Source organism: Chiloscyllium punctatum, chromosome 31, assembly GCF_047496795.1.
Source record: "Chiloscyllium punctatum isolate Juve2018m chromosome 31, sChiPun1.3, whole genome shotgun sequence".
Lineage (NCBI taxonomy): Eukaryota > Metazoa > Chordata > Chondrichthyes > Orectolobiformes > Hemiscylliidae > Chiloscyllium > Chiloscyllium punctatum.
Window position 1 is genome coordinate 27,296,380 of NC_092769.1, and position 144,179 is coordinate 27,440,558.

Below are 144,179 nucleotides of genomic sequence, written 5' to 3' on the forward strand. Positions count from 1 at the left end.
GACTGACCAAACTCTGTCAATTTAACACACCCAGGGAAGAGCAGACTGACCCCACTCTGTCAATGTAACACACCCAGGGGAGAGCAGACTGACACCACCCTGTCACTGTAACACTCCCAGGGAAGAACAGACTGACGCCACTCTGTCAATGTAACACACCCAGGGAAGAGCAGACTGACCCAACACTGTCAATTTAACACACGCAAGGAAGTACAGAATTTCCCCACCCTGTCAATGTAACACACTCAGGGAAGAGCAGACTGACCCCAATCTGTCAATGTAACACACCCAGGGAAGAGAAGACTGCCCCACTCTGTCAATGTAGCAAACCCAGGGAAGAGCAGACTGACCTCACTCTGTCAATGTAACACACCCTGGGAAGAGCAGACTGACCCCTCTCTGTCAATGTAACACACCCAGGGAAGAGCAGACTGAACTCAGTCTGTCAATGTAACACAACCAGGGAAGATCAGACTGACCCCACTCTGTCAATGCAACACACGCAGGGAAGGGCAGACTGAATTCATTCTGTCAATGTAACCCACCCATAAAAGAGCAGACTGACCCCACTCTGTCAATGTGACACGTCCTGGGAAGAGCAGACTGACCACACTCTGTCAATGTAACACACACTGGGAAAAGCAGACTGACCCCCACTCTGTCAATGTAACACACCCAGGGGAGAGCAGACTGACACCACCCTGTCACTGTAACACTCGCAGGGCAGAACAGACTGACGCCACTCTGTCAATGTAACACACCCAGGGAAGAGCAGACTGACCCAAAACTGTAAATTTAACACACCCAATGAAGAACTGACTGACCCCACTCTGTCAATGTAACACACTCAGGGAAGAGCAGACTGACCCCAATCTGTCAATGTAACACACCCAGGAAAGAGAAGACTGACCCCAATCTGTCAATGTAACAAACCCAGGGAATAGCAGACTGACCAAACTCTGTCAATGTAACAAACCCAGGGAAGAGCAGACTGACCTCACTCTGTCAATGTAACCCACCCAGAGAAGAGCAGAATGACCTCTTCTGCAAAGTTACTCACACAGTGAACTGCAGACTTCCCCACTCTGTCAATGTAACACACCCAGTGAAGTGCACATTGACCCCACTCTGTCATTGTAACACACCGAGGGAAGAGCAGACAGATACCATTCTGTCAATGTAACACACCAAGGGAAGAACAGACTGACCCCACTCTGTCAATTTAACACACCCAGCGAAGAGCAGACTGACCCCACTCTGTCAATGTAACACACCCAGGGAAGAGCAGACTGACCCCACTCTGTCAATGTAACACACCCAGGGAAGAGCAGATTGACCCAACACTGTTAATTTAACACACCCAAGGAAGAACAGACTGACCCCACTCTGTCAATGTAACACACTCAGGGAAGAGCAGACTGACCCCAAACCGTCAATGTAACACACCCAGGGAAGAGCAGACTGACCTCACTCTGTTAATGTAACACACCCAGGGAAGAGCAGACTGACCCCACTCTGTCAATGTAACACACCCAGGGAAGAGCAGACTGACCTCACTCTGTCAATGTAACACACCCAGGGAAGAGCAGACTGAACCCACCCTGTCACTGTAACACACCCAGGGAAGATCAGACTGACCTCACTCTGTCAATGTAACCCACCCAGAGAAGAGCAGAATGACCGCTTCTGCAAAATTACTCACACAGTCAACTGCAGTCTTACCCCACTCTGTCAATGTAACACACCCAGGGAAAAGCAGACTGACCTCACTCTGTCAATGTAACACACCCAGGGAAGTGCAGACTGACCCCACTCTGTCAATGTAACAAACTTGGGGAAGAGCAGACTGACCCCAATCTCTCAATATAACACACCCAGGGAAGAGCAGACTGACCCCACTGTGTCAATGTAACAAACCCAGGGAAGAGCAGACTGACCTCACTCTGCCAATGTTACACACCCAGGGAAGAGCAGACTGACCCCACTCTGTCAATGTAACCCACCCATAAAAGAGCAGACTGGCCCCACTCTGTCAATGTGACACGCCCTGGGAAGAGCAGACTAACCTCACTCTGTCAATGTAACACACCCATAAAAGAGCAGACTGTCCCCACTCTGTCAATGTGACACGCCCTGGGAAGAGCACACTGAACCAACTGTGTCAATGTAACACACCCAGGGAAGAGCAGACTGACACCACTCTGTCAATGTAACAAACCCAGGGAAGAGCAGACTGACTTCACTCTGTCAATGTAACACACCCAGAGAAGAGCAGAATGACCTCTTCTGCAAAGTTACTCACACAGTGAACTGCAGACTTACCCCACTCTGTCAATGTAACCCACCCAGTGAAGTACACATTGACCCCACTCTGTCTTTGTAACACACCCAGGGAAGAGCAGACTGACCCCACTCTGTCAATGTAACACACAATGGGAGAACAGACTGACGCTTCTGTCAATGTAACACAAACAGTGAAGAGCAGACAGATACCACTCTGTCAATGAAACACACCCAGGGAAGAGCAGACTGACCAAACTCTGTCAATGTAACACACCCAGGGAAGTGCAGACTGACCCCACTCTGTCAATGTAACAAACTTGGGGAAGAGCAGACTGACCCCACTCTGTCAATGTGACACGCCCTGGGAAGAGCAGACTAACCTCACTCTGTCAATGTAACACACCCATAAAAGAGCAGACTGTCCCCACTCTGTCAATGTGACACGCCCTGGGAAGAGCACACTGACCCAACTGTGTCAATGTAACACACCCAGGGAAGAGCAGACTGACCAAACTCTGTCAATGTAACAAACCCAGGGAAGAGCAGACTGACCTCACTCTGTCAATGTAACACACCCAGAGAAGAGCAGAATGACCTCTTCTGCAAAGTTACTCACACAGTGAACTGCAGACTTACCCCACTCTGTCAATGTAACCCACCCAGTGAAGTACACATTGACCCCACTCTGTCTTTGTAACACACCCAGGGAAGAGCAGACTGACCCCACTCTGTCAATGTAACACACAATGGGAGAACAGACTGACCCTTCTGTCAATGTAACACACCCAGGGAAGAGCAGACAGATACCACTCTGTCAATGAAACACACCCAGGGAAGAGCAGACTGACCAAACTCTGTCAATTTCACACACCCAGGGAAGAGCAGACTGACCCCACTCTGTCAATGTAACACACCCAGGGGAGAGCAGACTGACACCACCCTGTCACTGTAACACTCCCAGGGAAGAACAGACTGACGCCACTCTGTCAATGTAACACACCCAGGGAAGAGCAGACTGACCCAACACTGTCAATTTAACACACGCAAGGAAGTACAGAATTTCCCCACCCTGTCAATGTAACACACTCAGGGAAGAGCAGACTGACCCCAATCTGTCAATGTAACACACCCAGGGAAGAGAAGACTGCCCCACTCTGTCAATGTAACAAACCCAGGGAAGAGCAGACTGACCTCACTCTGTCAATGTAACACACCCTGGGAAGAGCAGACTGACCCCTCTCTGTCAATGTAACACACCCAGGGAAGAGCAGACTGAACTCAGTCTGTCAATGTAACACAACCAGGGAAGATCAGACTGACCCCACTCTGTCAATGCAACACACGCAGGGAAGGGCAGACTGAATTCATTCTGTCAATGTAACCCACCCATAAAAGAGCAGACTGACCCCACTCTGTCAATGTGACACGTCCTGGGAAGAGCAGACTGACCACACTCTGTCAATGTAACACACACTGGGAAAAGCAGACTGACCCCCACTCTGTCAATGTAACACACCCAGGGGAGAGCAGACTGACACCACCCTGTCACTGTAACACTCGCAGGGCAGAACAGACTGACGCCACTCTGTCAATGTAACACACCCAGGGAAGAGCAGACTGACCCAAAACTGTAAATTTAACACACCCAATGAAGAACTGACTGACCCCACTCTGTCAATGTAACACACTCAGGGAAGAGCAGACTGACCCCAATCTGTCAATGTAACACACCCAGGAAAGAGAAGACTGACCCCAATCTGTCAATGTAACAAACCCAGGGAATAGCAGACTGACCAAACTCTGTCAATGTAACAAACCCAGGGAAGAGCAGACTGACCTCACTCTGTCAATGTAACCCACCCAGAGAAGAGCAGAATGACCTCTTCTGCAAAGTTACTCACACAGTGAACTGCAGACTTCCCCACTCTGTCAATGTAACACACCCAGTGAAGTGCACATTGACCCCACTCTGTCATTGTAACACACCCAGGGAAGAGCAGACTGACCCCACTCTGTCCATGTAACACACAATGGGAGAACAGACTGACCCCACTCTGTCAAAGTAACACACCCAGGGAAGAGCAGACAGATACCATTCTGTCAATGTAACACACCAAGGGAAGAACAGACTGACCCCACTCTGTCAATTTAACACACCCAGGGAAGAGCAGACTGACCCCACTCTGTCAATGTAACACACCCAGGGGAGAGCAGACTGACACCACCCTGTCACTGTAAAACTCCCAGGGAAGAACAGACTGTCCCCACTCTGTCAATGTAACACACCCAGGGAAGAGCAGATTGACCCAACACTGTTAATTTAACACACCCAAGGAAGAACAGACTGACCCCACTCTGTCAATGTAACACACTCAGTGAAGAGCAGACTGACCCCAAACCGTCAATGTAACACACCCAGGGAAGAGCAGACTGACCTCACTCTGTTAATGTAACACACCCAGGGAAGAGCAGACTGACCCCACTCTGTCAATGTAACACACCCAGGGAAGAGCAGACTGACCTCACTCTGTCAATGTAACACACCCAGGGAAGAGCAGACTGAACCCACCCTGTCACTGTAACACACCCAGGGAAGATCAGACTGACCTCACTCTGTCAATGTAACCCACCCAGAGAAGAGCAGAATGACCGCTTCTGCAAAATTACTCACACAGTCAACTGCAGTCTTACCCCACTCTGTCAATGTAACACACCCAGGGAAAAGCAGACTGACCTCACTCTGTCAATGTAACAGACCCAGGGAAGTGCAGACTGACCCCACTCTGTCAATGTAACACACCCAGGGAAGAGCAAACTGACCCCACACTGTCAATGAAACACACCCAGGGAAGAGCAGACTGACCCCACTCTGTCAATGTAACACACCCAGGGGAGAGCAGACTGTCACCACCCTGTCACTGTAACACTCGCAGGGCAGAACAGACTGACGCCACTCTGTCAATGTAACACACCCAGGGAAGAGCAGACTGACCCAAAACTGTAAATTTAACACACCCAATGAAGAACTGACTGACCCCACTCTGTCAATGTAACACACTCAGGGAAGAGCAGACTGACCCCAATCTGTCAATGTAACACACCCAGGAAAGAGAAGACTGACCCCAATCTGTCAATGTAACAAACCCAGGGAATAGCAGACTGACCAAACTCTGTCAATGTAACAAACCCAGGGAAGAGCAGACTGACCTCACTCTGTCAATGTAACCCACCCAGAGAAGAGCAGAATGACCTCTTCTGCAAAGTTACTCACACAGTGAACTGCAGACTTCCCCACTCTGTCAATGCAACACACCCAGTGAAGTGCACATTGACCCCACTCTGTCATTGTAACACACCCAGGGAAGAGCAGACTGACCCCACTCTGTCCATGTAACACACAATGGGAGAACAGACTGACCCCACTCTGTCAAAGTAACACACCCAGGGAAGAGCAGACAGATACCATTCTGTCAATGTAACACACCAAGGGAAGAACAGACTGACCCCACTCTGTCAATTCAACACACCCAGGGAAGAGCAGACTGACCCCACTCTGTCAATGTAACACACCCAGGGGAGAGCAGACTGACACCACCCTGTCACTGTAAAACTCCCAGGGAAGAACAGACTGTCCCCACTCTGTCAATGTAACACACCCAGGGAAGAGCAGATTGACCCAACACTGTTAATTTAACACACCCAAGGAAGAACAGACTGACCCCACTCTGTCAATGTAACACACTCAGGGAAGAGCAGACTGACCCCAAACCGTCAATGTAACACACCCAGGGAAGAGCAGACTGACCTCACTCTGTTAATGTAACACACCCAGGGAAGAGCAGACTGACCCCACTCTGTCAATGTAACACACCCAGGGAAGAGCAGACTGACCTCACTCTGTCAATGTAACACACCCAGGGAAGAGCAGACTGAACCCACCCTGTCACTGTAACACACCCAGGGAAGATCAGACTGACCTCACTCTGTCAATGTAACCCACCCAGAGAAGAGCAGAATGACCGCTTCTGCAAAATTACTCACACAGTCAACTGCAGTCTTACCCCACTCTGTCAATGTAACACACCCAGGGAAAAGCAGACTGACCTCACTCTGTCAATGTAACACACCCAGGGAAGTGCAGACTGACCCCACTCTGTCAATGTAACACACCCAGGGAAGAGCAAACTGACCCCACACTGTCAATGAAACACACCCAGGGAAGAGCAGATTGACCCCACTCTGTCAATGTAACACACCCAGGGAAGAGCAGACTGACCCCACTGTGTCAATGTAACAAACTTGGGGAAGAGCAGACTGAACCCAATCTGTCAATGTAACACACCCAGGGAAGAGAAGACTGACCCCACTCTGTCAATGTAACAAACCCAGGGAAGAGCAGACTGACCCCACTCTGTCAATGTGACACGCCCTGGGAAGAGCACACTGACCCAACTCTGTCAATGTAACACACCCAAGGAAGAACAGACTGACGCCACTCTGTCAATGTAACACACCCAGGGGAGAGCAGACTGACACCACCCTGTCACTGTAAAACTCCCAGGGAAGAACAGACTGACGCCACTCTGTCAATGTAACACACCCAGGGAAGAGCAGACTGACCCAACACTGTCAATTTAACACACCCAAGGAAGAACAGACTGACCCCACTCTGTCAATGTAACACACTCAGGAAAGACAAGACTCACCCCAATCTGTCAATGTAACAAACCCAGGGAAGAGCAGACTGACCTCACTCTGTCAATGTAACACACCCAGGGAAGAGCAGACTGACCCCACTCTGTCAATGTAACACAACCAGGGAAGAGCAGACTGACCTCACTCTGTCAATGTAACACACCCAGGGAAGAGCAGACTGACCCCACTCTGTCAATGTAACACACCCAGGGAAGAGCAGACTGAACTCACTCTGTCAATGTAACCCACCCAGAGAAGAGCAGAATGACCGCTTCTGCAAAATTACGCACACAGTCAACTGCAGTCTTACCCCAGTCTGTCAATGTAACACACCCAGGGAAGAGTTGACAGACCACCCTCTGTAAATGTAACAAACCCAGGGAAGAGCAGACTGACCCCACACTGTCAATGTAACACACCCAGGGAAGTGCAGACTGACCCCACTCTGTCAATGTAACAAACTTGGGGAAGAGCAGACTAACCCCAATCTCTCAATGTAACACTCCCAGGGAAGAGCAGACTGACCCCTCTGTGTCAATGTAACAAACCCAGGGAAGAGCAGACTGACCTCACTCTGCCAATGTTACACACCCAGGGAAGAGCAGACTGACCCCACTCTGTCAATGTAACCCACCCATAAAAGAGCAGACTGACCCCACTCTGTCAATGTGACACGCCCTGGGAAGAGCAGACTAACCTCACTCTGTCAATGTAACACACCCATAAAAGAGCAGACTGACCCCACTCTGTCAATGTGACACGCCCTGGGAAGAGCACACCGACCCAACTCTGTCAATGTAACACACCCAGGGAAGAGCAGACTGACCTCACTCTGTCAATGTAACCCACCCAGAGAAGAGCAGAATGTCCTCTTCCGCAAAATTACTCACACAGTGAACTGCAGACTTACCCCACTCTGTCAATGTAACCCACCCAGTGATGTGCACACTGACCCCACTCTGTCATTGTAACACACCCAGGGAAGAGCAGACAGATACCACTCTGTCAATGTAACACACCCAGGGGAGAGCAGACTGACACCACCCTGTCACTGTAACACTCCCAGGGAAGAACAGACTGACGCCACTCTGTCAATGTAACACACCCAGGGAAGAGCAGACTGACCCAACACTGTCAATTTAACACACCCAAGGAAGAACAGACTGACATCACTCTGTCAATGTAACACACTCAGGGAAGAGCAGACTGACCCCACTCTGTCAATGTAACACACCCAGGGAAGAACAGACTGACTCCACTCTGTAAATGTAACCCCCCCAGGGAAGAGCAGACTGACCCCACTCTGTCAATGTAACACACCCAGGGAATAGCAGACTTACCCCACTCTGTCAATGTTACCCACCCAGGGAAGAGCAGATTGACCCAACTCTGTCAATGTAACACACCCAGGGGAGAGCAGACTGACACCACCCTGTCACTGTAACACTCCCAGGGAAGAACAGACTGACGCCACTCTGTCAATGTAACACACCCAGGGAAGAGCAGACTGACCCAACACTGTCAATTTAACACACGCAAGGAAGTACAGAATTTCCCCACCCTGTCAATGTAACACACTCAGGGAAGAGCAGACTGACCCCAATCTGTCAATGTAACACACCCAGGGAAGAGAAGACTGCCCCACTCTGTCAATGTAACAAACCCAGGGAAGAGCAGACTGACCTCACTCTGTCAATGTAACACACCCTGGGAAGAGCAGACTGACCCCTCTCTGTCAATGTAACACACCCAGGGAAGAGCAGACTGAACTCAGTCTGTCAATGTAACACAACCAGGGAAGATCAGACTGACCCCACTCTGTCAATGCAACACACGCAGGGAAGGGCAGACTGAATTCATTCTGTCAATGTAACCCACCCATAAAAGAGCAGACTGACCCCACTCTGTCAATGTGACACGTCCTGGGAAGAGCAGACTGACCACACTCTGTCAATGTAACACACACTGGGAAAAGCAGACTGAACCCCACTCTGTCAATGTAACACACCCAGGGGAGAGCAGACTGACACCACCCTGTCACTGTAACACTCGCAGGGCAGAACAGACTGACGCCACTCTGTCAATGTAACACACCCAGGGAAGAGCAGACTGACCCAAAACTGTAAATTTAACACACCCAATGAAGAACTGACTGACCCCACTCTGTCAATGTAACACACTCAGGGAAGAGCAGACTGACCCCAATCTGTCAATGTAACACACCCAGGAAAGAGAAGACTGACCCCAATCTGTCAATGTAACAAACCCAGGGAATAGCAGACTGACCAAACTCTGTCAATGTAACAAACCCAGGGAAGAGCAGACTGACCTCACTCTGTCAATGTAACCCACCCAGAGAAGAGCAGAATGACCTCTTCTGCAAAGTTACTCACACAGTGAACTGCAGACTTCCCCACTCTGTCAATGTAACACACCCAGTGAAGTGCACATTGACCCCACTCTGTCATTGTAACACACCCAGGGAAGAGCAGACTGACCCCACTCTGTCCATGTAACACACAATGGGAGAACAGACTGACCCCACTCTGTCAAAGTAACACACCCAGGGAAGAGCAGACAGATACCATTCTGTCAATGTAACACACCAAGGGAAGAACAGACTGACCCCACTCTGTCAATTTAACACACCCAGGGAAGAGCAGACTGACCCCACTCTGTCAATGTAACACACCCAGGGGAGAGCAGACTGACACCACCCTGTCACTGTAAAACTCCCAGGGAAGAACAGACTGTCCCCACTCTGTCAATGTAACACACCCAGGGAAGAGCAGATTGACCCAACACTGTTAATTTAACACACCCAAGGAAGAACAGACTGACCCCACTCTGTCAATGTAACACCCTCAGGGAAGAGCAGACTGACCCCAAACCGTCAATGTAACACACCCAGGGAAGAGCAGACTGACCTCACTCTGTTAATGTAACACACCCAGGGAAGAGCAGACTGACCCCACTCTGTCAATGTAACACACCCAGGGAAGAGCAGACTGACCTCACTCTGTCAATGTAACACACCCAGGGAAGAGCAGACTGAACCCACCCTGTCACTGTAACACACCCAGGGAAGATCAGACTGACCTCACTCTGTCAATGTAACCCACCCAGAGAAGAGCAGAATGACCGCTTCTGCAAAATTACTCACACAGTCAACTGCAGTCTTACCCCACTCTGTCAATGTAACACACCCAGGGAAAAGCAGACTGACCTCACTCTGTCAATGTAACACACCCAGGGAAGTGCAGACTGACCCCACTCTGTCAATGTAACACACCCAGGGAAGAGCAAACTGACCCCACACTGTCAATGAAACACACCCAGGGAAGAGCAGATTGACCCCACTCTGTCAATGTAACACACCCAGGGAAGAGCAGACTGACCCCACTGTGTCAATGTAACAAACTTGGGGAAGAGCAGACTGAACCCAATCTGTCAATGTAACACACCCAGGGAAGAGAAGACTGACCCCACTCTGTCAATGTAACAAACCCAGGGAAGAGCAGACTGACCCCACTCTGTCAATGTGACACGCCCTGGGAAGAGCACACTGACCCAACTCTGTCAATGTAACACACCCAAGGAAGAACAGACTGACGCCACTCTGTCAATGTAACACACCCAGGGGAGAGCAGACTGACACCACCCTGTCACTGTAAAACTCCCAGGGAAGAACAGACTGACGCCACTCTGTCAATGTAACACACCCAGGGAAGAGCAGACTGACCCAACACTGTCAATTTAACACACCCAAGGAAGAACAGACTGACCCCACTCTGTCAATGTAACACACTCAGGAAAGAGAAGACTCACCCCAATCTGTCAATGTAACAAACCCAGGGAAGAGCAGACTGACCTCACTCTGTCAATGTAACACACCCAGGGAAGAGCAGACTGACCCCACTCTGTCAATGTAACACAACCAGGGAAGAGCAGACTGACCTCACTCTGTCAATGTAACACACCCAGCGAAGAGCAGACTGACCCCACTCTGTCAATGTAACACACCCAGGGAAGAGCAGACTGAACTCACTCTGTCAATGTAACCCACCCAGAGAAGAGCAGAATGACCGCTTCTGCAAAATTACGCACACAGTCAACTGCAGTCTTACCCCAGTCTGTCAATGTAACACACCCAGGGAAGAGTTGACAGACCACCCTCTGTAAATGTAACAAACCCAGGGAAGAGCAGACTGACCCCACACTGTCAATGTAACACACCCAGGGAAGTGCAGACTGACCCCACTCTGTCAATGTAACAAACTTGGGGAAGAGCAGACTAACCCCAATCTCTCAATGTAACACTCCCAGGGAAGAGCAGACTGACCCCTCTGTGTCAATGTAACAAACCCAGGGAAGAGCAGACTGACCTCACTCTGCCAATGTTACACACCCAGGGAAGAGCAGACTGACCCCACTCTGTCAATGTAACCCACCCATAAAAGAGCAGACTGACCCCACTCTGTCAATGTGACACGCCCTGGGAAGAGCAGACTAACCTCACTCTGTCAATGTAACACACCCATAAAAGAGCAGACTGACCCCACTCTGTCAATGTGACACGCCCTGGGAAGAGCACACCGACCCAACTCTGTCAATGTAACACACCCAGGGAAGAGCAGACTGACCTCACTCTGTCAATGTAACCCACCCAGAGAAGAGCAGAATGTCCTCTTCCGCAAAATTACTCACACAGTGAACTGCAGACTTACCCCACTCTGTCAATGTAACCCACCCAGTGATGTGCACACTGACCCCACTCTGTCATTGTAACACACCCAGGGAAGAGCAGACAGATACCACTCTGTCAATGTAACACACCCAGGGGAGAGCAGACTGACACCACCCTGTCACTGTAACACTCCCAGGGAAGAACAGACTGACGCCACTCTGTCAATGTAACACACCCAGGGAAGAGCAGACTGACCCAACACTGTCAATTTAACACACCCAAGGAAGAACAGACTGACATCACTCTGTCAATGTAACACACTCAGGGAAGAGCAGACTGACCCCACTCTGTCAATGTAACACACCCAGGGAAGAACAGACTGACTCCACTCTGTAAATGTAACCCCCCCAGGGAAGAGCAGACTGACCCCACTCTGTCAATGTAACACACCCAGGGAATAGCAGACTTACCCCACTCTGTCAATGTTACCCACCCAGGGAAGAGCAGATTGACCCAACTCTGTCAATGTAACACACCCAGGGGAGAGCAGACTGACACCACCCTGTCACTGTAACACTCCCAGGGAAGAACAGACTGACGCCACTCTGTCAATGTAACACACCCAGGGAAGAGCAGACTGACCCAACACTGTCAATTTAACACACGCAAGGAAGTACAGAATTTCCCCACCCTGTCAATGTAACACACTCAGGGAAGAGCAGACTGACCCCAATCTGTCAATGTAACACACCCAGGGAAGAGAAGACTGCCCCACTCTGTCAATGTAACACACCCAGGGGAGAGCAGACTGACACCATCCTGTCACTGTAAAACTCCCAGGGAAGAACAGACTGACCCCACTCTGTCAATGTAACACACCCAGGGAAGAGCAGATTGACCCAACACTGTTAATTTAACACACCCAAGGAAGAACAGACTGACCCCACTCTGTCAATGTAACACACTCAGTGAAGAGCAGACTGACCCCAAACCGTCAATGTAACACACCCAGGGAAGAGCAGACTGACCTCACTCTGTTAATGTAACACACCCAGGGAAGAGCAGACTGACCCCACTCTGTCAATGTAACACACCCAGGGAAGAGCAGACTGACCTCACTCTGTCAATGTAACACACCCAGGGAAGAGCAGACTGAACCCACCCTGTCACTGTAACACACCCAGGGAAGATCAGACTGACCTCACTCTGTCAATGTAACCCACCCAGAGAAGAGCAGAATGACCGCTTCTGCAAAATTACTCACACAGTCAACTGCAGTCTTACCCCACTCTGTCAATGTAACACACCCAGGGAAAAGCAGACTGACCTCACTCTGTCAATGTAACACACCCAGGGAAGTGCAGACTGACCCCACTCTGTCAATGTAACACACCCAGGGAAGAGCAAACTGACCCCACACTGTCAATGAAACACACCCAGGGAAGAGCAGATTGACCCCACTCTGTCAATGTAACACACCCAGGGAAGAGCAGACTGACCCCACTGTGTCAATGTAACACACCCAGGGAAGAGCAGACTGACCCCACTCTGTCAATGTAACACACCCAGGGGAGAGCAGACTGTCACCACCCTGTCACTGTAACACTCGCAGGGCAGAACAGACTGACGCCACTCTGTCAATGTAACACACCCAGGGAAGAGCAGACTGACCCAAAACTGTAAATTTAACACACCCAATGAAGAACTGACTGACCCCACTCTGTCAATGTAACACACTCAGGGAAGAGCAGACTGACCCCAATCTGTCAATGTAACACACCCAGGAAAGAGAAGACTGACCCCAATCTGTCAATGTAACAAACCCAGGGAATAGCAGACTGACCAAACTCTGTCAATGTAACAAACCCAGGGAAGAGCAGACTGACCTCACTCTGTCAATGTAACCCACCCAGAGAAGAGCAGAATGACCTCTTCTGCAAAGTTACTCACACAGTGAACTGCAGACTTCCCCACTCTGTCAATGTAACACACCCAGTGAAGTGCACATTGACCCCACTCTGTCATTGTAACACACCCAGGGAAGAGCAGACTGACCCCACTCTGTCCATGTAACACACAATGGGAGAACAGACTGACCCCACTCTGTCAAAGTAACACACCCAGGGAAGAGCAGACAGATACCATTCTGTCAATGTAACACACCAAGGGAAGAACAGACTGACCCCACTCTGTCAATTTAACACACCCAGGGAAGAGCAGACTGACCCCACTCTGTCAATGTAACACACCCAGGGGAGAGCAGACTGACACCACCCTGTCACTGTAAAACTCCCAGGGAAGAACAGACTGTCCCCACTCTGTCAATGTAACACACCCAGGGAAGAGCAGATTGACCCAACACTGTTAATTTAACACACCCAAGGAAGAACAGACTGACCCCACTCTGTCAATGTAACACCCTCAGGGAAGAGCAGACTGACCCCAAACCGTCAATGTAACACACCCAGGGAAGAGCAGACTGACCTCACTCTGTTAATGTAACACACCCAGGGAAGAGCAGACTGACCCCACTCTGTCAATGTAACACACCCAGGGAAGAGCAGACTGACCTCACTCTGTCAATGTAACACACCCAGGGAAGAGCAGACTGAACCCACCCTGTCACTGTAACACACCCAGGGAAGATCAGACGGACCTCACTCTGTCAATGTAACCCACCCAGAGAAGAGCAGAATGACCGCTTCTGCAAAATTACTCACACAGTCAACTGCAGTCTTACCCCACTCTGTCAATGTAACACACCCAGGGAAAAGCAGACTGACCTCACTCTGTCAATGTAACACACCCAGGGAAGTGCAGACTGACCCCACTCTGTCAATGTAACACACCCAGGGAAGAGCAAACTGACCCCACACTGTCAATGAAACACACCCAGGGAAGAGCAGATTGACCCCACTCTGTCAATGTAACACACCCAGGGAAGAGCAGACTGACCCCACTGTGTCAATGTAACAAACTTGGGGAAGAGCAGACTGAACCCAATCTGTCAATGTAACACACCCAGGGAAGAGAAGACTGACCCCACTCTGTCAATGTAACAAACCCAGGGAAGAGCAGACTGACCCCACTCTGTCAATGTGACACGCCCTGGGAAGAGCACACTGACCCAACTCTGTCAATGTAACACACCCAAGGAAGAACAGACTGACGCCACTCTGTCAATGTAACACACCCAGGGGAGAGCAGACTGACACCACCCTGTCACTGTAAAACTCCCAGGGAAGAACAGACTGACGCCACTCTGTCAATGTAACACACCCAGGGAAGAGCAGACTGACCCAACACTGTCAATTTAACACACCCAAGGAAGAACAGACTGACCCCACTCTGTCAATGTAACACACTCAGGAAAGAGAAGACTCACCCCAATCTGTCAATGTAACAAACCCAGGGAAGAGCAGACTGACCTCACTCTGTCAATGTAACACACCCAGGGAAGAGCAGACTGACCCCACTCTGTCAATGTAACACAACCAGGGAAGAGCAGACTGACCTCACTCTGTCAATGTAACACACCCAGGGAAGAGCAGACTGACCCCACTCTGTCAATGTAACACACCCAGGGAAGAGCAGACTGAACTCACTCTGTCAATGTAACCCACCCAGAGAAGAGCAGAATGACCGCTTCTGCAAAATTACGCACACAGTCAACTGCAGTCTTACCCCAGTCTGTCAATGTAACACACCCAGGGAAGAGTTGACAGACCACCCTCTGTAAATGTAACAAACCCAGGGAAGAGCAGACTGACCCCACACTGTCAATGTAACACACCCAGGGAAGTGCAGACTGACCCCACTCTGTCAATGTAACAAACTTGGGGAAGAGCAGACTAACCCCAATCTCTCAATGTAACACTCCCAGGGAAGAGCAGACTGACCCCTCTGTGTCAATGTAACAAACCCAGGGAAGAGCAGACTGACCTCACTCTGCCAATGTTACACACCCAGGGAAGAGCAGACTGACCCCACTCTGTCAATGTAACCCACCCATAAAAGAGCAGACTGACCCCACTCTGTCAATGTGACACGCCCTGGGAAGAGCAGACTAACCTCACTCTGTCAATGTAACACACCCATAAAAGAGCAGACTGACCCCACTCTGTCAATGTGACACGCCCTGGGAAGAGCACACCGACCCAACTCTGTCAATGTAACACACCCAGGGAAGAGCAGACTGACCTCACTCTGTCAATGTAACCCACCCAGAGAAGAGCAGAATGTCCTCTTCCGCAAAATTACTCACACAGTGAACTGCAGACTTACCCCACTCTGTCAATGTAACCCACCCAGTGATGTGCACACTGACCCCACTCTGTCATTGTAACACACCTAGGGAAGAGCAGACAGATACCACTCTGTCAATGTAACACACCCAGGGGAGAGCAGACTGACACCACCCTGTCACTGTAACACTCCCAGGGAAGAACAGACTGACGCCACTCTGTCAATGTAACACACCCAGGGAAGAGCAGACTGACCCAACACTGTCAATTTAACACACCCAAGGAAGAACAGACTGACATCACTCTGTCAATGTAACACACTCAGGGAAGAGCAGACTGACCCCACTCTGTCAATGTAACACACCCAGGGAAGAACAGACTGACTCCACTCTGTAAATGTAACCCCCCCAGGGAAGAGCAGACTGACCCCACTCTGTCAATGTAACACACCCAGGGAATAGCAGACTTACCCCACTCTGTCAATGATACCCACCCAGGGAAGAGCAGATTGACCCAACTCTGTCAATGTGACACGCCCTGGGAAGAGCAGACTGACCTCACTCTGTCAATGTAACACACCCAGGGAAGAACAGACTGACCCCACTCTGTCAATGTAACAAACCCTGGGAGAACAGACTGACCCCACTCTGTCAATGGAACACACCCAGGGAAGGGCAGACTGACACCACTCTGTCAATGTAACACACCCAGGGAAGAGCAGACTGACACCACTCTGTCAATGTAACACACCCAGGGAAGAGCAAACTGACCCCACTCTGTCAATGAAACACACCCAGGGAAGAGCAGACTGACCCCACTCTGTCAATGTTACCCACCCAGGGAAGAGCAGATTGACCCCACTCTGTCAATGTAACACACCCAGGGAAGAGCAGACTGACCCCACTGTGTCAATGTAACACACCCAGGGAAGAGCAGACGGACCCCACTCTGTCAATGTAACACACCCAGGGAAGAGCAGAATGACCCCACTCTGTCAATGTAACACAGCCAGGGAAGAGCAGACTGACCCCACTCTGTCAATGTGACACACACAGGGAAGAACAGACTGACCCCACTGTGTCAATGTAACAAACATGGGGAAGAGCAGACTGACCCCAATCTGTCAATGTAACACACCCAGGGAAGAGAAGACTGACCCCACTCTGTCAATGTAACACAACCAGGAAAGAGCAGACTGAACCCACTCTGTCAATGTAACCCACCCGTAAAAGAGCAGACTGTCCCCACTCTGTCAATGTGACACGCCTTGGGAAGAGCACACTGACCCAACTGTGTCAATGTAACACACCCAGGGAAGAGCAGACTGACCAAACTCTGTCAATGTAACAAACCCAGGGAAGAGCAGACTGACCTCACTCTGTCAATGTAACACACCCAGAGAAGAGCAGAATGACCTCTTCTGCAAAGTTACTCACACAGTGAACTGCAGACTTACCCCACTCTGTCAATGTAACCCACCCAGTGAAGTACACATTGACCCCACTCTGTCTTTGTAACAAACCCAGGGAAGAGCAGACTGACCCCACTCTGTCAATGTAACACACAATGGGAGAACAGACTGACCCTTCTGTCAATGTAACACACCCAGGGAAGAGCAGACAGATACCACTCTGTCAATGAAACACACCAAGGGAAGAACAGACTGACCCCACTCTGTCAATTTAACACACCCAGGGAAGAGCAGACTGACCCCACTCTGTCAATGTAACACACCCAGGGGAGAGCAGACTGACACCACCCTGTCACTGTAACACTCCCAGGGAAGAACAGACTGACGCCACTCTGTCAATGTAACACACCCAGGGAAGAGCAGACTGACCCAACACTGTCAATTTAACACACGCAAGGAAGTACAGAATTTCCCCACCCTGTCAATGTAACACACTCAGGGAAGAGCAGACTGACCCCAATCTGTCAATGTAACACACCCAGGGAAGAGAAGACTGCCCCACTCTGTCAATGTAACAAACCTAGGGAAGAGCAGACTGACCTCACTCTGTCAATGTAACACACCCTGGGAAGAGCAGACTGACCCCTCTCTGTCAATGTAACACACCCAGGGAAGAGCAGACTGAACTCAGTCTGTCAATGTAACACAACCAGGGAAGATCAGACTGACCCCACTCTGTCAATGCAACACACGCAGGGAAGGGCAGACTGAATTCATTCTGTCAATGTAACCCACCCATAAAAGAGCAGACTGACCCCACTCTGTCAATGTGACACGTCCTGGGAAGAGCAGACTGACCACACTCTGTCAATGTAACACACACTGGGAAAAGCAGACTGACCCCCACTCTGTCAATGTAACACACCCAGGGGAGAGCAGACTGACACCACCCTGTCACTGTAACACTCGCAGGGCAGAACAGACTGACGCCACTCTGTCAATGTAACACACCCAGGGAAGAGCAGACTGACCCAAAACTGTAAATTTAACACACCCAATGAAGAACTGACTGACCCCACTCTGTCAATGTAACACACTCAGGGAAGAGCAGACTGACCCCAATCTGTCAATGTAACACACCCAGGAAAGAGAAGACTGACCCCAATCTGTCAATGTAACAAACCCAGGGAATAGCAGACTGACCAAACTCTGTCAATGTAACAAACCCAGGGAAGAGCAGACTGACCTCACTCTGTCAATGTAACCCACCCAGAGAAGAGCAGAATGACCTCTTCTGCAAAGTTACTCACACAGTGAACTGCAGACTTCCCCACTCTGTCAATGTAACACACCCAGTGAAGTGCACATTGACCCCACTCTGTCATTGTAACACACCCAGGGAAGAGCAGACTGACCCCACTCTGTCCATGTAACACACAATGGGAGAACAGACTGACCCCACTCTGTCAAAGTAACACACCCAGGGAAGAGCAGACAGATACCATTCTGTCAATGTAACACACCAAGGGAAGAACAGACTGACCCCACTCTGTCAATTTAACACACCCAGGGAAGAGCAGACTGACCCCACTCTGTCAATGTAACACACCCAGGGGAGAGCAGACTGACACCACCCTGTCACTGTAAAACTCCCAGGGAAGAACAGACTGTCCCCACTCTGTCAATGTAACACACCCAGGGAAGAGCAGATTGACCCAACACTGTTAATTTAACACACACAAGGAAGAACAGACTGACCCCACTCTGTCAATGTAACACACTCAGGGAAGAGCAGACTGACCCCAAACCGTCAATGTAACACACCCAGGGAAGAGCAGACTGACCTCACTCTGTTAATGTAACACACCCAGGGAAGAGCAGACTGACCCCACTCTGTCAATGTAACACACCCAGGGAAGAGCAGACTGACCTCACTCTGTCAATGTAACCCACCCAGAGAAGAGCAGAATGACCGCTTCTGCAAAATTACTCACACAGTCAACTGCAGTCTTACCCCACTCTGTCAATGTAACACACCCAGGGAAAAGCAGACTGACCTCACTCTGTCAATGTAACACACCCAGGGAAGTGCAGACTGACCCCACTCTGTCAATGTAACAAACTTGGGGAAGAGCAGACTGACCCCAATCTCTCAATATAACACACCCAGGGAAGAGCAGACTGACCCCACTGTGTCAATGTAACAAACCCAGGGAAGAGCAGACTGACCTCACTCTGCCAATGTTACACACCCAGGGAAGAGCAGACTGACCCCACTCTGTCAATGTAACCCACCCATAAAAGAGCAGACTGACCCCACTCTGTCAATGTGACACGCCCTGGGAAGAGCAGACTAACCTCACTCTGTCAATGTAACACACCCATAAAAGAGCAGACTGACCCCACTCTGTCAATGTGACACGCCCTGGGAAGAGCACACTTACCAAACTCTGTCAATGTAACACACCCAGGGAAGAGCAGACTGACCTCACTCTGTCAATGTAACCCACCCAGAGAAGAGCAGAATGTCCTCTTCTGCAAAATTACTCACACAGTGAACTGCAGACTTACCCCACTCTGTCAATGTAACCCACCCAGTGATGTGCACACTGACCCCACTCTGTCATTGTAACACACCCAGGGAAGAGCAGACTGACCCCACTCTGACAATGTAAAACACCCAGGGAAGAGCAGATTGACCCCACTCTGTCAATGTAACCCACCCATAAAAGAGCAGACTGACCCCACTCTGTCAATGTCACACAGCCAGGGAAGAGCAGACTGACCCCAATCTGTCAATGTAACACACCGAGTGAAAAACAGACTGACCCCACTGTGTCAATGTAACCAACTTGGGGAAGAGCAGACTGACCCCAATCAGTCAATGTAACACACCCAGGGAAGAACAGACTGACCCCACTCTGTCAATGTAACAAACCCTGGGAGAACAGACTGACGCCACTCTGTCGATGGAACACAGCTAGGGAAGGGCAGACTAACCTCACTCTGTCAATGTAACACACCCAGGGAAGAGCAGACTGACACCACTCTGTCAATGTAACACACCCAGGGAAGAGCAAACTGACCCCACACTGTCAATGAAACACACCCAGGGAAGAGCAGATTGACCCCACTCTGTCAATGTAACACACCCAGGGAAGAGCAGACTGACCCCACTGTGTCAATGTAACAAACTTGGGGAAGAGCAGACTGAACCCAATCTGTCAATGTAACACACCCAGGGAAGAGAAGACTGACCCCACTCTGTCAATGTAACAAACCCAGGGAAGAGCAGACTGACCCCACTCTGTCAATGTGACACGCCCTGGGAAGAGCACACTGACCCAACTCTGTCAACGTAACACACCCAGGGAAGAGCAGACTGACCAAACTCTGTCAATGTAACAAACCCAGGGTAGAGCAGACTGACCTCACTCTTTCAATGTAACCCACCCAGAGAAGAGCAGAATGTCCTCTTCTGCAAAATTACTCACACAGTGAACTGCAGACTTACCCCACTCTGTCAATGTAACCCACCGAGTGATGTGCACACTGACACCACTCTGTCATTGTAACACACCCAGGGAAGAGCAGACTGACCGCACTCTGTCAATGTAACACACAATGGGAGAACAGACTGACCCCACTCTGTCAATGTAACACACCCAGGGAAGAGCAGACAGATACCACTCTGTCAATGTAACACACCAAGGGAAGAACAGACTGACCCCACTCTGTCACTGTAACCCACCCATAAAAGAGTAGACTGACCCCACTCTGTCAATGTGACACACCAAGGGAAGAACAGACTGACCCAACTCTGTCAATTTAAAACACCCAGGGAAGAGCAGACTGACCCCACTCTGTCAATGTAACACAACCAGGGAAGACCAGACTGACCACACTCTGTCAATGTAACACACCCTGGGAAGAGCAGACTGACCCCCAATCTGTCAATGTAACACACACAGGGAAGTGCACACTGACCCCACTCTGTCATTGTAACATAGCAAGGGAAGAGCAGACCGACCCCACTCTGTCAATGTAACAAACCCTGGGAGAACAGACTGACCCCACTCTGTCAATGTAACACACCCAGGGAAGAGCAGACTGAACCCACTCTGTCAATGTAACACAACCAGGGAAGAACAGACTGACCCCACTCTGTCAATGTAATACACCCAGGGAAGAACAGACTAACCCCACTCTGTCAATGTAACACACCCAGGGAAGAGCAGACTGACCCCACTCTGTCAATGTCACACACCCAGGGAAGAACAGACTGACTCCACTCGGTCAATGTAACCCCCCCAGGGAAGAGCAGACTGACCCAACTCTGTCAATGTAACACACCCAGGGAATAGCAGACTGACCCCACTCTGTCAATGTAACACACCCATAAAAGAGCAGACTGGCCCCACTCTGTCAATGTGACACGCCCTGGGAAGAGCAGACTGACCACACTCTGTCAATGTTACCCACCCAGGGAAGAGCAGATTGACCCCACTCTGTCAATGTGACACGCCCTGGGAAGAGCAGACTGACCTCACTCTGTCAATGTAACACAGCCAGGGAAGAACAGACTGACCCCACTCTGTCAATGGAACACACCCAGGGAAGGGCAGACTGACCCCACTCTGTCAATGGAACACACCCAGGGAAGGGCAGACTGACCCCACTCTGTCAATGTAACACACCCAGGGAAGAGCAGACTGACCCCACTCTGTCAATGAAACACACCCAGGGAACAGCAGACTGACCCCACTCTGTCAATGTAACACACCCAGGGAAGAGCAGACTGACCCCACTCTGTCAATGTAACACACGCAGGGAAGAGCAGACTGAATTCATTCTGTCAATGTAACCCACCCATAAAAGAGCAGACTGACCCCACTCTGTCAATGTGACACGCCCTGAGAAGAGCAGACTGAACACACTCTGTCAATGTAACACACCCTGGGAAGAGCAGACTGACCCCACTCTGTCAATGTAACACACACAGGGAAGTGCACACTGACCCCACTCTGTCATTGTAACATAGCAAGGGAAGAGCAGACTGACCCCACTCTTGCAATGTAACAAACCCTGGGAGAACAGACTGACCCCACTCTGTCAATGTAACACACCCAGGGAAGAGCAGACTGAACCCACTCTGTCAATGTAACACACCCAGGGAAGGACAGACTGACCCCACTCTGTCAATGTAATACACCCAGGGAAGAACAGACTGACCCCACTCAGTCAATGTAACACACCCAGGGAAGAGCAGACTGACCCCACTCTGTCAATGTAACACACCCAGGGAAGAGCAGACTGACTCCACTCTGTCAATGTAACCCCCCCAGGGAAGAGCAGACTGACCCCACTCTGTCAATGTAACGCACCCAGGGAATAGCAGACTGACCCCACTCTGTCAATGTAACACACCCATAAAAGAGCAGACTGGCCCCACTCTGTCAATGTTACCCACCCAGGGAAGAGCAGATTGACCTCACTCTGTCAATGTGACACGCCCTGGGAAGAGCAGACTGACCTCACTCTGTCAATGTAACACACCCAGGGAAGAACAGACTGACCCCACTCTGTCAATGTAACAAACCCTGGGAGAACAGACTGACCCCACTCTGTCAATGGAACACACCCAGGGAAGAGCAGACTGACACCACTCTGTCAATGTAACACACCCAGGGAAGAGCAGACTGACCCCACTCTGTCAATGTAACACCCCCAGGGAAGGGCAGACTGACCCCACTCTGTCAATGTAACACACTCAGGGAAGAGCAGACTGACACCACTCTGTCAATGTAACACACCCAGGGAAGAGCAAACTGACCCCACTCTGTCAATGAAACACACCCAGGGAAGAGCAGACTGACCCCACTCTGTCAATGTTACCCACCCAGGGAAGAGCAGATTGACCACACTCTGTCAATGTAACACACCCAGGGAAGAGCAAACTGACCCCACACTGTCAATGAAACACACCCAGGGAAGAGCAGATTGACCCCACTCTGTCAATGTAACACACCCAGGGAAGAGCAGACTGACCCCACTGTGTCAATGTAACAAACGTGGGGAAGAGCAGACTGAACCCAATCTGTCAATGTAACACACCCAGGGAAGAGAAGACTGACCCCACTCTGTCAATGTAACAAACCCAGGGAAGAGCAGACTGACCCCACTCTGTCAATGTGACACGCCCTGGGAAGAGCACACTGACCCAACTCTGTCAACGTAACACACCCAGGGAAGAGCAGACTGACCAAACTCTGTCAATGTAACAAACCCAGGGTAGAGCAGACTGACCTCACTCTTTCAATGTAACCCACCCAGAGAAGAGCAGAATGTCCTCTTCTGCAAAATTACTCACACAGTGAACTGCAGACTTACCCCACTCTGTCAATGTAACCCACCGAGTGATGTGCACACTGACACCACTCTGTCATTGTAACACACCCAGGGAAGAGCAGACTGACCGCACTCTGTCAATGTAACACACAATGGGAGAACAGACTGACCCCACTCTGTCAATGTAACACACCCAGGGAAGAGCAGACAGATACCACTCTGTCAATGTAACACACCAAGGGAAGAACAGACTGACCCCACTCTGTCACTGTAACCCACCCATAAAAGAGTAGACTGACCCCACTCTGTCAATGTGACACACCAAGGGAAGAACAGACTGACCCAACTCTGTCAATTTAAAACACCCAGGGAAGAGCAGACTGACCCCACTCTGTCAATGTAACACAACCAGGGAAGACCAGACTGACCACACTCTGTCAATGTAACACACCCTGGGAAGAGCAGACTGACCCCCAATCTGTCAATGTAACACACACAGGGAAGTGCACACTGACCCCACTCTGTCATTGTAACATAGCAAGGGAAGAGCAGACCGACCCCACTCTGTCAATGTAACAAACCCTGGGAGAACAGACTGACCCCACTCTGTCAATGTAACACACCCAGGGAAGAGCAGACTGAACCCACTCTGTCAATGTAACACAACCAGGGAAGAACAGACTGACCCCACTCTGTCAATGTAATACACCCAGGGAAGAACAGACTAACCCCACTCTGTCAATGTAACACACCCAGGGAAGAGCAGACTGACCCCACTCTGTCAATGTCACACACCCAGGGAAGAACAGACTGACTCCACTCGGTCAATGTAACCCCCCCAGGGAAGAGCAGACTGACCCAACTCTGTCAATGTAACACACCCAGGGAATAGCAGACTGACCCCACTCTGTCAATGTAACACACCCATAAAAGAGCAGACTGGCCCCACTCTGTCAATGTGACACGCCCTGGGAAGAGCAGACTGACCACACTCTGTCAATGTTACCCACCCAGGGAAGAGCAGATTGACCCCACTCTGTCAATGTGACACGCCCTGGGAAGAGCAGACTGACCTCACTCTGTCAATGTAACACAGCCAGGGAAGAACAGACTGACCCCACTCTGTCAATGGAACACACCCAGGGAAGGGCAGACTGACCCCACTCTGTCAATGGAACACACCCAGGGAAGGGCAGACTGACCCCACTCTGTCAATGTAACACACCCAGGGAAGAGCAGACTGACCCCACTCTGTCAATGAAACACACCCAGGGAACAGCAGACTGACCCCACTCTGTCAATGTAACACACCCAGGGAAGAGCAGACTGACCCCACTCTGTCAATGTAACACACGCAGGGAAGAGCAGACTGAATTCATTCTGTCAATGTAACCCACCCATAAAAGAGCAGACTGACCCCACTCTGTCAATGTGACACGCCCTGAGAAGAGCAGACTGAACACACTCTGTCAATGTAACACACCCTGGGAAGAGCAGACTGACCCCACTCTGTCAATGTAACACACACAGGGAAGTGCACACTGACCCCACTCTGTCATTGTAACATAGCAAGGGAAGAGCAGACTGACCCCACTCTTGCAATGTAACAAACCCTGGGAGAACAGACTGACCCCACTCTGTCAATGTAACACACCCAGGGAAGAGCAGACTGAACCCACTCTGTCAATGTAACACACCCAGGGAAGGACAGACTGACCCCACTCTGTCAATGTAATACACCCAGGGAAGAACAGACTGACCCCACTCAGTCAATGTAACACACCCAGGGAAGAGCAGACTGACCCCACTCTGTCAATGTAACACACCCAGGGAAGAGCAGACTGACTCCACTCTGTCAATGTAACCCCCCCAGGGAAGAGCAGACTGACCCCACTCTGTCAATGTAACGCACCCAGGGAATAGCAGACTGACCCCACTCTGTCAATGTAACACACCCATAAAAGAGCAGACTGGCCCCACTCTGTCAATGTTACCCACCCAGGGAAGAGCAGATTGACCTCACTCTGTCAATGTGACACGCCCTGGGAAGAGCAGACTGACCTCACTCTGTCAATGTAACACACCCAGGGAAGAACAGACTGACCCCACTCTGTCAATGTAACAAACCCTGGGAGAACAGACTGACCCCACTCTGTCAATGGAACACACCCAGGGAAGAGCAGACTGACACCACTCTGTCAATGTAACACACCCAGGGAAGAGCAGACTGACCCCACTCTGTCAATGTAACACCCCCAGGGAAGGGCAGACTGACCCCACTCTGTCAATGTAACACACTCAGGGAAGAGCAGACTGACACCACTCTGTCAATGTAACACACCCAGGGAAGAGCAAACTGACCCCACTCTGTCAATGAAACACACCCAGGGAAGAGCAGACTGACCCCACTCTGTCAATGTTACCCACCCAGGGAAGAGCAGATTGACCACACTCTGTCAATGTAACACACCCAGGGAAAAGCAGACTGACCCCACTCTGTCAATGTAACACACCCAGGGAAGAGCAGACTGAACCCACTCTGTCAATGTAAAACACCCAGGGAAGAGCAGACTGACCCCACTCTGTCAATGTAACACAGCCAGGGAAGAGCAGACTGACCCCACTCTGTCAATGTAACACACCCAGGGAAGAACAGACTGACCCCACTGTGTCAATGTAACAAACTTGGGGAAGAGCAGACTGACCCCAATCTGTCAATGTAACACACCCAGGGAAGAGAAGACTGACCCCACTCTGTCAATGTCACCCTCCCAGGGAAGAGCAGACTGACCCCACTCTGTCAATGTAACACACCCAGGGAAGAGCAGACTGAACTCACTCTGTCAATGTAACACAACCAGGGAAGATCAGACTGACCCCACTCTGTCAATGTAACACACCCAGGGAAGAGCAGACTGACCCCACTCTGTCAATGTAACCCACCCATAAAAGAGCAGACTGTCCCCACTCTGTCAATGTAAAACAGCCAGGGAAGAACAGACTGACGCCACTCTGTCCATGTAACAAACCCTGGGAGAACAGACTGACGCCACTCTGTCATTGGAACACACCTCGGGAAGGGCAGACGAACCTCACTCTGTCAATGTAACACACCCAGGGAAGAGCAGACTGACACCACTCTGTCAATGTAACACAGCCAGGGTAGAGCAGACTGACCCCACTCTGTCAATGTAACACACCCAGGGAAGAACAGACTGACCCCACTGTGTCAATGTAACAAACTTGGCGAAGAGCAGACTGACCCCAATCTGTCAATGTAACACACCCAGGGAAGAGAAGACTGACCCCACTCTGTCAATGTAACCCTCCAGGGAAGAGCAGACTGACCCCACTCTGTCAATGTTACACCCACAGAGAAGAGCAGACTGATCCCACACTGTCAATGTAAAACACCCAGGGAAGAACAGACTGACCCCACTCTGTCAATGTAACACACGCAGGGAGGAGCAAGCTGACCCCACTCTGTCAATGTAACCCTCACTGGGAAGAGCAGACTGACCTCACTCTGTCAATGTAAAACACCCAGGGAAGAACAGACTGACCCCACTCTGTCAATGTAACAAACCCTGGGAGAACAGACTGAGGCCACTCTGTCAATGGAACACACCTAGGGAAGGGCAGACAAACCTCACTCTGTCAATGTAACACACCCAGGGAAGAGCAGATTGACCCCACTCTGTCAATTTAACACACCCAGGGAAGAGCAAACTGACCCCACTCTGTCAATGTAACACACCCAGGAGAGAGCAGACTGACACCACCCTGTTACTGTAAAACTCCCAGGGAAGAACAGACTGTCCCCACTCTGTCAATGTAACACACCCAGGGAAGAGCAGATTGACCCAACACTGTTAATTTTACACACCCAAGGAAGAACAGACTGACCCCACTCTGTCAATGTAACACACTCAGGGAAGAGCAGACTGACCCCACTCTGTCAATGAAACACACCCAGGGAAGAGCAGATTGACGCCACTCTGTCAATGTAACGCACCCAGGGAAGAGCAGACTGACCCCACTCTGTCAATGTAACACACCCAGGGAAGAGCAGACTGACCCCACTCTGTCAATGTAACATACCCAGGGAAGAGCAGACTGACCCCACTCTGTCAATGTAACACACCCAGGGAAGAACAGACGGACCCCACTGTGTCAATGTAACAAACTTGGGGAAGAGCAGACTGACCCCACTCTGTCAATGTTACACACACAGAGAAGAGCAGACTGATCCCACTCTGTCAATGTAAAACACCCAGGGAAGAACAGACTGACCCCACTCTGTCAATGTAACACACCCAGGGAAGAGCAAGCTGACCCCACTCTGTCAATGTAACCCTCACAGGGAAGAGCAGACTGACCTCACTCTGTCAATGTAACACACCCAGGGAAGAACAGACTGACCCCACACTGTCAATGTAACAAACCCTGGGAGAACAGACTGACGCCACTCTGTCAATGGAACACACCTAGGGAAGGGCAGACTGACACCACTCTGTCAATGTAACACACCCAGGGAAGAGCAGACTGACCCCACTCTGTCAATGTAACACACCCAGGGAAGAGCAGACTGACCCCACTCTGTCAATGTAACACACCCAGGGAAGAGAAGACTGACCCCACTTGTCAATGTAACCCTCCCAGGGAAGAGCAGACTGACCCCACTCTGTCAATGTAACACAGCCAGGGAAGAGCAGACTGAACTCACTCTGTCAATGTAACACAACCAGGGAAGATCAGACTGACCCCACTCTGTCAATGTAACACACCCAGGGAAGAGCAGACTGACCCCACTCTGTCAATGTAACCCACCCATAAAAGAGCAGACTGTCCCCACTCTGTCAATGTGACACGCCCTGGGAAGAGCACACTGACCCAACTCAGTCAATGTAACACACCCAGGGAAGAGCAGACTGACCAAACTCTGTCAATGTAACAAACCCAGGGAAGAGCAGACTGACCTCACTCTGTCAATGTAACCCACCCAGAGAAGAGCAGAATGTCCTCTTCTGCAAAATTACTCACACAGTGAACTGCAGACTTACCCCACTATGTCAATGTAACCAACCCAGTGATGTGCACACTGACCCCACTCTGTCATTGTAACACACCCAGGTAAGAGCAGACTGACCCCACTATGTCAATGTAACACACCCAGGGAAGAGCAGACTGAACTCACTCTGTCAATGTAACACAACCAGGGAAGAGCAGACTGACCCCACTCTGTCAATGTAACACACCCAGGGAAGAGCAGACTGACCCCACTCTGTCAATGTAACAAACCCTGGGAGAACAGACTCAAGCCACTCTGTCAATGGAACACACCCAGGGAAGAGCAGACTGAACTCACTCTGTCAATGTAACACAACCAGGGAAGGGCAGACTAACCTCACTCTGTCAATGTAACACACCCAGGGAAGAGCAGACTGACCCCACTCTGTCAATGTAACACACCCAGGGAAGAACAGACTGACCCCACTGTGTCAATGTAACAAACTTGGGGAAGAGCAGACTGACCCCAATCTGTCAATGTAACACACCCAGGGAAGAGAAGACTGAACCCACTCTGTCAATGTAACCCTCCAGGGAAGAGCAGACTGACCCCACTCTGTCAATGTTACACACACAGAGAAGAGCAGACTGATCCCACTCTGTCAATGTAAAACACCCAGGAAGAACAGACTGAACCCACTCTGTCAATGTAACAAACCCTGGGAGAACACACTGACGCCACTCTGTCAATGGAACACACCTAGGGAAGGGCAGACTAACCTCACTCTGTCAATGTAACACACCCAGGGAAGAGCAGACTGACACCACTCTGTCAATGTAACACACCCAGGGAAGAGCAAACTGACCCCACTCTGTCAATGAAACACACCCAGGGAAGAGCAGATTGACCCCACTCTGTCAATGTAACACACCCAGGGAAGAGCAAACTGACCCCACTCTGTAAATGTAACACACCCAGGGAAGAGCAGACTGACCCAACACTGTCAATTTAACACAACCAAGGAAGAACAGACTGACCCCACCCTGTCAATGTAACACACTCAGGGAAGAGCAGACTGACCCCAATCGGTCAATGTAACACACCCAGGGAAGAGAAGACTGACCCCACTGTGTCAATGTAACAAACCCAGGGAAGAGCAGACTGACCTCACTCTGTCAATGTAACACACCCAGGGAAGAGCAGACTGACCCCACTCTGTCAATGTAACACACCCAAAGAAGAGCAGACTGAACTCACTCTGTCAATGTAACACAACCAGGGAAGATCAGACTGACCACACTCTGTCAATGTAACACACGCAGGGAAGAGCAGACTGAATTCATTCTGTCAATGTAACCCACCCATAAAAGAGCAGACTGACCCCACTCTGTCAATGTGACACGCCCTGGGAAGAGCAGACTGACCACACTCTGTCAATGTAACACACCCTCGGAAGAGCAGACTGACCCCCACTCTGTCAATGTAACACACACAAGGAAGTGCACACTGACGCCACTCTGTCATTGTAACACAGCAAGGGAAGAGCAGACTGACCCCACTCTGTCAATGTACCAAACCCTGGGAGAACAGACCGACCCCACTCTGTCAATGTAACACACCCAGGGAAGAGCAGACTGAACCCACTCTGTCAATGTAACACACACAGGGAAGAACAGACTGACCCCACTCTGTCAATGTAATACACCCAGGGAAGAACAGACTGTCCCCACTCAGTCAATGTAACACACCCAGGGAAGAGCAGACTGACCCCACTCTGTCAATGTAACACACCCAGGGAAGAACAGACTGACTCCACTCTCTCAATGTAACCCCCACAGGGAAGAGCAGACTGACCCCACTCTGTCAATGTAACACACCCAGGGAATAGCAGATTTACCCCACTCTGTCAATGTAACCCACCCATAAAAGAGCAGACTGGCCCCACTCTGTCAATGTGACACGCCCTGGGAAGAGCAGACTGACCACACTCTGTCAATGTTACCCACCCAGGGAAGAGCAGATTGACCCCACTCTGTCAATGTGACACGCCCTGGGAAGAACAGACTGACTCCACTCTGTCAATGTAACAAACCCTGGGAGAACAGACTGACCCCATTCTGTCAATGAAACACACCCAGGGAAGAGCAGACTGACCCCACTCTGTCAATGTAACACACCCAGGGAAGAGCAGACTGACCCCACTCTATCAATGAAACACACCCAGGGAAGAGCAGACTGACCCCACTCTGTCAATGTAACACACCCAGGGAAGAGCAGACTGAACCCACTCTGTCAATGTAACACACCCAGGGAAGAACAGACTGACCCCACTCTGTCAATGTAACACACCCAGGGAAGAGCAGACTGACCCCACTCTGTGAATGTAACACATCCAGGGAAGAGCAGACTGACCCCACTATGTCAATGTAACACACACAGGGAAGAGCAGACTGACACCACTCTGTCAATGTAACACACACAGGGGAGAGCAAACTGACCCCACTCTGTCAATGAAACAAACCCGAGGAAGAGCAGACTGACCCCACTCTGTCAATGTTACCCACCCACTGAAGAGCAGACTGACCCCTCTCTGTCAATGTAACACACCCAGGGAAGAGCAGACTGACCCCACTCTGTCAATGTAACACATCCAGGGAAGAGCAGACTGACCCCACTCTGTCAATGTAACATAGCCAGGGAAGAGCAGACTGACCCCACTCTGTCAATGTAACACACCCAGGGAAGAACAGACTGACCCCACTGTGTCAATGTAACAAACTTGGGGAAGAGCAGAATGACCCCAATCTGTCAATGTAACACACTCAGGGAAGAGAAGACAGACCCCACTCTGTCAATGTAACCCTCCCAGGGAAGAGCAGACTGACCACACTCTGTCAATGTAACACACCCAGGGAAGAGCAGACTGAACTCACTCTGTCAATGTAACACAACGAGGGAAGATCAGACTGACCCTACTCTGTCAATGTAACACAACCAGGGAAGGTCAGACTGACCCCACTCTGTCAATGTAACACAACCAGGGAAGATCAGACTGACCCCACTCTGTCAATGTAACACACTCTGGGAGAACAGACTGATCCCACTCTGTCAATGTAACATAGCCAGGGAAGGGCAGACTGACCCCACTCTGTCAATGTAACACACCCAGGGAAGAGCAGACTGACCCCACTCTGTCAATGGAACACACCTAGGGAAGGGCAGACTGACCCCACTCTGTCAATGTAACACACCCAAGGAAGAGCAGACTGACACCACTCTGTCAATGTAACGCACCCAGGGAAGAGCAAACTGACCCAACTCTGTCAATGAAACACACCCAGGGAAGAGCAGACTGACCCCACTCTGTCAATGTTACACACCCCGGGAAGAGCAGATTGAACCCACTCTGTCAATGTAACACACCCAGGGAAGAGCAGACTGACCCCACTCTGTCAATGTAACATAGCCAGGGAAGAGAAGACTGACCCCACTCTGTCAATGTAACCCTCCCAGGGAAAAGCAGTCTGACCCCACTCGGTCAATGTATCACACCCAGGGGAGAGCAGACTGAACCAACCCTGTCAATGTAACTCACCCAGGGAAGAGCAGACTGACCTCACTCTGTCAATGTAACACACCCTGGGAAGAGCAGACTGACCCCCACTCTGTCAATGTAACACACCCAGGGAAAAGCAGACTGACCCCACTCTGTCAATGTAACACACCCAGGGAAGAGCAGACTGAACTCACTCTGTCAATGTAACACAACCAGGGAAGATCAGACTGACCCCACTCTGTCAATGTAACACACCCAGGGAAGAGCAGACTGACCCCACTCTGTCAATGTCACCCACCCATAAAAGAGCAGACTGTCCCCACTGTGTCAATGTGACACGCCCTGGGAAGAGCACACTGACCCAACTCTGTCAATGTAACACACCCAGGGAAGAGCAGACTGACCAAACTCTGTCAATGTAACAAACCCAGGGAAGAGCAGACTGACCTCACTCTGTCAATGTAACACACCCTGGGAAGAGCAGACACACCACACTCTGTCAATGTAACATACTCAGGGAATAGCAGTCTGACCCCACTCTGTCAATGTATCACACCCAGGGGAGAGCAGACTGAACCAACCCTGTCAATGTAACTCACCCAGGGAAGAGCACACTGACCTCACTCTGTCAATGTAACACACCCTGGGAAGAGCAGACTGACCCCCACTCTGTCAATGCAACACACACAGGGAAGTGCACACTGACCCCACTCTGTCATTGTAACACAGCAAGGGAAGAGCAGACTGACCCCACTCTTGCAATGTAACAAACCCTGGGAGAACAGACTGACCCCACTCTGTCAATGTAACACACCCAGGGAAGAGCAGACTGAACTCACTCAATCAATGTAACACACCCAGGGAAGAACAGACTGACCCCACTCTGTCAATGTAACCCACCCAAAAAAGAGCAGACTGTCCCCACTCTGTCAATGTGACACGCCCTGGGAAGAGCAAACTGACCCAACTCTGTCAATGTAACACACCCAGGGAAGAGCAGACTGACCAAACTCTGTCAATGTAACAAACCCAGGGAAGAGAAGACTGACCTCACTCTGTCAATGTAACACACCCAGAGAAGAGCAGAATGACCTCTTCTGCAAAGTTACTCACACAGTGAACTGCAGACTTACCCCACTCTGTCAATGTAACCCACCCAGTGAAGTGCACATTGACCCCACTCTGTCATTGTAACACACCCAGGGAAGAGCAGACAGATACCACTCTGTCAATGTAACACACCAAGGGAAGAACACACTGACCCCACTGTGTCAATTTAACACACCCAGGGAAGAGCAGACTGACCCCACTCTGTCAATGGAACACACCCAGGGGAGAGCAGACTGACACCACCCTGTCACTGTAACACTCCCAGGGAAGAACAGACTGACGCCACTCTGTCAATGTAACACACCCAGGGAAGAGCAGACTGACCCAACACAGTCAATTTAACACACCCAAGGAAGAACACACTGACCCCACTCTGTCAATGTAACACACTCAGGGAATAGCAGACTGACCCCAATCAGTCAATGTAACACACCCAGGGAAGAGAAGACTGAGCCCACTCTGTCAATGTAACAAACCCAGGGAAGAGCAGACTGACCTCACTCTGTCAATGTAACACACCCAGGGAAGAGCAGACTGACCCCACTCTGTCAATGTAACACACCCAGGGAAGAGCAGACTGAACTCACTCTGTCAATGTAACACAACCAGGGAAGATCAGACTGACCCCACTCTGTCAATGCAACACCCGCAGGGAAGAGCAGACTGAATTCATTCTGTCAATGTAACCCACCCATAAAAGAGCAGACTGACCCCACTGTGTCAATGTAACAAACCCGGGGAAGAGCAGACTGACCCCACTCTGTCAATGTTACCCACCCACGGAAGAGCAGACTGACCCCTCTCTGTCAATGTAACACACCCAGGGAAGAGCAGACTGACCCCACTCTGTCAATGTAACACATCCAGGGAAGAGCAGACTGACCCCACTCTGTCAATGTAACATAGCCAGGGAAGAGCAGACTGACCCCACTCTGTCAATGTAACACACCCAGGGAAGAACAGACTGACCCCACTGTGTCAATGTAACAAACTTGGGGAAGAGCAGAATGACCCCAATCTGTCAATGTAACACACTCAGGGAAGAGAAGACAGACCCCACTCTGTCAATGTAACCCTCCCAGGGAAGAGCAGACTGACCACACTCTGTCAATGTAACACACCCAGGGAAGAGCAGACTGAACTCACTCTGTCAATGTAACACAACCAGGGAAGATCAGACTGACCCCACTCTGTCAATGTAACACAACCAGGGAAGGTCAGACTGACCCCACTCTGTCAATGTAACACAACCAGGGAAGATCAGACTGACCCCACTCTGTCAATGTAACACACTCTGGGAGAACAGACTGCTCCCACTCTGTCAATGTAACATAGCCAGGGAAGGGCAGACTGACCCCACTCTGTCAATGTAACACACCCAGGGAAGAGCAGACTGACCCCACTCTGTCAATGGAACACACCTAGGGAACGGCAGACTGACCCCACTCTGTCAATGTAACACACCCAGGGAAGAGCAGACTGACACTACTCTGTCAATGTAACGCACTCAGGGAAGAGCAAACTGACCCAACTCTGTCAATGAAACACACCGAGGGAAGAGCAGACTGACCCCACTCTGTCAATGTTACCCACCCCGGGAAGAGCAGATTGACCCCACTCTGTCAATGTAACACACCCAGGGAAGATCAGACTGACCCCACTCTGTCAATGTAACATAGCCAGGGAAGAGAAGACTGACCCCACTCTGTCAATGTAACCCTCCCAGGGAAAAGCAGTCTGACCCCACTCTGTCAATGTATCACACCCAGGGGAGAGCAGACTGAACCAACCCTGTCAATGTAACTCACCCAGGGAAGAGCAGAATGACCTCACTCTGTCAATGTAACACACCCTGGGAAGAGCAGACTGACCCCCACTCTGTCAATGTAACACACACAGGGAAATGCACACTGACCCCACTCTGTCATTGTAACACAGCAAGGAAAGAGCAGACTGACCCCACTCTTGCAATGTAACAAACCCTGGGAGAACAGACTGACCCCACTCTGTCAATGTAACACACCCAGGGAAGAGCAGACTGAACCCACTCAATCAATGTAACACACCCAGGGAAGAACAGACTGACCCCACTCTGTCAATGTAACCCACCCAAAAAAGAGCAGACTGTCCCCACTCTGTCAATGTGACACGCCCTGGGAAGAGCACACTGACCCAACTCTGTCAATGTAACACACCCAGGGAAGAGCAGACTGACCAAACTCTGTCAATGTAACAAACCCAGGGAAGAGCAGACTGACCTCACTCTGTCAATGTAACACACCCAGAGAAGAGCAGAATGATCTCTTCTGCAAAGTTACTCACACAGTGAACTGCAGACTTACCCCACTCTGTCAATGTAACCCACCCAGTGAAGTGCACATGGACCCCACTCTGTCATTGTAACACACCCAGGGAAGAGCAGACAGATACCACTCTGTCAATGTAACATACCAAGGGAAGAACACACTGACCCCACTGTGTCAATTTAACACACCCAGGGAAGAGCAGACTGACCCCACTCTGTCAATGGAACACACCCAGGGGAGAGCAGACTGACACCACCCTGTCACTGTAACACTCCCAGGGAAGAACAGACTGACGCCACTCTGTCAATGTAACACACCCAGGGAAGAGCAGACTGACCCAACACAGTCAATTTAACACACCCAAGGAAGAACACACTGACCCCACTCTGTCAATGTAACACACTCAGGGAATAGCAGACTGACCCCAATCAGTCAATGTAACACACCCAGGGAAGAGCAGACTGACCCCACTCTGTCAATGTAACACACCCAGGGAAGAACAGACTGACCCCACTGTGTCAATGTAACAAACTTGGGCAAGAGCAGACTGACGCCAATCTGTCAATGTTACACACCCAGGGAAGAGAAGACTGACCCCACTCTGTCAATGTAACCCTCCCAGGGAAAAGCAGACTGACCCCACTCTGTCAATGTAACACACCCAGGGAAGAGCAGACTGAACTCACTCTGTCAATGTAACACAACCAGGGAAGATCAGACTGACCCCACTCTGTCAATGTAACACACCCAGGGAAGAGCAGACTGTCCCCACTCTGTCAATGTCACCCACCCATAAAAGAGCAGACTGTCCCCAATCTGTCAATGTGACACGCCCTGGGAAGAGCACACTGACCCAACTCTGTCAATGTAACACACCCAGGGAAGAGCAGACTGACCAAACTCTGTCAATGTAACAAACCCAGGGAAGAGCAGACTGACCTCACTCTGTCAATGTAACATACTCAGGGAATAGCAGTCTGACCCCACTCTGTCAATGTATCACACCCAGGGGAGAACAGACTGAACCAACCCTGTCAATGTAACTCACCCAGGGAAGAGCACACTGACCTCACTCTGTCAATGTAACACACCCTGGGAAGAGCAGACTGACCCCCACTCTGTCAATGTAACACACACAGGGAAGTGCACACTGACCCCACTCTGTCATTGTAACACAGCAAGGGAAGAGCAGACTGACCCCACTCTTGCAATGTAACAAACCCTGGGAGAACAGACTGACCCCACTCTGTCAATGTAACACACCCAGGGAAGAGCAGACTGAACCCACTCAATCAATGTAACACACCCAGGGAAGAACAGACTGACCCCACTCTGTCAATGTAACCCACCCAAAAAAGAGCAGACTGTCCCCACTCTGTCAATGTGACACGCCCTGGGAAGAGCACACTGACCCAACTCTGTCAATGTAACTCACACAGGGAAGAGCAGACTGACCAAACTCTGTCAATGTAACAAACCCAGGGAAGAGCAGACTGACCTCACTCTGTCAATGTAACACACCCAGAGAAGAGCAGAATGACCTCTTCTGCAAAGTTACTCACACAGTGAACTGCAGACTTACCCCACTCTGTCAATGTAACCCACCCAGTGAAGTGCACATTGACCCCACTCTGTCATTGTAACACACCCAGGGAAGAGCAGACAGATACCACTCTGTCAATGTAACACACCAAGGGAAGAACACACTGACCCCACTCTGTCAATTTAACACACCCAGGGAAGATCAGAATGACCCCACTCTGTCAATGGAACACACCCAGGGGAGAGCAGACTGACACCACCCTGTCACTGTAACACTCCCAGGGAAGAACAGACTGACGCCACTCTGTCAATGTAACACACCCAGGGAAGAGCAGACTGACCCAACACAGTCAATTTAACACACCCAAGGAAGAACACACTGACCCCACTCTGTCAATGTAACACACTCAGGGAATAGCAGACTGACCCCAATCAGTCAATGTAACACACCCAGGGAAGAGAAGACAGCCCACTCTGTCAATGTAACAAACCCAGGGAAGAGCAGACTGACCTCACTCTGTCAATGTAACACACCCAGGGAAGAGCAGACTGACACCACTCTGTCAATGTAACACACCCAGGGAAGAGCAGACTGAACTCACTCTGTCAATGTAACACAACCAGGGAAGATCAGACTGATCCCACTCTGTCAATGCAACACCCGCAGGGAAGAGCAGACTGACCACACTCTGTCAATGTAACACACCCTGGGAAGAGCAGACTGACCCCCACTCTGTCAATGTAACACACACAGGGAAGTGTACACTGACCCCACTCTGTCATTGTAACACAGCAAGGGAAGAGCAGACTGACCCCACTCTGTCAATGTAACAAACCCTGGGAGATAAGACTGTCCCCACGCTGTCAATGTAACACACCCAGGGAAGAGCAGACTGAACCCACTCTGTCAATGTAACACACCCAGGGAAGAACAGACTGACACCACTCTGTCAATGTAAAACACCCAGGGAAGAGCAGACTGACCCCACTCAGTCAATGTAACCCACCCATAAAAGAGCAGACTGACCCCACTCTGTCAATGCAACACACCCTGGGAAGAGCAGACTGACCCCCACTCTGTCAATGTAACACACCCAGGGAAGAGCAGACTGACCCAACACAGTCAATTTAAAACACCCAAGGAAGAACACACTGACCCCACTCTGTCAATGTAACACACTCAGGGAATAGCAGACTGACCCCAATCAGTCAATGTAACACACCCAGGGAAGAGAAGACTGAGCCCACTCTGTCAATGTAACAAACCCAGGGAAGAGCAGACTGACCTCACTCTGTCAATGTAACACACCCAGGGAAGAGCAGACTGACCCCACTCTGTCAATGTAACACACCCAGGGAAGAGCAGACTGAACTCACTCTGTCAATGTAACACAACCAGGGAAGATCAGACTGACCCCACTCTGTCAATGCAACACCCGCAGGGAAGAGCAGACTGAATTCATTCTGTCAATGTAACCCACCCATAAAAGAGCAGACTGACCCCACTGTGTCAATGTAACAAACCCGGGGAAGAGCAGACTGACCCCACTCTGTCAATGTTACCCACCCACGGAAGAGCAGACTGACCCCTCTCTGTCAATGTAACACACCCAGGGAAGAGCAGACTGACCCCACTCTGTCAATGTAACACATCCAGGGAAGAGCAGACTGACCCCACTCTGTCAATGTAACATAGCCAGGGAAGAGCAGACTGACCCCACTCTGTCAATGTAACACACCCAGGGAAGAACAGACTGACCCCACTGTGTCAATGTAACAAACTTGGGGAAGAGCAGAATGACCCCAATCTGTCAATGTAACACACTCAGGGAAGAGAAGACAGACCCCACTCTGTCAATGTAACCCTCCCAGGGAAGAGCAGACTGACCACACTCTGTCAATGTAACACACCCAGGGAAGAGCAGACTGAACTCACTCTGTCCCTGTGACACAACCAGGGAAGATCAGACTGACCCCACTCTGTCAATGTAACACAACCAGGGAAGGTCAGACTGACCCCACTCTGTCAATGTAACACAACCAGGGAAGATCAGACTGACCCCACTCTGTCAATGTAACACACTCTGGGAGAACAGACTGCTCCCACTCTGTCAATGTAACATAGCCAGGGAAGGGCAGACTGACCCCACTCTGTCAATGTAACACACCCAGGGAAGAGCAGACTGACCCCACTCTGTCAATGGAACACACCTAGGGAAGGGCAGACTGACCCCACTCTGTCAATGTAACACACCCAGGGAAGAGCAGACTGACACCACTCTGTCAATGTAACGCACTCAGGGAAGAGCAAACTGACCCAACTCTGTCAATGAAACACACCCAGGGAAGAGCAGACTGACCCCACTCTGTCAATGTTACCCACCCCGGGAAGAGCAGATTGACCCCACTCTGTCAATGTAACACACCCAGGGAAGATCAGACTGACCCCACTCTGTCAATGTAGCATAGCCAGGGAAGAGAAGACTGACCCCACTCTGTCAATGTAACCCTCCCAGGGAAAAGCAGTCTGACCCCACTCTGTCAATGTATCACACCCAGGGGAGAGCAGACTGAACCAACCCTGTCAGTGTAACTCACCCAGGGAAGAGCAGACTGACCTCACTCTGTCAATGTAACACACCCTGGGAAGAGCAGACTGACCCCCACTCTGTCAATGTAACACACACAGGGAAATGCACACTGACCCCACTCTGTCATTGTAACACAGCAAGGAAAGAGCAGACTGACCCCACTCTTGCAATGTAACAAACCCTGGGAGAACAGACTGACCCCACTCTGTCAATGTAACACACCCAGGGAAGAGCAGACTGAACCCACTCAATCAATGTAACCCACCCAAAAAAGAGCAGACTGTCCCCACTCTGTCAATGTGACACGCCCTGGGAAGAGCACACTGACCCAACTCTGTCAATGTAACACACCCAGGGAAGAGCAGACTGACCAAACTCTGTCAATGTAACAAACCCAGGGAAGAGCAGACTGACCTCACTCTGTCAATGTAACACACCCAGAGAAGAGCAGAATGATCTCTTCTGCAAAGTTACTCACACAGTGAACTGCAGACTTACCCCACTCTGTCAATGTAACCCACCCAGTGAAGTGCACATGGACCCCACTCTGTCATTGTAACACACCCAGGGAAGAGCAGACAGATACCACTCTGTCAATGTAACATACCAAGGGAAGAACACACTGACCCCACTGTGTCAATTTAACACACCCAGGGAAGAGCAGACTGACCCCACTCTGTCAATGGAACACACCCAGGGGAGAGCAGACTGACACCACCCTGTCACTGTAACACTCCCAGGGAAGAACAGACTGACGCCACTCTGTCAATGTAACACACCCAGGGAAGAGCAGACTGACCCAACACAGTCAATTTAACACACCCAAGGAAGAACACACTGACCCCACTCTGTCAATGTAACACACTCAGGGAATAGCAGACTGACCCCAATCAGTCAATGTAACACACCCAGGGAAGAGCAGACTGACCCCACTCTGTCAATGTAACACACCCAGGGAAGAACAGACTGACCCCACTGTGTCAATGTAACAAACTTGGGCAAGAGCAGACTGACGCCAATCTGTCAATGTTACACACCCAGGGAAGAGAAGACTGAACTCACTCTGTCAATGTAACACAACCAGGGAAGATCAGACTGACCCCACTCTGTCAATGTAACACACCCAGGGAAGAGCAGACTGAACTCACTCTGTCAATGTAACACAACCAGGGAAGATCAGACTGACCCCACTCTGTCAATGTAACACACCCAGGGAAGAGCAGACTGTCCCCACTCTGTCAATGTCACCCACCCATAAAAGAGCAGACTGTCCCCAATCTGTCAATGTGACACGCCCTGGGAAGAGCACACTGACCCAACTCTGTCAATGTAACACACCCAGGGAAGAGCAGACTGACCAAACTCTGTCAATGTAACAAACCCAGGGAAGAGCAGACTGACCTCACTCTGTCAATGTAACATACTCAGGGAATAGCAGTCTGACCCCACTCTGTCAATGTATCACACCCAGGGGAGAACAGACTGAACCAACCCTGTCAATGTAACTCACCCAGGGAAGAGCACACTGACCTCACTCTGTCAATGTAACACACCCTGGGAAGAGCAGACTGACCCCCACTCTGTCAATGTAACACACACAGGGAAGTGCACACTGACCCCACTCTGTCATTGTAACACAGCAAGGGAAGAGCAGACTGACCCCACTCTTGCAATGTAACAAACCCTGGGAGAACAGACTGACCCCACTCTGTCAATGTAACACACCCAGGGAAGAGCAGACTGAACCCACTCAATCAATGTAACACACCCAGGGAAGAACAGACTGACCCCACTCTGTCAATGTAACCCACCCAAAAAAGAGCAGACTGTCCCCACTCTGTCAATGTGACACGCCCTGGGAAGAGCACACTGACCCAACTCTGTCAATGTAACTCACACAGGGAAGAGCAGACTGACCAAACTCTGTCAATGTAACAAACCCAGGGAAGAGCAGACTGACCTCACTCTGTCAATGTAACACACCCAGAGAAGAGCAGAATGACCTCTTCTGCAAAGTTACTCACACAGTGAACTGCAGACTTACCCCACTCTGTCAATGTAACCCACCCAGTGAAGTGCACATTGACCCCACTCTGTCATTGTAACACACCCAGGGAAGAGCAGACAGATACCACTCTGTCAATGTAACACACCAAGGGAAGAACACACTGACCCCACTCTGTCAATTTAACACACCCAGGGAAGAGCAGACTGACCCCACTCTGTCAATGGAACACACCCAGGGGAGAGCAGACTGACACCACCCTGTCACTGTAACACTCCCAGGGAAGAACAGACTGACGCCACTCTGTCAATGTAACACACCCAGGGAAGAGCAGACTGACCCAACACAGTCAATTTAACACACCCAAGGAAGAACACACTGACCCCACTCTGTCAATGTAACACACTCAGGGAATAGCAGACTGACCCCAATCAGTCAATGTAACACACCCAGGGAAGAGAAGACTGAGCCCACTCTGTCAATGTAACACACCCAGGGAAGAGCAGACTGACACCACTCTGTCAATGTAACACACCCAGGGAAGAGCAGACTGAACTCACTCTGTCAATGTAACACAACCAGGGAAGATCAGACTGATCCCACTCTGTCAATGCAACACCCGCAGGGAAGAGCAGACTGACCACACTCTGTCAATGTAACACACCCTGGGAAGAGCAGACTGACCCCCACTCTGTCAATGTAACACACACAGGGAAGTGTACACTGACCCCACTCTGTCATTGTAACACAGCAAGGGAAGAGCAGACTGACCCCACTCTGTCAATGTAACAAACCCTGGGAGATAAGACTGTCCCCACGCTGTCAATGTAACACACCCAGGGAAGAGCAGACTGAACCCACTCTGTCAATGTAACACACCCAGGGAAGAACAGACTGACACCACTCTGTCAATGTAAAACACCCAGGGAAGAGCAGACTGACCCCACTCAGTCAATGTAACCCACCCATAAAAGAGCAGACTGACCCCACTCTGTCAATGCAACACACCCTGGGAAGAGCAGACTGACCCCGACTCTGTCAATGTAACACACCCAGGGAAGAGCAGACTGACCCAACACAGTCAATTTAACACACCCAAGGAAGAACACACTGACCCCACTCTGTCAATGTAACACACTCAGGGAATAGCAGACTGACCCCAATCAGTCAATGTAACACACCCAGGGAAGAGAAGACTGAGCCCACTCTGTCAATGTAACAAACCCAGGGAAGAGCAGACTGACCTCACTCTGTCAATGTAACACACCCAGGGAAGAGCAGACTGACCCCACTCTGTCAATGTAACACACCCAGGGAAGAGCAGACTGAACTCACTCTGTCAATGTAACACAACCAGGGAAGATCAGACTGACCCCACTCTGTCAATGCAACACCCGCAGGGAAGAGCAGACTGAATTCATTCTGTCAATGTAACCCACCCATAAAAGAGCAGACTGACCCCACTGTGTCAATGTAACAAACCCGGGGAAGAGCAGACTGACCCCACTCTGTCAATGTTACCCACCCACTGAAGAGCAGACTGACCCCTCTCTGTCAATGTAACACACCCAGGGAAGAGCAGACTGACCCCACTCTGTCAATGTAACACATCCAGGGAAGAGCAGACTGACCCCACTCTGTCAATGTAACATAGCCAGGGAAGAGCAGACTGACCCCACTCTGTCAATGTAACACACCCAGGGAAGAACAGACTGACCCCACTGTGTCAATGTAACAAACTTGGGGAAGAGCAGAATGACCCCAATCTGTCAATGTAACACACTCAGGGAAGAGAAGACAGACCCCACTCTGTCAATGTAACCCTCCCAGGGAAGAGCAGACTGACCACACTCTGTCAATGTAACACACCCAGGGAAGAGCAGACTGAACTCACTCTGTCCCTGTAACACAACCAGGGAAGATCAGACTGACCCCACTCTGTCAATGTAACACAACCAGGGAAGGTCAGACTGACCCCACTCTGTCAATGTAACACAACCAGGGAAGATCAGACTGACCCCACTCTGTCAATGTAACACACTCTGGGAGAACAGACTGCTCCCACTCTGTCAATGTAACATAGCCAGGGAAGGGCAGACTGACCCCACTCTGTCAATGTAACACACCCAGGGAAGAGCAGACTGACCCCACTCTGTCAATGGAACACACCTAGGGAAGGGCAGACTGACCCCACTCTGTCAATGTAACACACCCAGGGAAGAGCAGACTGACACCACTCTGTCAATGTAACGCACTCAGGGAAGAGCAAACTGACCCAACTCTGTCAATGAAACACACCCAGGGAAGAGCAGACTGACCCCACTCTGTCAATGTTACCCACCCCGGGAAGAGCAGATTGACCCCACTCTGTCAATGTAACACACCCAGGGAAGATCAGACTGACCCCACTCTGTCAATGTAACATAGCCAGGGAAGAGAAGACTGACCCCACTCTGTCAATGTAACCCTCCCAGGGAAAAGCAGTCTGACCCCACTCTGTCAATGTATCACACCCAGGGGAGAGCAGACTGAACCAACCCTGTCAATGTAACTCACCCAGGGAAGAGCAGACTGACCTCACTCTGTCAATGTAACACACCCTGGGAAGAGCAGACTGACCCCCACTCTGTCAATGTAACACACACAGGGAAATGCACACTGACCCCACTCTGTCATTGTAACACAGCAAGGAAAGAGCAGACTGACCCCACTCTTGCAATGTAACAAACCCTGGGAGAACAGACTGACCCCACTCTGTCAATGTAACACACCCAGGGAAGAGCAGACTGAACCCACTCAATCAATGTAACCCACCCAAAAAAGAGCAGACTGTCCCCACTCTGTCAATGTGACACGCCCTGGGAAGAGCACACTGACCCAACTCTGTCAATGTAACACACCCAGGGAAGAGCAGACTGACCAAACTCTGTCAATGTAACAAACCCAGGGAAGAGCAGACTGACCTCACTCTGTCAATGTAACACACCCAGAGAAGAGCAGAATGATCTCTTCTGCAAAGTTACTCACACAGTGAACTGCAGACTTACCCCACTCTGTCAATGTAACCCACCCAGTGAAGTGCACATGGACCCCACTCTGTCATTGTAACACACCCAGGGAAGAGCAGACAGATACCACTCTGTCAATGTAACATACCAAGGGAAGAACACACTGACCCCACTGTGTCAATTTAACACACCCAGGGAAGAGCAGACTGACCCCACTCTGTCAATGGAACACACCCAGGGGAGAGCAGACTGACACCACCCTGTCACTGTAACACTCCCAGGGAAGAACAGACTGACGCCACTCTGTCAATGTAACACACCCAGGGAAGAGCAGACTGACCCAACACAGTCAATTTAACACACCCAAGGAAGAACACACTGACCCCACTCTGTCAATGTAACACACTCAGGGAATAGCAGACTGACCCCAATCAGTCAATGTAACACACCCAGGGAAGAGCAGACTGACCCCACTCTGTCAATGTAACACACCCAGGGAAGAACAGACTGACCCCACTGTGTCAATGTAACAAACTTGGGCAAGAGCAGACTGACGCCAATCTGTCAATGTTACACACCCAGGGAAGAGAAGACTGACCCCACTCTGTCAATGTAACCCTCCCAGGGAAAAGCAGACTGACCCCACTCTGTCAATGTAACACACCCAGGGAAGAGCAGACTGAACTCACTCTGTCAATGTAACACAACCAGGGAAGATCAGACTGACCCCACTCTGTCAATGTAACACACCCAGGGAAGAGCAGACTGTCCCCACTCTGTCAATGTCACCCACCCATAAAAGAGCAGACTGTCCCCAATCTGTCAATGTGACACGCCCTGGGAAGAGCACACTGACCCAACTCTGTCAATGTAACACACACAGGGAAGAGCAGACTGACCAAACTCTGTCAATGTAACAAACCCAGGGAAGAGCAGACTGACCTCACTCTGTCAATGTAACATACTCAGGGAATAGCAGTCTGACCCCACTCTGTCAATGTATCACACCCAGGGGAGAACAGACTGAACCAACCCTGTCAATGTAACTCACCCAGGGAAGAGCACACTGACCTCACTCTGTCAATGTAACACACCCTGGGAAGAGCAGACTGACCCCCACTCTGTCAATGTAACACACACAGGGAAGTGCACACTGACCCCACTCTGTCATTGTAACACAGCAAGGGAAGAGCAGACTGACCCCACTCTTGCAATGTAACAAACCCTGGGAGAACAGACTGACCCCACTCTGTCAATGTAACACACCCAGGGAAGAGCAGACTGAACCCACTCAATCAATGTAACACACCCAGGGAAGAACAGACTGACCCCACTCTGTCAATGTAACCCACCCAAAAAAGAGCAGACTGTCCCCACTCTGTCAATGTGACACGCCCTGGGAAGAGCACACTGACCCAACTCTGTCAATGTAACTCACACAGGGAAGAGCAGACTGACCAAACTCTGTCAATGTAACAAACCCAGGGAAGAGCAGACTGACCTCACTCTGTCAATGTAACACACCCAGAGAAGAGCAGAATGACCTCTTCTGCAAAGTTACTCACACAGTGAACTGCAGACTTACCCCACTCTGTCAATGTAACCCACCCAGTGAAGTGCACATTGACCCCACTCTGTCATTGTAACACACCCAGGGAAGAGCAGACAGATACCACTCTGTCAATGTAACACACCAAGGGAAGAACACACTGACCCCACTCTGTCAATTTAACACACCCAGGGAAGAGCAGACTGACCCCACTCTGTCAATGGAACACACCCAGGGGAGAGCAGACTGACACCACCCTGTCACTGTAACACTCCCAGGGAAGAACAGACTGACGCCACTCTGTCAATGTAACACACCCAGGGAAGAGCAGACTGACCCAACACAGTCAATTTAACACACCCAAGGAAGAACACACTGACCCCACTCTGTCAATGTAACACACTCAGGGAATAGCAGACTGACCCCAATCAGTCAATGTAACACACCCAGGGAAGAGAAGACTGAGCCCACTCTGTCAATGTAACAAACCCAGGGAAGAGCAGACTGACCTCACTCTGTCAATGTAACACACCCAGGGAAGAGCAGACTGACCCCACTCTGTCAATGTAACACACCCAGGGAAGAGCAGACTGAACTCACTCTGTCAATGTAACACAACCAGGGAAGATCAGACTGACCCCACTCTGTCAATGCAACACCCGCAGGGAAGAGCAGACTGAATTCATTCTGTCAATGTAACCCACCCATAAAAGAGCAGACTGACCCCACTGTGTCAATGTAACAAACCCGGGGAAGAGCAGACTGACCCCACTCTGTCAATGTTACCCACCCACGGAAGAGCAGACTGACCCCTCTCTGTCAATGTAACACACCCAGGGAAGAGCAGACTGACCCCACTCTGTCAATGTAACACATCCAGGGAAGAGCAGACTGACCCCACTCTGTCAATGTAACATAGCCAGGGAAGAGCAGACTGACCCCACTCTGTCAATGTAACACACCCAGGGAAGAACAGACTGACCCCACTGTGTCAATGTAACAAACTTGGGGAAGAGCAGAATGACCCCAATCTGTCAATGTAACACACTCAGGGAAGAGAAGACAGACCCCACTCTGTCAATGTAACCCTCCCAGGGAAGAGCAGACTGACCCCCACTCTGTCAATGTAACACACCCAGGGAAGTGCGCACTGACACCACTCTGTCATTGTAACACACCTAGGGAAGAGCAGACTGACCCCACTGTGTCAATGTAACACACTTGGGGAAGAGCAGACTGACCCCAATCAGTCAACGTAACACACCCAGGGAAGAGAAGACTGACCCCACTCTGTCAATGTAACCCTCCCAGGGAAGAGCAGACTGACCCCACTCAGTCAATGTAACACACCCAGGGAAGAGCAGACTGACCCCACTCTGTCAATGTAACACACCCAGGGAAGAGCAGACTGACCACACTCAGTCAATGTAACCCACCCATAAAAGGGCAGACTGAGCCCACTCTGTCAATGTAACACAGCCAGGGAAGAGCAGACTGACCCCAATCTGTCAATGTAACACACCCAGGGAAGAGCAGACTGACCCCACTCTGTCAATGTAAAACACCGAGGGAAGAGCAGACTTACCCCACTCTGTCAATGTCACGCACCCAGGGAAGAGCAGGCTGACCCCACTCTGTCAATGTAACACACGCAGTGAAGAGCAGACTATCCCCACTCTGTCAATGTCACGCACCCAGGGAAGAGCACCCTGACCGCACTCTGTCAATGTAACACACCCAGGGAAGAGCAGACTGACCCCACTCTGTCAATGTAACACACCCTGGGAAGAGCAGACTGACCCCACTCTGTCAATGTAAAACACCGAGGGAAGAGCAGACTTACCCCACTCTGTCAATGTAACACACCCAGTGAAGAGCAGACTGACCCCACTCTGTCAATGTCACGCACCCAGGGAAGAGCACACTGACCGCACTCTGTCAATGTAACACACCCAGGGAAGAGCAGACTGACCCCACTCTGTCAATGTCACGCACCCAGGGAAGAGCACACAGACCGTACTCTGTCAATGTAACACACCCAGTGAAGAGCAGACTGACTCCACTCTGTCAATGTCACGCACCCAGGGAAGAGCACACTGACCGCACCCTGTAAATGTAACACACCCAGGGAAGAGCAGACTGACCCCACTCTGTCAATGTAACACACCCTGGGAAGAGCAGACTGACCCCAGTCTGTCAATGTAACACACCCTGGGAAGAGCAGACTGACCCCACTCTGTCACTGTAACACACTCAGGGAAGAGCAGACTGACCCCACTCTGTCAATGTAACAAACCCAGGGAAGAGCAGACGGACCCCACTCTGTCAATGTAACACACCCAGGGTAGAGCAGACTGACCCCACTCTGTCAATGTAAAACACCCAGGGAAGAGCAGACTGACACCATTCTGTCAATGTAACCCACCCATAAAAGAGCAGACTGACCCCACTCTGTCAATGTGACACGCCCTGGGAAGAGCAGACTGACCCCACTCTGTCAATGTTACCCTCCCAGGGAAGAGCAGACTGACCCCACTCTGTCAATGTAACACACCAAGGGAAGAGCAGACTGACCACACTCAGTCAATGTAACCCACCCATAAAAGAGCAGACTGAGCCCACTCTGTCAATGTAACACAGCCAGGAAAGAGCAGACTGACCCCAATCTGTCAATGTAACACACCCAGGAAAAAACAGACTGACCCCACTGTGTTAATGTAACACACCCAGGGAAGAGCAGACTGACCCCACTCTGTCAGTATATCACACCCAGGGAAGAGCAGACTGACCCCACTCTGTCAATGTAACACACCCAGGGAAAAGCAGACTGACCCCACTCTGTCAATGTAAGTCACCCAGGGAAGAGTAGACTGACCCCAATCTGTCAATGTAATACACCCAGGGTAGAGCAGACTGACCTCACTCTGTCAATGTATCACACCCAGGGAAGAGCAGACTGTCCCCACTTTGTCAATGTAACACACCCAGGGAAGAGCAGACTGACCCCACTCTGTCAATGTAAAACACCGAGGGAAGAGCAGACTTACCCCACTCTGTCAATGTCACGCACGCAGGGAAGAGCAGACTGACCCTACTCTGTCAATGTAACACACGCAGTGAAGAGCAGACTGACCCCAGTCTGTCAATGTCACGCACCCAGGGAAGAGCACACTGACCGCACTCTGTGAATGTAACACACCCAGGGAAGAGCAGACTGACCCCACTCTGTCAATGTTACACACCCTGGGAAGAGCAGACTGACCCCACTCTGAAATGTAACACACCCTGGGAAGAGCAGACTGACCCCACTCTGTCACTGTAACACACCCAGGGATGAGCAGACTGACCCCACTCTGTCAATGTAACAAACCCAGGGAAGAGCAGACTGACCCCACTCTGTCAATGTAACACACCCAGGGAAGAGCAGACTGACCCCAATCTGTCAATGTAAAACACCCAGGGAAGAGTAGACTGACCCCATTCTGTCAACGTTTCACACCCAGGGAAGATCAGACTGACCCAACTCTGTCAATGTAACACATTCTGGGAAGAGCAGACTGACCCAACTCTGTCATTGAAACACACCCAGGGAAGAGCAGACTGACCCCTCTCTGTCATTGTAACGCACCCAGGGAAGAGCAGACTGACCTCACTCTGTCAATGTAACACACCCAGGGAACAGCAGACTGAGCCCCCTCTGTCAATGTAACACACCCAAGGAACAGAAGATTGACCTGGCTAGGTCAATGTAACATACCCAGGGAAGAGCAGACTAAACCCAATCTGTCAATGTAACACACCCAGGGAGGAGCAGACTGACCCCACTCTGCCAATGTAACCCACCCAGTGAAGTGCACATTGACCCCACTCTGTCATTGTAACAAACCCAGGGAAGAGCAGACTGACCCAACTCTGTCAATGTAACACACAATGGGAGAACAGACTGACCCCACTCTGTCAATGTAACACACACAGGGAAGAGCAGACAGATACCACTCTGACAATGTAACACACCAAGCGAAGAACAGACTGACCCCACTCTGTCAATTTAACACACCCAGGGAAGAGCAGACTGACCCCACTCTGTCAATGTAACACACCCAGGGAAGAGAAGACTGAGCCCACTCTGTCAATGTAACATACCCAGGGAAGAGCAGACTGACCTCACTCTGTCAATGTAACACACCCAGGGAAGTGCGCACTGACCCCACTCTGTCATTGTAACACACCAAGGGAAGAGCAGACTGACCCCACTGTGTCAATGTAACACACTTGGGGAAGAGCAGACTGAAACCAATCAGTCAATGTAACACACCCAGGGAAGAGAAGACTGACCCCACTCTGTCAATGTAACTCTCCCAGGGAAGAGCAGACTGACCCCACTCTGTCAATGTAGCCCACCCAGGGAAGAGCAGACTGACCCCACTCTGTCAATGTCACGAACCCAGGGAAGAGCACACTGACCGCACTCTGTCAATGTAACACACCCAGGGAAGAGCAGACTGACCCCACTCTGTCAATGTAACACACCCAGGGAAAAACAGACTGACCCCACTCTGTCAATGTAACACACCCTGGGAAGAGCAGACTGACCCCACTCTGTCACTGTAACACACCCAGGGAAGAGCAGACTGACCCCACTCTGTCAATGTAACAAACCCAGGGAAGAGCAGACTGACCCCACTCTGTCAATGTAACACACCCAGGGAAGAGCAGACTGACGCCACTCTGTCAATGTAAAACACCCAGGGAAGAGCAGACTGACCCCTTTCTGTCAACGTTTCACACCCAGGGAAGATCAGACTGACCCAACTCTGTCAATGTAACACATTCTGGGAAGAGCAGACTCACCCAACTCTGTCATTGAAACACACCCAGGGAAGAGCAGACTGACCCCTCTCTGTCATTGTAACGCACCCAGGGAAGAGCAGACTGACCTCACTCTGTCAATGTAACACACCCAGGGAAGAGCAGACTGAGCCCCCTCTGTCAATGTAACACACCCAGTAAACAGAAGATTGACCTGGCTAGGTCAATGTAACATACCCAGGGAAGAGCAGACTAACCCCACTCTGTCAATGTAACACACTCTGGGAAGAGCAGAGTAACCCCACTCTGTCAATTTAACACATTCAGGGAAGAGCAGACTGACCCCACTCTGTCAATGTCACGCACCCAGGGTAGAGCAGACTGACCCCTCTCTGTCAATGTCATGCACCCAGGGAAGAGCAGACTGACCCCACTCTGTCAATGTAACACACCCAGGGAAGAGCAGACTGAACCCACTCTGTCAAAGTAACACACTCAGGGAAGAACAGACTGACCCCACTCTGTCAATGTAACGCACCCATTGAAGAGCAGACTGACCCCACTCTGTCAATGTAACGCACCCAGGGTAGAGCGGAATGACCCCACTCTGTCAATTTAAATCACCCAGGGAAGAGCAGACTGACCCCACTCTGTCAGTATATCACACCCAGGGAAGAGCAGACTGACTCCACTCTGTCAATGTAAGAAACCCAGGGAAGAGTAGACTGACCCCACTCTGTCAATGTAATACACCCAAGGTAGAGGAGACTGACCTCACTCTGTCAATGTAACACACCCAGGGAAGAGCAGACTGTCCCCACTCTGTCAATGTAACACACCCAGGGAAGAGCAGACTGACCCCACTCTGTCAATGTAAAACACCTTGGGAAGAGCAGACTGACCCCACTCTGTCAATGTCACGCACCCTGGGAAGAGCAGACTGACCCCACTCTGTCAATGTAACACACCCAGGGAAGAGCAGACTGACCCCAATCTGTCAATGTAACGCACCCAGGGAAGAGCAGACTGACCGCACTCTGTCAAAATAACACACACTGGGAAGAGCAGACTGACCCCAATCTGTCAATGTAACACAACCTGGGAAGAGCAGACTGACCCCATTCTGTCACTGTAACACACCCAGGGAAGAGCAGACTGACCCCACTCAGTCAATGTAACACACCCTGGGAAGAGCAGACTGACCCCACTCTGTCAATGTAACACACGCAGGGAAGATTAGACTGACCCCACTCTGTCAATGTAACACACCCAGGGAAGAGCAGACGGACCCCGCTCTGTCAATGTAACACACCCTGGGAAGAGCAGACTGACCCCACTCTGTCAATGTAACACACCCAGGGAAGAGCAGACTGACCCCACTCTGTCAATGTAAGTCACCCAGTGAAGAGTAGACTGACCCCACTCTGTCAATGTAACACACCCAGGGATGAGCAGACTGACCTCACTCTGTCAATGTAACACACCCAGGGAGAGCAGACTGACCCCACTCTGTCAATGTAACACACCCAGGGAAGAGCAGACTGACCCCACTCTGTCAATGTAACACACCCAGGGAAGAGCAGACGGACCCCACTCTGTCAATGTAACAAACCCTGGGAAGAGCAGACTGACCCCACTCTGTCAATGTAACACACCCAGGGAAGAGCAGACTGACCCCACTCTGTCAATGTAAGTCAGCCAGTGAAGAGTAGACTGACCCCACTCTGTCAATGTAACACACCCAGGGAAGAGCAGACTGACCTCACTCTGTCAATGTAACACACCCAGGGAAGAGCAGACTGAGCCCCCTCTGTCAATGTAACACACCCAGGGAACAGAAGATTGAACTGGCTACGTCAATGTAACATACCCAGGGAAGAGCAGACTAAACCCAATCTGTCAATGTAACACACCCAGGGAAGAGCAGACTGACCCCACTCTGTCAATGTAACACACCCAGTAAAGAGCAGATTGACCCCACTCTGTCAATGTAACACACACTGGGAAGAGCAGACTGACCCCAATCTGTCAATGTGACAGACCCAGGGAAGAGCAGACTGACCGCACTCTGTCAATGTCACGCACGCAGGGAAGAGCAGACTGACCCCACTGTGTCAATATAACATACACAGGGAAGAGCAGACTGACCACACTCTGCCATTGCAACACACACAGGGAAGAGCAGACTGAGTTCTCTCTGTCAATGTAACACAACCAGGGAAGAGCAGACTGAACCCTGTCTCTCAACGTTATATACCCAGGGAACATCAGACTTACCCAACCCTGTCAATGTAACACACCCAGGGAAGAGCAGACTGACCCCACTCTGTCAATGTAACACACCCAGGGAAGAGCAGATTGACCCCACTCTGTCATTGTAACACACCCAGGGAAGAGCAGACTGACCTAACTCTGTCAATGTAACACACCCAGGGAAGAGCAGACTGTCCCCACTCTGTCAAAGTAACACACTCAGGGAAGAGCAGACTGACCCCACTCCGTCATTGTAACACACCCAGGGAAGAGCAGACTGACCTCACTCTGTCAATGTAACACACCCAGGGAAGAGCAGACTAACCCCACTCTGTCAATGTAACACACCCAGGAAAAGGCAGACGGACCCTGTTCTGTCAATGTAACGCACCCAGGGAAGAGCAGACTGACCCCACTCTGTCAGGATAACACTCCCAGGGAAGAGCAGACTGACCCCACTCTGTCAATGTAACACACCCAGGGAAGAGCAGACTGACCCCACTCTGTCAATGTAAGACACACAGGGAAGGGTAGACTGACCCCACTCTGTCAATGTAAAACACCGAGGGAAGAGCAGACTGACCCCTTTCTGTCAACGTTACACACCCAAGGAAGATCAGACTGACCCAACTCTGGCAATGTAACACATTCTGGGAAGAGCAGACTGACCCCACTCTGTCAATGCAACACACCCAGGGAAGAGCAGACTGACCCCACTCTATCATTGTAACACACCCAGTGAAGAGCAGACTGACCTCACTCTGTCAATGTAACACACCCAGGGGAGAGCAGACTGACCCCATTCTGTCAATGTAACACACACAGGGAAGAGCAGACTGACCCCACTCTGTCAATGTAACTCACCCAGGGAAGAGAAGATTGCCCCCCCTTTGTCAATGTAACACACCCAGGGGAGACCAGACTGACCCCTCTATCTCAATGTAACTCACCTAGGGAAGAGCAGACTGTCCCCACTCTGTCAAAGTAACACACTCAGGGAAGAGCAGACTGACCTCACTCTGTCAATGTAACACACCCAGGGAACAGCAGACTGTCCCCACTCTGTCAAAGTAACACTCTCGGGGAAGTGCAGACTGACCCCCCTCTGTCAATGTAACACACCCAGGGAAGAGCAGACTGACCCCACTCTGTCAATGTAACACACCCAGGGAAGAGCAGACTGACCCCACTCTGTCAATGTAACACACCCAGGGAAGAACAGACTGACCCCACCCTGTCAATGTAACACACCCTGGAAAGAGCAGACACACCCCACTCTGTCAATGTAACATACTCAGGGAATAGCAGTCTGACCCCACTCTGTCAATGTATCACACCCAGGGGAGAGCAGACTGAACCAACCCTGTCAATGTAACTCACCCAGGGAAGAGCAGACTGACCTCACTCTGTCAATGTCTCACACCCTGGGAAGAGCAGACTGACCCCCACTCTGTCAATGTAACACACACAGGGAAGTGCACACTGACCCCACTCTGTCATTGTAACACAGCAAGGGAAGAGCAGACTGACCCCACTCTTGCAATGTAACAAACCCTGGGAGAACAGACTGACCCCACTCAGTCAATGTAACACACCCAGGGAAGAGCAGACTGAACCCACTCAATCAATGTAACACACCCAGGGAAGAACAGACTGACCCCACTCTGTCAATGTAATACACCCAGGGAAGAGCAGACTGACACCACTCTGTCAATGTAACACACCCAGGGAAGAACAGACTGACTCCACTCTGTCAACGTAACCCCCCCCAGGGAAGAGCAGACTGACCCCACTCTGTCAATGTAACACACCCAGGGAATAGCAGACATACCCAACTCTGTCAATGTAACCCACCCATAAAAGAGCAGACTGACCACACTCTGTCAATGTTACCCACCCAGGGAAGAGCAGATTGACTCCACTCTGTCAATGTGACACGCCCTGGGAAGAGCAGACTGACCTCACTCTGTCAATGTAACACACCCAGGGAAGAGCAGACTAACCACACTCTGTCAATGTAACACACCCAGGGAAAGGCAGACGGACCCTGTTCTGTCAATGTAACGCACCCAGGGAAGAGCAGACTGAAGCCACTCTGTCAGGATAACACACCCAGGGAAGAGCAGACTGACCCCACTCTGTCAATGTAACACACCCAGGGAAGAGCAGACTGACCCCAATCTGTCAATGTAAGACACACAGGGAAGAGTAGACTGACCCCACTCTGTCAATGTAACACACCCAGGGAAGAGCAGACTGACCCCAATCTGTCAATGTAACACACCCAGGGAAGAGCAGACTGACCCCACTCTGTCAATGTAAAACACCCAGGGAAGAGCAGACTGACCCCTTTCTGTCAACGTTACACACCCAGGGAAGATCAGACTGACCCAACTCTGTCAATGTAACACATTCTGGAAGAGCAGACTGACCCCACTCTGTCAATGCAACACACCCAGGGAAGAGCAGACTGACCCCACTCTATCATTGTTACACACCCAGGGAAGAGAAGACTGACCCCATTCTGTCAATGTAACACACACAGGGAAGAGCAGACTGACCCCACTCTGTCAATGTAACTCACGCACGGAAGAGAAGATTGCCCCCACTTTGTCAATGTAACACACCAAGGGGAGACCAGACTGACCCCTCTATCTCAATGTAACTAACCTAGGGAAGAGCAGGCTGACACCACTCTGTCAAAGTAACACACTCAGGGAAGAGCAGACTGTCCCCACTCTGTCAAAGTAACACACTCAGGGAAGAGCAGACTGACCTCACTCTGTCAATGTAACACACCCAGGGAACAAAAGACTGTCCCCACTCTGTCAAAGTAACACACTCGGGGAAGTGCAGACTGACCCCACTCTGTCAATGTAACACACCCAGGGAAGAGCAGACTGACCCCACCCTGTCAATGTAACACACCCAGGGAAGAGCAGACTGACCCCACTCTGTCAATGTAACACGCCCAGGGAAGAGCAGACTGAACCCACCCTGTCAATGTAACACACGGAGGGAAGAGCAGACTGACCCCACCCTGTCAATGTAACAATCCCTGGGAAGAGCAGACACACCCCACTCTGTCAATGTAACATACTCAGGGAATAGCAGTCTGACCCCACTCTGTCAATGTATCACACCCAGGGAAGAGCAGACTGACCTCACTCTGTCAATGTCACACACCCTGGGAAGAGCAGACTGACCCCCACTCTTGCAATGTAACAAACCCTGGGAGAACAGACTGACCCCACTCTGTCAATGTAACACACCCAGGGAAGATCAGACTGAACCCACTCAATCAATGTAACACACCCAGGGAAGAGCAGACTGACCCCACTCTGTCGATGTAACACACCCAGGGAAGAACAGACTGACTCCACTCTGTCAATGTAACCCCCCCGGGGAAGAGCAGACTGACCCCACTCTGTCAATGTAACACACCCAGGGAATAGCAGACTTACCCAACTCTGTCAATGTAACCCACCCATAAAAGAGCAGACTGACCCCACCCTGTCAATGTAACACGCCCTGGGAAGAGCAGACTGACCACACTCTGTCAATGTTACCCACCCAGGGAAGAGCAGATTGACCCCACTCTGTCAATGTGACACGCCCTGGGAAGAGCAGACTGACCTCACTCTATCAATGTAAGACACCCAGGGAACAACAGACTGACCCCACTCTGTCAATGTAACAAACCCTGGGAGAACAGACTGACCCCACTCTGTCAATGGAACACACCCAGGGAAGTGCAGATTGACCCCACTCTGTCAATGTAACACACCCAGGGAAGAGCAGACTGACCCCACTCTGTCAATGTAACACACCCAGGGAAGAGCAGACTGACCCCACTCTGTCAATGTAACACACCCAGGGAAGAGCAGACTGACCCCACTCTGTCAATGTAACAAACTTGGGGAAGAGCAGACTGACCCCAATCTGTCAATGTAACACACCCAGGGAAGAACAGACTGACCCCACTGTGTCAATGTAACAAACTTGGGGAAGAGCAGACTGACCCCAATCTGTCAATGTAACACACCCAGGGAAGAGAAGACTGACCCCACTCTGTCAATGTAACACAACCAGGGAAGATCAGACTGACCTCACTCTATCAATGTAACACACCCAGGGATGAGCAGACTGACCCCACTCTGTCAATGTAACCCACCCATAAAAGAGCAGACTTTCCCCACTCTGTCAATGTGACACGCCCTGGGAAGAGCACACTGACCCAACTCTGTCAATGTAACACACCCTGGGAAGAGCAGACTGACCAAACTCTGTCAATGTAACAAACCCAGGGAAGAGCAGTCTGACCCCACTCTGTCAATGTATCACACCCAGGGGAGAGCAGACTGAACCAACCCTGTCAATGTAACTCACCCAGGGAAGAGCAGACTGACCTCACTCTGTCAATGTAACACACCCAGGGAAGAGCAGACTGACCCCATTCTGTCAATGTAACACACACAGGGAAGAGCAGACTGACCCCACTCTGTCAAAGTAACTCACCCAGGGAAGAGCAGACTGACCCCATTCTGTCAATGTAACACACCCAGGGGAGACCAGACTGACCCCTCTATCTCAATGTAACTCACCTAGGGAAGAGCAGATGGACCCCACTCTGTCAATGTAACACACCCAGGGAAGAGCAGACTGACCCCATTCTGTCAATGTAACACACCCAGGGGAGACCAGACTGACCCCTCTATCTCAATGTAACTCACCTAGGGAAGAGCAGATGGACCCCACTCTGTCAAAGTAACACACTCAGGGAAGAGCAGACTGTCCCCACTCTGTCAAAGTAACACACTCAAGGAAGAGCAGACTGACCTCACTCTGTCAATGTAACACACCCAGGGAACAGCAGACTGTCCCCACTCTGTCAAAGTAACACACTCGGGGAAGTGCAGACTGACCCCCCTCTGTCAATGTAACACACCCAGGGAAGAGCAGACTGACCCCACCCTGTCAATGTAACACACCCAGGGAAGAGCAGACTGACCCCACTCTGTCAATGTAACACACCCAGGGAAGAGCAGACTGACCCCACCCAGTCAATGTAACACACCCTGGAAAGAGCAGACACACCCCACTCTGTCAATGTAACATACTCAGGGAATAGCAGTCTGACCCCACTCTGTCAATGTATCACACCCAGGGGAGAGCAGACTGAACCAACCCTGTCAATGTAACTCACCCAGGGTAGAGCAGACTGACCTCACTCTGTCAATGTCACACACCCTGGGAAGAGCAGACTGACCCCCACTCTGTCAATGTAACACACACAGGGAAGTGCACACTGACCCCACTCTGTCATTGTAACACAGCAAGGGAAGAGCAGACTGACCCCACTCTTGCAATGTAACAAACCCTGGGAGAACAGACTGACCCCACTCTGTCAATGTAACACACCCAGGGAAGAGCAGACTGAACCCACTTAATCAATGTAACACACCCAGGGAAGAACAGACTGACCCCACTCTGTCAATGTAATACACCCAGGGAAGAACAGACTGACCCCACTCAGTCAATGTAACACACCCAGGGAAGAGCAGACTGACCCCACTCTGTCAATGTAACACACCCAGGGAAGAACAGACTGACTCCACTCTGTCAACGTAACCCCCCCAGGGAAGAGCAGACTGACCCCACTCTGTCAATGTAACACACCCAGGGAATAGCAGACATACCCAACTCTGTCAATGTAACCCACCCATAAAAGAGCAGACTGGCCCCACTCTGTCAATGTGACACGCCCTGGGAAGAGCAGACTGACCACACTCTGTCAATGTTACCCACCCAGGGAAGAGCAGATTGACCCAACTCTGTCAATGTGACACGCCCTGGGAAGAGCAGACTGACCTCACTCTGTCAATGTAACACACCCAGGGAAGAGCAGACTAACCCCACTCTGTCAATGTAGCACACCCAGGGAAAGGCAGACGGACCCTGTTCTGTCAAAGTAACGCACCCAGGGAAGAGCAGACTGACCCCACTCTGTCAGGATAACACACCCAGGGAAGAGCAGACTGACCCCACTCTGTCAATGTAACACACCCAGGGAAGAGCAGACTGACCCCACTCTGTCAATGTAAGACACACAGGGAAGAGTAGACTGACCCCACTCTGTCAATGTAACACACCCAGGGAAGAGCAGACTGACCCCACTCTGTCAATGTAAAACACCCAGGGAAGAGCAGACTGACCCCTTTCTGTCAACGTTACACACCCAGGGAAGATCAGACTGACCCAACTCTGTCAATGTAACACATTCTGGAAGAGCAGACTGACCCCACTCTGTCAATGCAACACACCCAGGGAAGAGCAGACTGACCGCACTCTATCATTGTTACACACCCAGGGAAGAGCAGACTGACCTCACTCTGTCAATGTAACACACCCAGGGAAGAGCAGACTGACCCCATTCTGTCAATGTAACACACACAGGGAAGAGCAGACTGACCCCACTCTGTCAATGTAACTCACCCAGGGAAGAGAAGATTGCCCCCCCTTTGTCAATGTAACACACCCAGGGGAGACCAGAGTGACCCCTCTATCTCAATGTAACTCACCTAGGGAAGAGCAGACTGACCCCACTCTGTCAAAGTAACACACTCAGGGAAGAGCAGACTGTCCCCACTCTGTCAAAGTAACACACTCACGGAAGAGCAGACTGACCTCACTCTGTCAATGTAACACACCCAGGGAACAGCAGACTGTCCCCACTCTGTCAAAGTACACACTCGGGGAAGTGCAGACTGACCCCACTCTGTCAATGTAACACACCCAGGGAAGAGCAGACTGACCCCACCCTGTCAATGTAACCCACCCAGGGAAGAGCAGACTGACCCCACTCTGTCAATGTAACACGCCCAGGGAAGAGCAGACTGAACCCACCTTGTCAATGTAACACACCCAGGGAAGAGCAGACTGACCCCACCCTGTCAATGTAACACACCCTGGGAAGAGCAGACACACCCCACTCTGTCAATGTAACATACTCAGGGAATAGCAGTCTGACCCCACTCTGTCAATGTATCACACCCAGGGAAGAGCAGACTGACCTCACTCTGTCAATGTCACACACCCTGGGAAGAGCAGACTGACCCCCACTCTTGCAATGTAACAAACCCTGGGAGAACAGACTGACCCCACTCTGTCAATGTAACACACCCAGGGAAGAGCAGACTGAACCCACTCAATCAATGTAACACACCCAGGGAAGAGCAGACTGACCCCACCCTGTCAATGTAACACACCCTGGAAAGAGCAGACACACCCCACTCAGTCAATGTAACACACCCAGGGAAGAGCAGACTGACCCCACTCTGTCAATGTAACACACCCAGGGAAGAACAGACTGACTCCACTCTGTCAATGTAACCCCCCCAGGGAAGAGCAGACTGACCCCACTCTGTCAATGTAACACACCCAGGGAATACTAGACTTACCCAACTCTGTCAATGTAACCCACCCCTAAAAGAGCAGACTGACCCCACCCTGTCAATGTAACACGCCCTGGGAAGAGCAGACTGACCAAACTCTGTCAATGTTACCCACCCAGGGAAGAGCAGATTGACCCCACTCTGTCCATGTGACACGCCCTGGGAAGAGCAGACTGACCTCACTCTGTCAATGTAAGACACCCAGGGAAGAACAGACAGACCCCACTCTGTCAATGTAACAAACCCTGGGAGAACAAACTGACCCCACTCTGTCAATGGAACACACCTAGGGAAGGGCAGACTGACCCCACTCTGTCAATGTAACACACCCAGGGAAGAGCAGACTGACCCCACTCTGTCAATGTAACACACCCAGGGAAGAGCAGACTGACCCCACTCTGTCAATGTAACACACCCAGGGAAGAGCAGACTGACCCCACTCTGTCAATGTAACACAGCCAGGGAAGAGCAGACTGACCCCACTCTGTCAATGTAACACACCCAGGGAAGAACAGACTGACCCCACTGTGTCAATGTAACAAACTTGGGGAAGAGCAGACTGACCCCAATCTGTCAATGTAACACACCCAGGGAAGAGAAGACTGACCCCACTCTGTCAATGTAACAAACCCCGGTAGAAAAGACTGTCCACACTCTGTCAATGTAACACACCCAGGGAAGAGTAGACTGACCCCACTCTGTCAATGTAATACACCCAGGGTAGAGCAGACTGACCTCACTCTGTCAATGTAACACACCCAGGGAAGAGCAGACTGTCCCCACTCTGTCAATGTAACACACCCAGGGAAGAGCAGACTGATCCCACTCTGTCAATGTAACACACCCAGGGAAGAGCAGACTGACCCCACTCTGTCAATGTAACACACCCAGGGAAGAGCAGACTGACCCCACTCTGTCAATGTAACACAGCCAGGGAAGAGCAGACTGACCCCACTCTGTCAATGTAACACACCCAGGGAAGAACAGACTGACCCCACTGTGTCAATGTAACAAACTTGGGGAAGAGCAGACTGACCCCAATCTGTCAATGTAACACACCCAGGGAAGAGAAGACTGACCCCACTCTGTCAATGTAACACAACCAGGGAAGATCAGTCTGACCCCACTCTGTCAATGTAACACACCCAGGGATGAGCAGACTGACCCCACTCTGTCAATGTAACCCACCCATAAAAGAGCAAACTTTCCCCACTCTGTCAATGTGACACGCCCTGGGAAGAGCACACTGACCCAACTCTGTCAATGTAACACACCCTGGGAAGAGCAGACTGACCAAACTCTGTCAATGTAACAAACCCAGGGAAGAGGAGACTGACCTCACTCTGTCAATGTAACACACCCAGAGAAGAGCAGAATGACCTCTTCTGCAAAGTTACTCACACAGTGAACTGCAGACTTACCCCACTCTGTCAAGGTAACCCACCCAGTGATGTGCACATTGACCCCACTCTGTCATTGTAACACACCCAGGGAAGAGCAGACTGACCCCACTCTGTCAATGTAACACACAATGGGAGAACAGACTGACCCCACTCTGTCAATGTAACACACCCAGGGAAGAGCAGACAGATACCACTCTGTCAATGTAACACACCAAGGGAAGAACACACTGACCCCACTCTGTCAATTTAACACACCCAGGGAAGAGCAGACTGACCCCACTCTGTCAATGGAACACACCCAGGGGAGAGCAGACTGACACCACCCTGTCACTGTAACACTCCCAGCGAAGAACAGACTGACGCCACTCTGTCAATGTAACACACCCAGGGAAGAGCAGACTGACCCAACATAGTCAATTAAACACACCCAAGGAAGAACAGACTGACCCCACTCTGTCAAAGTAACACACTCAGGGAAGAGCAGACTGACCCCAATCTGTCAATGTAACACACCCAGGGAAGAGAAGACTGACCCCACTCTGTCAATGTAACAAACCCAGGGAAGAGCAGACGGACCTCACTCTGTCAATGTAACACACCCAGGGAAGAGCAGACTGACACCACTCTGTCAATGCAACACACGCAGGGAAGAGCAGACTGAATTCATTCTGTCAATGTAACCCACCCATAAAAGAGCAGACTGACCCCACTCTGACAATGTGACACACCCTGGGAAGAGCAGACTGACCACACTCTGTCAATGTAACACACCCTGGGAAGAGCAGACTGACCCCCACTCTGTCAATGTAACACACACAGGGAAGTGCACACTGACCCCACTCTGTCATTGTAACACAGCAAGGGAAGAGCAGACTGACCCCAATCTGTCAATGTAACAAACCCCGGTAGAAAAGACTGTCCACACTCTGTCAATGTAACACACCCAGGGAAGAGTAGACTGACCCCACTCTGTCAATGTAATACACCCAGGGTAGAGCAGACTGACCTCACTCTGTCAATGTAACACACCCAGGGAAGAGCAGACTGTCCCCACTCTGTCAATGTAACACACCCAGGGAAGAGCAGACTGACCCCACTCTGTCAATGTAAAACACCCAGGGAAGAGCAGACTGACCCCACTCTGTCAATGTCACGCACCCTGGGAAGAGAAGACTGACCCCACTCTGTCAATGTAACACACCCAGGGAAGAGCAGGCTGACCCCACTCTGTCAATGTCACGCACCCAGGGAAGAGCACACTGACCGCACTCTGTCAATGTAACACACCCTGGGAAGAGCAGACTGACCCCAATCTGTCAATGTAACACACCCTGGGAAGAGCAGACTGACCCCACTCTGTCACTGTAACACACCCAGGGAAGAGCAGACTGACCCCACTCTGTCAATGTAACAAACCCAGGGAAGAGCAGACTGACCCAACTCTGTCAATTTAACAGACGCTGGGAAGAGCAGACTGACCGCACTCAGTCAATGTAAACCACCCAGGGAAGAGCAGACTGACCCCAATCTGTCAATCTAATGCACCTTGGGAAGAGCAGACTGACCCCACTCTGTCAATGTAACACGCCCAGTGAAGGGTTGACTGACCCCACTCTGTCAATGAAACACACCCAGGGAAGAACAGACTGACCCCACTCTGTCAATGTAACACACCCTGGGAAGAGCAGACTGACCCCACTCTGTCAATGTAACACATGCAGGGAAGAGCAGACTGACCCCACTCTGTCAATGTAACACACCCAGGGAAGAGCAGACTGACCCCACTCTGTCAATGTAAGACACCCAGTGAAGAGTAGACTGACCTCACTCTGTCAATGTAACACACCCAGGGAAGAGCAGACTGAGCCCCCTCTGTCAATGTAACACACCCAGGGAACAGAAGATTGAACTGGCTAGGTCAATGTAACATACCCAGGGAAGAGCAGACTAAACCCAATCTGTCAATGTAACACACCCAGGGAAGAGCAGATTGACCCCACTCTGTCAATATCACGCACCCAGGGAAGAGCAGACTGACCGCACTCTGTCAATGTCACGCACCCAGGGAAGAGCAGACTGACCCCACTGTGTCAATATAACATACACAGGGAAGAGCAGACTGACCACACTCTGCCATTGCAACACACCCAGGGAAGAGCAGACTGAGTTCTCTCTGTCAATGTAACACACCCAGGGAAGAGCAGACTGACCCCACTCTGTCAGAATAACAAACCCAGGGAAGAGCAGACTGACCCCACTCTGTCAATGTAACGCACCCAGGGAAGAGCAGACTGACCCCACTCTGTCAATGTAAGACACACAGGCAAGAGTAGACTGACCCCACTCTGTCAATGTAACACACCCAGGGAAGAGCAGACTCACCCTACTCTGTCAATGTAAAACACCCAGGGAAGAGCAGACTGACCCCTTTCTGTCAACGCTACACACCCAGGGAAGATCAGACTGACCCAACTCTGTCAATGTAACACATTCTGGGATGAGCAGACTGACCCCACTCTCTCAATGCAACACACCCAGGGAAGAGCAGACTGACCCCACTCTATCAGTGTAACACACCCAGGGAATAGCAGACTGACCTCACTCTGTCAATGTACACACCCAGGGATGAGCAGACTGACCCCATTCTGTCAATGTAACACACACAGGGAAGAGCAGACTGACCCCACTCTGTCAATGTAACTCACCCAGGGAAGAGAAGACTGCCCCCACTTTGTCAATGTAACACACCCAGGGGAGACCAGAGTGACCCCTCTATCTCAATGTAACTCACCTAGGGAAGAGCAGACTGACCCCACTCTGTCAAAGTAACACACTCAGGGAAGAGCAGACTGTCCCCACTCTGTCAAAGTAACACACTCAGGGAAGAGCAGACTGACCTCACTCTGTCAATGTAACACACCCAGGGAACAGCAGACTGTCCCCACTCTGTCAAAGTAACACACTCGGGGAAGTGCAGACTGACCCCACTCTGTCAATGTAACACACCCAGGGAAGAGCAGACTGACCCCACCCTGTCAATGTAACACACCCAGGGAAGAGCAGACTGACCCCACTCTGTCAATGTAACACACGCAGGGAAGAGCAGACTGACCCCACCCTGTCAATGTAACACATCCTGGGAAGAGCAGACCCACCCCACTCTGTCAATGTAACACACCCTGGGAAGAGCAGACACACCCCACTCTGTCAATGTATCACACCCAGGGGAGAACAGACTGAACCAACCCTGTCAATGTAACACACTCAGGGAAGAGCAGACTGACCTCACTCTGTCAATGTAACACACCCAGGGAAGAGCAGACTAACCCCACTCTGTCAATGTAACACACCCAGGGAAAGGCAGACGGACCCTGTTCTGTCAATGTAACGCACCCAGGGAAGAGCAGACTGACCCCACTCTGTCAGGATAACACACCCAGGGAAGAGCAGACTGACCCCACTCTGTCAATGTAACACACCCAGAGAAGAGCAGACTGACCCCACTCTGTCAATGTAAGACACACAGGGAAGAGTAGACTGACCCCACTCTGTCAATGTAACACACCCAGGGAAGAGCAGACTCACCCCACTCTGTCAATGTAAAACACCCAGGGAAGAGCAGACTGACCCCTATCTGTCAACGTTACACACCCACGGAAGATCAGACTGACCCAACTCTGTCAATGTAACACATTCTGGGAAGAGCAGACTGACCCCACTCTGTCAATGTAACTCACGCACGGAAGAGAAGATTGCCCCCCCTTTGTCAATGTAACACACCCAGGGGAGACCAGACTGACCCCTCTATCTCAATGTATCTCACCTAGGGAAGAGCAGACTGACCCCAATCTGTCAATGTAACAAACCCCGGTAGAAAAGACTGTCCACACTCTGTCAATGTAACACACCCAGGGAAGAGTAGTCTGACCCCGCTCTGTCAATGTAATACACCCAGGGTAGAGCAGACTGACCTCACTCTGTCAATGTAACACACCCAGGGAAGAGCAGACTGTCCCCACTCTGTCAATGTAACACACCCAGGGAAGAGCAGACTGACCCCACTCTGTCAATGTAAAACACCGAGGGAAGAGCAGACTGACCCCACTCTGTCAATGTCACGCACCCTGGGAAGAGAAGACTGACCCCACTCTGTCAATGTAACACACCCAGGGAAGAGCAGACTGACCCCACTCTGTCAATGTCACGCACCCAGGGAAGAGCACACTGACCGCACTCTGTCAATGTAACACACCCTGGGAAGAGCAGACTGACCCCAATCTGTCAATGTAACACACCCTGGGAAGAGCAGACTGACCCAACTCTGTCAATTTAACAGACGCTGGGAAGAGCAGAGTGACCGCACTCAGTCAATGTAAACCACCCAGGGAAGAGCAGACTGACCCCAATCTGTCAATCTAATGCACCTTGGGAAGAGCAGACTGACCCCACTCTGTCAATGTAACACACCCAGGGAAGAGCAGACTGACCCCACTCTGTCAATGTAAGACACCCAGTGAAGAGTAGACTGACCTCACTCTGTCAATGTAACACACCCAGGGAAGAGCAGACTGAGCCCCCTCTGTCAATGTAACACACCCAGGGAACAGAAGATTGAACTGGCTAGGTCAATGTAACATACCCAGGGAAGAGCAGACTAAACCCAATCTGTCAATGTAACACACCCAGGGAAGAGCAGATTGACCCCACTCTGTCAATATCACGCACCCAGGGAAGAGCAGACTGACCGCACTCTGTCAATGTCACGCACCCAGGGAAGAGCAGACTGACCCCACTGTGTCAATATAACATACACAGGGAAGAGCAGACTGACCACACTCTGCCATTGCAACACACCCAGGGAAGAGCAGACTGAGTTCTCTCTGTCAATGTAACACACCCAGGGAAGAGCAGACTGACCCCACTCTGTCAGAATAACAAACCCAGGGAAGAGCAGACTGACCCCACTCTGTCAATGTAACGCACCCAGGGAAGAGCAGACTGACCCCACTCTGTCAATGTAAGACACACAGGCAAGAGTAGACTGACCCCACTCTGTCAATGTAACACACCCAGGGAAGAGCAGACTCACCCTACTCTGTCAATGTAAAACACCCAGGGAAGAGCAGACTGACCCCTTTCTGTCAACGCTACACACCCAGGGAAGATCAGACTGACCCAACTCTGTCAATGTAACACATTCTGGGATGAGCAGACTGACCCCACTCTCTCAATGCAACACACCCAGGGAAGAGCAGACTGACCCCACTCTATCAGTGTAACACACCCAGGGAATAGCAGACTGACCTCACTCTGTCAATGTACACACCCAGGGATGAGCAGACTGACCCCATTCTGTCAATGTAACACACACAGGGAAGAGCAGACTGACCCCACTCTGTCAATGTAACTCACCCAGGGAAGAGAAGACTGCCCCCACTTTGTCAATGTAACACACCCAGGGGAGACCAGAGTGACCCCTCTATCTCAATGTAACTCACCTAGGGAAGAGCAGACTGACCCCACTCTGTCAAAGTAACACACTCAGGGAAGAGCAGACTGTCCCCACTCTGTCAAAGTAACACACTCAGGGAAGAGCAGACTGACCTCACTCTGTCAATGTAACACACCCAGGGAACAGCAGACTGTCCCCACTCTGTCAAAGTAACACACTCGGGGAAGTGCAGACTGACCCCACTCTGTCAATGTAACACACCCAGGGAAGAGCAGACTGACCCCACCCTGTCAATGTAACACACCCAGGGAAGAGCAGACTGACCCCACTCTGTCAATGTAACACACGCAGGGAAGAGCAGACTGACCCCACCCTGTCAATGTAACACATCCTGGGAAGAGCAGACCCACCCCACTCTGTCAATGTAACACACCCTGGGAAGAGCAGACACACCCCACTCTGTCAATGTATCACACCCAGGGGAGAACAGACTGAACCAACCCTGTCAATGTAACACACTCAGGGAAGAGCAGACTGACCTCACTCTGTCAATGTAACACACCCAGGGAAGAGCAGACTAACCCCACTCTGTCAATGTAACACACCCAGGGAAAGGCAGACGGACCCTGTTCTGTCAATGTAACGCACCCAGGGAAGAGCAGACTGACCCCACTCTGTCAGGATAACACACCCAGGGAAGAGCAGACTGACCCCACTCTGTCAATGTAACACACCCAGAGAAGAGCAGACTGACCCCACTCTGTCAATGTAAGACACACAGGGAAGAGTAGACTGACCCCACTCTGTCAATGTAACACACCCAGGGAAGAGCAGACTCACCCCACTCTGTCAATGTAAAACACCCAGGGAAGAGCAGACTGACCCCTATCTGTCAACGTTACACACCCACGGAAGATCAGACTGACCCAACTCTGTCAATGTAACACATTCTGGGAAGAGCAGACTGACCCCACTCTGTCAATGTAACTCACGCACGGAAGAGAAGATTGCCCCCCCTTTGTCAATGTAACACACCCAGGGGAGACCAGACTGACCCCTCTATCTCAATGTATCTCACCTAGGGAAGAGCAGACTGACCCCAATCTGTCAATGTAACAAACCCCGGTAGAAAAGACTGTCCACACTCTGTCAATGTAACACACCCAGGGAAGAGTAGTCTGACCCCGCTCTGTCAATGTAATACACCCAGGGTAGAGCAGACTGACCTCACTCTGTCAATGTAACACACCCAGGGAAGAGCAGACTGTCCCCACTCTGTCAATGTAACACACCCAGGGAAGAGCAGACTGACCCCACTCTGTCAATGTAAAACACCGAGGGAAGAGCAGACTGACCCCACTCTGTCAATGTCACGCACCCTGGGAAGAGAAGACTGACCCCACTCTGTCAATGTAACACACCCAGGGAAGAGCAGACTGACCCCACTCTGTCAATGTCACGCACCCAGGGAAGAGCACACTGACCGCACTCTGTCAATGTAACACACCCTGGGAAGAGCAGACTGACCCCAATCTGTCAATGTAACACACCCTGGGAAGAGCAGACTGACCCAACTCTGTCAATTTAACAGACGCTGGGAAGAGCAGAGTGACCGCACTCAGTCAATGTAAACCACCCAGGGAAGAGCAGACTGACCCCAATCTGTCAATCTAATGCACCTTGGGAAGAGCAGACTGACCCCACTCTGTCACTGTAACACACCCAGGGACGAGCAGACTGACCCCACTCTGTCAATATAACACGCCCAGGGAAGGGTAGACTGACCCCACTCTGTCAATGAAACACACCCAGGGAAGAACAGACTGACCCCACTCTGTCAATGTAACACACCCTGGGAAGAGCAGACTGACCCCACTCTGTCAATGTAACACACGCAGGGAAGATTAGACTGACCCCACTCTGTCAATGTAACACACCCAGGGAAAAGCAGACGGACCCCACTCTGTCAACGTAACACACCCTGGGAAGAGCAGACTGACCCCACTCTGTCAATGTAACACACCCAGGGAAGAGCAGACTGACCCCACTCTGTCAATGTAAGACACCCAGTGAAGAGTAGACTGACCTCACTCTGTCAATGTAACACACCCAGGGTAGAGCAGACTGAGCCCCCTCTGTCAATGTAACACACCCAGGGAACAGAAGATTGAACTGGCTAGGTCAATGTAACATACCCAGGGAAGAGTAGACTAAACCCAATCTGTCAATGTAACACACCCAGGGAAGAGCAGACTGACCCCACTCTGTCAATGTAACACACCCAGGGAAGAGCAGATTGACCCCACTCTGTCAATATCACGCACCCAGGGAAGAGCAGACTGACCGCACTCTGTCAATGTCACGCACCCAGGGAAGAGCAGACTGACCCCACTGTGTCAATATAACATACACAGGGAAGAGCAGACTGACCACACTCTGCCATTGCAACACACCCAGGGAAGCGCAGACTGAGTTCTCTCTGTCAATGTAACACACCCAGGGAAGAGCAGACTGACCCCACTCTGTCAGGATAACAAACCCAGGGAAGAGCAGACTGACCCCACTCTGTCAATGTAACGCACCCAGGGAAGAGCAGACTGACCCCACTCTGTCAATGTAAGACACACAGGGAAGAGTAGACTGACCCCACTCTGTCAATGTAACACACCCAGGGAAGAGCAGACTCACCCTACTCTGTCAATGTAAAACACCCAGGGAAGAGCAGACTGACCCCTTTCTGTCAACGCTACACACCCAGGGAAGATCAGACTGACCAAACTCTGTCAATGTAACACATTCTGGGAAGAGCCGACTGACCCCACTCTGTCAATGCAACACACCCAGGGAAGAGCAGACTGACCCCACTCTATCATTGTAACACACCCAGGGAAGAGCAGACTGCCCCCACTTTGTCAATGTAACACACCCAGGGGAGACCAGAGTGACCCCTCTATCTCAATGTAACTCACCTAGGGAAGAGCAGACTGACCCCACTCTGTCAAAGTAACACACTCAGGGAAGAGCAGACTGTCCCCACTCTGTCAAAGTAACACACTCAGGGAAGAGCAGACTGACCTCACTCTGTCAATGTAACACACCCAGGGAACAGCAGACTGTCCCCACTCTGTCAAAGTAACACACTCGGGGAAGTGCAGACTGACCCCACTCTGTCAATGTAACACACCCAGGGAAGAGCAGACTGACCCCACCCTGTCAATGTAACCCACCCAGGGAAGAGCAGACTGACCCCACTCTGTCAATGTAACACACCCAGGGAAGAGCAGACTGACCCCACCCTGTCAATGTAACACATCCTGGGAAGAGCAGACACACCCCGCTCTGTCAATGTAACACAACCTGGGAAGAGCAGACTGACCCCCACTCTGTCAATGTAACACACCCAGGGAAGAGCAGACTAACCCCACTCTGTCAATGTAACACACCCAGGGAAAGGCAGACGGACCCTGTTCTGTCAATGTAACGCACCCAGGGAAGAGCAGACTGACCCCACTCTGTCAGGATAACACACCCAGGGAAGAGCAGACTGACCCCACTCTGTCAATGTAACACACCCAGAGAAGAGCAGACTGACCCCACTCTGTCAATGTAAGACACACAGGGAAGAGTAGACTGACCCCACTCTGTCAATGTAACACACCCAGGGAAGAGCAGACCCACCCCACTCTGTCAATGTAAAACACCCAGGGAAGAGCAGACTGACCCCTATCTGTCAACGTTACACACCCACGGAAGATCAGACTGACCCAACTCTGTCAATGTAGCACATTCTGGGAAGAGCAGACTGACCCCACTCTGTCAATGTAACTCACGCACGGAAGAGACGATTGCCCCCCCTTTGTCAATGTAACACACCCAGGGGAGACCAGACTGACCCCTCTATCTCAATGTATCTCACCTAGGGAAGAGCAGACTGACCCCACTCTGTCAAAGTAACACACTCAGGGAAGAGCAGACTGTCCCCACTCTGTCAAAGTAACACACTCAGGGAAGAGCAGACTGACCTCACTCTGTCAATGTAACACATGCAGGGAACAGCAGACTGTCCCCACTCTGTCAAAGTAACACACTCGGGGAAGTGCAGACTGACCCCACTCTGTCAATGTAACACACACAGGGAAGAGCAGACTGACCCCACCCTGTCAATGTAACACACCCAGGGAAGAGCAGACTGACCCCACTCTGTCAATGTAACACGCCCAGGGAAGAGCAGACTGAACCCACCCTGTCAATGTAACACACCCAGGGAAGAGCAGACTGACTCCACCCTGTCAATGTAACACACCCTGGGAAGAGCAGACACACCCCACTCTGTCAATGTAACATACTCAGGGAATAGCAGTCTGACCCCACTCTGTCAATGTATCACACCCAGGGGAGAGCAGACTGAACCAACCCTGTCAATGTAACGCACACAGGGAAGAGCAGACTGACCTCACTCTGTCAATGTCACACACCCTGGGAAGAGCAGACTGACCCCCACTCTGTCAATGTAACACACACAGGGAAGTGCACACTGACCCCACTCTGTCATTGTAACACAGCAAGGGAAGAGCAGACCGACCCCACTCTTGCAATGTAACACACCCAGGGGAGAACAGACTGACCCCACTCTGTCAATGTAACACACCCAGGGAAAAGCAGACTGAACCCACTCTGTCAATGTAACACAGCCAGGGAAGAGCAGACTGACCCCACTGTGTCAATGTAAGAAACTTGGGGAAGAGCAGACTGACCCCAATCTGTCAATGTAACACACCCAGGGAAGAGAAGACTGACCCCACTCTGTCAATGTAACACAACCAGGGAAGATCAGACTGACCCCACTCTGTCAATGGAACACACCCAGGGATGAGCAGACTGACCCCACTCTGTCAATGTAACCCACCCATAAAAGAGCAGACTGTCCCCCCTCTGTCAATGTGACACGCCCTGGGAAGAGCACACTGACCCAACTCTGTCAATGTAACACACCCTGGGAAGAGCAGACTGACCAAACTCTGTCAATGTAACAAACCCAGGGAAGAGCAGACTGACCTCACTCTGTCAATGTAACACACCCAGAGAAGAGCAGAATGACCTCTTCCGCAAAGTCACTCACACAGTGAACTGCAGACTTACCCCACTCTGTCAATGTAACCCACCCAGTGAAGTGCACATTGACCCCACTCTGTCATTGTAACACACCCAGGGAAGACCAGACTGACCCCACTCTGTCAATGTAACACACAATGGGAGAACAGACTGACCCCACTCTGTCAATGTAACACACCCAGGGAAGAGCAGACAGATACCACTCTGTCAATGTAACACACCAAGGGAAGAACAGACTGACCCCACTCTGTGAATTTAACACACCCAGGGAAGAGCAGACTGACCCCACTCTGTCAATGGAACACACCCAGGGGAGAGCAGACTGACACCACCCTGTCACTGTAACACTCCCAGGGAAGAACAGACTGACGCCACTCTGTCAATGTAACACACCCAGGGAAGAGCAGACTGACCCAACACAGTCAATTCAACACACCCAAGGAAGAACAGACTGACCCCACTCTGTCAATGTAACACACTCAGGGAAGAGCAGACTGACCCCAATCAGTCAATGTAACACACCCAGGGAAGAGAAGACTGACCCCACTCTGTCAATGTAACAAACCCAGGGAAGAGCAGACGGACCTCACTCTGTCAATGTAACACACCCAGGGAAGAGCAGACTGACCCCACTCTGTCAATGTAACACACCCAGGGAAGAGCAGACTGAACTCACTCTGTCAATCTCACACAACCAGGGAATATCAGACTGACCCCACTCTGTCAATGCAACACACGCAGGGAAGAGCAGACTGAATTCATTCTGTCAATGTAACCCACCCATAAAAGAGCAGACTGACCCCACTCTGTCAATGTGACACGCCCTGGGAAGAGCAGACTGACCACACTCTGTCAATGTAACACACCCTGGGAAGAGCAGACTGACCCGCACTCTGTCAATGTAACACACACAGGGAAGTGCACACTGACCCCACTCTGTCATTGTAACACAGCAAGGGAAGAGCAGACTGTCCCCACTCTGTCAAAGTAACACACTCGGGGAAGTGCAGACTGACCCCAATCTGTCAATGTAACACACCCAGGGAAGAGCAGACTGTCCCCACCCTGTCAATGTAACACACCCATGGAAGAGCAGACTGACACCACTCTGTCAATGTAACACACCCAGGGAAGAGCAGACTGACCCCACCCTGTCAATGTAACACATCCTGGGAAGAGCAGACACACCCCACTCTGTCAATGTAACACACCCTGGGAAGAGCAGACACACCCCACTCTGTCAATGTATCACACCCAGGAGAGAACAGACTGAACCAACCCTGTCAATGTAACACACTCAGGGAAGAGCAGACTGACCTCACTCTGTCAATGTCACACACCCTGGGAAGAGCAGACTGACCCCCACTCTGTCAATGTAACACACCCAGGGAAGAGCAGACTAACCCCACTCTGTCAATGTAACACACCCAGGGAAAGGCAGACGGACCCTGTTCTGTCAATGTAACGCACCCAGGGAAGAGCAGACTGACCCCACTCTGTCAGGATAACACACCCAGGGAAGAGCAGACTGACCCCACTCTGTCAATGTAACACACCCAGAGAAGAGCAGACTGACCCCACTCTGTCAATGTAAGACACACAGGGAAGAGTAGACTGACCCCACTCTGTCAATGTAACACACCCAGGGAAGAGCAGACTCACCCCACTCTGTCAATGTAAAACACCCAGGGAAGAGCAGACTGACCCCTATCTGTCAACGTTACACACCCACGGAAGATCAGACTGACCCAACTCTGTCAATGTAACACATTCTGGGAAGAGCAGAGTGACCCCACTCTGTCAATGTAACTCACGCACGGAAGAGAAGATTGCCACCCCTTTGTCAATGTAACACACCCAGGGGAGACCAGACTGACCCCTCTATCTCAATGTATCTCACCTAGGGAAGAGCAGACTGACCCCACTCTGTCAAAGTAACACACTCAGGGAAGAGCAGACTGTCCCCACTCTGTCAAAGTAACACACTCAGGGAAGAGCAGACTGACCTCACTCTGTCAATGTAACACATGCAGGGAACAGCAGACTGTCCCCACTCTGTCAAAGTAACACGCTAGGGGAAGTGCAGACTGACCCCACTCTGTGAATGTAACACACCCAGGGAAGAGCAGACTGACCCCACCCTGTCAATGTAACACACCCAGGGAAGAGCAGACTGACCCCACTCTGTCAATGTAACACGCCCAGGGAAGAGCAGACTGAACCCACCCTGTCAATGTAACACACCCAGGGAAGAGCAGACTGACTCCACCCTGTCAATGTAACACACCCTGGGAAGAGCAGACACACCCCACTCTGTCAATGTAACATACTCAGGGAATAGCAGTCTGACCCCACTCTGTCAATGTATCACACCCAGGGGAGAGCAGACTGAACCAACCCTGTCAATGTAACGCACCCAGGGAAGAGCAGACTGACCTCACTCTGTCAATGTCACACACCCTGGGAAGAGCAGACTGACCCCCACTCTGTCAATGTAACACACACAGGGAAGTGCACACTGACCCCACTCTTGCAATGTAACAAACCCTGGGAGAACCGACTGACCCCACTCTGTCAATGTAACACACCCAGGGAAGAGCAGACTGAACCCACTCAATCAATATAACACACCCAGAGAAGAACAGACTGACCCCACTCAGTCAATGTAACACACTCAGGAAAGAGCAGACTGACCCCACTCTGTCAATGTAACACACCCAGGGAAGAAGAGACTGACTCCACTCTGTCAATGTAACCCCCCCAGGGAAGAGCAGACTGACCCCACTCTGTCAATGTAACACACCCAGGGAATAGCAGACTTACCCAACTCTGTCAATGTAACCCACCCATAAAAGAGCAGACTGGCACCACTCTGTCAATGTGACACACCCTGGGAAGAGCAGACTGACCACACTCTGTCAATGTTACCCACCCAGGGAAGAGCAGATTGACCCCACTCTGTCAATGTGACACGCCCTGGGAATAGCAGACTGACCTCACTCTGTCAATGTCAGACACCCAGGGAAGAACAGACTGACCACACTCTGTCAATGTAACAAACCCTGGGAGAACAGACTGACCCCACTCTGTCAATGGAACACAGCCAGGGAAGAGCAGACTGACCCCACTCTGTCAATGTTACCCACCCAGGGAAGAGCAGACTGACCCCACTCTGTCAATGTAACGCACCCAGGGAAGAGCAGACTGACCCCACTCTGTCAATGTAACACACCCAGGGAAGAGCAGACTGACCCCACTCTGTCAATGTAACACAGCCAGGGAAGAGAAGACTGACCCCACTCTGTCAATGTAACACACTCAGGGAAGAGCAGACTGACCCCAATCAGTCAATGTAACACACCCAGGGAAGAGAAGACTGACCCCACTCTGTCAATGTAACAAACCCAGGGAAGAGCAGACGGACCTCACTCTGTCAATGTAACACACCCAGGGAAGAGCAGACTGACCCCACTCTGTCAATGTAACACACCCAGGGAAGAGCAGACTGAACTCACTCTGTCAATCTCACACAACCAGGGAATATCAGACTGACCCCACTCTGTCAATGCAACACACGCAGGGAAGAGCAGACTGAATTCATTCTGTCAATGTAACCCACCCATAAAAGAGCAGACTGACCCCACTCTGTCAATGTGACACGCCCTGGGAAGAGCAGACTGACCACACTCTGTCAATGTAACACACCCTGGGAAGAGCAGACTGACCCGCACTCTGTCAATGTAACACACACAGGGAAGTGCACACTGACCCCACTCTGTCATTGTAACACAGCAAGGGAAGAGCAGACTGTTCCCACTCTGTCAAAGTAACACACTCGGGGAAGTGCAGACTGACCCCAATCTGTCAATGTAACACACCCAGGGAAGAGCAGACTGTCCCCACCCTGTCAATGTAACACACCCATGGAAGAGCAGACTGACACCACTCTGTCAATGTAACACACCCAGGGAAGAGCAGACTGACCCCACCCTGTCAATGTAACACATCCTGGGAAGAGCAGACACACCCCACTCTGTCAATGTAACACACCCTGGGAAGAGCAGACACACCCCACTCTGTCAATGTATCACACCCAGGAGAGAACAGACTGAACCAACCCTGTCAATGTAACACACTCAGGGAAGAGCAGACTGACCTCACTCTGTCAATGTCACACACCCTGGGAAGAGCAGACTGACCCCCACTCTGTCAATGTAACACACCCAGGGAAGAGCAGACTAACCCCACTCTGTCAATGTAACACACCCAGGGAAAGGCAGACGGACCCTGTTCTGTCAATATAACACACCCAGGGAAGAGCAGACTGACCCCACTCTGTCAGGATAACACACCCAGGGAAGAGCAGACTGACCCCACTCTGTCAATGTAACACACCCAGAGAAGAGCAGACTGACCCCACTCTGTCAATGTAAGACACACAGGGAAGAGTAGACTGACCCCACTCTGTCAATGTAACACACCCAGGGAAGAGCAGACTCACCCCACTCTGTCAATGTAAAACACCCAGGGAAGAGCAGACTGACCCCTATCTGTCAACGTTACACACCCACGGAAGATCAGACTGACCCAACTCTGTCAATGTAACACATTCTGGGAAGAGCAGAGTGACCCCACTCTGTCAATGTAACTCACGCACGGAAGAGAAGATTGCCACCCCTTTGTCAATGTAACACACCCAGGGGAGACCAGACTGACCCCTCTATCTCAATGTATCTCACCTAGGGAAGAGCAGACTGACCCCACTCTGTCAAAGTAACACACTCAGGGAAGAGCAGACGGTCCCCACTCTGTCAAAGTAGCACACTCAGGGAAGAGCAGACTGACCTCACTCTGTCAATGTAACACATGCAGGGAACAGCAGACTGTCCCCACTCTGTCAAAGTAACACGCTCGGGGAAGTGCAGACTGACCCCACTCTGTGAATGTAACACACCCAGGGAAGAGCAGACTGACCCCACCCTGTCAATGTAACACACCCAGGGAAGAGCAGACTGACCCCACTCTGTCAATGTAACACGCCCAGGGAAGAGCAGACTGAACCCACCCTGTCAATGTAACACACCCAGGGAAGAGCAGACTGACTCCACCCTGTCAATGTAACACACCCTGGGAAGAGCAGACACACCCCACTCTGTCAATGTAACATACTCAGGGAATAGCAGTCTGACCCCACTCTGTCAATGTATCACACCCAGGGGAGAGCAGACTGAACCAACCCTGTCAATGTAACGCACCCAGGGAAGAGCAGACTGACCTCACTCTGTCAATGTCACACACCCTGGGAAGAGCAGACTGACCCCCACTCTGTCAATGTAACACACACAGGGAAGTGCACACTGACCCCACTCTTGCAATGTAACAAACCCTGGGAGAACCGACTGACCCCACTCTGTCAATGTAACACACCCAGGGAAGAGCAGACTGAACCCACTCAATCAATATAACACACCCAGAGAAGAACAGACTGACCCCACTCAGTCAATGTAACACACTCAGGAAAGAGCAGACTGACCCCACTCTGTCAATGTAACACACCCAGGGAAGAAGAGACTGACTCCACTCTGTCAATGTAACCCCCCCAGGGAAGAGCAGACTGACCCCACTCTGTCAATGTAACACACCCAGGGAATAGCAGACTTACCCAACTCTGTCAATGTAACCCACCCATAAAAGAGCAGACTGGCACCACTCTGTCAATGTGACACACCCTGGGAAGAGCAGACTGACCACACTCTGTCAATGTTACCCACCCAGGGAAGAGCAGATTGACCCCACTCTGTCAATGTGACACGCCCTGGGAATAGCAGACTGACCTCACTCTGTCAATGTCAGACACCCAGGGAAGAACAGACTGACCACACTCTGTCAATGTAACAAACCCTGGGAGAACAGACTGACCCAACTCTGTCAATGGAACACAGCCAGGGAAGAGCAGACTGACCCCACTCTGTCAATGTTACCCACCCAGGGAAGAGCAGACTGACCCCACTCTGTCAATGTAACGCACCCAGGGAAGAGCAGACTGACCCCACTCTGTCAATGTAACACACCCAGGGAAGAGCAGACTGACCCCACTCTGTCAATGTAACACAGCCAGGGAAGAGAAGACTGACCCCACTCTGTCAATGGAACACACCCAGGGCAGAACAGACTGACCCCACTGTGTCAATGTAACAAACTTGGGGAAGAGCAGACTGACCCCAATCTGTCAATGTAACACACCCAGGGAAGAGAAGACTGACCCCACTCTGTCAATGTAACACAACCAGGGAAGATCAGACTGATCCCACTCTGTCAATGGAACACACCCAGGGATGAGCAGACTGACCCCACTCTGTCAATGTAACCCACCCATAAAAGAGCAGACTGTCCCCACTCTGTCAATGTGACACGCCCTGGGAAGAGCACACTGACCCAACTCTGTCAATGTAACACACCCTGGGAAGAGCAGACTGACCAAACTCTGTCAATGTAACAAACCCAGGGAAGAGCAGACTGACCTCACTCTGTCAATGTAACACACCCAGAGAAGAGCAGAATGACCTCTTCCGCAAAGTTACTCACACAGTGAACTGCAGACTTACCCCACTCTGTCAATGTAACCCACCCAGTGAAGTGCACATTGACCCCACTCTGTCATTGTAACACACCCAGGGAAGACCAGACTGACCCCACTCTGTCAATGTAACACACAATGGGAGAACAGACTGACCCCACTGTGTCAATGTAACACACCCAGGGAAGAGCAGACTGACACCACCCTGTCACTGTAACACTCACAGGGAAGAACAGACTGACGCCACTCTGTCAATGTAACACACCCAGGGAAGAGCAGACTGACCCAACACAGTCAATTCAACACACCCAAGGAAGAACAGACTGACCCCACTCTGTCAATGTAACACACTCAGGGAAGAGCAGACTGACCCCAATCAGTCAATGTAACACACCCAGGGAAGAGAAGACTGACCCCACTCTGTCAATGTAACAAACCCAGGGAAGAGCAGACGGACCTCACTCTGTCAATGTAACACACCCAGGAAAGAGCAGACTGACCCCACTCTGTCAATGTAACACACCCAGGGAAGAGCAGACTGAACTCACTCTGTCAATGTCACACAACCAGGGAAGATCAGACTGACCCCACTCTGTCAATGCAACACACGCAGGGAAGAGCAGACTGAATTCATTCTGTCAATGTAACCCACCCATAAAAGAGCAGACTGACCCCACTCTGTCAATGTGACACGCCCTGGGAAGAGCAGACTGACGACACTCTGTCAATGTAACACACCCTGGGAAGAGCAGACTGACCCCCACTCTGTCAATGTAACACACACAGGGAAGTGCACACTGACCCCACTCTGTCATTGTAACACAGCAAGGGAAGAGCAGACTGACCCCACTCTGTCAATGTAACAAACCCTGGGAGAAAAGACTGTCCCCACACTGTCAATGTAACACACCCAGGGAAGAACAGACTGACCCCACTCTGTCAATATAACACACCCAGGGAAGAGCAGATTGACCCCACTCAGTCAATGTAACCCTCCCATAAAAGAGCAGACTGACCCCAGTCTGTCAATGTGACACGCCCTGGGAAGAGCAGACTGACCACACTCTGTCAATGCAACACACCCTGGGAAGAGCACACTGACCCCCACTCTGTTAATGTAACACTCCCAGGGAAGTGCGCACAGACCACACTCTGTCATTATAACACACTAAGGGAAGAGCAGACTGACCCCACTGTGTCAATGTAACACACTTGGGGAAGAGCAGACTGACCTCAATCAGTCAATGTAACACACCCAGGGAAGAGAAGACTGACCCCACTCTGTCAATGTAACCCTCCCAGGGAAGAGCAGACTGACCCCACTCTGTCAATGTAACACACCCAGGGAAGAGCAGACTGACCCCACTCTGTCAATGTAACCCACCCATAAAAGAGCAGACTGACCCCACTCTGTCAATGTAACACAGCCAGGGAAGAGCAGACTGACCCAAATCTGTCAATGTAACACACACAGAAAAAACAGACTGACCCCACTGTGTCAATGTAACACATCCAGGGAAGAGCAGACTGACCCCACTCTGTCAGTATATCACACCCAGGGAAGAGCAGACTGACGCCACTCTGTCAATGTAACACACCCAGGGAAGATCAGACTGACCCCACTCTGTCAATGTAACACACCCAGGGAAGAGTAGACTGACCCCACTCTGTCAATGTAATACACCCAGGGTAGAGCAGACTGACCTCACTCTGTCAATGTAACACACCCAGGGAAGAGCAGACTGTCCCCACTCTGTCAATGCAACACACCCAGGGAAGAGCAGACTGACCCCACTCTGTCAATGTAAAACACCGAGGGAAGAGCAGACTGACCCCACTCTGTCAATGTCACGCACCCAGGGAAGAACAGACTGACCCCACTCTGTCAATGTAACACACCCAGGGAAGAGAAGACTGACCCCACTCTGTCAATGTCACGCACCCAGGGAAGAGCACACTGACCGCTCTCTGTTAATGTAACACACCCAGGGAAGAGCAGACTGACCCCACTCTGTCAATGTAACACACCCAGGGAAGGACAGACTGACCCCACTCTGTCACTGTAACACACCCAGGGAAGAGCAGACTGACCCCACTCTGTCAATGTAACAAACCCAGGGAAGAGCACACTGACCCCACTCTGTCAATGTAACAGACGCAGGGAAGAGCAGACTGACCGCACTCAGTCAACGTAACCCACCCAGGGAAGAGCAGACTGACCCCAGTCTGTCAATCTAACGCACCCTGGGAAGAGCAGACCGACCCCACTCTGTCACTGTAACACACCCAGGGACGAGCAGACTGATCCCACTCTGTCAATGTAACACGCCCAGGGAAGGGTAGACTGACCCCACTCTGTCAATGAAACACACCCAGGGAAAAGCAGACTGACCCCACTCTGTCAATGTAACACACCCTGGGAGGAGCAGACTGACCCCACTCTTTCAATGTAACACACCCTGGGAAGAGCAGACTGACCGCACTCTGTCAATGTAACACATGCAGGGAAGAGTAGACTGACCCCACTCTGGCAATGTAACACACCCAGGGAAGAGCAGACGGACCTCACTCTGTCAATGTAACACACCCTGGGAAGAGCAGACTGACCACACTCTGCCAATGTAACACACCCAGGGAAGAGCAGACTGACCCCACTCTGTCAATGTAAGACACCCAGTGAAGAGTAGACTGACCCCACTCTGTCAATGTAACACACCCAGGGAAGAGCAGACTGACCTCACTCTGTCAATGTAACACACCCAGGGAAGAGCAGACTGACCCCACTCTGTCAATGTAACACACCCAGGGAAAAGCAGACTGACCCCACTCTGTCAATGTAAAACACCCAGGGAAGAGCAGACTGACCCCTCTCTGTCAATGTAACACACCCAGGGAAGAGCAGACTGACCCCACTCTGTCAATGTAACACACCCAGGGAAGAGCAGACTGACCCCACTCTGTCAATGTCACGCACCCAGGGAAGAGCAGACTGAACCCACTCTGTCAATGTAACACAGCCAGGGAAGAGCAGACTGACCCCAATCTGTCAATGTAACACACCCAGAAAAAACAGACTGACAACACTGTGTCAATGTAACACACCAAGGGAAGAGCAGACTGACCCCACTCTGTCAGTATATCACACCCAGGGAAGAGCAGACTGACCCCACTCTGTCAATGTAACACACCCAGGGAAGATCAGACTGACCCCACTCTGTCAATGTAACACACCCAGGGAAGAGTAGACTGACCCCACTCTGTCAATATAATACACCCAGGGAAGAGCAGACTGACCCCACTCTGTCAATGTAAAACACCGAGGGAAGAGCAGACTGACCCCACTCTGTCAATGTCACGCACCCAGGAAAGAACAGACTGACCCCACTCTGTCAATGTAACACACCCAGGGAAAAGCAGACTGACCCCACTTTGTCAATGTCACGCACCCAGGGAAGAGCACACTGACCGCTCTCTGTTAATGTAACACACCCAGGGAAGAGCAGACTGACCCCACTCTGTCAATGTAACACACCCTGGGAAGAGCAGACTGACCCCACTCTGTCACTGTAACACACCCAGGGAAGAGCAGACTGACCCCACTCTGTCAATGTAACAAACCCAGGGAAGAGCACACTGACCCCACTCTGTCAATGTAACAGACGCAGGGAAGAGCAGACTGACCGCACTCAGTCAACGTAACCCACCCAGGGAAGAGCAGACTGACCCCAGTCTGTCATTCTAACGCACCCTGGGAAGAGCAGACCGACCCCACTCTGTCACTGTAACACACCCAGGGACGAGCAGACTGACCCCACTCTGTCAATGTAACACTCCCAGGGAAGGGTAGACTGACCCCACTCTGTCAATGAAACACACCCAAGGAAGAGCAGACTGACCCCACTCTGTCAATGTAACACACCCTGGGAGGAGCAGACTGACCCCACTCTGTCAATGTAACACACCCTGGGAAGAGCAGACTGACCGCACTCTGTCAATGTAACACATGAAGGGAAGAGTAGACTGACCCCACTCTGTCAATGTAACACACCCAGGGAAGAGCAGACGGACCTCACTCTGTCAATGTAACACACCGTGGGAAAAGCAGACTGACCACACTCTGTCAATGTAACACACCCAGGGAAGAGCAGACTGACCCCACTCTGTCAATGTAAGACACCCAGTGAAGAGTAGACTGACCCCACTCTGTCAATGTAACACACCCAGGGAAGAGAAGACTGACCTCACTCTGTCAATGTAACACACCCAGGGAAGAGCAGACTGACCCCACTCTGTCAATGTAACACACCCAGGGAAAAGCAGACTGACCCCACTCTGTCAATGTAAAACACCCAAGGAAGAGCAGACTGACCCCTTTCTGTCAACGTTTCACACCCAGGGAAGATCAGACTGCCCCAACTCTGTCAATGTAACACATTCTGGGAAGAGCAGACTGACCCAACTCTGTCATTGTAACACACCCAGGGAAGAGCAGATTGACCCCTCTCGGTCATTGTAACACACCCAGGGAAGAGCAGACTGACCTCACTCTGTCAATGTAACACACGCAGGGAAGAGCAGACTGACCCCACTCTGTCAATGTAACGCACCCAGGGAACAGAAGATTGACCTGGCTAGGTCAATGTAACATACCCAGGGAAGAGCAGACTGACCCCAATCTGTCAATGTAACACACCCAGGGAAGTGCAGACTGACCCCACTCTGTCAATGTCACGCACCCAGGGAAGAGCAGACTGACCGCACTCTGTCAATGTCACGCACCCAGGGAAGAGCAGACTGACCCCACTGTGTCAATTTAACACACCCAGGGAAGAGCAGACTGACCCCACACTTTCAATGTAACACATCCAGGGAAGAGCAGACTGACCCCTCTCTGTCAATGTAACACACCCAGGGAAGAGCAGACTGACCCCACTCTGTCAATGTAACACACCCAGGGAAGAGCAGACTGACCCCACTCTGTCAATGTCACGCACCCAGGGAAGAGCAGACTGACCGCACACTGTCAATGTAACACACCCAGGGAAGAGCAGATTGACCCCACTGTGTCAATGTAACACACCCAGGGAAGAGCAGACTGACCCCATACTTTCAATGTAACCCACCGAGGGAAGAGCAGACTGACCTCTCTCTGTCAATGTAACACACCCAGGGAAGAGCAGACTGAAACCACTCTGGCAATGTAACACAGCCAGGGAAGAGCAGACTGACCCCTTTCTCTCAACGTTATAAACCCAGGGCAGATCAGACTGACCCAACTCTGTCAATGTAACACACACTGGGAAGAGCAGACTGACCCCACTCTGTCAATGTAACACACCCAGGGAAGAGCAGACTGACCCCATACTTTCAATGTAACCCACCGAGGGAAGAGCAGACTGACCTCTCTCTGTCAATGTAACACACCCAGGGAAGAGCAGACTGAAACCACTCTGGCAATGTAACTAAGCCAGGGAAGAGCAGACGGACCTCAATCTGTCAATGTAACACACCCAGGGAAGAGCAGACTAACCTCACTCTGTCAATGTAACACACCCAGGGAAAGTCAGACGGACCCTGTTCTGTCAATGTAACACACCCAGGGAAGAGCATACTGACCCCACTCTGTCAATGTAACGCACCCAGGGAAGAGCAGACTGACCCCACTCTGTCTATATCACAGACCCAGGGAAGAGCAGACTGACCCCACTCTGTCAATGTAACTCACCCAGGGAAGAGCAGACTGACCCCACTCTGTCAATGTAAGACACCCAGGGAAGAGTAGACTGACCCCACTCTGTCAATGTAATACACCCAGAGTAGAGCAGACTGACCTCACTCTGTCAATGTAACACACACAGTGAAGAGCAGACTGTCCCCACTCTGTCAATGTAACACACCCAGGGAAGAGCAGACTGACCCCAATCTGTCAATGTAAAACACCCATAGAAGAGCAGACTGACCCCACTCTGTCAATGTCACGCACCCAGGGAAGAGCAGACTGACCCCACTCTGTCAATGTAACACACCCAGGGAAGAGCAGACTGACCCCACTCTGTCAATGTCACGCACCCAGGGAAGAGCACACTGACCGCACTCGGTCAATGTAACACACCCAGGGAAGAGCAGACTGACCCCACTCTGTCAATGTAACACACCCTGGGAAGAGCAGACTGACCCCAATCTGTCAATGTAACACACCCTGGGAAGAGCAGACTGACCCCACTCTGCCACTGTAACACACCCAGAGAAAAGCAGAATGACCTCTTCTGCAATGTTACTCACACAGTGAACTGCAGACTTACCCCACTCTGTCAATGTAACCCACCCAGTGAAGTGCACATTGACCCCACTTTGTCATTGTAACACACCCAGGGAAGAGCAGACTGACCCCACTCTGTCAATGTAACACACAATGGGAGAACAGACTGACCCCACTCTGTCAATGTAACACACCCAGGGAAGAGCAGACAGATACCACTCTGTCAATGTAACACACCAAGGGAAGAACAGACTGACCCCACTCTGTCAATTTAACACACCCAGGGAAGAGCAGACTGACCCCACTCTGTCAATGGAACACACCCAGTGGAGAGCAGACTGACACCACCCTGTCACTGTAACACTCCCAGGGAAGAACAGACTGACGCCACTCTGTCAATGTAACACACTCAAGGAAGAGCAGACTGACCCAACACAGTCAATTCAACACACCCAAGGAAGAACAGACTGACCCCACTCTGTCAATGTAACACACTCAGGGAAGAGCAGACTGACCCCAATCTGTCAATGTAACACACCCAGGGAAGAGAAGACTGACCCTACTCTGTCAATGTAACAAACCCAGGGAAGAGCAGACGGACCTCACTCTGTCAATGTAACACACCCAGGGAAGAGCAGACTGACCCCACTCTGTCAATGTAACACACCCAGGGAAGAGCAGACTGACCCCACTCTTTCAATGCAACACACGCAGGGAAGAGCAGACTGAATTCATTCTGTCAATGTAACCCACACATAAAAAGCAGACTGAACCCACTCTGTCAATGTGACACGCCCTGGGAAGAGCAGACTGACCACACTCTGTCATTGTAACACAGCAAGGGAAGAGCAGACTGACCCCACTCTGTCAATGTAACAAACCCTGGGAGAAAAGACTGTCCCCACTCTGTCAATGTAACACACCCAGGGAAGAGCAGACTGAACCCACTCTGTCAATGTAACACACCCAGGGAAGAACAGACTGACCCCACTCTGTCAATGTAACACACCCAGGGAAGAGCAGACTGACCCCACTCTGTCAATGTAACACAGCCAGGGAAGAGCAGACTGACCCCACACTGTCAATGTAACACACCCAGAGAAGAGCAGACTGACCCCACTCTGTCAATGTAACACACCCAGGGAAGAGCAGACTAACCCCACTCTGTCAATGTAACACACCCAGGGAAAGGCAGACGGACCCTGTTCTGTCAATGTAACGCACCCAGGGAAGAGCAGACTGACCCCACTCTGTCAGGATAACACACCCAGGGAAGAGCAGACTGACCCCACTCTGTCAATGTAACACACCCAGAGAAGAGCAGACTGACCCCACTCTGTCAATGTAAGACACACAGGGAAGAGTAGACTGACCCCACTCTGTCAATGTAACACACCCAGGGAAGAGCAGACCCACCCCACTCTGTCAATGTAAAACACCCAGGGAAGAGCAGACTGACCCCTATCTGTCAACGTTACACACCCACGGAAGATCAGACTGACCCAACTCTGTCAATGTAGCACATTCTGGGAAGAGCAGACTGACCCCACTCTGTCAATGTAACTCACGCACGGAAGAGACGATTGCCCCCCCTTTGTCAATGTAACACACCCAGGGGAGACCAGACTGACCCCTCTATCTCAATGTATCTCACCTAGGGAAGAGCAGACTGACCCCACTCTGTCAAAGTAACACACTCAGGGAAGAGCAGACTGTCCCCACTCTGTCAAAGTAACACACTCAGGGAAGAGCAGACTGACCTCACTCTGTCAATGTAACACATGCAGGGAACAGCAGACTGTCCCCACTCTGTCAAAGTAACACGCTCGGGGAAGTGCAGACTGACCCCACTCTGTCAATGTAACACACACAGGGAAGAGCAGACTGACCCCACCCTGTCAATGTAACACACCCAGGGAAGAGCAGACTGACCCCACTCTGTCAATGTAACACGCCCAGGGAAGAGCAGACTGAACCCACCCTGTCAATGTAACACACCCAGGGAAGAGCAGACTGACTCCACCCTGTCAATGTAACACACCCTGGGAAGAGCAGACACACCCCACTCTGTCAATGTAACATACTCAGGGAATAGCAGTCTGACCCCACTCTGTCAATGTATCACACCCAGGGGAGAGCAGACTGAACCAACCCTGTCAATGTAACGCACACAGGGAAGAGCAGACTGACCTCACTCTGTCAATGTCACACACCCTGGGAAGAGCAGACTGACCCCCACTCTGTCAATGTAACACACACAGGGAAGTGCACACTGACCCCACTCTGTCATTGTAACACAGCAAGGGAAGAGCAGACCGACCCCACTCTTGCAATGTAACACACCCAGGGGAGAACAGACTGACCCCACTCTGTCAATGTAACACACCCAGGGAAAAGCAGACTGAACCCACTCTGTCAATGTAACACAGCCAGGGAAGAGCAGACTGACCCCACTGTGTCAATGTAAGAAACTTGGGGAAGAGCAGACTGACCCCAATCTGTCAATGTAACACACCCAGGGAAGAGAAGACTGACCCCACTCTGTCAATGTAACACAACCAGGGAAGATCAGACTGACCCCACTCTGTCAATGGAACACACCCAGGGATGAGCAGACTGACCCCACTCTGTCAATGTAACAAACCCAGGGAAGAGCAGACTGACCTCACTCTGTCAATGTAACACACCCAGAGAAGAGCAGAATGACCTCTTCCGCAAAGTCACTCACACAGTGAACTGCAGACTTACCCCACTCTGTCAATGTAACCCACCCAGTGAAGTGCACATTGACCCCACTCTGTCATTGTAACACACCCAGGGAAGACCAGACTGACCCCACTCTGTCAATGTAACACACAATGGGAGAACAGACTGACCCCACTCTGTCAATGTAACACACCCAGGGAAGAGCAGACAGATACCACTCTGTCAATGTAACACACCAAGGGAAGAACAGACTGACCCCACTCTGTGAATTTAACACACCCAGGGAAGAGCAGACTGACCCCACTCTGTCAATGGAACACACCCAGGGGAGAGCAGACTGACACCACCCTGTCACTGTAACACTCCCAGGGAAGAACAGACTGACGCCACTCTGTCAATGTAACACACCCAGGGAAGAGCAGACTGACCCAACACAGTCAATTCAACACACCCAAGGAAGAACAGACTGACCCCACTCTGTCAATGTAACACACTCAGGGAAGAGCAGACTGACCCCAATCAGTCAATGTAACACACCCAGGGAAGAGAAGACTGACCCCACTCTGTCAATGTAACAAACCCAGGGAAGAGCAGACGGACCTCACTCTGTCAATGTAACACACCCAGGGAAGAGCAGACTGACCCCACTCTGTCAATGTAACACACCCAGGGAAGAGCAGACTGAACTCACTCTGTCAATCTCACACAACCAGGGAATATCAGACTGACCCCACTCTGTCAATGCAACACACGCAGGGAAGAGCAGACTGAATTCATTCTGTCAATGTAACCCACCCATAAAAGAGCAGACTGACCCCACTCTGTCAATGTGACACGCCCTGGGAAGAGCAGACTGACCACACTCTGTCAATGTAACACACCCTGGGAAGAGCAGACTGACCCGCACTCTGTCAATGTAACACACACAGGGAAGTGCACACTGACCCCACTCTGTCATTGTAACACAGCAAGGGAAGAGCAGACTGTCCCCACTCTGTCAAAGTAACACACTCGGGGAAGTGCAGACTGACCCCAATCTGTCAATGTAACACACCCAGGGAAGAGCAGACTGTCCCCACCCTGTCAATGTAACACACCCATGGAAGAGCAGACTGACACCACTCTGTCAATGTAACACACCCAGGGAAGAGCAGACTGACCCCACCCTGTCAATGTAACACATCCTGGGAAGAGCAGACACACCCCACTCTGTCAATGTAACACACCCTGGGAAGAGCAGACACACCCCACTCTGTCAATGTATCACACCCAGGAGAGAACAGACTGAACCAACCCTGTCAATGTCACACACCCTGGGAAGAGCAGACTGACCCCCACTCTGTCAATGTAACACACCCAGGGAAGAGCAGACTAACCCCACTCTGTCAATGTAACACACCCAGGGAAAGGCAGACGGACCCTGTTCTGTCAATGTAACGCACCCAGGGAAGAGCAGACTGACCCCACTCTGTCAGGATAACACACCCAGGGAAGAGCAGACTGACCCCACTCTGTCAATGTAACACACCCAGAGAAGAGCAGACTGACCCCACTCTGTCAATGTAAGACACACAGGGAAGAGTAGACTGACCCCACTCTGTCAATGTAACACACCCAGGGAAGAGCAGACTCACCCCACTCTGTCAATGTAAAACACCCAGGGAAGAGCAGACTGACCCCTATCTGTCAACGTTACACACCCACGGAAGATCAGACTGACCCAACTCTGTCAATGTAACACATTCTGGGAAGAGCAGAGTGACCCCACTCTGTCAATGTAACTCACGCACGGAAGAGAAGATTGCCACCCCTTTGTCAATGTAACACACCCAGGGGAGACCAGACTGACCCCTCTATCTCAATGTATCTCACCTAGGGAAGAGCAGACTGACCCCACTCTGTCAAAGTAACACACTCAGGGAAGAGCAGACTGTCCCCACTCTGTCAAAGTAACACACTCAGGGAAGAGCAGACTGACCTCACTCTGTCAATGTAACACATGCAGGGAACAGCAGACTGTCCCCACTCTGTCAAAGTAACACGCTCGGGGAAGTGCAGACTGACCCCACTCTGTGAATGTAACACACCCAGGGAAGAGCAGACTGACCCCACCCTGTCAATGTAACACACCCAGGGAAGAGCAGACTGACCCCACTCTGTCAATGTAACACGCCCAGGGAAGAGCAGACTGAACCCACCCTGTCAATGTAACACACCCAGGGAAGAGCAGACTGACTCCACCCTGTCAATGTAACACACCCTGGGAAGAGCAGACACACCCCACTCTGTCAATGTAACATACTCAGGGAATAGCAGTCTGACCCCACTCTGTCAATGTATCACACCCAGGGGAGAGCAGACTGAACCAACCCTGTCAATGTAACGCACACAGGGAAGAGCAGACTGACCTCACTCTGTCAATGTCACACACCCTGGGAAGAGCAGACTGACCCCCACTCTGTCAATGTAACACACACAGGGAAGTGCACACTGACCCCACTCTTGCAATGTAACAAACCCTGGGAGAACCGACTGACCCCACTCTGTCAATGTAACACACCCAGGGAAGAGCAGACTGAACCCACTCAATCAATATAACACACCCAGAGAAGAACAGACTGACCCCACTCAGTCAATGTAACACACTCAGGAAAGAGCAGACTGACCCCACTCTGTCAATGTAACACACCCAGGGAAGAAGAGACTGACTCCACTCTGTCAATGTAACCCCCCCAGGGAAGAGCAGACTGACCCCACTCTGTCAATGTAACACACCCAGGGAATAGCAGACTTACCCAACTCTGTCAATGTAACCCACCCATAAAAGAGCAGACTGGCACCACTCTGTCAATGTGACACACCCTGGGAAGAGCAGACTGACCACACTCTGTCAATGTTACCCACCCAGGGAAGAGCAGATTGACCCCACTCTGTCAATGTGACACGCCCTGGGAATAGCAGACTGACCTCACTCTGTCAATGTCAGACACCCAGGGAAGAACAGACTGACCACACTCTGTCAATGTAACAAACCCTGGGAGAACAGACTGACCCCACTCTGTCAATGGAACACAGCCAGGGAAGAGCAGACTGACCCCACTCTGTCAATGTTACGCACCCAGGGAAGAGCAGACTGACCCCACTCTGTCAATGTAACGCACCCAGGGAAGAGCAGACTGACCCCACTCTGTCAATGTAACACACCCAGGGAAGAGCAGACTGACCCCACTCTGTCAATGTAACACAGCCAGGGAAGAGAAGACTGACCCCACTCTGTCAATGGAACACACCCAGGGAAGAACAGACTGACCCCACTGTGTCAATGTAACAAACTTGGGGAAGAGCAGACTGACCCCAATCTGTCAATGTAACACACCCAGGGAAGAGAAGACTGACCCCACTCTGTCAATGTAACACAACCAGGGAAGATCAGACTGATCCCACTCTGTCAATGGAACACACCCAGGGATGAGCAGACTGACCCCACTCTGTCAATGTAACCCACCCATAAAAGAGCAGACTGTTCCCACTCTGTCAATGTGACACGCCCTGGGAAGAGCACACTGATCCAACTCTGTCAATGTAACACACCCTGGGAAGAGCAGACTGACCAAACTCTGTCAATGTAACAAACCCAGGGAAGAGCAGACTGACCTCACTCTGTCAATGTAACACACCCAGAGAAGAGCAGAATGACCTCTTCCGCAAAGTTACTCACACAGTGAACTGCAGACTTACCCCACTCTGTCAATGTAACCCACCCAGTGAAGTGCACATTGACCCCACTCTGTCATTGTAACACACCCAGGGAAGACCAGACTGACCCCACTCTGTCAATGTAACACACAATGGGAGAACAGACTGACCCCACTGTGTCAATGTAACACACCCAGGGAAGAGCAGACTGACACCACCCTGTCACTGTAACACTCACAGGGAAGAACAGACTGACGCCACTCTGTCAATGTAACACACCCAGGGAAGAGCAGACTGACCCAACACAGTCAATTCAACACACCCAAGGAAGAACAGACTGACCCCACTCTGTCAATGTAACACACTCAGGGAAGAGCAGACTGACCCCAATCAGTCAATGTAACACACCCAGGGAAGAGAAGACTGACCCCACTCTGTCAATGTAACAAACCCAGGGAAGAGCAGACGGACCTCACTCTGTCAATGTAACACACCCAGGAAAGAGCAGACTGACCCCACTCTGTCAATGTAACACACCCAGGGAAGAGCAGACTGAACTCACTCTGTCAATGTCACACAACCAGGGAAGATCAGACTGACCCCACTCTGTCAATGCAACACACGCAGGGAAGAGCAGACTGAATTCATTCTGTCAATGTAACCCACCCATAAAAGAGCAGACTGACCCCACTCTGTCAATGTGACACGCCCTGGGAAGAGCAGACTGACGACACTCTGTCAATGTAACACACCCTGGGAAGAGCAGACTGACCCCCACTCTGTCAATGTAACACACACAGGGAAGTGCACACTGACCCCACTCTGTCATTGTAACACAGCAAGGGAAGAGCAGACTGACCCCACTCTGTCAATGTAACAAACCCTGGGAGAAAAGACTGTCCCCACACTGTCAATGTAACACACCCAGGGAAGAACAGACTGACCCCACTCTGTCAATATAACACACCCAGGGAAGAGCAGATTGACCACACTCAGTCAATGTAACCCTCCCATAAAAGAGCAGACTGACCCCAGTCTGTCAATGTGACACGCCCTGGGAAGAGCAGACTGACCACACTCTGTCAATGCAACACACCCTGGGAAGAGCACACTGACCCCCACTCTGTTAATGTAACACTCCCAGGGAAGTGCGCACAGACCACACTCTGTCATTATAACACACTAAGGGAAGAGCAGACTGACCCCACTGTGTCAATGTAACACACTTGGGGAAGAGCAGACTGACCTCAATCAGTCAATGTAACACACCCAGGGAAGAGAAGACTGACCCCACTCTGTCAATGTAACCCTCCCAGGGAAGAGCAGACTGACCCCACTCTGTCAATGTAACACACCCAGGGAAGAGCAGACTGACCCCACTCTGTCAATGTAACCCACCCATAAAAGAGCAGACTGACCCCACTCTGTCAATGTAACACAGCCAGGGAAGAGCAGACTGACCCAAATCTGTCAATGTAACACACACAGAAAAAACAGACTGACCCCACTGTGTCAATGTAACACATCCAGGGAAGAGCAGACTGACCCCACTCTGTCAGTATATCACACCCAGGGAAGAGCAGACTGACCCCACTCTGTCAATGTAACACACCCAGGGAAGATCAGACTGACCCCACTCTGTCAATGTAACACACCCAGGGAAGAGTAGACTGACCCCACTCTGTCAATGTAATACACCCAGGGTAGAGCAGACTGACCTCACTCTGTCAATGTAACACACCCAGGGAAGAGCAGACTGTCCCCACTCTGTCAATGCAACACACCCAGGGAAGAGCAGACTGACCCCACTCTGTCAATGTAAAACACCGAGGGAAGAGCAGACTGACCCCACTCTGTCAATGTCACGCACCCAGGGAAGAACAGACTGACCCCACTCTGTCAATGTAACACACCCAGGGAAGAGAAGACTGACCCCACTCTGTCAATGTCACGCACCCAGGGAAGAGCACACTGACCGCTCTCTGTTAATGTAACACACCCAGGGAAGAGCAGACTGACCCCACTCTGTCAATGTAACACACCCAGGGAAGGACAGACTGACCCCACTCTGTCACTGTAACACACCCAGGGAAGAGCAGACTGACCCCACTCTGTCAATGTAACAAACCCAGGGAAGAGCACACTGACCCCACTCTGTCAATGTAACAGACGCAGGGAAGAGCAGACTGACCGCACTCAGTCAACGTAACCCACCCAGGGAAGAGCAGACTGACCCCAGTCTGTCAATCTAACGCACCCTGGGAAGAGCAGACCGACCCCACTCTGTCACTGTAACACACCCAGGGACGAGCAGACTGATCCCACTCTGTCAATGTAACACGCCCAGGGAAGGGTAGACTGACCCCACTCTGTCAATGAAACACACCCAGGGAAAAGCAGACTGACCCCACTCTGTCAATGTAACACACCCTGGGAGGAGCAGACTGACCCCACTCTGTCAATGTAACACACCCTGGGAAGAGCAGACTGACCGCACTCTGTCAATGTAACACATGCAGGGAAGAGTAGACTGACCCCACTCTGTCAATGTAACACACCCAGGGAAGAGCAGACGGACCTCACTCTGTCAATGTAACACACCCTGGGAAGAGCAGACTGACCACACTCTGCCAATGTAACACACCCAGGGAAGAGCAGACTGACCCCACTCTGTCAATGTAAGACACCCAGTGAAGAGTAGACTGACCCCACTCTGTCAATGTAACACACCCAGGGAAGAGCAGACTGACCTCACTCTGTCAATGTAACACACCCAGGGAAGAGCAGACTGACCCCACTCTGTCAATGTAACACACCCAGGGAAAAGCAGACTGACCCCACTCTGTCAATGTAAAACACCCAGGGAAGAGCAGACTGACCCCTCTCTGTCAATGTAACACACCCAGGGAAGAGCAGACTGACCCCACTCTGTCAATGTAACACACCCAGGGAAGAGCAGACTGACCCCACTCTGTCAATGTCACGCACCCAGGGAAGAGCAGACTGAACCCACTCTGTCAATGTAACACAGCCAGGGAAGAGCAGACTGACCCCAATCTGTCAATGTAACACACCCAGAAAAAACAGACTGACAACACTGTGTCAATGTAACACACCAAGGGAAGAGCAGACTGACCCCACTCTGTCAGTATATCACACCCAGGGAAGAGCAGACTGACCCCACTCTGTCAATGTAACACACCCAGGGAAGATCAGACTGACCCCACTCTGTCAATGTAACACACCCAGGGAAGAGTAGACTGACCCCACTCTGTCAATATAATACACCCAGGGAAGAGCAGACTGACCCCACTCTGTCAATGTAAAACACCGAGGGAAGAGCAGACTGACCCCACTCTGTCAATGTCACGCACCCAGGAAAGAACAGACTGACCCCACTCTGTCAATGTAACACACCCAGGGAAAAGCAGACTGACCCCACTCTGTCAATGTCACGCACCCAGGGAAGAGCACACTGACCGCTCTCTGTTAATGTAACACACCCAGGGAAGAGCAGACTGACCCCACTCTGTCAATGTAACACACCCTGGGAAGAGCAGACTGACCCCACTCTGTCACTGTAACACACCCAGGGAAGAGCAGACTGACCCCACTCTGTCAATGTAACAAACCCAGGGAAGAGCACACTGACCCCACTCTGTCAATGTAACAGACGCAGGGAAGAGCAGACTGACCGCACTCAGTCAACGTAACCCACCCAGGGAAGAGCAGACTGACCCCAGTCTGTCATTCTAACGCACCCTGGGAAGAGCAGACCGACCCCACTCTGTCACTGTAACACACCCAGGGACGAGCAGACTGACCCCACTCTGTCAATGTAACACTCCCAGGGAAGGGTAGACTGACCCCACTCTGTCAATGAAACACACCCAAGGAAGAGCAGACTGACCCCACTCTGTCAATGTAACACACCCTGGGAGGAGCAGACTGACCCCACTCTGTCAATGTAACACACCCTGGGAAGAGCAGACTGACCGCACTCTGTCAATGTAACACATGAAGGGAAGAGTAGACTGACCCCACTCTGTCAATGTAACACACCCAGGGAAGAGCAGACGGACCTCACTCTGTCAATGTAACACACCGTGGGAAAAGCAGACTGACCACACTCTGTCAATGTAACACACCCAGGGAAGAGCAGACTGACCCCACTCTGTCAATGTAAGACACCCAGTGAAGAGTAGACTGACCCCACTCTGTCAATGTAACACACCCAGGGAAGAGAAGACTGACCTCACTCTGTCAATGTAACACACCCAGGGAAGAGCAGACTGACCCCACTCTGTCAATGTAACACACCCAGGGAAAAGCAGACTGACCCCACTCTGTCAATGTAAAACACCCAAGGAAGAGCAGACTGACCCATTTCTGTCAACGTTTCACACCCAGGGAAGATCAGACTGCCCCAACTCTGTCAATGTAACACATTCTGGGAAGAGCAGACTGACCCAACTCTGTCATTGTAACACACCCAGGGAAGAGCAGATTGACCCCTCTCGGTCATTGTAACACACCCAGGGAAGAGCAGACTGACCTCACTCTGTCAATGTAACACACGCAGGGAAGAGCAGACTGACCCCACTCTGTCAATGTAACGCACCCAGGGAACAGAAGATTGACCTGGCTAGGTCAATGTAACATACCCAGGGAAGAGCAGACTGACCCCAATCTGTCAATGTAACACACCCAGGGAAGAGCAGACTGACTCCACTCTGTCAATGTCACGCACCCAGGGAAGAGCAGACTGACCGCACTCTGTCAATGTCACGCACCCAGGGAAGAGCAGACTGACCCCACTGTGTCAATGTAACACACCCAGGGAAGAGCAGACTGACCCCACACTTTCAATGTAACACATCCAGGGAAGAGCAGACTGACCCCTCTCTGTCAATGTAACACACCCAGGGAAGAGCAGACTGACCCCACTCTGTCAATGTAACACACCCAGGGAAGAGCAGACTGACCCCACTCTGTCAATGTCACGCACCCAGGGAAGAGCAGACTGACCGCACACTGTCAATGTAACACACCCAGGGAAGAGCAGATTGACCCCACTGTGTCAATGTAACACACCCAGGGAAGAGCAGACTGACCCCATACTTTCAATGTAACCCACCGAGGGAAGAGCAGACTGACCTCTCTCTGTCAATGTAACACACCCAGGGAAGAGCAGACTGAAACCACTCTGGCAATGTAACACAGCCAGGGAAGAGCAGACTGACCCCTTTCTCTCAACGTTATAAACCCAGGGCAGATCAGACTGACCCAACTCTGTCAATGTAACACACACTGGGAAGAGCAGACTGACCCCACTCTGTCAATGTAACACACCCAGGGAAGAGCAGACTGACCCCATACTTTCAATGTAACCCACCGAGGGAAGAGCAGACTGACCTCACTCTGTCAATGTAACACACCCAGGGAAGAGCAGACTGAAACCACTCTGGCAATGTAACGAAGCCAGGGAAGAGCAGACGGACCTCAATCTGTCAATGTAACACACCCAGGGAAGAGCAGACTAACCTCACTCTGTCAATGTAACACACCCAGGGAAAGTCAGACGGACCCTGTTCTGTCAATGTAACACACCCAGGGAAGAGCATACTGACCCCACTCTGTCAATGTAACGCACCCAGGGAAGAGCAGACTGACCCCACTCTGTCTATATCACAGACCCAGGGAAGAGCAGACTGACCCCACTCTGTCAATGTAACTCACCCAGGGAAGAGCAGACTGACCCCACTCTGTCAATGTAAGACACCCAGGGAAGAGTAGACTGACCCCACTCTGTCAATGTAATACACCCAGAGTAGAGCAGACTGACCTCACTCTGTCAATGTAACACACACAGTGAAGAGCAGACTGTCCCCACTCTGTCAATGTAACACACCCAGGGAAGAGCAGACTGACCCCAATCTGTCAATGTAAAACACCCATAGAAGAGCAGACTGACCCCACTCTGTCAATGTCACGCACCCAGGGAAGAGCAGACTGACCCCACTCTGTCAATGTAACACACCCAGGGAAGAGCAGACTGACCCCACTCTGTCAATGTCACGCACCCAGGGAAGAGCACACTGACCGCACTCGGTCAATGTAACACACCCAGGGAAGAGCAGACTGACCCCACTCTGTCAATGTAACACACCCTGGGAAGAGCAGACTGACCCCAATCTGTCAATGTAACACACCCTGGGAAGAGCAGACTGACCCCATTCTGCCACTGTAACACACCCAGAGAAAAGCAGAATGACCTCTTCTGCAATGTTACTCACACAGTGAACTGCAGACTTACCCCACTCTGTCAATGTAACCCACCCAGTGAAGTGCACATTGACCCCACTTTGTCATTGTAACACACCCAGGGAAGAGCAGACTGACCCCACTCTGTCAATGTAACACACAATGGGAGAACAGACTGACCCCACTCTGTCAATGTAACACACCCAGGGAAGAGCAGACAGATACCACTCTGTCAATGTAACACACCAAGGGAAGAACAGACTGACCCCACTCTGTCAATTTAACACACCCAGGGAAGAGCAGACTGACCCCACTCTGTCAATGGAACACACCCAGTGGAGAGCAGACTGACACCACCCTGTCACTGTAACACTCCCAGGGAAGAACAGACTGACGCCACTCTGTCAATGTAACACACCCAAGGAAGAGCAGACTGACCCAACACAGTCAATTCAACACACCCAAGGAAGAACAGACTGACCCCACTCTGTCAATGTAACACACTCAGGGAAGAGCAGACTGACCCCAATCTGTCAATGTAACACACCCAGGGAAGAGAAGACTGACCCTACTCTGTCAATGTAACAAACCCAGGGAAGAGCAGACGGACCTCACTCTGTCAATGTAACACACCCAGGGAAGAGCAGACTGACCCCACTCTGTCAATGTAACACACCCAGGGAAGAGCAGACTGACCCCACTCTTTCAATGCACCACACGCAGGGAAGAGCAGACTGAATTCATTCTGTCAATGTAACCCACACATAAAAAGCAGACTGAACCCACTCTGTCAATGTGACACGCCCTGGGAAGAGCAGACTGACCACACTCTGTCATTGTAACACAGCAAGGGAAGAGCAGACTGACCCCACTCTGTCAATGTAACAAACCCTGGGAGAAAAGACTGTCCCCACTCTGTCAATGTAACACACCCAGGGAAGAGCAGACTGAACCCACTCTGTCAATGTAACACACCCAGGGAAGAACAGACTGACCCCACTCTGTCAATATAAAACAACCAGGGAAGAGCAGATTGACCCCACTCAGTCAATGTAACCCTCCCATAAAAGAGCAGACTGACCCCACTCTGTCAATGTGACACGCCCTGGGAAGAGCAGACTGACCACACTCTGTCAATGCAACACACCCTGGGAAGAGCAGACTGACCCCCACTCTGTTAATGTAACACACCCAGGGAAGTGCGCACAGACCACACTCTGTCATTGTAACACAATAAGGGAAGAGCAGACTGACCCCACTGTGTCAATGTAAGACACTTGGGGAAGAGCAGACTGACCCCAATCAGTCAATGTAACACACCCAGGGAAGAGAAGACTGACCCCACTCTGTCAATGTAACCCTCCCAGGGAAGAGCAGACTGAGCCCACTCTGTCAATGTAACCCACCCAGGGAAGAGCAGACTGACCCCACTCTGTCAATGTAATCACCCATAAAAGAGCAGACTGACCCCACTCTGTCAATGTAACACAGCCAGGGAAGAGCAGACTGACCCCACTGTGTCAATGTAACACACCCAGGGAAGAGCAGACTGACACCACTCTGTCAGTATATCAAACCCAAAGAAGAGCAGACTGACCCCACTCTGTCAATGTAACCCACCCATAAAAGAGCAGACTGACCCCACTCTGTCAATGTAACACAGCCAGGGAAGAGCAGACTGACCCCACTGTGTCAATGTAACACACCCAGGGAAGAGCAGACTGACCCCACTCTGTCAGTATATCACACCCAGGGAAGAGCAGACTGACCCCACTCTGTCAATGTAACACACCCAGGGAAGATCAGACTGACCCCACTCTGTCAATGTAACACACCCAGGGAAGAGTAGACTGACCCCACTCTGTCAATGTAATCCACCCAGGGTAGAGCAGACTGACCGCACTCTGTCAATGTAACACACGCAGGGAAGAGCAGACTGTCCCCACTCTGTCAATGTAACACACCCAGTGAAGAGCAGACTGACCCCACTCTGTCAATGTAAAACACCGAGGGAAGAGCTGACTGACCCCACTCTGTCAATGTCACGCACCCAGGGAAGAACAGACTGACCCCACTCTGTCAATGTAACACACCCAGGGAAGAGCAGACTGACCCCACTCAGTCAATCTCACGCACCCAGGGAAGAGCACACTGACCGCACTCTGTCAATGTAACACACCCAGGGAAGAGCAGACTGTCCCCACTCTGTCAATGTAACACACCCAGTGAAGAGCAGACTGACCCCACTCTGTCAATGTAAAACACCGAGGGAAGAGCTGACTGACCCCACTCTGTCAATGTCACGCACCCAGGGAAGAACAGACTGACCCCACTCTGTCAATGTAACACACCCTGGGAAGAGCAGACTGACCCCACTCTGTCACTGTAACACACCCAGGGAAGAGCAGACTGACCCCACTCTGTCAATGTAACAAACCCAGAGAAGAGCAGACTGACCCCACTCTGTCAATGTAACAGACGCAGGGAAGAGCAGACTGACCGCACTCAGTCAATGTAACCCACCCTGGGAAGAGCAGACTGACCCCACTCTGTCAATGTAACACACCCAGGGAAGAGCAGACTGACCCCACTCTGTCAATGTAACACACCCAGGGAAGAGCAGACTGACCCCACTCTGTCAATGTAACAAACCCAGAGAAGAGCAGACTGACCCCACTCTGTCAATGTAACAGACGCAGGGAAGAGCAGACTGACCACACTCAGTCAATGTAACCCACCCTGGGAAGAGCAGACTGACCCCACTCTGTCAATGTAACACACCCAGGGAAGATCAGACTGACCCAACTCTGTCAATGTAATACATTCTGGGAAGAGCAGACTGACCCAACTCTGTCATTGTAACACACCCAGGGAAGAGCAGACTGACCCCTCTCTGTCATTGTAACACACCCAGGGAAGAGCAGACTGACCTCACTCTGTCAATGTAACACACCCAGGGAAATGCAGACTGACCCCACTCTGTCAATGTAACACACCCAGGGAAGAGCAGACTGACCCCACTCTGTCAATGTCACGCACCCAGGGAAGAGCAGACTGACCGCACTCTGTCAATGTCACGTCCCCAGGGAAGAGCAGACTGACCCCACTGTGTCAATGTAACACACCCAGGGAAGAGCAGACTGACCCCACACTTTCAATGAAACACATCCAGGGAAGAGCAGACTGACCCCTCTCTGTCAATGTAACACACCCAGGGAAGAGCAGACTGACCCCACTCTGTCAATGTAACACACCCAGGGAAGAGCAGACTGACCCCACTCTGTCAATGTCACGCACCCAGGGAAGAGCAAACTGACCGCGAACTGTCAATGTAACACACCCAGGGAAGAGCAGATTGACCCCACTGTGTCAATGTAACACACCCAGGGAAGAGCAGACTGAAACCACTCTGGCAATGTAACACACCCAGGGAAGAGCAGACTGACCTCTCTCTGTCAATGTAACACACACAGGGAAGAGCAGACTGACCCCTTTCTCTCAACGTTATAAACCCAGGGAAGATCAGACTGACCCAACTCTGTCAATGTAACACACACTGGGAAGAGCAGAGTGACCCCACTCTGTCAATGTAACACACCCAGGGAAGAACAGACTGACCCCACTCTGTCATTGTAACACACCCAGGGAAGAGCAGACGGACCTCAATCTGTCAATGTAACACTCCCAGGGAAGAGCAGACTAACCTCACTCTGTCAATGTAACACACCCAGGGAAAGGCAGACGGACCCTGTTCTGTCAAAGTAACACACTCAGGGAAGAGCAGACTGACCCCACTCTGTCAATGTAAAGCACCCAGGGAAGAACAGACTGACCCCACTCTGTCAATAGCACAGACCCAGGGAAGAGCAGACTGACCCCATCTGTCAATGTAACACAGCAGGGAAGAGCAGACTGACCCCACTCTGTCAATGTAACACACTCAGGGAAGAACACACTGACCCCACTCTGTCAATGTAACGCACCCAGGGAAGAGAAGATTGACCCCCCTCTGTCAATGTAACGCACCCAGGGTAGAGCGGAATGACCCCACTCTGTCAATTTAAATCACCCAGGGAAGAGCAGACTGACCCCACTCTGTCAGTATATCACACCCAGGGAAGAGCAGACTGACCCCACTCTGTCAATGTAACTCACCCAGGGAAGAGCAGACTGACCCCACTCTGTCAATATAAGACACCCAGGGAAGAGTAGACTGACCCCACTCTGTCAATGTAATACACCCAGGGTAGAGCAGACTGACCTCACTCTGTCAATGTAACACACCCAGGGAAGAGCAGACTGTCCCCACTCTGTTAATGTAACACACCCAGGGAAGAGCAGACTGACCCCAATCTGTCAATGTAAAACACCCAGGGAAGAGCAGACTGACCCCACTCTGTCAATGTCACGCACCCAGGGAAGAGCAGACTGACCCCACTCTGTCAATGTAACACACCCAGGGAAGAGCAGACTGACCCCACTCTGTCAATGTCACGCACGCAGGGAAGAGCACATTGACCGCACTCTGTCAATGTAACACACCCAGGGAAGAGCAGACTGACCCCAATCTGTCAATGTAACACACCCAGTGAAGAGCAGACTGACCCCACTCTGTCACTGTAACACACCCAGGGAAGAGCAGACTGACCCCACTCTGTCAATGTAACAAACCCATGGAAGAGCAGACTGACCCCACTCTGTCAATGTAACAGACGCTGGTAAGAGCAGACTGACCGCACTCAGTCAATGTAACCCACCCAGGGAAGAGCAGACTGACCCCACTCTGTCAATCTAATGCACCCTGGGAAGAGCAGACTGACCCCACTCTGTCACTGTAACACACCCAGGGACGAGCAGACTGACCCCACTCTGTCAATGTAACACGCCCAGGGAAGCGTAGACTGACCCCACTCTATCAATGAAACACACCCAAGGAAGAGCAGACTGACCCCACTCTGTCAATGTAACATACCCTGGGAGGAGCAGACTGACCCCACTCTGTCAATGTAACACACCCTGGGAAGAGCAGACTGACCGCACTCTGTCAATGTAACACACGCAGGGAAGAGTAGACTGACCCCACTCTGTCAATGTAACACACCCAGGGAAGAGTAGACTGACCTCACTCTGTCAATGTAACACACACAGGGAAGAGCAGACGGACCCCACTCTGTCAATGTAACACACCCTGGGAGGAGCAAACTGACCCCACTCTGTCAATGTAACACACCCAGGGAAGAGCAGACTGACCCCACTCTGTCAATGTATGACACCCAGTGCAGAGTAGACTGATCCCACTCTGTCAATGTAACACACCCAGGGAAGAGCAGACTGACCTCACTCTGTCAATGTAACACACCCAGGGAAGAGCAGACTGACCCCACTCTGTCAATCTAACACACCCAGGGAAGAGCAGACTGACACCACTCTGTCAATGTAAAACACCCAGGGAAGAGCAGACTGACCCCTTTCTGTCAACGTTTCAAACCCAGGGAAGATCAGACTGACCCAACTCTGTCAATGTAACACATTCTGGGAAGAGCAGGCTGACCCAACTCTGTCATTGTAACACACCCAGGGAAGAGCAGACTGACCCCTCTCTGTCATTGTAACGCACCCAGGGAAGAGCAGACTGACCTCACTCTGTCAATGTAACACACCCAGGGAAGAGCAGACTGTCCCCACTCTGTCAATGTAACACACCCAGTGAAGAGCAGACTGACCCCACTCTGTCAATGAAAAACACCGAGGGAAGAGCTGACTGACCCCACTCTGTCAATGTCACGCACCCAGGGAAGAACAGACTGACCCCACTCTGTCAATGTAACACACCCAGGGAAGAGCAGACTGACCCCACTCTGTCAATCTCACGCACCCAGGGAAGAGCACACTGACCGCACTCTGTCAATGTAACACACCCAGGGAAGAGCAGACTGTCCCCACTCTGTCAATGTAACACACCCAGTGAAGAGCAGACTGACCCCACTCTGTCAATGTAAAACACCGAGGGAAGAGCTGACTGACCCCACTCTGTCAATGTCACGCACCCAGGGAAGAACAGACTGACCCCACTCTGTCAATGTAACACACCCTGGGAAGAGCAGACTGACCCCACTCTGTCACTGTAACACACCCAGGGAAGAGCAGACTGACCCCACTCTGTCAATGTAACAAACCCAGAGAAGAGCAGACTGACCCCACTCTGTCAATGTAACAGAAGCAGGGAAGAGCAGACTGACCGCACTCAGTCAATGTAACCCACCCTGGGAAGAGCAGACTGACCCCACTCTGTCAATGTAACACACCCAGGGAAGAGCAGACTGACCCCACTCTGTCAATGTAACACACCCAGGGAAGAGCAGACTGACCCCACTCTGTCAATGTAACAAACCCAGAGAAGAGCAGACTGACCCCACTCTGTCAATGTAACAGACGCAGGGAAGAGCAGACTGACCGCACTCAGTCAATGTAACCCACCCTGGGAAGAGCAGACTGACCCCACTCTGTCAATGTAACACACCCAGGGAAGAGCAGACTGACCCCTTTCTCTCAACGTTATAAACCCAGGGAAGATCAGACTCACCCAACTCTGTCAATGTAACACACACTGGGAAGAGCAGAGTGACCCCACTCTGTCAATGTAACACACCCAGGGAAGAACAGACTGACCCCACTCTGTCATTGTAACACACCCAGGGAAGAGCAGACGGACCTCAATCTGTCAATGTAACACTCCCAGGGAAGAGCAGACTAACCTCACTCTGTCAATGTAACACACATAGGGAAAGGCAGACGGACCCTGTTCTGTCAAAGTAACACACTCAGGGAAGAGCAGACTGACCCCACTCTGTCAATGTAAAGCACCCAGGGAAGAACAGACTGACCCCACTCTGTCAATAGCACAGACCCAGGGAAGAGCAGACTGACCCCACTCTGTCAATGTAACACACCCAGGGAAGAGCAGACTGACCCCACTCTGTCAATGTAACACACTCAGGTAAGAACACACTGACCCCACTCTGTCAATGTAACGCACCCAGGGAAGAGAAGATTGACCCCCCTCTGTCAATGTAACGCACCCAGGGTAGAGCGGAATGACCCCACTCTGTCAATTTAAATCACCCAGGGAAGAGCAGACTGACCCCACTCTGTCAGTATATCACACCCAGGGAAGAGCAGACTGACCCCACTCTGTCAATGTAAAGCACCCAGGGAAGAACAGACTGACCCCACTCTGTCAATAGCACAGACCCAGGGAAGAGCAGACTGACCCCATCTGTCAATGTAACACAGCAGGGAAGAGCAGACTGACCCCACTCTGTCAATGTAACACACTCAGGGAAGAACACACTGACCCCACTCTGTCAATGTAACGCACCCAGGGAAGAGAAGATTGACCCCCCTCTGTCAATGTAACGCACCCAGGGTAGAGCGGAATGACCCCACTCTGTCAATTTAAATCACCCAGGGAAGAGCAGACTGACCCCACTCTGTCAGTATATCACACCCAGGGAAGAGCAGACTGACCCCACTCTGTCAATGTAACTCACCCAGGGAAGAGCAGACTGACCCCACTCTGTCAATATAAGACACCCAGGGAAGAGTAGACTGACCCCACTCTGTCAATGTAATACACCCAGGGTAGAGCAGACTGACCTCACTCTGTCAATGTAACACACCCAGGGAAGAGCAGACTGTCCCCACTCTGTTAATGTAACACACCCAGGGAAGAGCAGACTGACCCCAATCTGTCAATGTAAAACACCCAGGGAAGAGCAGACTGACCCCACTCTGTCAATGTCACGCACCCAGGGAAGAGCAGACTGACCCCACTCTGTCAATGTAACACACCCAGGGAAGAGCAGACTGACCCCACTCTGTCAATGTCACGCACGCAGGGAAGAGCACATTGACCGCACTCTGTCAATGTAACACACCCAGGGAAGAGCAGACTGACCCCAATCTGTCAATGTAACACACCCAGTGAAGAGCAGACTGACCCCACTCTGTCACTGTAACACACCCAGGGAAGAGCAGACTGACCCCACTCTGTCAATGTAACAAACCCATGGAAGAGCAGACTGACCCCACTCTGTCAATGTAACAGACGCTGGTAAGAGCAGACTGACCGCACTCAGTCAATGTAACCCACCCAGGGAAGAGCAGACTGACCCCACTCTGTCAATCTAATGCACCCTGGGAAGAGCAGACTGACCCCACTCTGTCACTGTAACACACCCAGGGACGAGCAGACTGACCCCACTCTGTCAATGTAACACGCCCAGGGAAGCGTAGACTGACCCCACTCTATCAATGAAACACACCCAAGGAAGAGCAGACTGACCCCACTCTGTCAATGTAACATACCCTGGGAGGAGCAGACTGACCCCACTCTGTCAATGTAACACACCCTGGGAAGAGCAGACTGACCGCACTCTGTCAATGTAACACACGCAGGGAAGAGTAGACTGACCCCACTCTGTCAATGTAACACACCCAGGGAAGAGTAGACTGACCTCACTCTGTCAATGTAACACACACAGGGAAGAGCAGACGGACCCCACTCTGTCAATGTAACACACCCTGGGAGGAGCAAACTGACCCCACTCTGTCAATGTAACACACCCAGGGAAGAGCAGACTGACCCCACTCTGTCAATGTATGACACCCAGTGCAGAGTAGACTGATCCCACTCTGTCAATGTAACACACCCAGGGAAGAGCAGACTGACCTCACTCTGTCAATGTAACACACCCAGGGAAGAGCAGACTGACCCCACTCTGTCAATCTAACACACCCAGGGAAGAGCAGACTGACACCACTCTGTCAATGTAAAACACCCAGGGAAGAGCAGACTGACCCCTTTCTGTCAACGTTTCAAACCCAGGGAAGATCAGACTGACCCAACTCTGTCAATGTAACACATTCTGGGAAGAGCAGGCTGACCCAACTCTGTCATTGTAACACACCCAGGGAAGAGCAGACTGACCCCTCTCTGTCATTGTAACGCACCCAGGGAAGAGCAGACTGACCTCACTCTGTCAATGTAACACACCCAGGGAAGAGCAGACTGTCCCCACTCTGTCAATGTAACACACCCAGTGAAGAGCAGACTGACCCCACTCTGTCAATGAAAAACACCGAGGGAAGAGCTGACTGACCCCACTCTGTCAATGTCACGCACCCAGGGAAGAACAGACTGACCCCACTCTGTCAATGTAACACACCCAGGGAAGAGCAGACTGACCCCACTCTGTCAATCTCACGCACCCAGGGAAGAGCACACTGACCGCACTCTGTCAATGTAACACACCCAGGGAAGAGCAGACTGTCCCCACTCTGTCAATGTAACACACCCAGTGAAGAGCAGACTGACCCCACTCTGTCAATGTAAAACACCGAGGGAAGAGCTGACTGACCCCACTCTGTCAATGTCACGCACCCAGGGAAGAACAGACTGACCCCACTCTGTCAATGTAACACACCCTGGGAAGAGCAGACTGACCCCACTCTGTCACTGTAACACACCCAGGGAAGAGCAGACTGACCCCACTCTGTCAATGTAACAAACCCAGAGAAGAGCAGACTGACCCCACTCTGTCAATGTAACAGAAGCAGGGAAGAGCAGACTGACCGCACTCAGTCAATGTAACCCACCCTGGGAAGAGCAGACTGACCCCACTCTGTCAATGTAACACACCCAGGGAAGAGCAGACTGACCCCACTCTGTCAATGTAACACACCCAGGGAAGAGCAGACTGACCCCACTCTGTCAATGTAACAAACCCAGAGAAGAGCAGACTGACCCCACTCTGTCAATGTAACAGACGCAGGGAAGAGCAGACTGACCGCACTCAGTCAATGTAACCCACCCTGGGAAGAGCAGACTGACCCCACTCTGTCAATGTAACACACCCAGGGAAGAGCAGACTGACCCCTTTCTCTCAACGTTATAAACCCAGGGAAGATCAGACTCACCCAACTCTGTCAATGTAACACACACTGGGAAGAGCAGAGTGACCCCACTCTGTCAATGTAACACACCCAGGGAAGAACAGACTGACCCCACTCTGTCATTGTAACACACCCAGGGAAGAGCAGACGGACCTCAATCTGTCAATGTAACACTCCCAGGGAAGAGCAGACTAACCTCACTCTGTCAATGTAACACACATAGGGAAAGGCAGACGGACCCTGTTCTGTCAAAGTAACACACTCAGGGAAGAGCAGACTGACCCCACTCTGTCAATGTAAAGCACCCAGGGAAGAACAGACTGACCCCACTCTGTCAATAGCACAGACCCAGGGAAGAGCAGACTGACCCCACTCTGTCAATGTAACACACCCAGGGAAGAGCAGACTGACCCCACTCTGTCAATGTAACACACTCAGGTAAGAACACACTGACCCCACTCTGTCAATGTAACGCACCCAGGGAAGAGAAGATTGACCCCCCTCTGTCAATGTAACGCACCCAGGGTAGAGCGGAATGACCCCACTCTGTCAATTTAAATCACCCAGGGAAGAGCAGACTGACCCCACTCTGTCAGTATATCACACCCAGGGAAGAGCAGACTGACCCCACTCTGTCAACGTAACTCACCCATGGAAGAGCAGACTGACCCCACTCTGTCAATATAAGACACCCAGGGAAGAGTAGACTGACCCCACTCTGTCAATGTAATACACCCAGGGTAGAGCAGACTGACCTCACTCTGTCAATGTAACACACCCAGGGAAGAGCAGACTATCCCCACTCTGTTAATGTAACACACCCAGGGAAGAGCAGACTGACCCCAATCTGTCAATGTAAAACACCCAGGGAAGAGCAGACTGACCTCACTCTGTCAATGTCACGCACCCAGGGAAGAGCAGACTGACCCCACTCTGTCAATGTAACACACCCAGGGAAGAGCAGACTGACCCCACTCTGTCAATGTCACGCACGCAGGGAAGAGCACACTGACCGCACTCTGTCAATGTAACACACCCAGGGAAGAGCAGACTGACCCCACTCTGTCAATGTAACACACCCTGGGAAGAGCAGACTGACCCCAATCTGTCAATGTAACACACCCAGTGAAGAGCAGACAGACCCCACTCTGTCACTGTAACACACCCAGGGAAGAGCAGACTGACCCCACTCTGTCAATGTAACAAACCCATGGAAGAGCAGACTGACCACACTCTGTCAATGTAACAGACGCTGGTAAGAGCAGACTGACCGCACTCAGTCAATGTAACCCACCCAGGGAAGAGGAGACTGACCCCACTCTGTCAATCTAATGCACCCTGGGAAGAGCAGACTGACCCCACTCTGTCACTGTAACACACCCAGGGACGAGCAGACTGACCCCACTCTGTCAATGTAACACGCCCAGGGAAGCGTAGACTGACCCCACTCTATCAATGAAACACACCCAAGGAAGAGCAGACTGACCCCACTCTGTCAATGTAACATACCCTGGGAGGAGCAGACTGACCCCACTCTGTCAATGTAACACACCCTGGGAAGAGCAGACTGACCGCATCTGTCAATGTAACACACGCAGGGAAGAGTAGACTGACCCCACTCTGTCAATGTAACACACGCAGGGAAGAGTAGACTGACCCCACTCTGTCAATGTAACACACACAGGGAAGAGCAGACGGACCCCACTCTGTCAATGTAACACACCCTGGGAGGAGCAGACTGACCCCAATCTGTCAATGTAACACACCCAGGAAAGAGCAGACTGACCCCACTCTGTCAATGTATGACACCCAGTGCAGAGTAGACTGATCCCACTCTGTCAATGTAACACACCCAGGGAAGAGCACACTGACCGCACTCTGTCAATGTAACACACCCAAGGGAAGAGCAGACTGACCCCTTTCTGTCAACGTTTCACACCCAGGGAAGATCAGACTGACCCAACTCTGTCAATGTAACACATTCTGGGAAGAGCAGGCTGACCCAACTCTGTCATTGTAACACACCCAGGGAAGAGCAGACTGACCCCTCTCTGTCATTGTAACGCACCCAGGGAAGAGCAGACTGACCTCACTCTGTCAATGTAACACACCCAGGGAAGAGCAGACTGTCCCCACTCTGTCAATGTAACACACCCAGTGAAGAGCAGACTGACCCCACTCTGTCAATGAAAAACACCGAGGGAAGAGCTGACTGACCCCACTCTGTCAATGTCACGCACCCAGGGAAGAACAGACTGACCCCACTCTGTCAATGTAACACACCCAGGGAAGAGCAGACTGACCCCACTCTGTCAATCTCACGCACCCAGGGAAGAGCACACTGACCGCACTCTGTAAATGTAACACACCCAGGGAAGAGCAGACTGTCCCCACTCTGTCAATGTAACACACCCAGTGAAGAGCAGACTGACCCCACTCTGTCAATGTAAAACACCGAGGGAAGAGCTGACTGACCCCACTCTGTAAATGTCACGCACCCAGGGAAGAACAGACTGACCCCACTCTGTCAATGTAACACACCCTGGGAAGAGCAGACTGACCCCACTCTGTCACTGTAACACACCCAGGGAAGAGCAGACTGACCCCACTCTGTCAATGTAACAAACCCAGAGAAGAGCAGACTGACCCCACTCTATCAATGTAACAGACGCAGGGAAGAGCAGACTGACCGCACTCAGTCAATGTAACCCACCCTGGGAAGAGCAGACTGACCCCACTCTGTCAATGTAACACACCCAGGGAAGAGCAGACTGACCCCACTCTGTCAATGTAACACACCCAGGGAAGAGCAGACTGACCCCACTCTGTCAATGTAACAAACCCAGAGAAGAGCAGACTGACCCCACTCTGTCAATGTAACAGACGCAGGGAAGAGCAGACTGACCGCACTCAGTCAATGTAACCCACCCTGGGAAGAGCAGACTGACCCCACTCTGTCATTGTAACACACCCAGGGAAGAGCAGACTGACACCTCTCTGTCATTGTAACACACCCAGGGAAGAGCAGACTGACCTCACTCTGTCAATGTAACATACCCAGGGAAATGCAGACTGACCCCACTCTGTCAATGTAACACACCCAGGGAAGAGCAGACTGACCCCACTCTGTCAATGTCACGCACCCAGGGAAGAGCAGACTGACCGCACTCTGTCAATGTCACGTCCCCAGGGAAGAGCAGACTGACCCCACTGTGTCAATGTAACACACCCAGGGAAGAGCAGACTGACCCCACACTTTCAATGAAACACATCCAGGGAAGAGCAGACTGACCCCTCTCTGTCAATGTAACACACCCAGGGAAGAGCAGACTGACCCCACTCTGTCAATGTAACACACCCAGGGAAGAGCAGACTGACCCCACTCTGTCAATGTCACGCACCCAGGGAAGAGCAAACTGACCACGAACTGTCAATGTAACGCACCCAGGGAAGAGCAGATTGACCCCACTGTGTCAATGTAACACACCCAGGGAAGAGCAGACTGAAACCACTCTGGCAATGTAACACACCCAGGGAAGAGCAGACTGACCTCTCTCTGTCAATGTAACACACCCAGGGAAGAGCAGACTGACCCCTTTCTCTCAACGTTATAAACCCAGGGAAGATCAGACTGACCCAACTCTGTCAATGTAACACACACTGGGAAGAGCAGAGTGACCCCACTCTGTCAATGTAACACACCCAGGGAAGAACAGACTGACCCCACTCTGTCATTGTAACACACCCAGGGAAGAGCAGACGGACCTCAATCTGTCAATGTAACACTCCCAGGGAAGAGCAGACTAACCTCACTCTGTCAATGTAACACACCCAGGGAAAGGCAGACGGACCCTGTTCTGTCAAAGTAACACACTCAGGGAAGAGCAGACTGACCCCACTCTGTCAATGTAAAGCACCCAGGGAAGAACAGACTGACCCCACTCTGTCAATGTAACACACCCAGGGAAGAGCAGACTGACCCCACTCTGTCAATGTCACGCACCCAGGGAAGAGCAAACTGACCACGAACTGTCAATGTAACGCACCCAGGGAAGAGCAGATTGACCCCACTGTGTCAATGTAACACACCCAGGGAAGAGCAGACTGAAACCACTCTGGCAATGTAACACACCCAGGGAAGAGCAGACTGACCTCTCTCTGTCAATGTAACACACCCAGGGAAGAGCAGACTGACCCCTTTCTCTCAACGTTATAAACCCAGGGAAGATCAGACTGACCCAACTCTGTCAATGTAACACACACTGGGAAGAGCAGAGTGTCCCCACTCTGTCAATAGGACAGACCAAGGGAAGAGCAGACTGACCCCACTCTGTCAATGTAACACACCCAGGGAAGAGCAGACTGACCCCACTCTGTCAATGTAACACACTCAGGGAAGAACACACTGACCCCACTCTGTCAATGTAACGCACCCAGGGAAGAGAAGATTGACCCCCCTCTGTCAATGTAACGCACCCAGGGTAGAGCGGAATGACCCCACTCTGTCAATTTAAATCACCCAGGGAAGAGCAGACTGACCCCACTCTGTCAGTATATCACACCCAGGGAAGAGCAGACTGACCCCACTCTGTCAATGTAACTCACCCAGGGAAGAGCAGACTGACCCCACTCTGTCAATGTAAGACACCCAGGGAAGAGTAGACTGACCCCACTCTGTCAATGTAATACACCCAGGGTAGAGCAGACTGACCTCACTCTGTCAATGTAACACACCCAGGGAAGAGCAGACTGTCCCCAGTCTGTTAATGTAACACACCCAGGGAAGAGCAGACTGACCCCAATCTGTCAATGTAAAACACCCAGGGAAGAGCAGACTGACCCCACTCTGTCAATGTCACGCACCCAGGGAAGAGCAGACTGACCCCACTCTGTCAATGTAACACACCCAGGGAAGAGCAGACTGACCCCAGTCTGTCAATGTCACGCACCCAGGGAATAGCACACTGACCGCACTCTGTCAATGTAACACACCCAGGGAAGAGCAGACTGACCCCACTCTGTCAATGTAACACACCCTGGGAAGAGCAGACTGACCCCAATCTGTCAATGTAACACACCCAGTGAAGAGCAGACTGACCCCACTCTGTCACTGTAACACACCCAGGGAAGAGCAGACTGACCCCACTCTGTCAATGTAACAAACCCATGGAAGAGCAGACTGACCCCACTCTGTCAATGTAACAGACGCTGGTAAGAGCAGAATGACCGCACTCAGTCAATGTAACCCACCCAGGGAAGAGCAGACTGATCCCACTCTGTCAATCTAATGCACCCTGGGAAGAGCAGACTGACCCCACTCTGTCACTGTAACACACCCAGGGACGAGCAGACTGACCCCACTCTGTCAATGTAACACGCCCAGGGAAGCGTAGACTGACCCCACTCTATCAATGAAACACACCCAAGGAAGAGCAGACTGACCCCACTCTGTCAATGTAACATACCCTGGGAGGAGCAGACTGACCCCACTCTGTCAATGTAACACACCCTGGGAAGAGCAGACTGACCGCACTCTGTCAATGTAACACACGCAGGGAAGAGTAGACTGACCCCACTCTGTCAATGTAACACACGCAGGGAAGAGTAGACTGACCCCACTCTGTCAATGTAACACACACAGGGAAGAGCAGACGGACCCCACTCTGTCAATGTAACACACCCTGGGAGGAGCAGACTGACCCCACTCTGTCAATGTAACACACCCAGGGAAGAGCAGACTGACCCCACTCTGTCAATGTATGACACCCAGTGCAGAGTAGACTGATCCCACTCTGTCAATGTAACACACCCAGGGAAGAGCAGACTGACCTCACTCTGTCAATGTAACACACCCAGGGAAGAGCAGACTGACCCCACTCTGTCAATCTAACACACCCAGGGAAGAGCAGACTGACCCCACTCTGTCAATGTAAAACACCCAGGGAAGAGCAGACTGACCCCTTTCTGTCAACGTTTCACACCCAGGGAAGATCAGACTGACCCAACTCTGTCAATGTAACACATTCTGGGAAGAGCAGGCTGACCCAACTCTGTCATTGTAACACACCCAGGGAAGAGCAGACTGACCCCTCTCTGTCAATGTAACACACCCAGGGAAGAGCAGACTGACCACACTCTGTCAATGGAACACATAAAGGGAAGAGCAGACTGACCCCACCCTGTCAATGTAACCCACCCAGGGAAGAGCAGACTGACCCCACCCTGTCAATGTAACACACTCAGGGAAGAGCAGACTGACCCCCCTCTGTCAATGAAACACACCCAGGGAAGAGTAGACTGACCCCACTCTGCCAATATAACCCAGCCAGGGAAGAGCAGACTGACCCCACTCTGTCAATTTAACACACCCAGGGAAGGGCAGACTGACCCCACTCTGCCAATGTAACACACCCAGGGATGCGCAGACTGACCCCACTCTGTCAATGTAACACACCCAGGGACGAGCAGACTGACCCCACTCTGTCAATGTAACACGCCCAGGGAAGCGTAGACTGACCCCACTCTATCAATGAAACACACCCAAGGAAGAGCAGACTGACCCCACTCTGTCAATGTAACATACCCTGGGAGGAGCAGACTGACCCCACTCTGTCAATGTAACACACCCTGGGAAGAGCAGACTGACCGCACTCTGTCAATGTAACACACGCAGGGAAGAGTAGACTGACCCCACTCTGTCAATGTAACACACGCAGGGAAGAGTAGACTGACCCCACTCTGTCAATGTAACACACACAGGGAAGAGCAGACGGACCCCACTCTGTCAATGTAACACACCCTGGGAGGAGCAGACTGACCCCACTCTGTCAATGTAACACACCCAGGGAAGAGCAGACTGACCCTACTCTGTCAATGTAAGACACCCAGTGCAGAGTAGACTGATCCCACTCTGTCAATGTAACACACCCAGGGAAGAGCAGACTGACCTCACTCTGTCAATGTCACACACCCAGGGAAGAGCAGACTGACCCCACTCTGTCAATGTAACACACCCAGGGAAGAGCAGACTGACCCCACTCTGTCAATGTAAAACACCCAGGGAAGAGCAGACTGACCCCTTTCTGTCAACGTTTCACACCCAGGGAAGATCAGACTGACCCAACTCTGTCAATGTAACACATTCTGGGAAGAGCAGGCTGACCCAACTCTGTCATTGTAACACACCCAGGGAAGAGCAGACTGACCCCTCTCTGTCATTGTAACGCACCCAGGGAAGAGCAGACTGACCTCACTCTGTCAATGTAACACACCCAGGGAAGAGCAGACTGAGCCCCCTCTGTCAATGTAACACAACCAGGGAACAGACGATTGACCTGGCTAGGTCAATGTAACATACCCAGGGAAGAGCAGACGAACCCCACTCTGTCAATGTAACACACCCAGGGAAGAGCAGACTGACCCCACCCTGTCAAAGTAACACACCCAGGGAAGGGCAGACTGACCCCACTCTGTCAATGTAACACTCCCAGGGAAGAGCAGACTGACCCCACTCTGTCAATTTAAAACACCCAGGGAAGTGCACGCTGACCCCACTCTGTCAATGTAACACACCCAGGGAAGAGCAGACTGACCCCACTCTGTCAATGGAACACATGAAGGGAAGAGCAGACTGACCCCACCCTGTCAATGTAACCCACCCAGGGAAGAGCAGACTGACCCCACCCTGTCAATGTAACACACTCAGGGAAGAGCAGACTGACCCCCCTCTGTCAATGAAACACACCCAGGGAAGAGTAGACTGACCCCACTCTGCCAATATAACCCAGCCAGGGAAGAGCAGACTGACCCCACTCTGTCAATTTAACACACCCAGGGAAGGGCAGACTGACCCCACTCTGCCAATGTAACACACCCAGGGATGAGCAGACTGACCACTCTCTGTCAATGTAACACTCCCAGGGAAGAACTAACTGACACCACTCTGGCAATGTAACACACCCAGGGAAAAGCAGACTGACCTCACTCGGTCAATATAACAGACACAGGGAAGAGCAGACTGACCACACTCTGTCAATGTCACGCACCCAGGGAAGAGCAGACTGACCCCACTCTGTCAATGTAACACACCCAGGGAAGAGCAGACTGACCCCACTCTGTCAATGTCACGCACCCAGGGAAGAGCACACTGAACGCACTCTGTCAATGTAACACACCCAGGGAAGAGCAGACTGTCCCCACTCTGTCAATGTAACACACACTGGGAAGAGCAGACTGACCCCAATCCGTCAATGTAACACACCCTGGGAAGAGCAGACTGACCCCACTCTGTCACTGTAACACACCCAGGGAAGAGCAGACTGACCCCACTTTGTCAATGTAACCCACCCAGGGAAGAGCAGACTGACCCCACTCTGTCAATCTAATGCACCCTGGGAAGAGCATACTGACCCCACTCTGTCACTGTAACACACCCAGGGACGAGCAGACTGACCCCACTCTGTCAATGTAACACGCCCAGGGAAGGGTAGACTGACCCCACTCTGTCAATGAAACACACCCAAGGAAGAGCAGACTGACCCCACTCTGTCAATGTAACATACCCTGGGAGGAGCAGACTGACCCCACTCTGTCAATGTAACACACCCTGGGAAGAGCAGACTGACCGCACTCTGTCAATGTAACACACGCAGGGAAGAGTAGACTGACCCCACTCTGTCAATGTAACACACGCAGGGAAGAGTAGACTGACCCCACTCTGTCAATGTAACACACACAGGGAAGAGCAGACGGACCCCACTCTGTCAATGTAACACACCCTGGGAGGAGCAGACTGACACCACTCTGTCAATGTAACACACCCAGGGAAGAGCAGACTGACCCCACTCTGTCAATGTAAGACACCCAGTGAAGAGTAGACTGACCCCACTCTGTCAATGTAACACACCCAGGGAAGAGCAGACTGACCTCACTCTGTCAATGTAACACACCCAGGGAAGAGCAGACTGACCCCACTCTGTCAATCTAACACACCCAGGGAAGAGCAGACTGACCCCACTCTGTCAATGTAAAACACCCAGGGAAGAGCAGACTGACCCCTTTCTGTCAACGTTTCACACCCAGGGAAGATCAGACTGACCCAACTCTGTCAATGTAACACATTCTGGGAAGAGCAGACTGACCCAACTCTGTCATTGTAACACACCCAGGGAAGAGCAGACTGACCCCTCTCTGTCATTGTAACACACCCAGGGAAGAGCAGACTGACCTCACTCTGTCAATGTAACACACCCAGGGAAGAGCAGACTGTCCCCACTCTGTCAATGTAATACACACAGGGAAGAGCAGACTGACCCCAATCTGTCAATGTAAAACACCCAGGGAAGAGCAGACTGACCCCACTCTGTCAATGTTACGCACCCAGGGAAGAGCAGACTGACCCCACTCTGTCAATGTAACACACCCAGGGAAGAGCAGACTAACCTCACTCTGTCAATGTCACGCACCCAGGGAAGAGCACACTGACCCCACTCTGTCAATGTAACACACCCAGGGAAGAGCAGACTGACCCCACTCTGTCAATGTAACACACCCTGGGAAGAGCAGACTGACCCCAATCTGTCAATGTAACACACCCTGGGAAGAGCAGACTGACCCCACTCTGTCACTGTAACACAACCAAGGAAAAACCGACTGACCCCACTCTGTCAATGTAACAAACCCATGGAAGAGCAGACTGACCCCACTCTGTCAATGTAACAGACGCTGGTAAGAGCAGACTGACCGCACTCAGTCAATGTAACCCACCCAGGGAAGAGCAGACTGACCCCACTCTGTCAATCTAATGCACCCTGGGAAGAGCAGACTGACCCCACTCTGTCACTGTAACACACCCAGGGACGAGCAGACTGACCCCACTCTGTCAATGTAACACGCCCAGGGAAGGGTAGACTGACCCCACTCTGTCAATGAAACACACCCAAGGAAGAGCAGACTGAACACACTCTGTCAATGTAACATACCCTGGGAGGAGCAGACTGACCCCACTCTGTCAATGTAACACACCCTGGGAAGAGCAGACTGACCGCTCTCTGTCAATGTAACACACGCAGGGAAGAGTAGACTGACCCCACTCTGTCAATGTAACACACGCAGGGAAGAGTAGACTGACCCCACTCTGTCAATGCAACACACACAGGGAAGAGCAGACGGACCCCACTCTGTCAATGTAACACACCCTGGGAGGAGCAGACTGACCCCACTCTGTCAATGTAACACACCCAGGGAAGAGCAGACTGACCCCACTCTGTCAATGTAAGACACCCAGTGCAGAGTAGACTGATCCCACTCTGTCAATGTAACACACCCAGGGAAGAGCAGACTGACCTCACTCTGTCAATGTAACACACCCAGGGAAGAGCAGACTGACCCCACTCTGTCAATGTAACACACCCAGGGAAGAGCAGACTGACCCCACTCTGTCAATGTAAAACACCCAGGGAAGAGCAGACTGACCCCTTTCTGTCAACGTTTCACACCCAGGGAAGATCAGACTGACCCAACTCTGTCAATGTAACACATTCTGGGAAGAGCAGGCTGACCCAACTCTGTCATTGTAACACACCCAGGGAAGAGCAGACTGACCCCTCTCTGTCATTGTAACACACCCAGGGAAGAGCAGACTGACCTCACTCTGTCAATGTAACACACCCAGGGAAGAGCAGACTGAGCCCCCTCTTCAATGTAACACAACCAGGGAACAGACGATTGACCTGGCTAGGTCAATGTAACATACCCAGGGAACAGCAGACTAACCCTACTCTGTCAATGTAACACACCCAGGGAAGAGCAGACTGACACCACACTTTCAATGTAACCCACCGAGGGAAGAGCAGACTGACCCCTCTCTGTCAATGTAAGACACCCAGGGAAGAGAAGACTGACCTCACCCGGTCAAATATAACAGTCACAGGGAAGAGCAGACTGACCACACTCTGTCACTGTAACACACCCAGGGAAGATCAGACTGACCCCACTCTGTCAATGTAACAAACCCATGGAAGAGCAGACTGACCCCACTCTGTCAATGTAACAGACGCTGGTAAGAGCAGACTGACCGCACTCAGTCAATGTAACCCACCCTGGGAAGAGCAGACTGACCCCACTCTGTCAATCTAATGCACCCTGGGAAGAGCAGACTGACCCCACTCTGTCACTGTAACACACCCAGTGACGAGCAGACTGACCGCACTCTGTCAATGTAACACGCCCAGGGAAGGGTAGACTGACCCCACTCTGTCAATGAAACACACCCAAGGAAGAGCAGACTGACCCCACTCTGTCAATGTAACATACCCTGGGAGGAGCAGACTGACCCCACTCTGTCAATGTAACACACCCCGGGAAGAGCAGACTGACCGCACTCTGTCAATGTAACACACGCAGGGAAGAGTAGACTGACCCCACTCTGTCAATGTAACACACGCAGGGAAGAGTAGACTGACCCCACTCTGTCAATGTAACACACACAGGGAAGAGCAGACGGACCCCACTCTGTCAATGTAACACACCCTGGGAGGAGCAGACTGACCCCACTCCGTCAATGTAACACACCCAGGGAAGAGCAGACTGACCCCACTCTGTCAATGTAAGACACCCAGTGCAGAGTAGACTGATCCCACTCTGTCAATGTAACACACCCAGGGAAGAGCAGACTGACCTCACTCTGTCAATGTTCCACACCCAGGGAAGAGCAGACTGACCCCACTCTGTCAATGTAACACACCCAGGGAAGAGCAGACTGAACCCACTCTGTCAATGTAAAACACCCAGGGTAGAGCAGACTGACCCCTTTCTGTCAACGTTTCACACCCAGGGAAGATCAGACTGACCCAACTCTGTCAATGTAACACATTCTGGGAAGAGCAGGCTGACCCAAATCTGTCATTGTAACACACCCAGGGAAGAGCAGACTGACCCCTCTCTGTCATTGTAACACACCCAGGGAAGAGCAGACTGACCTCACTCTGTCAATGTAACACACCCAGGGAACAGACGATTGACCTGGCTAGGTCAATGTAACATACCCAGGGAAGAGCAGACTAACCCCACTCTGTCAATGTAACACACCCAGGGAAGAGCAGACTGCCCCCTCTCTGTCATTGTAACACACCCAGGAAAGAGCAGACTGAGCCCCCTCTGTCAATGTAACACAACCAGGGAACAGACGTTTGACCTGGCTAGGTCAATGTAACATACCCAGGGAAGAGCAGACTAACCCCACTCTGTCAATGTAACACACCCAGGGAAGAGCAGACTGACCCCACACTGTCAATGTAACACACCCAGGGAAGAGCAGACTGACCCCACTCTGTCAATGTCACGCACCCAGGGAAGAGCAGACTGACCGCACTCTGTCAATGTCACGCACCCAGGGAAGAGCAGACTGACCCCACTGTGTCAATGTAACACACCCAGGGAAGAGCAGACTGACCGCACACATTCAATGTAACATTTCCAGGGAAGAGCAGACTGACCCCTCTCTGTCAATGTAACACACCCAGGGAAGAGCAGACTGACCCCACTCTGTCAATGTAACACACCCAGGGAAGAGCAGACTGACCCCACTCTGTCAATGTCACGCACCCAGGGAAGAGCAGACTGACCGCACACTGTCAATGAAACACACCCAGGGAAGAGCAGATTGACCCCATTGTGTCAATGTGACACACCCAGGGAAGAGCAGACTGACCCCACACTTTCAATGTAACCCACCGAGGGAAGAGCAGACTGACCCCTCTCTGTCAATGTAACACACCCAGGGAAGAGCAGACTGAAACCACTCTGGCAATGTAACACACCCAGGGAAGAGAAGACTGACCTCACCCGGTCAAATATAACAGACACAGGGAAGAGCAGACTGACCCCTTTCTGTCAACGTTATACACCCAGGGAAGATCAGACTGACCCAACTCTGTCAATGTAACACACCGCGGGAAGAGCAGACTGACCCCACACGGTCAATGTAAAACACCCAAGGAAGAGCAGACTGAACCCACTCTGTCATTGTAACACACCCAGGGAAGAGCAGACTGACCCCTCTCTGTCAATGTAACACACCCAGGGAAGAGCAGACTAACCCCACTCTGTCAATGTAACACACCCAGGGAAGAGCAGACTGACCCCACTGTGTCAATGTAACACACCGAGGGAAGAGCAGACTGACCCCACACATTCAATGGAACACACCCAGGGAAAAGCAGACTGACACCACTCTGTCAATGTAACACGCCCAGGGAAGAGCAGACTGACCCCACTCTGTCAATGTCACGCAACCAGGGAAGAGCAGACTGACCCCACCCTGTCAAAGTAACACACCCAGGGAAGGGCAGACTGACCCCACTCAGTAAATGTAACACTCCCAGGGAAGAGCAGACTGACCCCACTCTGTCAATTTAAAACATCTAGGGAAGTGCACGCTGACCCCACTCTGTCAATGTAACACACCCAGGGAAGAGCAGACTGACCCCACTCTGTCAATGGAACACATGAAGGGAAGAGCAGACTGACCCCACCCTGTCAATGAAACACACCCAGGGAAGAGTAGACTGACCCCACTCTGCCAATATAACCCAGCCAGGGAAGAGCAGACTGACCCCACTCTGTCAATTTAACACACCCAGGGAAGGGCAGACTGACCCCACTCTGCCAATGTAACACACCCAGGGATGAGCAGACTGACCACTCTCTGTCAATGTAACACTCCCAGGGAAGAACTAACTGACACCACTCTGGCAATGTAACACACCCAGGGAAAAGCAGACTGACCTCACTCGGTCAATATAACAGACACAGGGAAGTGCAGACTGACCACACTCTGTCAATGTCACGCACCCAGGGAAGAGCAGACTGACCCCACTCTGTCAATGTAACACACCCAGGGAAGAGCAGACTGACCCCAGTCTGTCAATGTCACGCACCCAGGGAAGACCACACTGACCGCACTCTGTCAATGTAACACACCCAGGGAAGAGCAGACTGACCCCACTCTGTCAATGTAACACACCCAGTGAAGAGCAGAATGACCCCAATCTGTCAATGTAACACACCCATGGAAGAGCAGACTGACCCCACTCTGTCACTGTAACACACCCAGGGAAGAGCAGACTGACCCCACTTTGTCAATGTAACAAACCCATGGAAGAGCAGACTGACCCCACTCTGTCAATGTAACAGACGCTGGTAAGAGCAGACTGACCGCACTCAGTCAATGTAACCCACCCAGGGAAGAGCAGACTGACCCCACTCTGTCAATCTAATGCACCCTGGGAAGAGCAGACTGACCCCACTCTGTCACTGTAACACACCCAGGGTCGAGCAGACTGACCCCACTCTGTCAATGTAACACGCCCAGGGAAGGGTAGACGGACCCCACTCTGTCAATGAAACACACCCAAGGAAGTGCAGACTGACCCCACTCTGTCAATGTAACATACCCTGGGAGGAGCAGACTGACACCACTCTGTCAATGTAACACACGCAGGGAAGAGCAGACTGACCGCACTCTGTCAATGTAACACACGCAGGGAAGAGTAGACTGACCCCACTCTGTCAATGTAACACACGCAGGGAAGAGTAGACTGACCCCACTCTGTCAATGTAACACACACAGGGAAGAGCAGACGGACCCCACTCTGTCAATGTAACACACCCAGGGAAGAGCAGACTGACCCCAGTCTGTCAATGTCACGCACCCAGGGAAGACCACACTGACCGCACTCTGTCAATGTAACACACCCAGGGAACAGCAGACTGACCCCACTCTCTCAATGTAACACCCCCAGGGAAGAGCAGACTGACCTCATTCTTTCAATGTCACTCACAAAGGGAAGAGCAGACTGCTCCCACTCTGTCAATGTAACACACCCAGGAAAGAGCAGACTGACCCCTCTGTGTCAATGTAACACACCCAGGCCAGACAAGACTGACCCCACTCTGTCAATGTAACGCACCCAGCGAAGAGCAGACTGACCCCACTCTGTCAATGTAACCCACCCAGGGTAGAGCAGACTGACCCCACTCTGTTAATGTAACCCACCCAGGGAAGAGCAAACTGTTTCCACTCTGTCGATGTAACACACCCTGGGACGAGCAGACTCACCCCACTCTCTCAATGTAACCCACCCAGGGAAGAGCAGACTGACCCCACTCTGTCAATGTAACACCCCCAGGGAAGAGCAGACTGACCCCACTCTGTCAATGTAACACACCCAGGGAAGAGCAGACTGACCCCATTCTGTCAATGTAAAACACTCAGGGAAGAACAGACTGACCCCACTCTGTCAATGTCACACACCCAGCGAAGAGCAGACTGACCCCACTCTGTCAATGTAACCCACCCAGGGTAGAGCAGACTGACCCCACTCTGTTAATGTAACCCACCCAGGGAAGAGCAAACTGTTTCCACTCTGTCGATGTAACACACCCTGGGAAGAGCAGACTCACCCCACTCTCTCAATGTAACCCACCCAGGGAAGAGCAGACTGACCCCACTCTGTCAATGTAACACCCCCAGGGAAGAGCAGACTGACCCCACTCTGTGAAAGTAACACACTCAGGGAAGAGCAGACTGACCCCACTCTGTCAATGTATCACTCCCAGGGAAGAGCAGACTGACCCCACTCTGTCAATTTAAAACACCCAGGGAAGTGCACGCGGACCCCACTCTGTCAATGTAACACACCCAGGGAAGAGCAGACTGACCCCACTCTGTCAATGGAACCCATGAAGGGAAGAGCAGACTGATCCCACTCTGTCAATGTAACACATTCAGGGAAGAGCAGACTGACCCCCCTCTGTCAATGAAACACACCCAGGGAAGGACAGACTGACGCCCCTCTGTCAATGTAACACACCCAGGGAAGAGCAGACCGACCCCACTCTGTCAATGTAACACACCCAGGGAAGAGCAGACTGACCCCACTCTGTCAATGTAACACACCCAGGGAAGTGCAGACTGACCCCACTCTCTCAAAGTAACACACCCGGGGAAGAGCAGACTGACCCCACTCTGTCAATGTAACACACACAGTGAAGAAGAGACTGATCCCACTGTGTCAATGTAACACTCCCTGGAAAGTGCAGACTGACCCCTCTGTGTCAATGTAACACACCCAGGGAAGACAAGACTGACCCCACTCTGTCAATGTAACGCACCCAGCGAAGAGCAGACTGACCCCACTCTGTCAATGTAACCCAGTCAGGGTAGAGCAGACTGACCCCACTCTGTTAATGTAACCCACCCAGGGAAGAGCAAACTGTTTCCACTCTGTCTGTGTAACACACCCTGGGAAGAGCAGACTCACCCCACTCTGTCAATGTAACACATCCAGGTAAGAGCAGACTGACCCTTCTCTGCCAATGTAAGACACCCAGGGAAGTGCAGACTGACCCAACTCTGTCAATGTAACTCACCCAGGGAAGATACGACTGACCCCACTCTGTCAATGTAACACCCCCTGGGAAGAGCAGACTAACCCCATTCTGTCAATGTAACTCACTCAGGGAAGAGCAGACTGACCCCACTCTGCCAATGTATCTCACAAAGGGAAGAGCAGACAGACCCCACCCTATCAATGTAACATATCCAGGGAAGAGCAGACTGACCCCACTCTGTCAATGTAACACACCCAGGGAAGTGCAGACTGACTCCACTCTGTCAATGTAACACAGCCAGGGAAGAGCAGGCTGACCACACTCTGTCAATGTAACACACGCAGGGAAGTGCAGACTGACCACACTCTGTCAAAGTAACACCACCAGGGCATAGCCGACTGACCCCACTCTGTCAATGTAACACACCCAGGGAAGAGCAGACTGACCCCACTCTGTCAATGTAACACACTCAGGGCAGAGCAGACTGACCCCAGGCTGTCAATGTAACACATTCTGGGAAGAGCAGACTGACCCCACTCTGTCAATGTAACCCACCCAGGGAAGAGCAGACTGACTCCACTCTGTCAATGTAACACACCCAGGGAAGAGCACACTGACCACACTCTGTCAATGTAACACACGCAGGGAAGTGCAGACTGACCCCACTCTGTCAATGTAACACACCCAGGGAAGAGCAGACTGACCCCAGTCTGTCAATGTAACTCACAAAGGGAAGAGCAGACTGACCCCACTCTGTCAATGTAACACACCCAGGGAAGAGCAGACTGACTCCACTCTGTCAATGTAACACACCCAGGGAAGAGCAGACCGACCCCACTGCGTCAATGTAACACACCCAGTGAAGAGCAGACTGATCCCACTCTGTCAATGTAAAACACACAGGGAAGACCTGACTGACCCCACTCAGTCAATGTAACACACAGAGAAGAGCAGACTCACCTCACTCTGTTAATGTAACACATCCAGGGAAGAGCAGACTGACCTCACTCTGTCAATGTAACACCCCCAGGGAAGAGCAGACTGACCTCATTCTTTCAATGTCACTCACAAAGGGAAGAGCAGACTGCCACCACTCTGTCAATGTAACACACCCAGGAAAGAGCAGACTGACCCCTCTGTGTCAATGTAACACACCCAGGGCAGACAAGACTGACCCCACTCTGTCAATGTAACGCACCCAGCGAAGAGCAGACTGACCCCACTCTGTCAATGTAACCCACCCAGGGTAGAGCAGACTGACCCCACTCTGTTAATGTAACCCACCCAGGGAAGAGCAAACTGTTTCCACTCTGTCGATGTAACACACCCTGGGAAGAGCAGACTCACCCCACTCTCTCAATGTAACCCACCCAGGGAAGAGCAGACTGACCCCACTCTGTCAATGTAACACACCCAGGGAAGAGCAGACTGACCCCATTCTGTCAATGTAACACACCCAGGGAAGTGCAGACTGACCCCACTCTGACAATGTAAGACACCCAGGGGAGAGCAGACTTACCCCACTCTGTCAATGTAACACACCCAGGGAAGAGCAGACTGACCCCACTCTGTCAATGTAACACAACCAGGGAAGAGCAGACAGACCCCGTTCTGTCAATGTAACACACCCAGGGAAGAACAGACTGACCCCACTCTGTCAATGTAACACACCCAGGGAAGAGCAGACTGACCCCACTCTGTCAATGTATCACTCCCAGTGAAGAGCAGACTGACCCCACTGCGTCAATGTAACACACCCAGTGAAGAGCAGACTGATCCCACTCTGTCAATGTAAAACACACAGGGAAGACCTGACTGACCCCACTCAGTCAATGTAACACACAGAGAAGAGCAGACTCACCTCACTCTGTTAATGTAACACATCCAGGGAAGAGCAGACTGACCTCACTCTGTCAATGTAACACCCCCAGGGAAGAGCAGACTGACCTCATTCTTTCAATGTCACTCACAAAGGGAAGAGCAGACTGCCACCACTCTGTCAATGTAACACACCCAGGAAAGAGCAGACTGACCCCTCTGTGTCAATGTAACACACCCAGGGCAGACAAGACTGACCCCACTCTGTCAATGTAACGCACCCAGCGAAGAGCAGACTGACCCCACTCTGTCAATGTAACCCACCCAGGGTAGAGCAGACTGACCCCACTCTGTTAATGTAACCCACCCAGGGAAGAGCAAACTGTTTCCACTCTGTCGATGTAACACACCCTGGGAAGAGCAGACTCACCCCACTCTCTCAATGTAACCCACCCAGGGAAGAGCAGACTGACCCCACTCTGTCAATGTAACACACCCAGGGAAGAGCAGACTGACCCCATTCTGTCAATGTAACACACCCAGGGAAGTGCAGACTGACCCCACTCTGACAATGTAAGACACCCAGGGGAGAGCAGACTTACCCCACTCTGTCAATGTAACACACCCAGGGAAGAGCAGACTGACCCCACTCTGTCAATGTAACACAACCAGGGAAGAGCAGACAGACCCCGTTCTGTCAATGTAACACACCCAGGGAAGAACAGACTGACCCCACTCTGTCAATGTAACACACCCAGGGAAGAGCAGACTGACCCCACTCTGTCAATGTATCACTCCCAGTGAAGAGCAGACTGACCCCTCTCCCTCCATGTAACTCACCCAGGGAAGAGCAGACTGACCCCATTCTGTCAATGTAACCCACCCAGGGAAGAGCAGACTGACCGCACTCAGTCAATGTAACCTACCCAGGGAAGAGCAGACTGACCCCACTCTGTCATTATCACAGACCCAGGGAAGAGCAGACTCACCCAACTCTGTCAATGTAACACACTCAGGGAAGAGCAGACTCTTCCCACTCTGTCAAAATAACACACTCAGGGAAGAGCAGACTGACCTCACTCTGTCAATGTAACACACCCAGGGAAGAGCTGACTGTCCCCACTCTGTCAATGTAACACACCCAGGGAAGAGCAGACTGACCCCACCCTGTCAATGTAACACACCCAGGGAAGAGCAGACACACCCCACTCTGTCAATGTAACATACTCAGGGAATAGCAGTCTGACCCCACTCTTTCAATGTATCACACCCAGGGGAGAGCAGACTGAACCAACCCTGTCAATGTAACTCACCAAGGGAAGAGCAGACAGACCTCACTCTGTCAATGTAACACACCGCGGGAAGAGCAGACTGACCCCACTCTGTCAATGTAACACACCCAAGGAAGAGCAGACTGACCCCACTCTGTCATTGTAACACATCCAGGGAAGAGCAGACTGACCCCTCTTTGTCAATGTAACTCACCCAGGGAACAGAAGATTGACCTCACTCGGTCAATGTAACATACCCAGGGAAGAGCAGACTAACCCCACTCTGTCAATGTAACACACCCAGGGAAGAGCAGATTGATCCCACTGTGTCAATGTAACACACCCAGGGAAGAGCAGACTGACCCCACACTTTCAATGTAACACATCCAGGGAAGAGCAGACTGACCGCATTCGGTCAATGTAACCCACCCAGGGAAGAGCAGACTGACCCCTCTCTGTCAATGTAACACACCCAGGGAAGAGCAGATTTACCCCACTCTGTCAATGTAACAAACCCAGGGAAGAGCAGACTGACCCCACTCTGTCAATGTAACACACCCAGGGAAGAGCAGACTGACCCCATTCTGTCAATGTAACACACCCAGGGAAGAACAGACTGACCCCACTCTGACAATGGAAGACACCCAGGGGAGAGCAGACTTACCCCACTCTGTCAATGTAACACAACCAGGGAAGAGCAGACAGACCCCGTTCTGTCAATGTAACCCACCCAGGGAAGAACAGACTGACCCCACTCTGTCAATGTAACACACCCAGGGAAGAGCAGAATGACCCCACTCTGTCAATGTAACCTACCCAGTGAAGAGCAGACTGACCCCTCTCCCTCCATGTAACTCACCCAGGGAAGAGCAGACTGACCCCATTCTGTCAATGTAACCCACCCAGGGAAGAGCAGACTGACCGCACTCAGTCAATGTAACCCACCCAGGGAAGAGCAGACTGACCCCACTCTGTCATTATCACAGACCCAGGGAAGAGCAGACTCACCCAACTCTGTCAATGTAACACACCCAGGGGAGACCAGAGTGACCCCTCTATCACAATGTAACTCACCTAGGGAAGAGCAGACTGACACCACTCTGTCAAAGTAACACACTCAGGGAAGAGCAGACTCTTCCCACTCTGTCAAAGTAACACACTCAGGGAAGAGCAGACTGACCTCACTCTGTCAATGTAACACACCCAGGGAAGAGCAGACTGACCCCACTCTGTCAATGTAACACACCCAGGGAAGAGCAGACTGACACCTCTCCCTCCGTGTAACTCACCCAGGGAAGAGCAGACTGACCCCACTCTTTCAATGTAACACACCCAGGGAAGTGCAGACTGACCCCACTCTGTCAATGTAACACACCCAGGGAAGAGCAGACTGACCCCACTCTGTCAATGTAACACACCCAGGGAAAAGCAGACTGACCCCACACTGTCAATGTAACACACGCAGGGAAGAGCAGACTGACCCCACTCTGTCAATTTCACAGACCCAGGGAAGAGCAGACTCACCCAACTCTGTCAATGTAACACACCCAGGGGAAACCAGAGTGACCCCTCTATCTCAATGTAACTCACCAAGGGAAGAGCAGACTGACCCCACTCTGTCAAAGTAACACACTCAGGGAAGAGCAGACTGACCTCACTCTGTCAATGTAACACAACCAGGGAAGGGCAGACTGACCCCACTCTGTCAATGTAACATACTCAGGGAATAGCAGTCTGACACCACTCTGTCAATGTATCACACCCAGGGGAGAGCAGACTGACCCCACCCTGTCAATCTGACACACCGCGGGAAGAGCAGACTGACCTCACTCTGTCAATGTAACACACCGCGGGAAGAGCAGACTGACCCCACTCTGTCAATGTAACACACCCAAGGAAGAGCAGTCTGACCCCACTCTGTCATTGTAACACAGCCAGGGAAGAGCAGACTGACCCCTCTCTGTCAATGTAACTCACCCAGGGAACAGAAGATTGACCTCACTCGGTCAATGTTATACCCAGGGAAGAGCAGACTAACCCCACTCTGTCAATGTAACACACCCAGGGAAGAGCAGACTGACCCCATTCTGTCAATGTAACCCACCCAGGGAAGAGCAGACTGACCGCACTCAGTCAATGTAACCCACCCAGGGAAGAGCAGACTGACCCCACTCTGTCATTATCACAGACCCAGGGAAGAGCAGACTCACCCAACTCTGTCAATGTAACACACCCGGTGGAGACCAGAGTGACCCCTCTATCACAATGTAACTCACCTAGGGAAGAGCAGACTGACCCCACTCTGTCAAAGTAACACACTCGGGGAAGAGCAGACTATTCCCACTCTGTCAAAGTAACACACTCAGGGAAGAGCAGACTGACCTCACTCTGTCAATGTAACACACCCAGGGAAGAGCAGACTGACCCCACTCTGTCAATGTAACACACACAGGGAAGAGCAGACTGACACCTCTCCCTCCGTGTAACTCACCCAGGGAAGAGCAGACTGACCACACTCTTTCAACGTAACACACCCAGGGAAGTGCAGACTGACCCCACTCTGTCAATGTAACACACCCAGGGAAGAGCAGACTGACCCCACTCTGTCAATGTAACACACCCAGGGAAAAGCAGACTGACCCCACTCTGTCAATGTAACACACCCAGGGAAGAGCAGACTGACCCCACTCTGTCAATATCACAGACCCAGGGAAGAGCAGACTCACCCAACTCTGTCAATGTAACACACCCAGGGGAAACCAGAGTGACCCCTCTATCTCAATGTAACTCACCTAGGGAAGAGCAGACTGACCCCACTCTGTCAAAGTAACACACTCAGGGAAGAGCAGACTGACCTCACTCTGTCAATGTAACACAACCAGGGAAGGGCAGACTGACCCCACTCTGTCAATGTAACATACTCAGGGAATAGCAGTCTGACACCACTCTGTCAATGTATCACACCCAGGGGAGAGCAGACTGACCCCACCCTGTCAATCTAACTCACCCAGGGAAGAGCAGACTGACCTCACTCCGTCAATGTAACACACCGCGGGAAGAGCAGACTGACCCCACTCTGTCAATGTAACACACCCAAGGAAGAGCAGTCTGACCCCACTCTGTCATTGTAACACAGCCAGGGAAGAGCAGACTGACCCCTCTCTGTCAATGTAACTCACCCAGGGAACAGAAGATTGACCTCACTCGGTCAATGTTATACCCAGGGAAGAGCAGACTAACCCCACTCTGTCAATGTAACACACCCAGGGAAGAGCAGACTGACCCCACTCTGTCAATGTAACACACCCAGGGAAGAGCAGACTGACCCCACTCTGTCAATGTCACGCACCCAGGGAAGAGCAGACTGACCGCACTCTGTCAATGTAACACACCCAGGGAAGAGCAGATTGATCCCACTGTGTCGATGTAACACATCCAGGGAAGAGCAGACTGACCCCACACTTTCAATGTAACACATCCAGGGAAGAGCAAACTGACCGCACTCGGTGAATGTAATCCACCCAGGGATGAGCAGACTGACCCCCCTCTGTCAATGTAACACACCCAGGGAAGAGCAGATTTACCCCACTCTGTCAATGTAACAGACCCAGGGAAGAGCAGACTGACCCCACTCTGTCAATGTAACACACCCAAGGAAGGGCAGACTGACCCCATTCTGTCAATGTAACACACCCAGGGAAGAACAGACTGACCCCACTCTGTCAATGTCACGCACCCAAGGAAGGGCAGACTGACCCCATTCTGTCAATGTAACACACCCAGGGAAGAACAGACTGACCCCACTCTGTCAATGTCACGCACCCAGGGAAGAGCAGACTGACCGCACTCTGTCAATGTAACACACCCAGGGAAGAGCAGATTGATCCCACTGTGTCAATGTAACACCCCCAGGGAAGAGCAGACTGACCCCACACTTTCAATGTAACACATCCAGGGAAGAGCAGACTGACCGCACTCGGTCAATGTAACCCACCCAGGGAAGAGCAGACTGACCCCTCTCTGTCAATGTAACACAGCCAGGGAAGAGCAGATTTACCCCACTCAGTCAATGTAACAGACCCAGGGAAGAGCAGACTGACCCCACTCTGTCAATGTAACACACCCAGGGAAGATCAGACTGACCCCATTCTGTCAATGTCACGCACCCAGGGAAGAGCAGACTGACCGCACTCTGTCAATGTCACGCACCCAGGGAAGAGCAGACTGACCCCACTCTGTCAATGTAACACACCCAGGGAAGAGCAGACTGACCCCACACTTTCAATGTAACACATCCAGGGAAGAGCAGACTGACCCCTCTCTGTCAATGTAACACACCCAGGGAAGAGCAGACTGACTCCACTCTGTCAAAGTAACACACGCAGAGAAGAGCGGACTGACCCCACTCTGTCAATGTAACCCACCCAGTGAAGAGCAGACAGACCCCTCTCCCTCCATGTAACTCAGCCAGGGAAGAGCAGACTGACCCCACTCTGTCAATGTAACACACCCAGGGAAGAGCAGACTGACCCCACTCTGTCAATGTCACGCACCCAGGGAAGAGCAGACTGACCGCACTCTGTCAATGTCACGCACCCAGGGAAGAGCAGACTGACCCCACTGTGTCAATGTAACACACCCAGGGAAGAGCAGACTGACCCCACACTTTCAATGTAACACATCCAGGGAAGAGCAGACTGACCCCTCTCTGTCAATGTAACACACCCAGGGAAGAGCAGACGGACCCCACTCTGTCAATGTAACACACCCAGGGAAGAGCAGACTGACACCACTCTGTCAATGTCACGCACCCAGGGAAGAGCAGACTGACCGCACACTGTCAATGTAACACACCCAGGGAAGAGCAGATTGACCCCACTCTGTCAATGTACCACACCCAGGGAAGAGCAGACTGACCCCACACTTTCAATGTAACCCACCGAGGGAAGAGCAGACTGACCCCTCTCTGTCAATGTAACACACCCAGGGAAGAGCAGACTGAAACCACTCTGGCAATGTAACACACGGAGGGAAGAGCAGACTGACCTCATCCGGTCAAATATAACAGACACAGGGAAGAGCAGACTGACCACACTCTGTCATTGCAACACACCCAGGGAAGAGCAGACTGACCCCTTTCTGTCAACGTTATACACCCAGGGAAGATCAGACTGACCCAACTCTGTCAATGTAACACACCGCGGGAAGAGGAGACTGACCCCACTCTGTCAATGTAAACCACCCAAGGAAGAGCAGACTGACCCCACTCTGTCAATGTAACACACCCAGGGAAGAGCAGACTGACCCCACTCTGTCAATGTAACCCACCCAGTGAAGAGCAGACAGACCCCTCTCCCTCCATGTAACTCAGCCAGGGAAGAGCAGACTGACCCCACTGTGTCAATGTAACACACCCAGGGAAGAGCAGACTGACCCCACTCTGTCAATGTCACGCACCCAGGGAAGAGCAGACTGACCGCACTCTGTCAATGTCACGCACCCAGGGAAGAGCAGACTGACCCCACTGTGTCAATGTAACACACCCAGGGAAGAGCAGACTGACCCCACACTTTCAATGTAACACATCCAGGGAAGAGCAGACTGACCCCTCTCTGTCAATGTAACACACCCAGGGAAGAGCAGACGGACCCCACTCTGTCAATGTAACACACCCAGGGAAGAGCAGACTGACACAACTCTGTCAATGTCACGCACCCAGGGAAGAGCAGACTGACCGCACACTGTCAATGTAACACACCCAGGGAAGAGCAGATTGACCCCACTGTGTCAATGTAACACACCCAGGGAAGAGCAGACTGACCCCACACTTTCAATGTAACACATCCAGGGAAGAGCAGACTGACCCCTCTCTGTCAATGTAACACACCCAGGGAAGAGCAGACTGACTCCACTCTGTCAAAGTAACACACGCAGAGAAGAGCGGACTGACCCCACTCTGTCAATGTAACCCACCCAGTGAAGAGCAGACAGACCCCTCTCCCTCCATGTAACTCAGCCAGGGAAGAGCAGACTGACCCCACTCTGTCAATGTAACACACCCAGGGAAGAGCAGACTGACCCCACTCTGTCAATGTCACGCACCCAGGGAAGAGCAGACTGACCGCACTCTTTCAATGTAACACACCCAGGGAAGTGCAGACTGACCACACTCTTTCAATGTAACACACCCAGGGAAGTGCAGACTGACCCCACTCTGTCAATGTAACACACCCAGGGAAGAGCAGACTGACCCCACTCTGTCAATGTAACACACCCAGGGAAAAGCAGACTGACCCCACTCTGTCAATGTAACACACCCAGGGAAGAGCAGACTGACACCTCTCCCTCCGTGTAACTCACCCAGGGAAGAGCAGACTGACCCCACTCTTTCAATGTAACACACCCAGGGAAGTGCAGACTGACCCCACTCTGTCAATGTAACACACCCAGGGAAGAGCAGACTGACCCCACTCTGTCAATGTAACACACCCAGGGAAAAGCAGACTGACCCCACTCTGTCAATGTAACACACGCAGGGAAGAGCAGACTGACCCCACTCTGTCAATTTCACAGACCCAGGGAAGAGCAGACTCACCCAACTCTGTCAATGTAACACACCCAGGGGAAACCAGAGTGACCCCTCTATCTCAATGTAACTCACCAAGGGAAGAGCAGACTGACCCCACTCTGTCAAAGTAACACACTCAGGGAAGAGCAGACTGACCTCACTCTGTCAATGTAACACAACCAGGGAAGGGCAGACTGACCCCACTCTGTCAATGTAACATACTCAGGGAATAGCAGTCTGACACCACTCTGTCAATGTATCACACCCAGGGGAGAGCAGACTGACCCCACCCTGTCAATCTAACACACCGCGGGAAGAGCAGACTGACCTCACTCTGTCAATGTAACACACCGCGGGAAGAGCAGACTGACCCCACTCTGTCAATGTAACACACCCAAGGAAGAGCAGTCTGACCCCACTCTGTCATTGTAACACAGCCAGGGAAGAGCAGACTGACCCCTCTCTGTCAATGTAACTCACCCAGGGAACAGAAGATTGACCTCACTCGGTCAATGTTATACCCAGGGAAGAGCAGACTAACCCCACTCTGTCAATGTAACACACCCAGGGAAGAGCAGACTGACCCCATTCTGTCAATGTAACCCACCCAGGGAAGAGCAGACTGACCGCACTCAGTCAATGTAACCCACCCAGGGAAGAGCAGACTGACCCCACTCTGTCATTATCACAGACCCAGGGAAGAGCAGACTCACCCAACTCTGTCAATGTAACACACCCAGGGGAGACCAGAGTGACCCCTCTATCACAATGTAACTCACCTAGGGAAGAGCAGACTGACCCCACTCTGTCAAAGTAACACACTCGGGGAAGAGCAGACTATTCCCACTCTGTCAAAGTAACACACTCAGGGAAGAGCAGACTGACCTCACTCTGTCAATGTAACACACCCAGGGAAGAGCAGACTGACCCCACTCTGTCAATGTAACACACACAGGGAAGAGCAGACTGACACCTCTCCCTCCGTGTAACTCACCCAGGGAAGAGCAGACTGACCACACTCTTTCAATGTAACACACCCAGGGAAGTGCAGACTGACCCCACTCTGTCAATGTAACACACCCAGGGAAGAGCAGACTGACCCCACTCTGTCAATGTAACACACCCAGGGAAAAGCAGACTGACCCCACTCTGTCAATGTAACACACCCAGGGAAGAGCAGACTGACCCCACTCTGTCAATATCACAGACCCAGGGAAGAGCAGACTCACCCAACTCTGTCAATGTAACACACCCAGGGGAAACCAGAGTGACCCCTCTATCTCAATGTAACTCACCTAGGGAAGAGCAGACAGACCCCACTCTGTCAAAGTAACACACTCAGGGAAGAGCAGACTGACCTCACTCTGTCAATGTAACACAACCAGGGAAGGGCAGACTGACCCCACTCTGTCAATGTAACATACTCAGGGAATAGCAGTCTGACACCACTCTGTCAATGTATCACACCCAGGGGAGAGCAGACTGACCCCACCCTGTCAATCTAACTCACCCAGGGAAGAGCAGACTGACCTCACTCTGTCAATGTAACACACCGCGGGAAGAGCAGACTGACCCCACTCTGTCAATGTAACACACCCAAGGAAGAGCAGTCTGACCCCACTCTGTCATTGTAACACAGCCAGGGAAGAGCAGACTGACCCCTCTCTGTCAATGTAACTCACCCAGGGAACAGAAGATTGACCGCACTCGGTCAATGTTATACCCAGGGAAGAGCAGACTAACCCCACTCTGTCAATGTAACACACCCAGGGAAGAGCAGACTGACCCCACTCTGTCAATGTAACACACCCAGGGAAGAGCAGACGGACCCCACTCTGTCAATGTCACGCACCCAGGGAAGAGCAGACTGACCGCACTCTGTCAATGTAACACACCCAGGGAAGAGCAGATTGATCCCACTGTGTCGATGTAACACATCCAGGGAAGAGCAGACTGACCCCACACTTTCAATGTAACACATCCAGGGAAGAGCAAACTGACCGCACTCGGTGAATGTAATCCACCCAGGGATGAGCAGACTGACCCCCCTCTGTCAATGTAACACACCCAGGGAAGAGCAGATTTACCCCACTCTGTCAATGTAACAGACCCAGGGAAGAGCAGACTGACCCCACTCTGTCAATGTAACACACCCAAGGAAGGGCAGACTGACCCCATTCTGTCAATGTAACACACCCAGGGAAGAACAGACTGACCCCACTCTGTCAATGTCACGCACCCAAGGAAGGGCAGACTGACCCCATTCTGTCAATGTAACACACCCAGGGAAGAACAGACTGACCCCACTCTGTCAATGTCACGCACCCAGGGAAGAGCAGACTGACCGCACTCTGTCAATGTAACACACCCAGGGAAGAGCAGATTGATCCCACTGTGTCAATGTAACACCCCCAGGGAAGAGCAGACTGACCCCACACTTTCAATGTAACACATCCAGGGAAGAGCAGACTGACCGCACTCGGTCAATGTAACCCACCCAGGGAAGAGCAGGCTGACCCCTCTCTGTCAATGTAACACAGCCAGGGAAGAGCAGATTTACCCCACTCAGTCAATGTAACAGACCCAGGGAAGAGCAGACTGACCCCACTCTGTCAATGTAACACACCCAGGGAAGATCAGACTGACCCCATTCTGTCAATGTCACGCACCCAGGGAAGAGCAGACTGACCGCACTCTGTCAATGTCACGCACCCAGGGAAGAGCAGACTGACCCCACTGTGTCAATGTAACACACCCAGGGAAGAGCAGACTGACCCCACACTTTCAATGTAACACATCCAGGGAAGAGCAGACTGACCCCTCTCTGTCAATGTAACACACCCAGGGAAGAGCAGACTGACTCCACTCTGTCAAAGTAACACACGCAGAGAAGAGCGGACTGACCCCACTCTGTCAATGTAACCCACCCAGTGAAGAGCAGACAGACCCCTCTCCCTCCATGTAACTCAGCCAGGGAAGAGCAGACTGACCCCACTCTGTCAATGTAACACACCCAGGGAAGAGCAGACTGACCCCACTCTGTCAATGTCACGCACCCAGGGAAGAGCAGACTGACCGCACTCTGTCAATGTCACGCACCCAGGGAAGAGCAGACTGACCCCACTGTGTCAATGTAACACACCCAGGGAAGAGCAGACTGACCCCACACTTTCAATGTAACACATCCAGGGAAGAGCAGACTGACCCCTCTCTGTCAATGTAACACACCCAGGGAAGAGCAGACGGACCCCACTCTGTCAATGTAACACACCCAGGGAAGAGCAGACTGACACCACTCTGTCAATGTCACGCACCCAGGGAAGAGCAGACTGACCGCACACTGTCAATGTAACACACCCAGGGAAGAGCAGATTGACCCCACTCTGTCAATGTACCACACCCAGGGAAGAGCAGACTGACCCCACACTTTCAATGTAACCCACCGAGGGAAGAGCAGACTGACCCCTCTCTGTCAATGTAACACACCCAGGGAAGAGCAGACTGAAACCACTCTGGCAATGTAACACACGGAGGGAAGAGCAGACTGACCTCATCCGGTCAAATATAACAGACACAGGGAAGAGCAGACTGACCACACTCAGTCATTGCAACACACCCAGGGAAGAGCAGACTGACCCCTTTCTGTCAACGTTATACACCCAGGGAAGATCAGACTGACCCAACTCTGTCAATGTAACACACCGCGGGAAGAGGAGACTGACCCCACTCTGTCAATGTAAACCACCCAAGGAAGAGCAGACTGACCCCACTCTGTCAATGTAACACACCCAGGGAAGAGCAGACTGACCCCACTCTGTCAATGTAACCCACCCAGTGAAGAGCAGACAGACCCCTCTCCCTCCATGTAACTCAGCCAGGGAAGAGCACACTGACCCCACTGTGTCAATGTAACACACCCAGGGAAGAGCAGACTGACCCCACTCTGTCAATGTCACGCACCCAGGGAAGAGCAGACTGACCGCACTCTGTCAATGTCACGCACCCAGGGAAGAGCAGACTGACCCCACTGTGTCAATGTAACACACCCAGGGAAGAGCAGACTGACCCCACACTTTCAATGTAACACATCCAGGGAAGAGCAGACTGACCCCTCTCTGTCAATGTAACACACCCAGGGAAGAGCAGACGGACCCCACTCTGTCAATGTAACACACCCAGGGAAGAGCAGACTGACACAACTCTGTCAATGTCACGCACCCAGGGAAGAGCAGACTGACCGCACACTGTCAATGTAACACACCCAGGGAAGAGCAGATTGACCCCACTGTGTCAATGTAACACACCCAGGGAAGAGCAGACTGACCCCACACTTTCAATGTAACACATCCAGGGAAGAGCAGACTGACCCCTCTCTGTCAATGTAACACACCCAGGGAAGAGCAGACTGACTCCACTCTGTCAAAGTAACACACGCAGGGAAGAGCGGACTGACCCCACTCTGTCAATGTAACCCACCCAGTGAAGAGCAGACAGACCCCTCTCCCTCCATGTAACTCAGCCAGGGAAGAGCAGACTGACCCCACTCTGTCAATGTAACACACCCAGGGAAGAGCAGACTGACCCCACTCTGTCAATGTCACGCACCCAGGGAAGAGCAGACTGACCGCACTCTGTCAATGTCACGCACCCAGGGAAGAGCAGACTGACCCCACTGTGTCAATGTAACCCACCGAGGGAAGAGCAGACTGACCCCTCTCTGTCAATGTAACACACCCAGGGAAGAGCAGACTGAAACCACTCTGGCAATGTAACACACCGAGGGAAGAGCAGACTGAAACCACTCTGGCAATGTAACACACCGAGGGAAGAGCAGACTGACCTCATCCGGTCAAATATAACAGACACAGGGAAGAGCAGACTGACCACACTCTGTCATTGCAACACACCCAGGGAAGAGCAGACTGACCCCTTTCTGTCAACGTTATACACCCAGGGAAGATCAGACTGACCCAACTCTGTCAATGTAACACACCGCGGGAAGAGGAGACTGACCCCACTCTGTCAATGTAAACCACCCAAGGAAGAGCAGACTGACCCCACTCTGTCAATGTAACACACCCAGGGAAGAGCAGACTGACCCCACTCTGTCAATGTAACAAAGCCAGGGAAGAGCAGACTGAACCCACTCTGTCAATGTAACACACCCAGGGAAGAGCAGACTGACCCCACTCTGTCAAAGTAACACACCCAGGGAAGAGCAGACTGACCCCACTCTGTCAATGTATCACTCCCAGGGAAGAGCAGACTGACCCCACTCTGTCAATTTAAAACACCCAGGGAAGTGCACGCGGACCCCACTCTGTCAATGTAACACACCCAGGGAAGAGCAGACTGAACCCACTCTGTCAATGGAACACATGAAGGGAAGAGCAGACTGACCCCACCCTGTCAATGTAACACACTCAGGGAAGAGCAGACTGACCCCCCTCTGTCAATGAAACACACCCAGGGAAGAGTAGACTGACCCCACTCTGCCAATATAACCCAGCCAGGGAAGAGCAGACTGACCCCACTCTGTCAATGTAACACCCCCAGGGAAGAGCAGACTGACCCCACTCTGTCAATGTAACACCCCCAGGGAAGAGCAGACTGACCCCACTCTGTCAATATAACACACCCAGGGAAGAGCAGACTGACCCCATTCTATCAAAGTAACAGACCCAGGGAAGAGCAGACTGACCCCAATCTGTCAGTGTAACACACCCAGGGAAGGACAGACTGACGCCCCTCTGTCAATGTAACACACACAGGGAAGAGCAGACCGACCCCACTCTGTCAATGTAACACACCCAGGGACGAGCAGACTGACCCCACTCTGTCAATGTAACACACCCAGGGAAGAGCAGACTGACCCCACTCTCTCAATGTAACACACCCGGGGAAGAGCAGACTGACCCCACTCTGTCAATGTAACACACACAGTGAAGAAGAGACTGATCCCACTCTGTCAATGTAACCCAGTCAGGGTAGAGCAGACCGACCCCACTCTGTCAATGTAACACTCCCAGGAAAGTGCAGACTGACCCCTCTGTGTCAATGTAACACACCCAGGGAAGACAAGACTGACCCCACTCTGTCAATGTAACGCACCCAGCGAAGAGCAGACTGACCCCACTCTGTCAATGTAACCCAGTCAGGGTAGAGCAGACTGACCCCACTCTGTTAATGTAACCCACCCAGGGAAGAGCAAACTGTTTCCACTCTGTCTGTGTAACACACCCTGGGAAGAGCAGACTCACCCCACTCTGTCAATGTAACACATCCAGGTAAGAGCAGAATGACCCTTCTCTGCCAATGTAAGACACCCAGGGAAGTGCAGACTGACCCAACTCTGTCAATGTAACTCACCCAGGGAAGATACGACTGACCCCACTCTGTCAATGTAACACCCCCTGGGAAGAGCAGACTGACCCCATTCTGTCAATGTAACTCACTCAGGTAAGAGCAGACAGACCCCACCCTGTCAATGTAACATATCCAGGAAAGAGCAGACTGACCCCACTCTGTCAATGTAACAGACCCAGGGAAGAGCAGACTGACCCCACTCTGTCAATGTAACACACCCAGGGAAGATCAGACTGACCCCATTCTGTCAATGTCACGCACCCAGGGAAGAGCAGACTGACCGCACTCTGTCAATGTCACGCACCCAGGGAAGAGCAGACTGACCCCACTGTGTCAATGTAACACACCCAGGGAAGAGCAGACTGACCCCACACTTTCAATGTAACACATTCAGGGAAGAGCAGACTGACCCCTCTCTGTCAATGTAACACACCCAGGGAAGAGCAGACTGACTCCACTCTGTCAAAGTAACAAACGCAGAGAAGAGCGGACTGACCCCACTCTGTCAATGTAACCCACCCAGTGAAGAGCAGACAGACCCCTCTCCCTCCATGTAACTCAGCCAGGGAAGAGCAGACTGACCCCACTCTGTCAATGTAACACACCCAGGGAAGAGCAGACTGACCCCACTCTGTCAATGTCACGCACCCAGGGAAGAGCAGACTGACCGCACTCTGTCAATGTCACGCACCCAGGGAAGAGCAGACTGACCCCACTGTGTCAATGTAACACACCCAGGGAAGAGCAGACTGACCCCACACTTTCAATGTAACACATCCAGGGAAGAGCAGACTGACCCCTCTCTGTCAATGTAACACACCCAGGGAAGAGCAGACGGACCCCACTCTGTCAATGTAACACACCCAGGGAAGAGCAGACTGACACCACTCTGTCAATGTCACGCACCCAGGGAAGAGCAGACTGACCGCACACTATCAATGTAACACACCCAGGGAAGAGCAGATTGACCCCACTCTGTCAATGTACCACACCCAGGGAAGAGCAGACTGACCCCACACTTTCAATGTAACCCACCGAGGGAAGAGCAGACTGACCCCTCTCTGTCAATGTAACACACCCAGGGAAGGGCAGACTGAAACCACTCTGGCAATGTAACACACCGAGGGAAGAGCAGACTGACCTCATCCGGTCAAATATAACAGACACAGGGAAGAGCAGACTGACCACACTCTGTCATTGCAACACACCCAGGGAAGAGCAGACTGACCCCTTTCTGTCAACGTTATACACCCAGGGAAGATCAGACTGACCCAACTCTGTCAATGTAACACACCGCGGGAAGAGGAGACTGACCCCACTCTGTCAATGTAAACCACCCAAGGAAGAGCAGACTGACCCCACTCTGTCAATGTAACACACCCAGGGAAGAGCAGACTGACCCCACTCTGTCAATGTAACCCACCCAGTGAAGAGCAGACAGACCCCTCTCCCTCCATGTAACTCAGCCAGGGAAGAGCAGACTGACCCCACTCTGTCAATGTAACACACCCAGGGAAGAGCAGACTGACCCCACTCTGTCAATGTCACGCACCCAGGGAAGAGCAGACTGACCGCACTCTGTCAATGTCACGCACCCAGGGAAGAGCAGACTGACCCCACTGTGTCAATGTAACACACCCAGGGAAGAGCAGACTGACCCCACACTTTCAATGTAACACATCCAGGGAAGAGCAGACTGACCCCTCTCTGTCAATGTAACACACCCAGGGAAGAGCAGACGGACCCCACTCTGTCAATGTAACACACCCAGGGAAGAGCAGACTGACACAACTCTGTCAATGTCACGCACCCAGGGAAGAGCAGACTGACCGCACGCTGTCAATGTAACACACCCAGGGAAGAGCAGATTGACCCCACTGTGTCAATGTAACACACCCAGGGAAGAGCAGACTGACCCCACACTTTCAATGTAACCCACCGAGGGAAGAGCAGACTGACCCCTCTCTGTCAATGTAACACACCCAGGGAAGAGCAGACTGAAACCACTCTGGCAATGTAACACACCGAGGGAAGAGCAGACTGACCTCATCCGGTCAAATATAACAGACACAGGGAAGAGCAGACTGACCACACTCTGTCATTGCAACACACCCAGGGAAGAGCAGACTGACCCCTTTCTGTCAACGTTATACACCCAGGGAAGATCAGACTGACCCAACTCTGTCAATGTAACACACCGCGGGAAGAGGAGACTGACCCCACTCTGTCAATGTAAACCACCCAAGGAAGAGCAGACTGACCCCACTCTGTCAATGTAACACACCCAGGGAAGAGCAGACTGACCCCACTCTGTCAATGTAACAAAGCCAGGGAAGAGCAGACTGAACCCACTCTGTCAATATAACACACCCAGGGAAGAGCAGACTGACCCCACTCTGTCAAAGTAACACACCCAGGGAAGAGCAGACTGACCCCACTCTGTCAATGTATCACTCCCAGGGAAGAGCAGACTGACCCCACTCTGTCAATTTAAAACACCCAGGGAAGTGCACGCGGACCCCACTCTGTCAATGTAACACACCCAGGGAAGAGCAGACTGAACCCACTCTGTCAATGGAACACATGAAGGGAAGAGCAGACTGACCCCACCCTGTCAATGTAACACACTCAGGGAAGAGCAGACTGACCCCCCTCTGTCAATGAAACACACCCAGGGAAGAGTAGACTGACCCCACTCTGCCAATATAACCCAGCCAGGGAAGAGCAGACTGACCCCACTCTGTCAATGTAACACCCCCAGGGAAGAGCAGGCTGACCCCACTCTGTCAATGTAACACCCCCAGGGAAGAGCAGACTGACCCCACTCTGTCAATATAACACACCCAGGGAAGAGCAGACTGACCCCATTCTATCAAAGTAACAGACCCAGGGAAGAGCAGACTGACCCCAATCTGTCAGTGTAACACACCCAGGGAAGGACAGACTGACGCCCCTCTGTCAATGTAACACACACAGGGAAGAGCAGACCGACCCCACTCTGTCAATGTAACACACCCAGGGACGAGCAGACTGACCCCACTCTGTCAATGTAACACACCCAAGGAAGAGCAGACTGACCCCACTCTCTCAATGTAACACACCCGGGGAAGAGCAGACAGACCCCACTCTGTCAATGTAACACACACAGTGAAGAAGAGACTGATCCCACTCTGTCAATGTAACACACCCAGGGAAGAGCAGACTGACCCCACTCTGTCAATGTCACGCACCCAGGGAAGAGCAGACTGACCGCACTCTGTCAATGTCACGCACCCAGGGAAGAGCAGACTGACCCCACTGTGTCAATGTAACACACCCAGGGAAGAGCAGACTGACCCCACACTTTCAATGTAACACATCCAGGGAAGAGCAGACTGACCCCTCTCTGTCAATGTAACACACCCAGGGAAGAGCAGACGGACCCCCCTCTGTCAATGTAACACACCCAGGGAAGAGCAGACTGACACAACTCTGTCAAT